The sequence below is a fragment of the Marmota marmota genome, unplaced genomic scaffold (assembly GCF_001458135.2).
Source record: "Marmota marmota marmota unplaced genomic scaffold, marMar, whole genome shotgun sequence".
Classification (NCBI taxonomy): Eukaryota; Metazoa; Chordata; class Mammalia; order Rodentia; family Sciuridae; genus Marmota; species Marmota marmota.
In genome coordinates this window covers 24,792,386-24,919,595 of record NW_026000153.1, presented here as the reverse complement: position 1 = coordinate 24,919,595, position 127,210 = coordinate 24,792,386, and the positions used below count along the sequence as shown (strand labels likewise).

Sequence of the window (127,210 nt, the reverse complement as noted above, 5' to 3'; positions counted from 1 at the left end):
CACACACACACACACACACACACACACACATATACATACATACATTTGCAGGCAAATGGATGGAATTGGAGAATACCATGTTAAGTAAAGTAAGCCAATCCCCCCCAAAAAACAAATACCAAATGTTTTCTCTGATATGTGGATGCTGATCCATAATGGGAATGAGGCGGGGAAAGCATGGGCAGAATGGAGAAACTTTAGATAGGGCAAAGGGGTAGGAGGGTGAGGGGGCATGGGGGTAGAAAGGACAGTGGAATGAGATGGACATCATTACCCCAAGTATATGTATAAAGATATGAATGGTGTGACTCTGTGTACAATCAGAGACATAAAAAATTATTCTCTATATGTGTAATACGAATTGAATTGCATTCTGCTGTTATATATAACAAACTAGAATAAATAAATTTTTTAAAGTTTTTTTAAGAGAGAGAGAGAGAATATTTTTTAATATTTATTTTTCAGTTTTTGATGGACACAACATCTTTATTTTATTTTATGTGGTACTGAGGATCGAACCCAGCGCCCCATGCATGCCAGGCAAGCACGTTACCGCTTGAGCCACATCCCCAGCCCTTTTAAAAGTTTTTAAAAAAGGAATGTGAACTTCTAGTTTTTAAATATTCCTCACTTTTGAATTATCTTCTGAATTTAGAATTATAGTTCCATAGTTATGATTCTTTAGTAACAAACATGTCTCACAAACTTCTAAGACTGTTGGTGCTTTTAAAATTATATTGTGTTAGACTAGATATAGTGGGGCACCCCTGTAATACCTGTGGCTTGGGAGCCTGAAGCAGGAGTATCTCAAGTTTAAGACCAACCTCAGCAACTTAAGACCAGCCTCAGCTAAGCAACTCACAAAGACTCTACTTCAAAATGAAAAATAAAAAAGGCTGGGGATATGCTTCAGTGATTAAGTGCCCCTGAGTTCAATCCCTGGTACCAAGGAATAATCAATAAATATAAATAAAAATAAAACTATATTGAGTTGTTTGCAGGTATTCTCATTCCCCTCCCCATTTGATTCAATATAGGATAATACCTTTGTCTTGGTTTTTCTAAAGTTGCAAAAAAATTTATTTTATAGAGAATATTTGGGGCTGGGGTAATGGCTCAGCTGTAGAGTACTTGCCTAGCATGCATAAAGCACTGGGTTCAATCCCCAGCACCATATAAAAATAAACAAATAAAATAAAGATATTGTGTCCATTTATAACTAAATTTTTTTAAAAAAGAGAATATTTTCTAGTTTTTCTTGTGATTTCTTCTTTGATTCATAGATTACCTAGAAGTATGCATATAAATATTTTAAAATACTTGCTTTTTTCCTTATTAAGGTAACTGATTTTGGGGGGTGGGGTAGGACCAGGGATTGAATTCAGGGGTGCTCAACCACTGAGCCACATCCCCAGCCATATTTTACATTTTAAATTTAGAGACAGGGTCTCACTGAGTTGCATAGCACCTCATTTTTGCTGAGGTTGGCTCTGAACTCACGATCCTCCTGCCTCAGCTTCCTGAGCCACTGGGATTATAGGTGTGCACCACCTAGTCCAGAAAGGTAACTGATTTTTAAGTAAAATTTGTTGTGGTTTGAGAACACATGTGTAATTATCTCAATACTTTTAAATGTATTATAAGATGGTTTTATTCTCCCACATATTATCTATAATAATGAACATGTCATGTGCATTTGAAAATAATATTTATTGAGTATATTTGGGTACAGTATTCTAAAAGTATCACTTACTTGAAGGTGATTAATGTGTTGTTTAGATTTATGTCTAGTTTGATCAACCAGAAACAGATGCTAAAAAACTGAAATATCTCTTTCTCCTCTTTGGATCAATTAGTTTTTGCATCACATATTTTTAACTTTACTAATATGTGCACATATATTTATAATTATTAGGCTTTATTGAGAAGATGATGCTTTATAATTATATAATTCATATCTTATAATACTCTGTATTGAAATTTATTTGATCCTAAAATAAATATTACAGCCTATTTATGCTATGTTTACATTGTCAATATTTTCCACTAGTTCATTTTAAATGTATTTATGTCTTTATATATATTTGAAGTGTGCCTCTTGAACATACCATGAAGTTATCTCTTGCTTTATTATTCTTTCTGGCACCCTCTGCCTTTCAGTTGGGATCTTTAGTGTTTTACCATTTATTTTAACTATTGTTATATTTGGATTAAGTTAGCACTTTATTACTGGCTTTCTGTTTGCTCCCTATATTTCTATTCCTCTATTCCCTGTTGGCTGCCTTCTTTTGCAATATATATTTGTCTTTAAAAAGTGAATTCCATTTTAAATTTTCAGTTGGCTCTTACTGTATCTTTTTATGTGACATTTTAACAACTGTTCTAGAGGTAACAATATATATTCTTTAACCAGAATCCACAGTCTACTTATAGTTAATACTGTATCACTTCACATATTATGAACAAATATTGCAACTATAGTTCATTTACCACAGGCTATCTCTCCTTACTCTACACCTGACACATGTACTGTATTTACAAAACTTGCAGATGCCAATGTTATACTTTGTTTTAAATAGTAATGTATACTTTATTTAAAGGCATTAAAAGGAAAAAGTTGTCTTTTTTTTGCTCACAAATTTCTTATAGGACACATCTGTTGACAATCATTTTTCCCCATTTCTTTACTTAAAAATTTCTTTAGTAAGCATTTTAATATACTAAGTATATTTAGGTCCCCAAATATATCTGTGTCATAATCCCTAGAAACTGTGAATATGCTGTCACATGGTAAAGGGGAATTAATTTTCAGATAGAATTAAATTTGCTATTCAAGTGACCTTCAAATGGGAAAATTGTCCTAGGCATTCATATGGGCATATGGGCACAATTTAATCATAAGACTCATGAAAGTAGAAGACTGAGGCAGAACAACAGGTCACAGTCATGTTACATGATAAGAGGATCCTATCTACCATTGCTAGCTTTGAAGATGAACATAGGGCCATGAACCAAAGAATGTAGGCAGACTGAAGAAGACAAGAAAATGGATTCTCCTCTGGAGCCTCCAGGAGGAACACAACCCTCCCACTTTGTTTTCCTTTAAGGTTAGGTGCATGGAGTCTGTTCTGACAAAGATCTTTCAGGAGACCATCAGAGACTGGGGCAGAGTTCACACACAGATATGTAGTTCCCTCTTACTCCTGCCTGATTCTCATTTGTCCCTTGTGGCCATGTAGTTATTTAATGCTCTGTTAGTTTCTTTTTAGACCAGAAAGATAGGCCTTTCCTCAGAAATTTGACTACTTTTGTTTTCTGAAAGCAAAAAGCTCCCCAAATGGGAAACTCATCTTGTTCTTGACCTTTTCTCACATTTCAACTCCTTTCTTAAATCTGCCAAATTTGGTTCTACCACCAGAGGCTTTTGGCAGATGAATTTGTATTCCATCAGAGTTTGTGGCTGTGGGAGAGTTTTTCTCTTAGGTGCTCACTCTGCCACATAGGAAGCTTTCATTTATAGAATTACAACTGGTTCCCTTTCATATCTGCCTGTTCTTCTCTTGCATCTTGCTCTTTCCTTAGAAATTCGGTTTCTTACTTCACCATTTTGAACAAATGTGTATTTCAGATTATGCTTTTAATGAAGATTACTAATGAGTGGTATCCCCCGTTTCTTATATCTGCAAATATTCTTTCATATTTGATAGTTTTGCCTGCATTATAATTTTGATTATGACCAAGTTAATAATATTTTTCATATATTTTATATCCCAATTTTTTTCTTTCTACCTTTTCTATCAATTACCAAGAATGGTGTTTTGAAATCTCCATGATAACTATGGATTTGACTTTCAGTTCTGTTGCACATATTTTGAGCTCCGTTATTAGGTATGTATCTACTTTATGAATTGACCTCTTTATTGTTGTGAAATATCTTTCTGAGTCCCCAGTAAAATTCCTTGTTCTAAATTTACTTTGTCTGATATTACTATAGTTACTTCTTCTTTCTTTTGACTAGTATTTGCATGATATATATTTTCACATTTTAATTTTAGCTTTTATTTACATTTCAGGTGGTTTTCTTATAGTCAGGATATAGATGGGTCTTGAGTGTTTTTATTCAACATAATTTCTTATTTTTAATCTAATTATCTTAAGTTATGTTTAATAAAACAACTGACACAATTTGGTTTGAGTCTGCTTTTGTTATCTGTTTCATCTGCTTTTTTTTCCCTTTTGGGTCAAGTTTGGGTTAGTTAGGGATGATTTTTCTTTTTAAATTCCATTTTACCTCCTATACTTCTTATATATACCTCCTATACTTCTTTAATTGTTTTTCTTTGCTGCTGTTGGTGACACTGTAGGATTTACAATATTCCTATTTTGCAATGCATACTTTTAATTCTAGTGTTTACGGTATAATATCATACCATTTCACAAGTAGTATAACAAATTATAACAGCAAATCCCCTTTTTTATCTCAATGTCTCTTGTGTTATTACTATACAGTTGAGTTCTATATATGGTGTAGCTCCCAAATAGATTGCTATTCTTATTGCTTTAAACAGTGATATTGTAAGGAACTTTAAAGTGAAAAATATCCTCCTGTCTCTCTCAATTCTGATAACATCAATTGCACTCCATTTTGTAGCTAAAATTTCAATTGTGTATTATTATTTTTTGTCTAAAGACCTCTGTCAGGTCTCCTGGCAATATTTTCTTTCAGCTTTGTTTTTTTTAAATGATGATGTCTAAGTTGGCTTCAATTTTGAACTTTTTTGTTGCTGGTTAAAGTGTTCTTAGTTGATTTCTTTTGGGGGAGTTACTTGTAGGAGTTACTTATAGAAGTATAGGAGGTATATATAGGTCTTCATTTTTGTCTGACAGGCACAGATTCTGATAAGTAGCTTATGTCACCCTTTTACATGTTTTATGTGTTCTTTTGTACATTTTAAAAAGCTTTTTAAAAGATTTTCAATCTTCAACTGTTTTTCAACAATGTGATTGATGTGCTTTTATTGATGTGATTAATTATTTTATTTTTATACAGATTGGCATTTGTGGAACTCTTTGTGCCAGTAGGTTTAAAAATTCCATCAATTAGGAGCAATTGGGGCAATTATTTTAACAAATACTTTTTCTATCTCCCTTTATTCTTGGACTCCAACACACATGTGTTAAGAGTACTGTTTTGCAAATAACTGATGCTTCATTTATTTAAGTTACATTTTCTCTCTGTATTTCAGCTCAGGTATATTCAGTTGGTGTGTCTCATATGTACAGTTTCTGATTTTTCTTTCCTTTTAGATACAGCTTTTCATTTCTCTAAGTCCTTTTGAAGACTCCACTATATCATCTGTTTTTTCTCACCTTGGTTATTATTTTCTTTACCATCCTCAGTGTGGGGAACCTGTCTGTAATAGCTGTTTGAATGCATCATTATCTGCTTAAGCTTACTTCTGGGACTTCCAGTTTTGATTGATTTTTCTCCTGAATGGCTAATATTTTCCTGCTTATTTTTGTGAAAAGTGATTTTTTTTCTGAAAACCTATCTTAGACTTCAGGATTTTGATTGCTAGGGACTGTTTTAGTATTTAAATAGTGTTGGATTTTTCTTTCACACATGTAGTTAAGAATTGGAATCAATTAGAGGCTTTTTAGGCTTACTTTTAACTTTGTAGAACAAGTTCAGAGCTATATTTAAAGTAGGGCTAGTTAAGCCCAGAAACAAGGTGATATCCTTTGGAGATTCTATTGGATGTTTCAATACTTACAAAGTTTTTTCAACTCTAGTTTGTGGAACTTCTTTTCTTGACTTGCTTTCAGGGAGTGATAGTGAATTTTTTCCCACAGTTTTTGAGTTTCCTCTTCTTTATGTAGAGATGGGTGCTTAGTGAAAGGTGTGAGCAATCTCCTCTGCAGATCTCCAAAGATGCTCATTCACCATTAACCTACCTCTCCCGGTAACTTCCTCTTTCCTGGCATAATACCTTGCAATTTCTGGATGCCATGACCTTCCAGAACTCTGATCTTTGTCTATTCAACTCAGCAAGAATGCAAAGCTATGCTTAGATTTTTCCTTTCCTGAACTGTGGCTTAGACATTGCCTTCAGATGTTGAGCAGGTATGATTTTAGGGCTCACATTGTTATTTTCCTTTTCTTAGAGATCCCAGTCCTTCACTGCCTTTTGTTTAGTTTCTGGGATCCATTATTTCTTAAAATGTGTCCAATTTTCTATTTGTTTAATACAGAAAAAAATACTGTATTACTCCATCTCCTCAGCTGTATTACTTGTCTTATTTTTTATTTCTTTCTTTGTAATTTCCTTTTGTTTGTTAGTCATTTCCTAGATCTTTGAGTAGGAAATTTCATTCACTTCAAATGTGCTACATGTATCTAGTGGATAGAGGTCAGGAATGCTGCAAATCCTCCTAGGTTACACAGGGCCATTCTCCATAACAGAGAATTTTGCAGCCCCAAATATTGATCATGCTAAGTTTGAGAAAATAACATTAGTACTGATTTTGAAATATTAATCACATTCCATCAGTTATTTTTTGTTCTTCTCCAGAGGCTCTGATTATAATGTACACTGTTTCTTCTGTGCCTGTTTTCTGCTTCAACCATTTCCTGACACATTTAACTAATTCTTTATTTCATTTTCATCCTGTTGGATCCTTTCTTATCTTTCTTCAACTTCTGTTAAGTTTTTTTTTAGAGAGAGAGAGAGAGAATTTTAATATTTATTTTTTAGTTTTCAGCAGACACAACATCTTTGTGAGTGTGCTACTGCTTGAGCCACATCCCCAGCCACATGTTGTTAAGTTTTTAATCTAATCGCTTTTCTCTTGTATCATGTAATAATTATTTTCTAAGATGACTTTTTTTCCTTATATTTTTTACTTGACCATTTTATTTTTATTCAATTTTGAGTTTCTCTATGAAGGCAGACTTTTATAGCCTCAAATGTTTATTTGAAAATATGTGATTCAATTTGTATTATTGTATTATAATACTGCCTTTGTTTTACAGGTAGTCTGGGGAGTAATTTTCTTCACCAAAATCTTTTAATTCTTGTTTTTTTGTTGTTGTTTCTTTGTGTTTGCTTTGAATAGATTTATTGCATTTTCTTCTATTTGCTTTATAGAGATGGTATAGTTTACAGTATTCTTAATGCAATAGTGCCCTCTTCTGTCAGTGTAGCAAAAACAGAATTTCTTTAATAAACTTTTTTTTCCTTTGTTGGTATTTACTGGAGGGTTTGCATAATCTCAAGTTATTTTATTTTGTTTTCTCTTTCAGGATAGTTAATATTGTGTTTTTCCATCACAACCCAACCTCCAAAGAGCCACAGTCTTTGCTGTTGTCTTTATCTTCCTTGTGTATAGTCAATTCCTTTCAATGCCTTTCACCTCAGATCATGTTCTTTTAACCTCTTCCTGCAGACTTTGTCGATGTATCGTTCTCTCAGTGGGTTTTAAGTCTATCCTAGACTGAAAGTTCTCCTTTATCTTCCATTTAATTTTTCCAAAACTGTTCTTGTTTTCCACAAAAGGTTCCTGTTGAGAGCTTAAGACCTGATTCGTTAGGATTTTGTGTTTTCTTTTTTTTACTTGTGGTAATTTGAAGTTTACAATTTTCTTTCTTCTATTTATGATAAAGATATTTTGTTATGCCTTGCTTTCAAGGCTATTTAAGGGGCCCAGTTCTGTGCAGATAAAATTATATTTGTATCCCTCAAAGGTATATTTTTTATTTTTCTTCATCGGTCATGGCAAATATTTATTGAATTATTTTTTCAAAAAAACAACTATGACATTGGTGATATATATGTTTGTCATTCCTTTATTTTTTCTTCCATCTATTTTTTTTAAATTGATTTTTCCAAGTTCTTCAATATTTATTTATTTTTTTTTTTAGTTTTTCGGCGGACACAACATCTTTGTTTGTATGTGGTGCTGAGGATCAAACCCGGGCCGCACGCATGCCAGGCGAGAGCGCTACGGCTTGAGCCACATCCCCAGCCCCATTTAATATATTTGAATTCTAAATTTTATTATAGTTGCATTTCAAACATTTTACTATAACATTTTTATTATCATTCTGATCAAAATATTTTTTTCCTTTATGTTTTTTTGGCTCATAACCCATTCATAAATATATTTTAGCATTTTCAGATATAAATATGCAAGGGTTCAGCCGTAATTGTCTTGTGATCTAAGAACATACTCTATATAATTTAAAATATGTGCAATTTGTGGTGACTTGTTTTATGACACAGTACATGGTACTTTTTAATATATATTTCCTGCAAAAATGGTATGTTTATATGCCTTTTCCCATAATTTTTGCAGGTTTTATTTGCCACCTTTATGTAAACTTTAGTTTCTAGTAAACAGTACATATGTGTGTTTTTTCAATTCATTATTACTATTTGTCTTCTAACTAGAACATTTAAAAACTCACACTTAAAATTGTTTTTTAAACATTTTTTTAGTTGTAGATGGAAACAATACCTTTATTTTATTTGTTTTTATTTTTATGTGGTGCAGGGAATCAAACCCAGTGCCTCACGCATGCTAGGCAAGCGCTCTACCATTGAGCCACAACCCAGGCCCCTTAAAATTATTTTTTAATTAATTTTATTTTTAAATAAATGACAGTAGAATGCATTACAATTCCTATTACCCATATAGAGCACAATTTTTCATATCTCTGTTTGTATATAAAGTATGTTCACACTAATTCATGTCTTCATACATGTGCTTTGGATAATGACGTTCCATCACATTCCACCATCCTGCTAACCCCCTGCACCCTACCTTTCCCTCCCACCCCTCTGCCCTATCTAGAGTTTGTTTATTCCTCACATGCTCCCCCTCCATACCCCACTATGAGTCAGACTCCTTATATCAGAGAAAACATTCAGCATTTGTTTTTTTTTTGGGGGGGGGATTGGATAACTTCACTCCAACTCCATCCATTTACCTGAAAATGCCATGATTTTATTCTCTTTTAACGATGAGTAATATTCTATTATGTATATATGCCACATTTTCTTTATCCATTCATCTACTGAAGGGCATCTAGATTGGTTCCACAACTTAAAATTATTTTGCTGATTACGCCCGAGTTTAAAACCACTACTTAATATTTTTTACCATGTCTACCTCTTTTTTCTTTAGCCTCAATTTTCCATTAATTTTGTTAGTGTTGTATATCGTTTTTCTACTAATTTGGTTTTTATCTTACAAATAATAATACAAATACTTATATTTTCAATGACTAACAATATTAATACTTTTACCCTTGACCCCCAAAATGTGAAGAATCTTTTACACTGAATGTCACTGATCTTTCCCTAAACACATACCAAATTATTCTCATATTTTAATTCTAGCTATGCATGTAATTAAACCCTATAAGGCTTTACTCTTCTTTGAGTAAAGCCTTATAGGGTTTAATTTTTTTTACATTCCATTCCTCCCTATGTGTCTGACCAACTGTATCTTTTTTCTGTTGATGGATGAATAGCTCAACATTTTCTTTAGTTTTTGCCTACTTTTGAGTAAACTCTGATTTTATTTATCTAAAGTGTCTCCTTTATAAAAATAATTTTTAAAAGTGTCTCGTTTAATCTTCATTTTTGAAATATATTTCAGTGGGAATAGAATTCCAAATGACAGAATATTAGAGTTCTTTTGGTATGTTACTCCTAAGTTTTTTTCTAAAAATATTGCTTTATAAAAGTAATAGTATTTTGGAATCCACAATATGAATTATTCTTATTCAAATAAATATCAGTGTTGTATCAACAAAATCATTGCTGTATTTTAATGATTCAAAATAATCACAACTTTCTTACCAGCTTATTTGGAGAGGGGGGTTACCTAATGTATTGAGTCACATGCAGAAATTATTGAAATGCTATGTTTGAAGTATACATGGTAAAATATAAAGTCTGTTTGATTTTGATCCTAATAAAAAATAATCACCCTTTATTAATACAATATTATAATGACTGAATGCTATCCCTGACACAAAGGAAAACATTTATTGCTATTTAGTGATAGTGATTATGACGTTGTACCTACTTTATTTTTTAAAATAAATGTTTCTAAAAAAACTATTTGTTAGCCATAAATAGACAAATCATATAAAAAACCTTCATCATAAAAATTAAAATAGTTCACACTTCATTTATAGGAAAACCAGGGTAATTTTTAATACTTTGATAATCAATCAATACCAATGGAGAGAGCCTTAATGGCTATTTCATAAAAACAATTTAATACTAAAAGTATTGATGAAATGTTGCTTAATCAGCAAAGGGCAAATATACTCAAACACCAGTAATTATGTATGTTTTCTATGTTTAAACAAATGCTTAATGACTGTAGCTGTGATATTACCAATATGACATGCAAGGTATCATTTTGCACTATAGTAGCCCATGTATTTTGCTTATGTCCTAAGAGATATTTTACACACTACCCCTTTATTTTGAAATGTAATTTAAGTATAGTCATTTCCAAATTCCCTCGAAATATTTGTGATTTTTTTCTGAATTTTTCCTGATTAGGTAGATAAATGTTGCAAACATCTTAAGCTTTATGTTTTTAAGCAGTATATTTGAAACTCATTTAGTAATTGCTGGCAAAAAATACCAGCGAAGATACAATCAATGCAAAATATCACTGTTGAGATTATTTTACTCTGTAATCTATCCAATTTGTTCTTCTTTATCATGGAGGCAATTACTTCAGAAATTGTGCTTAATTCTTCTCTAGTGGTAGCAGAAATTTATGCATTGTGGGTCATATTCTTTTTTATTATCATGTTGGTATATTATATGATTGACATTATGGTATAATTTTCATTGGGATATGAATTTTTCTAATATACTATCTCTTCCACTTAGAGTCCTATAAGCTTCCATATTTTATGCATCTTCAGTTTTTTTGGAGTGTTTTGGATTCTAGGTCCACAGAATAACAATCTATATAATTTTCTGAAATTATATTCTTTTTTCTAGTATCTATTATCTTGCTTCTATTATTATCCTCTATTTGTTCTTAGAATCTGATGCAATGGAATTCTTTCTTCTAATTGAGATGTTTTTAAGTACTTCTGACAGGACTAATGACACTGAAGCAGAACTATATTTATGCCCTAATAGAATGCTAGTAAAACCTAGTGTCAGATTCTTCAATACCAATAGTATAATGTAAGCCTCAATTTCCTAAATTTCAACCGAACAAAAGATACTACTGATGTTCAGATTTCAATTAAAGCAATTACTTAAAAAATATGCAAAGGGAGGAAGAGCAGGAAGAAAAGATTAACATTAAACAGATACATGAGGTGGGAGGAAAAGGGAGAGAAAAGGGAAATTGCATGGTAATGGAGGGAGATCCTCATTGTTATACAAAATTACATATAAGAGGTTGTGAGGGGAATGGGAAAATAAACAAGGAGAGAAATGAATTACAGTAGATGGGGTAGAGAGAGAAGATGGGAGGGGAGGGGAGGGGAGATAGTAGAGGATAGGAAAGGTAGCAGAATACAACAGTTACTAATAGGGCATTATGTAAAAATGTAGATGTGTAACCGACGTGATTCTGCAATCTGTATTTGGGGTAAAATTGGGAGTTCAAAACCCACTTGAATCAAATGTATGAAATATGATATGTCAAGAGCTTTGTAATGTTTTGAACAACCAATAAAAAAAAACAAAAAAAAATATGCAAAAAGGCAAACTTTCTGAAATTTTCTATTTCTTTCCATTCTCATGTTCTCCATGACTTGCGTCTGTTTTGAAACTTTTTCTGCCAATACCATTGGTGTTGGTTCTGCCACTGTCACAAATGTTATCATCACTGTTACCTTTGGCTTACTTGTGTGGAACCACACTCTGACCTCAATATACAGCAGAGAATGTGAAAGGGTGCTTCTGAGAGCCCCAGAAATAAATATAGATATAACAACTGTACCTTCACATGCCTCTTTTGCCCTATTCTATCTCACTTTTTTTGAGCTTCCCAATAAGCACATCTATTTTTTCTCATTCTATTGTTTATGTTTCTGACTTTTACTTCTCTATTTTCTACATTTTTGTGTATTGTATTATGACATTGTATAGTTTCTTCTGACTTATCTATCAGTTCTCTACTTTTCCTACTATGTTTCATTTATTATTGTACCCATCAACCAAGTTCTTCATTTATTGTGTTTTTCAGTTCTGGGACTATTCTCCCTACCTCCCACTTTGCTAATTTCATATTTGATAATTTACAGTTTCTTTGTGAAAATTGTGAGCTCAACTTTTTCTCCATGAGTATCATGTGATATATACATTTTTTTGTAATCAATGTGTTATCCCTTTATGTTTTCTCTAATTTCCATTGATTCTCACTTGTGATGAACTTATCCTTATTTTTTTTTTGCATTTTTATTTATTTATTTATCCTTATTTGTTTAGATACTATTAATTGCATGTCAAACATGATATTTTAAAAGTCATTCATAGAAATACTTTGAGATTTATTAAAATATTATCTTCTTCCAAAGAAGAATTTTATTTGCCTCTGCCTAGTTCCTGGGAATAATAGAAATCTGGGATCACCTTCATTTTAGTTCAAGACTTAAGTTTTCTCATTTACCTTGACTTAGCCATGGTACAGTATTCAAGGGATTTATACTATTGATCTTTCCTTATTTCTACACCTCAGAATTACAAGTAATCAGCCAAAAGTAATGGGTGATCTATATAGATTAGCTTCAACTTATGATCCTATGATATTAACAAAAATTTGAATCAAAATTTCAGTTACTTATTTGGGAACAATATATTCCTGCAAGGCCAAAGTGACCCTAAGTGCCAGGCTTAAATTTTAGAATTTTATGCTCTTGTTGGGAAATTGAAATTTCCCTCCAACAATAACAATTTTATCTCTACCTTACGACCTCTTACTTAAAAAAATAAGTATTAATCTAATTGTTTTTGTCACTGGAGATTTTGACCCATGTTACTAAATTTCCACTACTGGAATAAAATATCTAGATTAATTTGTCATTAATAAAAACAAATTTACATAAATATTCTAGTAAAGATTCCCATTAGAAGCACTAGTTTAGAATTCTAATCCTAAAATAACTAGACAGGGCTTGGAACTTTGCCATGAATTTGTAGCTTAAATGGAAAAAAAAAAGGGCACCAATATCTTCACTTTTTTATATTCACTTTTCTCTCATAGAAATTACCTATAGAAGTAATGAATCCTTTGATGAGTTTAAAGATGGAATAAGTGAAACTAACAAATACAAAATTTAATTTTCTTTCCAATCACATTCTGTATTTGTTATGAATTCATAACATCCCCAAACAGGCTGAATTACCCTGATTTCTGATTTCATGATTTTTTTAATAAAAGAAAATTGCATAGGATGAGGAAAAACATAAAGACTTTCCATGATATCTTGAGTAGAGGAAACATTTACAGCATATACTTTAAATGTCTTTGTTTTCCATTCTCTCACAATACTACCTTATTTAGAAGCATGAATTGAGTCAGGGTTGGTGTTCAAATGATATACTGTGAGAGGGTACAGTCTATCAGATAGTGCTTGTTAGCCTTTTCATAGTCATCACTCACTGCTACTTGGGTTATGTACACTCTCCAGTAGAGGGAGTTTGGGTTGGGAACAACCAGCATCTACTCCCTCATCCCTTCCCTATAATATTGTAGGTATGTCAGAATATAAGCAAAAAAAATGCAAGAACTGAGCAGGTCTAAACAGTGTCAGGCATATAAGAAGTATTTTATAAATAGTAGTCATTTTCTGAGAAATAAAATACCAAGTACACATAATAAAATATACTAATAAGAAATATTGTATTACCCCACATAGTAAGACAGTCTTACTGTACATGTTGCATCCTCATCAAATGTGTAGGTGTGATTTATTGAGCATCCTTCATGAAGAGGTTGTAAAGGAGTAACTTTTAGTGGGCTTGTCCAACCTGAAAACCAAAATTCCTGTACTTTGGTTAAAAGCATAATGAAGAAATTTCTTTTCTAATAGCACTACTTCCTATTAGAGACCTAAGTTTTATGGTGATAATTGATTTGTAATGGATTATATAATATCTTTTCTGGATCTCTCAGGAGTGAAGGCAGAATAATTCTGGAACTTGTAAGTTAGTATAATTATAATATTGGAGACTTATTTAGTATTTTTGATTTATTATTGGAAGAGATCTGTTGGGTACCACAAATCTGTACATGTGGACATTCTGGGGATGATTATAACATAAAATGAGTGTGATTACTAAGCACCTAATTTAGCTAATGCTAGATTATCAAAGTCCCAAGAGACTACCAACATAAAATATTTCATCAAAATATAAAATCAGTCTTCAAAAAGTACTTATTGTACCCAAAGTGGAAGGTCATGGATGTATAAAGATGAAAAAAAAAAGTTTCTGACTTTGAGGTACCCAAGAGCAAATGAAATATTCAGACATGGTAGTAGAGACTTTCTTGAAGATGACACCTGGTCTTATCTTGAAAATTAAGTAGGACCTAATTTGAAAAATGCATATTATATATTATATAGGCAGGCAAATAACATTTGCAATGATAGGTCTATCCTGTGACAGTATCACAGCATTAAGGAATTACAAAATGCTAGTTATAGGTAGATCATGAAGTGGTATACAGGGAATGGTGGAAGATAATCAATAGAAATAAGACAGAAATCAGCAGAGGAAAGCTTTGAACTTAACCCGTAGATGAAGTGCCCTTGGAGGTTGTTAGAGTGATTGATAACTCTGGGAAATTACTCTGGTTTGCATAGGAGACTATTCTAGGAAAAAAATAATGGTAGTATTTCTGGTATTTCCATAGCAATTATTTCTCCAACCCCATGGGATAAAAGAGGCTTCTGACTTTGTCCTCTACTTTAGAGCTTTGCTGCATGAATTTGGGAGCTAGGTGGACAGTACAAAGATGGGAAAGAATGGGAGAGAGAAATAGCAAGAGATGGCTGTGACAGCACAGAAGCTCAGTGTCCAGTTGTGGATACCTACTCTGGTGGAGCTCAATAACAGACTAATTGATCATGGGTCCAAATAATAGATGTTCTTTCTTGCCTACGTGCCAGAGTAGTCTACATGAGTTAATGAAGGAAAATGAAATTCACCTTATGATTGGCATACAGCAAGCAAAATAAATACACATCTCTCAGCTTCCCTTCAGAAGGAAAGAATTGATAAAATTTCTGACCAGGATGATAAGTATAGGTTTTCTTTTTTAAAAGGCCAGTTATTAAGGAACCAAAGAGGTGCCTGCCTTGTTTAATACACAAACAGCTACAAAGAGAGCTAAGGAAAATGAAGAATCAGGCAAGATCCTATAGGTTAGTAACTCTTTTGAGCTTCATTTTCCTCACCTCTAATGACTACCATCAAACATGAAAACTACAATTAAAGAATATAATGGAATGGGCAAAATTTCTAGTTCTTTGGGTATCTCCAGAAAAGTCAAGTGTTGAATCAACTCTTTCTATAATATATGACTCTGGATCATATATCACTTTAATAATAATTATGACCTGGTCAATATTTGACTAGGATATCAAGATAGAATATGCACAGGACATTGGCAAGGAAAAGATGGGGAACAAGTGTATGATGATGAATGGTTTGTGGATTTGGAAGGGCCAATAAGAGAGATTAGAATGTCATAAGGGCCTAATATATCATTCCTGACTTTGAAGGCTACATAAGGAGGATGTGGGTGACCTCCAGAGGCTAAGAGAGTACCCTGGCTGACACTGAACAAGGAAGAAGACCCTTCAGATGCAAGGAACTGTAGGCTAAAACAATCTGAATGATATTGAAAGCAGATTTTAGGTAAGAGTCAAGATAACACCTTGAATGGTTAGATCCTAAACAGAAGACTCAATTGAGGTTACACAAATTTCTGTTCCACAATATTTTCATATAATTAATGGGTATTGTTTTAAGCAGCTAATTTGTTTGCAACAATATGTTAGAGGAAACTAATACAGATGCAGTGGTGAGTGGCCAAGGCAAAGGGAAAAAGGTAGTGATGAATCACATAATCATTTTGATTTTGAGAACCATATGCATAATTCTATCTATAACATATATAGGCAAATGAAACACTCTGCCATAAGATGCAGGATAGCTCTTTGTCATTCATCTTATTTTGAGTCATTTGAGCAACTGCTTTGAAAAATGCGGAAAGTAGGAAAATAAAAGAAAAATGTAATTTTTGTACAGAGGTGGAGAAGGAAACAGAATGAGGAATTATAGCTACCACTTCAGGATAATCAAATTTAGGTCAAAGTCCTTTTCTGATTCTGTCCTTTCTTCCATATGATTTAGCATCGACTGCTGAAAAATGAACCACCCAAAACCTACTAGCTTAAAGAAATCATTTATTATCTTCTAGTATAGTGTCATATAAGAGATCCCTTAACTTGTTTTACTCTGGGAAAAAGGAAGTTGGTTCCCATTTCCAGCACTCAAATCTTTTCCAAGGGTGCTCCCCAGAAAACTGACTTCTTTTGCATCAATCTGGGAGTCCTAAAAGAATTGGCACTATGAGAGACCCAGGAGAGTAAAAATATGGCAGTTTGGGCTAGTAAATCCTAGATTCTTTGCTTAATTAGTACAAAGTGAGCAGTGAAAAATCCCCGAGAAGAGAGTCAATTTATCCAGGTGTCCAGTGTTCCACCTTCTTTAGGGTTGTCCAAAGAAATACCATCTATCTTATCATTCTGGAGCTATGTGGTGCTGGCATAGTCTAGACACTTGGAGAATACAGAGACAATGAATTAGGCTGGTAGCTTATCATAGATCTACATCTAGAAGTAGTACCACAGATCCAGAGTCATAAATTATAGAAAGAGTTGATTCAACACTTGACTTCTCTGGAGATACCTAAAGAACCAGAATATCTCTGAAGCTCTAATAGGTTTGGTAAAGTCCAGCTGTCTGTGGTAGAATAAGATGGAATTCTGAGTATTAGAAACCATAGCTCACCCCGTTTGGCATAGAGCAAGCATCATAAATTATCATCTTTCAGTTTCCCTTGAAAGGGAAACAACTGGTAGAAACTCTGATCAGGATGATGAGTGGAGGTCTTTGTTAACAAAGCCAGTTCTCAAAGACTAGAAGAGGTGCCTGCTTTGTCTTAGCTACAAAGAGACTCAAGGAACATGAAGAATCAGGCAAAGATCCTCCACACAAAGGAAGAAGTTAAATCTTCAGAGAATAATACTAACAAAGTGGAGTTATGTGTTTATATGACAAAAGTTCAAAATAACTATCATAAAGTTTCTCAGCACACCAAGACAGACTGGTAGACCAATAGTGCAGAATAGAGGACACAGAGACTAACCCACAAAATTACAATTATCCTATATTAGACAAAGGTGGCAAAAACATACATTGGAGAAAAGAGAGCATCTTCAACAAATGATGCTGGGAAAACTGGAAATCCATATGCAATAAAATGAAATTAAACCCCTCTCACCATGCACAACTAAAAGTGGATCAAGGACCTAGGAATTAAACCAGAGACTGTGCATCTTACAGAAGAAAAAGTAGGCCCTAAACTTCATCGTATCGGATTAGGCCCCAACTTCCTTAGTAAGACTCCTATAGTGCAAGAATTAAAATCAAGAATCAAGAAATGGGATGGATTCAAATTAAAAATTTTCTTCTCAGCCAAAAAAAATCTATGAGGTGAATAGACAGCCTACATTTTGGGAGCAAATTTTTACCCCTCACACATCAAATACAGCACTAATCTCTAGGGTATATAAAAACTCAAAAATATACACACCAAAAAACCAAGTAACTCAATCAATAAATGGGCCAAGGACCTGAACAGACACTTCTCAGAAAAGGATATACAATCAATCAACAAATATATGAAAAAATGTTCATCATCTCTAGCAATTAGAGAAATGCAAATCAAAACTACTATAAGATTTCATCTCACTCCTGCCAGAATGGTAGCTATTACGAATACAAACAACAATAAATGTTGATGAGGATGTGGAGGAAAAGGTACACTCATACATTGCTGGTGGGACTGCAAATTGGTGCGGCCAATATGGAAAGCAGTATGGAGATTCATTTGAAAACTGGGAATGGAACCACCATTTGACCCAGCTATCTCTCTTCTCTATATCCAAAGGACTTAAAAACAGGATACTATAGGGACACAGCCACATCAACGTTTATAAGCAGCACAATTCACAATACCTAAACTGTGGAACCAACCTAGATGCCCTTCAGCAGATGAATGGATAAAAAATGTGACATATATACACGATAGAATATTACTTAGCAATAAAAGAGAATAAAATCATGGCATTTGCAGGTAAATGGATGGAGTTGGAGAAGATAATGCTAAGTGAAGTAAGTCAATCCCCCCCAAAACACAAATGCTGAATGTTTTCTCTGATATAAGAAGACTGATTCATAGTGGGTTAGGGAGAGGGAGCATGGGAAGAATAGATGAACTCTAGACAGGGCAGAGGGGTGGGAGGGGAAGGGAGGAGGCAGGGAGTTAGAAATGATTGTGGAATGTGATGGACATCATTATCCAAAGTACATGTATTAAGATACAAATTGGTGTGAATATACTTTTTATAGGAGAGATATGAAGAGTTGTGCTCTATATGTGTAATATGAATTATAATACATTCTGCTGTCATTTATATATATATATATATACACACACACACACAAATAAATAAAGTGCTCAGCAGGATCAAGAGAATCAGAACTAAAAGAAAAATATACAGCATTACAGTACTAGTAGGATATATCAATATACCACTTACAATAATTGATGTAACCTCCAAACAGAAGATCAATAAAGAAGCAGAGGATTTAAGTAACACATAGAACAAATGTGCCTAAGAGACATATAAAAAACATTCCACACAACAGCAGCAGAAAATACACCCTTACTAAAGAAACAAAAAAATAATTTTCCAGGATATTTCATGTTAGTTCACAAAATCAGTGTTAACACATTTAAGACTTAAATGATGCCACAATCCTTTACTGACCACAATGGAAATAAACTAGGAATCAATAATAAATAAAATGGGAAAATTCAGAAACATGTGGAAATTATACAATACACTATTAAACAAGAGTCTTCTTTGGATCAAAGAGGAAATCAGAAAGAAAATCAGGAAATACATGAAGCCAAATGAAAATGAAAACACATCACATCCAAATTTATGAAATGCAGCTAAATCAGAAGGGGGAAGTTCATAGTAATAAATACCTACATTAATACAGAAGGAAAATCTTTTAAAAGAAACTGAAATTTATACCTCAAAAGGAGTGAGATAAAGAGGAGTAAAATGATCCCATAGAAAAAGAAAATAACAAAAATTAGAGCATGTATTAAAAAATGAAAATGGAAACACAACAGAGAAAATCAATGAAACCAAAATTTTGTTCTTTGAAAAAAAATCATCAAAGTTGACAAACATTTAGCAAGATTGACAAAGTAAAAATGAAAAGAATCCAAAAACTAAACCCAGAAATGAAGGAGTCATTACAATTGGTTTTACAGAAACAAAAATGATTGTAAAAGAGTTCTGTGAATAATTGTGCACTAACAAACTGGGTTACCTAGATGAAATGGATGAAGGGCCTAGAGACATCCACGACTTACCCAAACTGAATCATGAAGAAACAGAAACTATGAACTATGAACTATGTAAAAAGACAGAATCAGTACTAAACAAAAAATAAATAAAAGCCTAGGAATAGATGGCTTCATTGGTGAATCCTACCAAACATTTAAAGAATTAGCACAAATCTTCCTTGTAACCTTTCAAAGAAATTGAAAAGGAATACATTTCAAATTCATTATGTAAGACCAACATTATATTAATATAAAAATCAGACAAAGACACTACAGGTAAAGAAAATTCCAAATATCTTTGATAAATGTTGATGCAAAAATCCTTCATGGAATACTATCAAACAATAGTTAACATCACATTAAAAGGATTATGCACCATGGTCAAGTAGGATTTAGTCCATAAATTCAAGGAACTGGAATTGTGCATTTTTAGTGGTAAAAAAAAATAATGCAGCCCAACAGAAAATGGTATGGTAGTTTCTAATAAGTTAAAAATAGAATGCCATATGATTCAGCATTTCTATTTCTGGGTTTTAAAGAGGATTGCCTCCCCCCAATTAAAACCAGGTGTCAAAAAGAAATTTGCCAAATCATAATCATAGCAGTATCATTTATTATAACCAAAAGGTAAAGCATCCCATTTATACATTGATGGGTGAATTGGTAAATAAAATGTAGTACATACATAAAATAGAATATTATGCAGCTTTGAGAAGGAAGGAATTTTTGACACATGCTACATCATGGATGAAACTTGAGGACGTTATACTAAACTAAATAAGTCAGTCACAAAAGATAAATACTGTATGATTTTACTTACACAATGAAACTAAAGTAGTCAAATCAACAATGCCAGAAAATACAATGGTGGCTGCCAGTGTTCATGGGTAGAGGGAATTACACAGTCATTCCTGAATGGATATAGAGTTTCAGTTTTGCAAGATGAAGCACGTTCTTGAGATCCATGGTAGTGATGTTTGCACATTGTGAATATACTTAATACCAATGAACTATATACTTCAAAATGGTAAGATGGTTGTTATGGAGCAATTTTTTGTGTCCCTTCAAATTCACATGTTGAAGTTGTAACCCCCAGGGTGATATTATTTGGAGTTGGGGCCTTTGGGAAGTAATTAGATTAAGATGAGGTAAAGAGGGTCAGACTACCACAATATAATTGGTTTCCTTTTAAGGATAAAAAACTAGATCTTTCTCTCTGATATCTGAGGACACAGGATAAAGGCAGCCTCTGTAAACCAGGTAGAGGACCTTCACCAAGAACTGAATCTATTTATTCCTTTAACTTTGATATCCCAGTCTCCCGAATTTTGAGAAATAAATGTCTGTTGATTTATCCACCCAATCTTTGGTATTTTGTTATAATACCTTGAGCTAAGATAATGGCTTAAAAAAGAAAAAAAGGCACATTTAAAGGTACAAATATTGCTATCAGGAGGCAAATGGGAGGAAAATCAAGGAGGTGATAATAGATCACCTCTATTTTCTCTGTGGTAGGAAAGACTGAGCTATCTGCTACAATGATAGGCAACGTCTAAAACAGCCTTTGAATACAATTAGAATAAGTTTAGAACAGTTGATTAGAGTGAATAAGAGTCAAACTAGAACAGAAAGGAAGTACTGAACCCAGTTACAGGTTTAGACAGGGTTGGCACAGGACAAGAAGTCAGAAATAAAAGTTTTTATGATCTTATTTTGGTATTTGTGAAAGTTAACTGAAAAGCATACTGGTATGTGATGTGATTAATTGTGAGATATTGCTTATCAGAAATTTAAATGTACCATTTAAAATTAATAATTATTTCTAGGATCTACAAAGTCATTTAAACTCTAAAACAAATATTGTAATCAATCCCCAAGTATTATTCTTTGAAACTGTTTATGGTTAATAATAATAATATTTACGATGGACTGAGTCCTTTACCAGGTTCTAGGAATTTTACTAGGAATTTTACTTGTCCTAATTCATTTAATTCTTACACTTTTATAAGTACTATTATCCTCAATTTTTGTAAGAAGTGAATAAAAATTATACTATCTGACCTTATGTTTCCTTTCTTACTTCAGATATTTTACATGAATTATATCAAATACTTCTTATACTATGAAGTATTATTATGTGAATTTTAATAAGGATATATGGGTATAAAGAGAATTGCAGGTGTAAAGAGTAGATAGCCATGATCCTAGAGCCTATTCTCTGAATTCCTATGGTACTGATTCAAACAGTAAAACACACAGACCAGATGAGCCAAAGACTTTTTAACAACACTTCAGTAATTTGGTAGCTTACCAAACTACTTCTTCAACTTAAACTTCTTGGAGTAATGTTTTAAGAGTCCACTCTGAGAAGAACTTACACAAATTGACAATATTTCCTTTAAAATTATACTAAACTGGAGTTTTCAGCTTACAAGGTAAATGCCATTCTTGAATTAAATGAGAAGAATGACTTTAGTTACCTTAGAATAAACATAGTATTATGCATTGAAATGTTTGCAAAGGTTGAGTTCAAGCTCCTTTCTTGATAGACTAGAAAAGAATCTGTAGTTCATAATCGGTAAGAATGTATTAGGTCGGTGAGATGAACTTGAACTATCGGTATTTCCCTCATTGCCAATACGTAAACATTTTTAGCACCTAAGACAGTATTTGTCATTTGTAGATATAAGTACATTTGATTCTCAGTAATACAATATTTCCATAGAGGGTATTTCCAATGGAATATAGAATGATTCTTAAGATAGGTTGTTGTAATTTTTATACTTTTTATAGAAAAATTCTATAACTCAGAAATTTCTGTGAGTCTAAATGCTAAAACCACAATGAGTATAAATTAAAATCAAAACTCTCATGCTTAAATCTCTTAAAATTCTCCTTCTGGCCTAACAGTCTCTGGATGGTAGGGCTGAGGAGTTATCTTGTGGGGATTTTCATTTTGATTACTTTTCCTTTATTCCTATCCTCTCCTGGTTTCTTGTATGGCCTTTCTCCAGGAAGAAAGGGCAAAAACCACGAATCCCTACCATACTAACACATGGTAGCTTCCAGTCTGGTTGGTGCTGAAACAAAACCATGGCAAGGTATTGCCATCTTTGACATTGGAGCAATTCAAGCACTTCCTGCTATGTCATTTGGCCTTTTCCTTTTCACATACTCAAAGCTTTTTTTTTCCTCCCTGTCTATCAGACATATTTTAATACAGGAAAAAGTCCCTGAGGGTTTCCTTTGGAGCTAATTCTCGCCAAACTTCTGGGCCCAGGCCTGTGATTATATAGTGGAACTCTTACAGAGAAACCACGTGGCACATATCAGTAAGAGGTCATGAATCCTGGTTCTGGTCCTGTAAAGCTATTTATGCAGGGGATGCTTCTCTTCATCTCTGTTCTTACTATACCCCCAAATTAACTTTCACATTTGTTCCCACTTAATTTGAGCTCCTGTGACCTGTTTAACAACCATCAGTAAATTATTGTTTTCAAGTGAGAGACTTATATAACGAGGCTTGCTACACAATTACCAATGTAGTACATAAATTCCTTTGTGGTAAAATAATATCTATATATCTAAAATAAATGATCGTTATACCTTTTTTCCTGACTTAAACTTAATAAATATTTTTTCTTTTCAAATTAAATTTTATTTTGCAAATAGATTTATATTTATCATTCTATAATTAAAAAAAAATACATAATTTGGGCTGGATCTGTAGCTCAACAGTAGAGTGCCCGCCTCACATGTGTGAGGCACTGGGTTCGATCCTCAGTACCACATAAAAATAAAGATATTGTGTCCAACTACAATTAAATATATATATATATATATATATACATATATATATATATATATAATTTAAAAATGCCCTATTCAGGTATCATTTTGTCAATTTGACTGCTAAAATCCTATATTTTATATCCATGTTTTTCTTTCTCACTGGAGTATTTAAGAGTTACAAAGTCCATATTACTTTATTTACCTCCAAGTTTTGCTCTGATGGAAATGTCTGGTACTTGCCTGGAATTCCACCTCCTACTCTGTTGCAGTTCTTCGAACAGAATTGTTTGCCTTTTTATTGTTGTTGGAAATTCAGGGTCTGGTCTAGGAATTCGATGTTGAGGTTTCACATCACTGAACTCTGCCAGGTTTGGTATAGTTCTGCCAATGTCAGGCTTTAAATCAGCATCACCACCAGGACTCACAAATCCTGAACAGGGATCAACTAAGGGCACATCATCTCGAAGTGGAAATAATGGATAATCTGGCCCATAAGGTGGAGGATAAGGATAGTGTACATGATAGTTTGGCAGGACAGAAGGGGGGTAAAGATGAAATTTAAGAAAGGCAGGATTACATTTCTTTTCAAATCTGCCATAGTCATGTCTGTCTTCAAATCCTTTCACAAAGGGCATATTCATTTTTCTTAAGAGATCAGAGTAGTGTGGGTAATCTTCATTCTCAACAGTTTTTCTTCCTGAAGAGATAGACCTATTAGGAATACTTATCTTTCCAGGTTTGCACCGAACCTCCATATCTATAGCCTTTCTTCTTTTATAAGGACAGAAAATTAAATTCTTCTGATGAATTTTTAACTAAAAAAATTCTTATATTTCCAGTAACTGAAGATTAGTGTTTATCTAGCATAAAACTTTTGATTCATCTTTCTAAATGTTGATAGAATAAGGCTTTATTTTCGGTAGAAAAATTTCTTTTTCCATAAAAATGAGGATAGGGAAGCAAAGCAGTAAAAGAACAAGACAGAAAAAAAGCAGAGCCCTTGGTGCTGGGCAACAGCTAGAACTCTAATACACTGAACTATTATGCACATCATAATGTAATTCTTAGGAAAACCTTGGTAGTAATGTGTCCATGATGCATTTTTCTCCAATACTCAGGACAACTATGTTCATTTATCTAAAAATTTGCATAAGTTGATATTGTATGGTTAAGTTAAGGAGTATAAAGCAGTTGGTTTAGTAAAAATGTATATTTTAAGAATAGATGTGACTAAAATGAAAGCGTTTTCCTGATACAAGTATCTTTATATTTGTGGTCTAAATAGGTGTTAAATTTAAATTTACTGCATGTAAGTACATGTTTACTGCAAGTAAACATGTATTATATTAAAGATAATTTAGTATGCCTAATTTTTAAGGAAGTAATCCCAATTATACTCAAAGTAAAGTCTCATCCTTTACATTTTAGATAATCCTTACTTCTCTAATGCTACTATGGTGTTCAAGAACAGCAATGAGGGTTTTAACACTAATTCTAGAAAATTACAACAAGGTATCAGTTTATTCATCCACATGAACAATAAAATCTTATTTAAATTCGAAATATAGCAGTTCACTTAAAATCTGCTTTGAACCACACAATTTAGTCTTGCAGGAAAACTGACTCCAAGGGAATTCCAAACATTATAACATGAGATAAAAGCTCATACCACACTTAGTAAAGCCAAAATTCAACTCAGGCAAAATTGTACAAGTCAGATATATGACATGTGTATCAGGTCAGTTTTAAGACAGCAAAAGGTTAAGGTTATCTGTGGTGTAATATAAAACCATTAAAATTTTAAGATATACTTCTCAACAGTAAAGGAGATTGAAATAACTGGTAAGGCTGCCAGGTTTGAAATATATGAGTATATTCAAAGTATATCTAGTGAGTTATTAGTCCACTCATATCACTCATTCCTTCTTATTACATAAAGGTGACAATACAATTGTTGTTAGGCAGTCTTTAGTTGCTCTTCATTCTTCAAGTATTTGCAGCAACTGCATGAGACATTTTTATCATAGCTCTGCTACTATCAGGTAAATCCTTCCAGAAGCAAAAAAGTAGAGGCATAATTCCATTTCAATTGCTCTAAAAATATATTCTTGTTATAAACAGACTCTTAGGCTGATAGGTGTTTTAGTAGGCTTTTCTAAATTTAGGTGATGCAAGATGATTTCCCAGGCTGAGTCCGAAAGTCAATTCCATCTATGGTCCTTTCTTCCATTTTTCCATCGAGCCGCATCTTGGCGTTAAAAGCATTACCTTTAGCTCCCCAAATTCACTACATTTTTCTTCCAGTATATTCCATATGTCAGTAATGTACGTGTTGCCAACAATGAGATCCAGGCAATCTCTGAGCACTGTAGGTGTATTAACTCATAAGTTTTGTGTGTTGATCAGAGTTGAACCCCAAACACTAAGACACAGCCTACATCCCATCTTGCAAAAAGGGGGTTCCCTCTGTCCATAATTGCTACTAAAAGGCCAAGACGCCGGGCTTGGGGGCTCCCGGATTCCTTGCCTAGATACAGAATCTTCGACAAGTCGCTTAAGCGCTGGAGGATTCCCTCAGCAGCGGAGCTGTCTGGAAGATTCAGTGGACGCTCAGCGCGGGGCAGCGGCAAGTGTTCCTTCCTCGCCTAGTGTCAAAAGTCAAGCGGACATACCAACACAACTCTAGCCTACCGCTCCGGCGGAAGTGGCGGCGAGTCCGTCCGGTCCGCCTTCCGGTCCACCGCCCGCCAATTTCCGGCGGCGGGTGAGCGCGCGTCGCGTAACGACCTTCTGCGTGGAGTCTAGGCAGGCTGCGGTGGCGTATTGATGGAGGCCTCGGCTTCTGGCCGGGCGTGGCGGACCTGGCGGCGGTCTCGGGCCTCGGGCTTCCCGCTCTCCCGAGCCGCCATCCTCCTCTTCTCCGCCTTTCTTGTGCGGGCGCCCCCGTCAGGTGAGGGTCGGCGGCGCTCGGTGGTCTAGCTCTGCTGGGTAACCGTGACTCCACCCTTGATTACGTTTTTCCTGTGTCACGTGCACCCGGTTTATAAAAACACTGTACTTAATTAATACCTGACCAAAAAAGTGTATTTTATGTAGAGGTCGTACAAAGTCCCTGTATTTGCAAAGAGGAGCGAATGACTGGGAAATCTTTAATCTTTTGAAGATAGAAGAGCACTCAAACACCAGGAGTCAAAAGTTTGAAATTTAAACTGAATTAATAAACTCCTAAATTAAACCCATGGTTCATTTACTGGCTTTATATTTCTTTGTGAGTTCCATAATGTATTGTCCTGAGCCAATGTATTCCATAGTATGTGTGCTGTGATTTTAAAATATCCGTGATACAGGATCTCCCTCTATTGGCTGGAGATATAAAATGCAGAATATGCTGAGATTTTTTTAAGTTTTGACATCTGAAGAGCTGACATGCTTTTCCATATTCTTACAAAATACATTTATGATATTTCAAAATAACATGATAGAAACAAGTGCTGAAAAAAGTTAAGAGTGTAATCGAACTGTTATTTAACTGGAAATATTTGGCTACTTTATTTTTGTTTATATATTCTAGACTTTCTTAAAAATAAAATCCAAGAATTGATGAATGAAAAGCACAAAAGAGGCTTTCTAAAATGCTAACACTTGTTCAAATAAAGGAGAATGAAAAAATAAGGTCTCCAAGAAAAATGTAGAAGGAATGTGGAAGTATGCATGGGATAGATGAGGTGGAGAAAAGAAAGAGTGAGTGAGTGGAGATTTACAAGATATGCTAAACTCCAGTCATCTGGAATCCAAAAATTGATCTATGAGAATATCCAGTGTCCTTTATTTGCAGGATTAAGATACTTTTGAAAGTGGTTCATGGTTTTGTACCTAATATGAAAGAAAGTGTTTTCATTTAAATATCTTCCTTGTCTTTTTTTTTTTTTTGACCCACTAATCAGACCAGACCAATGAGGGTATAAGAAGCAGAATAAGGAGTCAATATATTTATATGTGAACCATGAATACTAAAGGCCATGTATTTATATGGCATTTTATAATTTATACAAATTCCATTTAGTCCTACAGTAACTCTGTAAGGTGGAATTATTGTCCCAGTTCCAGATGAGAAAAGTTAGGCTCCTAAACTTTAAAGTGGCTTTCTTAAAACCAGTATGTGGTGGGATTTAAACTCAGATCTTCTGGCTTTTAATACCATTTTCTTTTATTTGTGCTTTACTTCTTTATTGTTAGAGAGTACTTGGGTATAGTGCTTTGTAATACTGTATTTTTATATTGATTTTCTCACTTGTTCTGTTCTCACCATTATCCCTTTCAAACGTGTTCATTCAAAAATGAGGGATATCAATATATTTCACAATTATTTAATAGTTGCCATGTACATGGTATAATGCTTTGTTTTATTTTTTGATAAGTTTATATAAACACTGATACTTCCATCAATTGAATGTATAACAAATAAAATTATATTTGTCCATAAACAACTATAATAAAATGTGGAATGAATGACATAACAGAGGTGGTAGTGATATCCTGATATCCTGACAAATACGAACAAACAGGAGTTTTGAAAGAGGTAGTATTTGTGATTTGGGTCTTGAGGGATAGGAGATTTGGAATTTAGAAACTAAAACATAGTGTTCTAAGTGAATGTGAAAAAAGCCAGAAATGAGATGTAATAGGGAGAAGGCACTAGGTAGATTAAACTCATTAGGGCACATGAAGGTGAGTAGAGTTGGAAAAGAGATATGAGATACAAGAGGAACTGGATTTATGAGCCTCACCTTTGTGTAAGATCAAGTGTACTTTAAAGTTTTGGAGTTTCCAGTGAGGAAATTTGTTAACCCTTTGCTTTCTTTTTGCCTTTCATAGTTGAATATTTGGTTCGATTTCCAAGAACTTTTCGCTTGACCCAAGAGTCAGTGAAAATAGTGGGATCATCACATTTTCCAGGTATTTATATATATATACTCACAATAATTTTAAAAAGTTAACATTTGTTTACATTTTTTATTTTTAGTTATACATGACATTAAGAATTTATTTTTGACATATCATACATACATGGAATATAACTTGCCATTTTTGTGATTTAAATTTTGTTAGTGTTTTCCAAAAGGCTAATGTTTTCTAGTTCTCCTGTCTTCTAAAGTTCATGTCCTTCTACAGAAATGGATTAAAGTTCTTTCCATATAGTTAGATTCTTCAAAGTTTAATTTTTATGCTATAATGACATAAGTATGCAAAGGATAATTCTAAAATTTAGCTGAAGTTGCCAATATTGTTTTTGCTTATTGTATAATACTAGCTATAATATTAAATATGGACAATTTAAACATGCTAAAACATTTTAAACGAGATTTTGGATTTACAAAATCTTATAAAAGTCACATGAGACACAGAAGCCACAACTTTGTTTTTGCATTTTTATCAGGGTATAAATTCATTTTCCATAAAATTGGTGTGTTGGCAATGTTAGATAACATCCCCACTATCTTAACATCGCATTTTCATCACTCTCAATAAAAACATAATACTCATTAGGTCATCACTTTCCAGCCCCTGGAAACAACAAATTGGCTTCCTGTTTGTGGAGATTTGCCAATTCCAGACATTAGTGGAATTATAATTGTAATTGTAGTAGCCTTTTGTGTCTGGGTTCATTCACTTAGTTTAAGGTCTTTGAGGCTTATCATGTTATACAATATGTAAGTACTTCCTTCCTTTTTGCAGTTGAATAATATTTTATTTCGTATAAATGTTTGTTTTCCTTTCTCTTAGGCATTTTCCTATGGGATTTGCTAGAAAACAGATGATCCTATTTTTAACATTTTGAAAAACTGCCAAACTAATTTTCAAAGAGCCTGAACTAGTTTACTTTCACCACTAGTAATGTTAGAGGGTTCAAACTTTCCAACATCCTCATCAATACTTGATACTATCCATCTTTTTTTTTGTTTACAGCTATCCTAATGTGTATAAAGTGGAATCTTGTGATTTTGATTTGTATTTCTCTAATAGCTAATGATTTTATGTTTATGGCCATGTGAATACCGTTTTGCAAAAATGGCTATTTAGATCTTTTTCCTGTTTTTAAAATATTTTTGGTTGTTGTTGAGTTATAGTGTTCTTTATATATTCTGAGTGTTGGACACATACCATACAAATGATTTACAAATATTTTCTCCAATTACATGGATTGTATTTTAACTTTATTAATGTATCTTTTGAAATTCACATTTTAAAGTTTGATAAAGTCTAATTTCTATTTTTTTCTGGTACTTCTGGTGTCATATTTAAGAAATTATCACCTAACCAGTTGTGATCATTAATGGAGCAATAATTTCCTTATATGTTTCTTCATATGAGTTTCATTGTTTTAGCTCTTTTATTTAGGTCTTTGATCCATTTTGAATTAATTTTTATGATGCAAGAGAGAGATCAAATTCCTTCTTTAGCATGTGGTTGTTACCTAATTGTTCTAGTACCATTTGTTGAAGATACTATTTTCTCTGTATTTAATTGTCTTGGTACCCTTCTTAAAAAATGATTAGCCACAGTTTGAGTTTTATTTATGAGCGCCATTGATGTATATTAATTTTTGTTCTGAATGTTTTGTAGTTTTCAGTGTACAAGTCTTACATTTCTTTTGCTAGCCTTATTTCTAAATATTTTATTATTTTGATGCTGTTATAAATGGAAGAATTTTATTTAGTTCATGGATTGTTCACTACTAGAAATACAATTGATATTTTCATTCATATATATATATTTCCTCAGGTCAATACCTTGTTGTCTTGGCTATTGTTGCTTTGTAATAAATTTTTGAGCTATGAAGTGTAAATCTTTAATAAATTTTTTTCTTTTACAGAATGTTATGGTTATTCTTGCATTTCCATATCAACTCTTGATTTAGTGTGTCAGTTTCTGCAAGAAGTCCCTTGGTCTTAAAGTAGGAATTGCATTGACTCTGCAGATCTATTTTTGTCATCGTAACAATTTTAAGTATTTTCAATCCAGGAATATGGACTATCTTTCTATTTAAGTTTTCTTTAATTTCACTTTATGATGTTTTGTAGTGTTCAGTGTGCAAGTTTTAACTTTTCTTTTGTTCAGTTTTTTTACTAAATATTTTACTACTTTTGATGCTGTTGTAAATAGAAGGATTTTATTTAGTTTGTGGATTATTCATTGACAAATTGTAGAAATACAGATGATATTTTGGTCATATCCTGCCATCTTGCTTTATTCATTATTTAGCTCTATTTTTAGGGTGGTTCATTAAAATTTTTTTGACATCTGCAAATGGAGATAGTTCTATTTCCTTCCTTTCCAATCTGAATTCCTTTTATATTTTCATGCCAGCTTCTTAGGTAGAACCTCAATATTGATGATAACAGATATCTTTGTCTTGCTCCTGATCTTAGGGAAGGAAAAGTTTTCAGTAAGTTGGATGGTAGGTATGAGTTTTTTTTAAAAATAGATGTCCTTAATTAGGTTGACTAAGTTCACTCTGTTCAGTTTTACTCTGTGTGTGTGTGTGTGTGCGCGCGCGCACAAGCGTATGTGTGTGTGTGTAAGGGAGGGAGAGAGAGTGTTAGATTTTGTCAAATTTTTCACATCTTTGGAAATGATCATTTGTTTTTTAATCCTTGCTTCTGTTAACATGTTGCATTATATTGACAAATTTTAGTATTCTGAATCAGCATTGAATTCCTGGAATAAATCTTAGTTGACTGTGATATATAGTCCTTTTTTTATTAATACTGCCAGATTTGGTTGCCAGTATTTTGATGATTTTTATACCTCTAGATTCATAAGGAAATTTGATCTGTAGTTTTCTTGTGATATCTTCATTTGATTTTGGTTTTAGAATAATATTGGATTTGTAGAACAATTTGGAATGTTTTCCCTCCTCTTCTATTTTTTTGAAAAAGTTTATGAAGGATTATTGTTAATTGTGCTTTAGTCTTTTGGTAGAATTTACCAGTGAATCCATCTGGTACTGGATTTTTCTTTGTGGAAGTTTTTTGAATACTAATTTAATCACTGTGGTTGTTTTAGGTCTGTTCAGATTTTCTGTTTCATTGTCTTCAAATGAGAAATAAGCTAGTAATTGAAGACCACTGGTATGTTGTTAGTTCCTTTCTTTGTTGCTACCAGTATTATATTTTTGTTTATGGACTTAATTATGTACCTGTGTATAAATTTCTTTGGGTTTATTTTAATTAGAGTTCATTGAACTTCTTGGATTTGTAGATTCATACTATTCATCCTTTTGGGGACGTGTTTATCATTATTTCTTTAAATATCTTTTGTGTCTCTCCCCGCTCTTCATGGAACACTCATTATTATGCATGTACTCATGATTTGATGATTTCTCTCATATCTCTACGTCTTTATTCATTTATCTTTATTTCTTTTTTTCTTCAGACTGGATAACCCCAAATTGTTTATCTTAAAATTCACTGATTCTTCTGCCTGATCAAGCTGTTGATTCCTTTTAGATAATTTTTTTATTTCAATTATTATATTTTTAAAAATATTTATTTTTTTAGTTGTAGCTGGACACAATACCTTTATTTTATTTATTTTTATGTGGTGCTGAGGATCGAACCCAGGGCCTCACACTTGTTAGGCGAGTGCTCTACTGCTGAGCCACAACCCCGGCCCTCAATTATATTTTTTTTTAAAGAGAGAGAGAGAGAGAGAGAGAGAGAGAACTTTTTTAATATTTATTTTTTAGTTTTCAGTGGACACAACATCTTTTTTTTTTATTTTTATGTGGTGCTGAGGATCAAACCCAGCGCCCCGCGCATGCCAGGCAAGCATGCTACTGATTGAGCCACATCCCAGCCCCAATTATTATATTTTAATTGTTCTTTTATAATTTATCTCTTTGTTGATATTCTCTGTTTAGGGAGATGATCATCTCATACTTTTTTTATTTCTTTAGACATTGTTTTCTTGTACTATATTTAAAATAGCTAATTTAATATGTATTTATGCAGTAAGCCCAATATTCGATCTTAATTTTAGGGTAAGTTTCAATTGGCTGCTCTTTTTCTATGTATGTAATTGAACTTTTTTCTCTTTTTTTGCATGTTTATGTTTTAATTGAAAACTGGAAATATTAATAATATAGCAAAACAACTCTCTAAGATTCTTCTTTCCTCCCAGATTATGATGTTGTTTGCCTATCTTTTTTGTTTGTTTAGTGACTTTTTTGAACTAATTGTGTAAATTATTTATTCTTTACATGCATAATCACTGAACTTTCTGAACAGTTGTCTTTGGCTAATGATTATATAGAACTCTAATTAAACAGCTTAGTCTTTGCTGAGGTCTATGTGTACATATTGTGGATTGTATCTTTAATTTTTAGTATCTTTTATTTTTAGCTATGTATTTGACAGTTCTACCTTAGCATTGACTTTATGCTATGTAGAATCTCAATTTCAGTTAGAGGTGAGAACATGAGGCTTCTTGGTATTTACTGAGAGGGCACACGTCCTGGACATACATACAGCCTGGAATATACAGGCTTCTATTTTGTTAGGAATGTGTCAGTTTTCTTACTTCCTGTGGAAATGTTACTCACCAGATTTTTATCTTAAGCTTTTGGTTAACTTACTAGTTTCCCCAACTATCCCCTACTGTATCAGGCAGTCACAAAATCAAGGGAAGATAGCCTTGTGAGTAGGGTCTTTCAAGAGATTGCTAGGCAGGTCTAATAATGACAGTTCTCTGGGAAGGAAGTTTTGGAGTTATTTTGATCTTGTCTGCCCCTTCCAGTGGTTGTGAGGCTGATGGTTCTCACTATAATTTAAGACTTTACTTTCATGGATACTACAGAGATTGTGAGGACAGCAAAAGAGCAAGTTAAAATGCTTTAAGAGCACCATTTTTTCACAAGTACGTTGTTTCGTTAGAGCTTTTGTAACAAAACACTACAGACTGAATAGCTTATACAGCAGAAATAATCTCAGTTCTGGAGGATAGAAGTCCAAAATCAGTTGCTGTAAGGGTTGATTCCTCTGAGTGCTCTGAAAGAAAGATCTGTTCCTTCTTCCTATGTCTCTTCACATTGCCTTTCCTCTATACTTATGTGTCCAAATCTTTCCTTTTATAAGGGCATCATTACCATACTAGATTTGGACCCAGCCTAAAGATTTAATTTTGATTTCCTTTGTAGAATTCTATCTACAAATAAATTCACTTTCTCAGGGAGTGGGGATTAAGACTTCAACATATGAATGTGGGGGTGATGAGAGGAGAACAGTTCATCCCACAACACTGAAATTCAGTTGTCTGTGTAAATTTTTCTTACCTTGCTTAAAGTCTTTGATGAATTTCAGAGTTCGGAAAATTCTTATTATTATTTATGAAAAAAATTTGGAACTCCTTACTCTGCCACGTTTGTTGATTTTACTAGCTATAACTTTTAAATTTAGATCATAAATAGTTATTTATATCTGATTTCCTTATTATTTCATGTTATTGAATAATATTAAATTTGTTCTTTAAATGAATTAACATTACAATTCAGCAGATAGTGTTTTTATCAGAAGTAGAGTATTTTTAATTTCTTTTAGACTGACATTTGGCTAGATGTGTATGCTCCACTGCCTGCTGTTTTATGCCTGGAGTTTCTTCTGTTGTGCAAGGTTTCAGCATCTATCTCTATTGGCCATTTTTCTGTTCTGTGATCCTTTTTTTAACTTGTTCTCATTTTACTTGCTCTATTAATGTCAGTTAGTTTTCTGTTTTTATTCACTCATGTATCCATTTGGTCAGTGAGCATTTGTTTACATTTTTGTGGCATTTTCGCTTAATTTCATTTCTTGGTGCATATGATAACACACACACACACATATGTGTGTGTGTGTGTGTGTGTATATTTTACTTGTATAAAAAGTTTCTGGGCCTATTGTATCCAGGAGTAGTTGATAAGTATCATATGACCTTACCATTCTCCATCTCACTAAGATATAGGTCTTCAAAGTGTCTGTACCAGTTCACATCTCCTCCAGAAGGGTTCAAGGGATATTTCCCACATACTCACCAGCATAAAATATTATCCAATTTTTCCATTGTTTGCGAAGCAAAAAAAGTTAAGCTGCCTCTGTTCATTTTTTTTCTGCCTGTTTTCAAAGGAGTTATTTCATATCATTTATATTCCATTATAAATCCATCATTGATTTTCTTTGTTGGAATATCTTCTTCCCAAGTTCAAATCTGTTAAGTTTGTTCATGTTGTATAGGATTGAACAGAAATTGTTAATATTTAATCATCTGAGTTTAGTATTTTTGTGTTTGTACCTTTGCCATGAAAATAGTTTCTCATTATAGAACTCAATAAGACGATTAATAACTTAGACTTAATTGACATATATAGAATATATCAACCAACATCAAGCAGATACACTTTTTTTCTCAGCAGCACATGGATCCTTCTCAAAAATAGACCATATAGTATGCCACAGGGCAACTCTTAGCAAATACAAAGGAGTAGAGATACTACCATGCATTTTATCCGATCATAATGGAATGAAATTAGAAATCAATGATAAAATAAGGAAGAAAAATTCCTACATCACATGGAGAATAAACAATATGCTACTGAATGAACAATGGGTTACAGAAGACATCAAGGAGAAATTAAAAAATTCTTAAGAGGTAAATGAAAACATAGACACAACATATAGAAATCTCTGGGACACTATGAAAGCAGTACTAAGAGGAAAATTTATTGCATGGAGTTCATTCCTTAAAAGAAGAAAAAGCCAACAAATAAATTACCTCACACTAAATCTCAAAGCCCTAGAAAAAGAAGAACAAATCAGCAGCAAATGCAGTAGAAGGCAAGAAATAATTAAAATCAGAGCTGAAATCAATGAAATTGAAACAAAATAAATAATTGAAAAAATTGACAAAACTAAAAGTTGGTTCTTTGAAAAAATAAATAAGATTGACAGACCCTTAGCCATGCTAACAAAGAGAAGAAGAGAGAGAACCCAAATTACTAGCATACAGAAAGAAAAAGGCAATATCACAACAGACACTACAGAAATACAGAAGATAGAAATTATTTTGAAACCTTATACTTGAATAAAATAGAAGAAGCCATCAAAAGATTACCAACCAAGAAAAGTCCAGGACCGGACACATATACAGCCAAGTTTTACAAGACCTTTAAAGAAGAACTAATACCAATACTCTTCAATCTATTTCAGGAAACAGAAAAAGAGGGAGTACTTTCAAATTCATTCTACGAGGCCAATATCACCCTGATTCCAAAACCAGACAAAGACACCTCAAAGAAAGAAAACTTCAGACCAATATCTCTAATGAATATAGATGCAAAAATCCTCAATAAAATTCTGGCAAATCGGATCAAAAACATAAAAAAAGATCGTGCGCCATGATCAAGTGGGATTCATCCCCAAGATGCAAGGTTGGTTCAACATACGGAAATCAATAAATGTAATACATCACATCAATAGAATAAAGATAAGAACCATATGATCATCTTGATAGAAACAGAAAAAGCATTTTACAAAATACAGCACCCCTTTATGTTCAAAGCACTAGAAAAACTAGGGATAACAGGAACTTACCTCAACATGTAAAAGCTATCTACGCTAAGCCTCAGGTCAACATCATTCTAAACAGAGAAAAACTGAAGGCATTCCCTCTAAAATCTGGAACAAGACAGGGACCCTCCCTCACCACTTCTATTCAACATAGTTGAAACACTGGCCAGAGAAATTAGACAGATGAAAGAAATTAAAGGGATACACATTAAAAAAAGAAGAACTCAAATTGGCATTATTTGCTGATGATATGATTCTGTACCTAGAAGACCCAAAAAACTCTACCAAGAAACTTCTAGAACTAGTAAATGAATTTAGCAAAGTGGTAGGATATAAAATCAACATCCATAAATCAAAGGCATTCCTGTATATTAGTGACAAATCCTCTGAAAAGGAAATGAGGAAAACTACCCCATTCACAATATCCTCAAAAAAATAAAACCTTGGGAATCAACAAAAGAGGTGAAAGATCTATACAATGAAAACTATATAACCCTAAAGAGAGAAATAGAAGAAGACCTTAGAAGATGGAAAGATCTGCCTTGCTCATGGATAGGCAGAATTAATATTATTAAAATGACCATATTACCAAAAGCACTATACAGGTTCAATGCAATTCTGATCAAAATCCCAATGGCATTCCTCATAGAAATAGAAAAAGCAATTATGCAATTCATCTGGAAAAATAAGAGACCCAGAATAGCTAAAGCGATTCTAAGCAGGAAGAGTGAAACAGGTGGTATCACTATACCAGACCTTAAACTATACTACAGTACAATAGTAACAAAAACAGCATGGTACTGGTGCCAAAACAGGCTGGCAGACCAATGGTACAGAATAGAGGACACATAGACTAACCCTTATATTAGACAAAGGTGCCAAAAGTATGCAATGGAGAAAGGATAGCATCTTCAACAAATGGTGCTGGGAAAACTGGAAATCCATATGCAACAAAATGAAATTGAATCCCTATCTCTCACCATGCACAAAAGTTAACTCAAAATGGATCAAGGATCTAGGAATTAAACCAGAGACTCTGCATCTAATAGAAGAAAAAGTAGGCCCTATACTCCATCACATGGGACTAGGCCCCAACTTCCTTAATAAGATGCCTATAGCATAAGAATTAAAACCAAGAATCAACAAATGGGATGGATTCAAAGTAAAAAGTTTTTTTCTCAGCAAAAGAAATAATATTTGAGGTGAATAGGTACCCTACATCCTGGGAACAAATTTGTATCCCTCAAACATCAGATTGAGCTCTAATCTCTAGGGTATATAAAGGGCTCAACAAGATAAGCACCAAAAAAACAAATAATCCATTCAATAAATGGGCCAAGGACCTGAACAGACACTTTCAGAAGAGGATATACAATCAATCAACAAATATATGAAAAAATGCTCATCATCTCTAGCAATCAGAGAAATGCAAATTAAAACTACTCTAAGATACCATCTCACTCTAGTAAGAATGGCAGCCACTATGAAGACAAACAACAACAAGTGCTGGCGAGGATGCAGGGGAAAAGGTACACTCGTAAACTGCTGGTGGGACTGAAAATTGGTGCAGCCAATTTGGAAAGCAGTATGGAGATTCCTTGGAAAGCTGGGAATGGAACCACCATTTGACCCAGCTATTCCTCTTCTTGGACTATACCCAGAGGACCTAAAAACAGCATACTACAGGGACACAGCCACATCAATGTTTATAGCAGCACAATTCACAATAGCTAAACTGTGGAGCCAACCTAGATGTCCTTCAATGGATGAATGGATAAAAAAAAATGTGGCATTTATACACAATGGAATATTACTCAGCACTAAAAAACAATAAGATCATGGCATTTGCAGGGAAATGGATGGCATTAGAGCAGATTATGCTAAGTGAAGTTAGCCAATCCCCAAAAAACAAATGCCTAATGTCTTTTCTAATATAAAGGGGGTGACTCAAAATGGGGGTAGGGAGGCAGATCATGGGAGGAAGATTACCTCTAGATAGGGAAGAGGGGTGGGAGGGAAAGGGAGGGAGAAGGGGAATTGCATGGATGGTGGAAGGAGACCCTCATCATTATACAAAATACTGTATGAAGATGTGAATTTGGTGTCAACATATCTTATATACACAGATATGGTAAATTGTGGTATAAAGGTGTATTAAGAATTATAGTGCTAATAATAATAATAATAATAATAATAATAATAATAGAGCTCATGTAAAAAATAAATAAATAAAAATTTTAAAAAATAAAATAAATTAAAAGTATGTGTTTATTTACAACTAAAAAAGGAAAGATTGTATTCTACAGTCTTTATAGAATACAATTCTAAAATTGTATTCTATAATTCATTGTCTTAGTAACAAACTTCTGCAATTTACATGATAATAATTCTCAATGGTTATTGGCAGAATAGGTAGGGGTAAGTGCAGGCTCATTACCAATGATGCCTTAAAAGCAAGAGCACAGATGATGGTCCAATGCCAAAGAAAGATCTTTGGGGCATACAATATGCTGTTATTTTCATAGTTGAAATATGGATTGTAATTTGGTCATTGAGTAAATCTGACATCTTATTAAAGCATTGCACAATTAAATATTTTAATTTGCTTGCTAAAAAAAAGAAAATAGTTTCTCTATAATGCAAAGTATTATAATACCTTTATAGATATTATTTTAACAATCTACTTAAATAATAATTTGTGTTCAGGTTTTTAGTCAATCCAGAGTTTATTTGTATTTGGTATGAGGTATAAATCTAAATTCAACTTTATAAATATAATTATGTGTGTGTGTATGAATTTTTGCCATCATTTATTAACCTGTACTATTTCCAGTGATGAGATACTTCTATCAGATATCAGTTTTTTATACTTCTCTTTTTTCCCTTAGAAACACTACTGTTTTATTCTTAAACCATACTATGATTTTATTTAGTGTAACTTCATAATATTTCTTAATAATTTTTATTGTTGGTGTCTCCTCTTCCCTTTTATAGAAGTTTTAGACATTCATAAAGCTTTAATTTTCCAAATACTGTGTTTGTGTGTGTTTTTGTGTGCACACTTGTGCATGTATGGTGTGGATTGAACCCAGATTCTTGAACATGCTCAGCCAGTGCTCTATCACTAAGTTACAACCTCAGCTCCAAAATACATCTTAGAGTCAGTATTCAAGAATTGAATTTCTGGAAACTGATTATACAAATAAATAAATATATGTATGTTTATATACATATCCATAACTTGGCAATTAAAAATTATGTGTATTCTCCCATGATTTCTTTGTGAGTAACTTTGTCTTTTTTTAGAGTCTAAAAATCTTCCTTGCAAAGGTCTTATCTGACTACAGAATAATTTCAGTGTATCATTCTCTGTTATCTCCCTTCTTGTAACTTGGTTTAATGTATTATTGTTGATTTTCAGCAATATTATTTATTTTTGTATGTTGACATTGCATTGGGAACTTCTTTTGGATTCACCTGTTGTTGTTGTGATTGAAATGTGTACAGGAGTTTTAGTGGAAATTAGTGCCATTACAATAATGGCATGGATACTATCAAAGAGCCAAAGTGAAATTGTGCATATTTGTGTTGATTTTCGAAAGATGAGACATTAGGTACTTTCATGAATAAAATCACAAAGGAGTGATAATCAGTACTGCTTTGGCCTGGTTAAGGAATTGAATGTGAAAGGAGGTGTTGTGAGATACATTGAAAAAGAGTGGCAAAAATTCATATATATATATATANTGAGTTATCTCTTTTTGATGTGTCAACTTTCCCACTTTTCTAAATGCTTACACAAATGTATATATGAATTGGAACTTAGATTTATGTTTCATACCAAATACAAATAAATTCTGGGTTGAAAAAATAGGTATTGGAGAAGATAGAAGCCAGTATATGATGTTGAGGAGGGAAAATTTATGGGGTAAGTGCTTATTCAAGAAGTTAGAAAAGAGGAAAAAAAAGTTTCAGCTGAGAAATATAGGACAGAAAAAGAAGAACAGAAATTCATGAGACCACAATAAAGTAGTACAGTTTAATGGAATCAAAAACTTTTTTTTGGAAATGTTAATAGATACATTTTTGGTAAATTTTTTATGAGAAAATAAAGTACAAAAAAGTGTTGCAAATGAAGATAGTGAAATTAAAAAAAATCATTACAATCTGAAAAAAATTATCGTAATAACTTTAATAACTAGTTTAAATATAAATTTCTAAACTAGCTTCCAGTAAATTACTTAGTAGACTTACAACCAAGTAAATTCAGCCTTGTTAATGCAAAAAAATTTTTCCTATTCTCTTTTTTAAAAAAAATGTACCAGGAAAATAAATTACATATTCCTTCAGAAAAAATTTACAGATAGGAGTCTTCCCAGTTCATTTCATGTGGCCATTATAATCTTAGATCTGATATTCATCTTAATTATAATAAATATTGAAAATGAATATGAAATATATCATAATAAATGCTTAAAATGATAAAAGAACCAAGAGTAGTATAAAGAAATTACACACATTTCTATTTTTGAACATAGTTGCAAGGAGCCTAAGAAAATGTTTGTAAATTATATCTAACAATAATTAAGTAAAATAGCATGACCAATTTCATTTATTTCAGGAAAGTAAACTTTTAATATCAAGGATTCATTTAAATTCGTTCAAGAAGGAACAAGCTATATGATGACCTCAAACATATAGAAAAAGTTTAAAATTCAATACCAATTTATGATAAAAACAAATCACTTAGAAGTTTTCAGAACCTGTAAAGGGATATACATATGTGAAAGTACTTTCAAGAAACATCATTTTTTAATTTTTATTTTTTATTTATATATGACAGCAGAATGCATTACAATTTTTATTACACATATAGTGCACAATTTTTCATATCTCTGGTTGTATACATAGTATATTCACACCAATTCGTGTCTTCATATCTGTACTTTGGATAATAATGATCATCACATTCTACCATCATTAATTACCCTATGCCCTCTCCCTTCCCTTCCAACCCTTCTCCCCTATGTAGAGTTCATCTATTCCTCCCATGCTCCCTCTCCCTAAAGAAACATCATGTTTTATGGCAAAACTTTAAAGACAGTCTCTTTAAAGTTAAGAAAAATTTTCATTTTCAGAAACAATTTTAATTTTATTTATTTATTTATTTTAAATTTTATTTAGAGACAGAGTCTTGCTGAGTTGCTTAAAGCCTCGCTAAATGGCTGAGGATGGCTTTGAACTCACAATCCTCCTGCCTCAGCTTCCAGAGCTGCTGGTATTAATAAGCATGCACTACAGTGCCTGGCTAACAATTTTTATTTTAATGAATCACAAAAATCTTTGCATATGGTGAATCATTGAATAGTTAGCATTTTCTAAAAGCTTACTTATGAGTGAATGCAAAACAATTGAATCTTTACAGTATTCCTTTTTTATCTTCTGAAGAGTATTATTTTTACTCATCATAATTCTTTAAATTTTAAAGCAGGATGGGACATAGTGCTTAATATTTAAACTTAAAGCATGTTTTTGTTTACTTTTATGGGTTAGAGATAGTGTCTGTGGATTATTTTATCCAGTAGTTTGTTATATCATTGTGAATAATGTATTATTCCTCCAATTTAAACTATTTATAACCTCTGCTCGTTTAATGTCTTTATAATACACATCAAGTCTAGATAAAGAATCATATTAATTTTGTGTAATTTAAGTTATACTCTGAGGGATATAGTCAGTATGTGTGAGCTCTGAATAAAAAGTACCAGTGCATTATGTTCATATTGAGGACATAAGCTTGCGTGATCAAACACAAACATATTCACTAACACACAGATGCTCACACATATACACAAGATACATTGTGTTGTTTTAATGTTAGTTACATAGTTGCAGTGAAATTTAGCTCATATCATCAAGTAATAGAAAAAAATAATCCAAAGAAATATTGCAAGAGATTGTTACTCAGTCTATAAAAATATAAGGCACATACAGAAAGAAAGAACATAAAATATTATTGGAACATTTTAATATTTTATTTTCAGTGAAAGTATATGTCATGCTCCATCAAAAGAGTCCACATGTGCTATGTGTAACCCAAGGACTGCGAAATTCCGAACTGATAGATCCATCATTCCAATGGCATGGGCCGAAAGGAAAAATTGTTTCAGGTAGGATTTTATTTCAACTATCATAATTAAAAAGATGAATCTGAAATGTACTCAGAGCTAAAAAAACAATACTCATATCTCACCTATTTATCTATTTCTTCAATTATTTTTCTTGTAATTTCTTTCTGTATAGGTCTACCATTAGATGGTGTTACTATATTTTACTTTTCTTTATTCCACATAGACATACCAGAAGATTGAGGTATTTAGAGAGTTCTCTAAGCATCTCTGTTCCAAAAAACATTGTTTCTTCATATACAAATTAATTTATATATCTGACTTCCTTACCATTTTATCTATTCACCTTCATATTTTAGTTTAAATGCATATTTTAATTTTATTTTAAATTTCTAATTTGATAAAAGCTTATATATTTTTATATATGTAAATTATATATATATAAATTACTTTAGATTTTTTTAAAGAGAGAGAGAATTTTTAAATATTTATTTATTTAGTTAGTTTTTTCGGTGGACACAACATCTTTATTTTATTTTTATGTGGTGCTAAGGATCGAACTCAGCATGCCGTGCATGCCAGGTGAGCGTACTACCGCTTGAGCCACATCCCCGGCCCTAGATGGTTTTATTTATTATTTTGCTGGTAGTATGGACTAATGAATTTCATACTAAAGATGTGTTTGATGAAGTACCTAATCATTTTTACATATCCTCAGAGGAAAGGTGTTTTTTTAAATTAGTTTCCTTTTCTTTCCTTTAAAAAACCATTTATAGATTAGAGATAATACCTGTGGATTAAAATCTGCAAGATTATATTACTTATCATAGATGAAGGAAAGTATAATTATTCACAGTCTTCCTAAAGAGGCTTTTGTAGGAAATATTTATTTTGTAACATGTTTTAATTTATATTTTTATTTAATTGAGGGATGTTCATTTTCATAATACTAATGTTCATCCTAAATAGTTCAAACTTTAAAGAATTAATCTCTTTAGGGGAGGTGTTTTTGGTTCTTTGAAAGTGAGTTATCTACTATCCTGTAGTCAGTGACTATGTGGTAGATGCCATTGTGCTGGGTTTTGTGGGAGATAAAAATATCAGATATAACTTCTGCCTCATTACAGTAACATACAAGGAACAGTTGTACCATGTATTCACGGAATCGGAAGAAGTCAGTAAAAGAAATTCTAAGAGTTTTGGTAGCGGTAACTTATTTAAATCAGTGAAATGGTTCAAGTGTAAAACCACTTGATACTGAAAATATAATCACATTTTGTTTTTGTTGTTCCCTAATAGCAGCATATAATATAAAATTATAATTTAAATACATTCTATATTTGGTATTGAAACTGTTAAGTTGAAAAGTAGAAGCATTTAAATGTGAATTTTTCTGTTGTGTTTGTTGGTTCTTTGATTTGGAAATTGAAATTTGAAACATTTTCTTCTCTAAGTTGGCCAGGTTTTGTTTGCAGTTTATACCACGAAGTATAGTATGTAATTCAATTTATCCTTTAGGAGTAAGCAGTATTTTATTTTACTTTGTGGTTATTTCCAGGTAAGGATAAAATCACATCAATACAGTGTTTTTTATGTATATAAAAACTATTGTCATTGAGTTCTTATATTCTAACTTGGTGATTGTGACATCTTATAGTTCATTGTCTACCAGGTTTTAAAGTTTATTAATCATACGGTCACTTTTATTTCAGAAAGAACAGCTAAAACTTTAATTTTCTTACAGTTTGTAAAGGAGAAAAGCACCTTTGGACTGTAGCTTAAAGTATACTGCACTTTAGTTATTTACTCAATATTCTAAAGATAGACTAAAATTGAACCAAAGAAATTATATGATTATGTAATTAGTTGTATATTCCTTTGGGAAAAATATTCAATTGTTTAGATATGTTGTGAAATGTGGGGGACGATTCTTAGATTTGGTCAATCTGTCTCTTATTCATGTATTCATTTACAAAATAATGCATATCTTGTGAAAAGTTCTGTACTTCTCACTCTAACCCTGATAGTCCTCTGATGAGTTATCTCTTTTTGATGTGTCAACTTTCCCACTTTTCTAAATGCTTACACAAATGTATATAAGCACACACACACATTCATGTGTTTGGTTTCCCCTATAACCTACCCTTACCATGTTTAAGAATAATATAGATTATACTTATTATATTTTAATTTTATATTTTGAAATATCTTACATATACAAATGTTTATAAGATATATGGAAGTTTTGAAGCACAGTAACACAAACATCCTTTAACCTGCTGTTAAAATTTAAGATACACTATTAGCAAGACTGTTGGACTTCCCAGTAAGTTGCTTTAAAATCTCTTTCCTGAATCTTCAAACCCCACCTCCTCCAGGCAAACATTTTCCTGAATACTTAACAGATTTTTTTCTTTTCCTTTTCTTTGTACATTTACCATGTAAGTTTATATATATGTACATTCTTTTATGTATGTTTTCTAAAAGTGTATATTTTGACTTAGTTTGTGAATTTTTTTTCACATTTTTCTTTTCCCTCCTCTGACAGTGTTCTTATGAATGATGAATAACAAATTTATGTATTTAAGATGCACATGTGACATATTGATACAGGTAGACATAAATAATTGCTACATTTGTGTTACTAACGTATAGATTGTTTCATATGATTGCCTTTTTCTCATGAGAACACTTAAGAATTATACTTTATTAGCAGAATTCAAGTATACAGTACATTATTGTGAACTATTAGTACATTATTGTGAACTATAGTCATGATGATATATGTCATTTCCAAAAATTATTTATCTTCTAATTGATAATTTATGCCCTTGTACCAACAGCTGGCAGTTTACCCCATCTCTATCCCCTAATAATAACTTTTTTCTGTTTATATAGTTTGGCTTTTTTAGATTCCATGTATAAGTAACATCATGCATATATGTCTTTCGGTGTCTGGCTTATTCACTTAACGGTGAATTTTATAAATATAATAATATGTATATAAGAGTTACTATGTATGAGATAGTATTCTAAACAATTTACACATTCTTTATTTAATTTTCACAATAACCTTTTCCAGTAAGTACAGCAATATTTTCCATTTATATATTGGAAAGAAAAGGCATTGGTTGAATAAGGTATATTTCTGAAGTCGAAAGTGATTGCAGTCTGACTTACAGAGTTTATAGATACAGTCTCAATGAGGAATAAATAGGATTATCACCAGTGTATGAATATTGGTAGTTTGCAACTTTCAAGGAATTTGTCCAGCTTGTTGGATTTTTCAGCTTGTCAATTTTATGTGTACAAAATTGTAGTAAAAAAGTAGTTGTAATATATTCCTATCTTTTAAATATATTCAGGTTCTATGGCAGTGTGGCCCTATTCCTTCCTGATTGATTGTTGATTCTGTCCTCTTTGTTTTTGTTCTTTCTGGCTACATGTTCAAAAATGTATCATCTTTTTGAAGGATTGGCTTTGGGTTTCATTGACTTTCTCTTATTATTTTTCTGTTTTCAAACTATTGATTTGTTTTACCCATATTATTTCCTTTGTGTCTAATTTGCATGTCTTTTTCTTTTGCTGGTGGTAGAATTCTGGATTGGCAGTTTTTTTTTTCTTTCAACATTCTAAAGATGACACTTATTTTTACTAGCATAATTTCTAATGAGAAATCTGCTGTTTCTTTGTCTTTCTGTGATTGATGTATCATATTTTTTCTAATACCATTGGCTTTTCATTTTTGGCAATTTGATTCTATTTTTTTTTTCTTTGTGGTATTGGTGATTAAACCTAATCATCACTTAGCTACATCCCAGCTCTTTTTATTATTTTATTTTTATTATTATTTTTTTCTTTTTGGATTTTTTTCAAACTTTAAGCCTTTATTTAGTAATTCAATGTCAAAATACAAACAACAACAACAAAAAAACAGCAACAACAAAAAACACAGAATTCTTTATTTTGGCCGTTTCTAAATTGTCATCTCTTACACTATTGCTTCTGCCATTATTTTTCTCTTCTCCTTCTGAGATTTCACTCATGCCTTTTTTTTAAAAAAAGAATTTATTTGTTTTTAGTTATACATGACAGTAGAATGCATTTATGCACTTTGATATATCATATTGTTTTATTTTGAGACAGTGTCTTGTTATGTGGCTTATGGCATTACTGAGTTGTTGTGGCTGGCCTCAAACTTGAAATCCTCCTTTCTTAGCATCCTGAGTTACTGGTATTATAGGCATGCACCACCATGCCCAGTAATTTGATTCTTTTGTGTATGTTTTTGTTTGGTGGTTATATTTTTCTGCATGTGTTTTCTGAGCTTTTTGGATCTGTAGTTTGACATCATTAGTTTTTGAAAATTCTCAACTGTTGTGTCTTCAAATACCTTTGGCCCCATTCTGTGCCACCACATCTTCTATAATTCCCTGATATTCTATCACACTTACACAACCCTTTCTAATATAGTACTGTAGATTCCATATTTTCTTTTTTTCTTCTCCTTGTGTTTCAATAAACACTTTGAATAAGTGTATAGTTTTAGTATTTCAATTAATCATTTCTGTACTTTGAATTTCTCTTCTAAAATTACTCAACTGATATTATATATTGTCTCTGTTTTCCAGTATATCTTTTGTCACCTTAATTATTTTAAATTAATCATCAATAATTTTTATACCTATGCCATGAAAAAGTCTTGTCCTTAGCATTGCTTGTTATCTTGTGAATGTGCCAATTTTTTTGCCTTTTCATATGACAATTTTTATTGAATTTGGACATTTTGACTAGGAAAGTAGATATTTTTCTGCTTTGAGATAATCATCCTTTAATGTTAGGGATGTGTTAATTTAGTAAAAAGTTTTCGGACTTTGATATTGATTGTTGCCATGACTATATTCAGTGCATTGAAATCTTCAAATACCCTTAAAATGTTTAAGGTATAGTTGGATTCATTAGAATTTTTTTCCAGTGTGTAATCTTTCCTTGGATTTCTTATTTTGGACAGTTGCCCAGAAAGTCCTTCTTGCAGCCCTGCCAGCATTATTCCACTGCTTTCTTTTAAAAAAAAAAAATTAAATGTTTATTAGTGATTGATAATTCAGAAAGAGGGACATTCTCTGAATTGATTCAGTTTTAATCTTTGACAAGCATAAGATCTCAGTTTCTTGGGAATTTAGCCTTCATGATTGCTCTGGGTCTTCCTCCAGCTGTAATTCTGACCTAGCACTTCTTCCTGACTTTTTGCCAAGGCTGAAACATTTTTTCCTACTTCCTGTTTCTTGAGCTGCAACAAGTTTCTCTAGCACTGTAGGTAACAGTTTTGTTTCTCTCTGTATTTAAAAGCTTTATTCCATTAGGAGGTGTGGGGAAAAGTGTGTGTGGGTAGTTTTGGCAAAACCTACATTCTTCTAGCCACCTCCTGTGGAAAGCTTGTTTCCTTTGATCTTTCTGTTTGCATGGGAGGAGTTTGTGGATAAAAAACTTATAACATTGCACAATTTTCTAGTGTGTGATCCCTTGAGGGTTCATTTTCTTACATTGGTCTTCACTTGGCTTTTAACAACTCATCAAAAAATTTTGGCTGAATCTTCTTACCATATTAGTCAAATTTCTGTGGCTATGACAAAATGCCTGACACAGACACTTAAAAGGAGGAAGGACTTATTTTGACTCACAGTGTTGGAGGTTTCAATTCATAATCAGTTGGCCTGTTTGTAGGCCTTAGGTGAGGTAGGGCATCATGGCCAGGACATGTGGTGAAACAAAGCTGTACCTCTCATGGCAGCTATGAAGCTGAGTGTCACTTTAATAACCAAAGTTAGCCCTTTCACCCCCAAATCCATTAAGCTGTGAATCAAAAATGAATTAATTCATTGAGGTCAAAGTTATAATGATCTAGTCATCTTCCCAAGACCCCATTTCTGAACCCTGCTGCATTGGGGACCAACTCCTCAACGCATGAGCTTTGTGGGGTCATTTTGGATCTAAACCATAACCACAATTTATGTAGCAGCTGAAAAAAAATGCTCAGATCTTTGTTCTGCTTTTAAGCTCTATCTATTCTCAGATATGCCCTACCACCTCAATTTCTTTATAAATCAAGAAAAACTGTTAATTGGCAGCTTTTCCTTGGTCTTTCCTTATTGTAACGATGGGTTTGTACTATTACATTCATTTTCCTTTTCTGAGCTGAAATCAGAAGTATAAACCTATTTCAAAAATAATTAGCTATAATTAAGTTAGCTTAAATTTTGTTAATTTTAGAGCTTTAAGACATGGACTTCTAGAGATCTAGTTCAACTCTGAATTTTTATATAAGCTAGAAAGGAAGAATTACTAACTAATGAAACATTAATATTGAATATCTGTTGCTGCATATGTTCTCAAAACTGTCTTATCTTATCAATGTCAAGTACATAGCACTTGGGTTCATGAATTTCCATTTAGACTTAGTCACTTAAGGGTCTATGAAATGATCACTAACAAGCAATATTATAGAATGAGTCCTTCTATAGAATATGACATTCTCTGGATATCTTTTGAAAGAGTAATTTTTAATTTTTTTAATAGTCAGATGGCATTTTATTATAGTTTTAATGCTACTTAGTTTTCTGTAACTCATAATATTTAACATTTGTAGTAGAATATTTAAATAGATATTTTGATACATTTGTTGATACTTTTTGTGTGGCAAACTTTCATTTCAAATTATTGCCAAGAAATATATGACCTCATTGATGATTTCTTTAAAATTTACAGGCACTTTCTGTTGTATTAATGTGAGGTGATTGGTCTGTTGAACTAGATATCAAACACCTGCAAGCTCTGTAATCTATTTTAGGAGAGTTAACATGTTAACATTAATATGTAATTTTTTATTAAAAGATATTCATGAAAAAAGGCATTACAATAGAAATGTATTCTAAATTTATATCACGTTTTTCAGCTTCATCCAGAACATAGAAATGGGAGTTCTCAAGGCATATTGCTCTATGTAAATTGCTTGAGGGTGGGTATATCCATCATTTCTCCTTCAATATCTGAAGCAAGGCTTAGCATGTACTAAAAACTCAATCAGTATTTATAAAATTAATTAATAATGAAAATTGCAGCATTAAGAATACTCATCTTTGTCTTAATTTGAAGAATTTTTTAACTTAAAATTTACAAGTGTTTAATCATTTACTTAAAATAGGAAAAGGTAGACATCTGTTTCCTGAGATAATTCTAATGAATGGAATATTAAATTATTAGGTAAATTTTAATACCTAGAATGTTTCTGATACAAAAGTGTAGTTATAAACTTTCAGAATAAAATATTACTTGAATGATGCTGGGAGCCATTAGCCAAGTAGGTATGACAATTTCCTTGCCAGCTTACCCCATGTTGCTGACATTTTGCAGTGACATTGAATGTAGTTGACCTTGCTCAAGGACCAGGGCGGATTAGGGTGTTCCTGGTTTAACATAATCGGGTTTAGGGCGTTCCCAGTTTAGGTTCCAGGTTTAAGGTTTAAGATTATTCCTGCTGGGAATAGGGCGTATCCTGCTGCCTAAGTTCCCCTTGAGTTCTCACGGGATTCAGAGTATATTTTGGGAGACAGAAGCCCAGAGAACGTGGATTTGGGCAGAGAACGTGGATTTCCCCAGAACGTGTTTGTATACGGCTGGTGTGAGTTCGGGAATAAAGAGTTGCTGTTTGAATCTACAAGCTGTGTGGTGGCTCGTGATTGTGTGCCCAGCCAGACTGCGGCAGAATGATAACGTATAGACTTTGCAGATACCTTCATATTTATTATAATTGTTACATAGAACAATTCTATGTAGACTGTCAAATATCATGATTCTTCATTGTACAAATGAAAGAGTTGTACTTCAGAAAGATTAAGTAGTTAACAAGATTAAGTAGTTAACAATATTAACAAGTAGACTTCAAACCCAGGGCTTAATACCTCAAAGTCACATTTATTTATTTTCCATTTTACAATAATAGCTTTTCTCTTATGTGATACTTCATAAGGTATGTTGAAACAAAATGGGAGTTTATGTCCTATTCTGACTCCCAATACTGCACCTCTGTTGTTCTGTGACCTTGGGCAAGTCAGATGATCTAATATTCTATATGTTTTCTTTTTCATCCCTCAAGGTTATAACCCAATTTTTGCTTTACACTCTGTGTAGTGACAGAAATATTTATTAATGATAATATTTTGTTAGCTTTTCTTCTATTGTTTTATCAATTTCATACGCAGTTTGTAAGCTTATTGAAGTCAGAAATAATTCATCATTTAAAATATGTAGTATTTTATAGTATATATAGATATATACTATATAAAATAACATGTATTTATTCTGTATATAATATATATAATTCATGTTTATGTATATACATTTAATGTATTTGTGTATCTATATATATTATATTTATGATAGTGCTCTGCTCAATGTAAGGGGTGAATGACTGTGTAGATAAATTTTGGTGGTTTGACTCTGCTTAATAACTGTTTTGTATTTTTCCTGTCTTATGTAATTTAAGCAACTGTATCTTATTGCTTTATTAGAAAACAGAACTGCACAAGTAACATCCACAGGAAGCCTTATATTCCAGAACTTCGAGGAGGCTATGAGTGGAGTTTACACATGTTTTCTTGAGTATAAACCTACTGTGGAAGAAATTGTTAAAAATCTTCAACTAAAATATCTTGTATATGGTAAGAAATGAATTTAATTGTATATCATTTATTTATTTTTTCTTTTTGGTACTGAGAGTTGAACCTAGAGTCAGTCTACCATTAAGGTACATTCCAGGCCTTTTATTTATTTATTTTTAATTTTGAGACAAGGTTTCACTAAGTGACTCAGGGCCTCACTGAGTTGCTGAGGCTTACCTGGAATTTGTGATCCTCTTGCCTCAGCCTCCTGAGCTGGTGGATTATAGGCATGCACCACCAACCTGGATTAATATTCCTTAATGTTTTAAAATACTTAAATATTTTAACAGTATTGTTTTAAAGGGAAATTGCTGTTTTGGTCTTTTTTAATTAAAATGAATCTGCCATGCTTATTTTACTTTGTGTAGTTTAATGTGGTTGGGGCACAGAATAGTTAATGGGGCTTAGTTTTTTTTTTTAAAGGAGAATGTCATGATGTATATACATTTAAGTTTTTTAATGAAAGTAGGGGCTGTATAAATCATGTTTTCTGATGGTGATTTGATTTATTGTGTACCACTCTTAAATTCTAAGTATCATGATTACTAGTATACTGCCATTTCCTAAATCAGTATTAGGTAGCACATTGTATATTCCTTTCCTAAAAGTTTGATTGTTAATGCACAGAATTAAGAAAGAAGGAATGCATTTGATTTTAGCTTAGAAAGACTCAGTTTGGATTTCTGCTTTATAGAACTATAAGATAATAACTGTGCTATTTAAGCAATTAAATTTGTGGTTATGTGTTATAGTAGTGTTATGTTTTGGATATAAAGTGTTCCCCAAAAGCTTATATGTGCAACAATACAAGATGGTTTAGAGGAGAAATGATTGGGCTATGAGAGCCTTAATCTAATCAGTGGATTAATCTCCTGATGGGGATTAACTGATGGGTAAATGAAGGAGGGTAGTGTGTGGCTGGAGGAGGTGTGCCGCAGTCCGGCTGCAGCAAAATAACCGGAGGGTGACGAATAACTTGTGTACGTTGATACAGCAGGAGTAGGAGCCCTTTATTGCAGGACAGGAGCAGTATTTATACATTCCACACAGCTTATCTAATTAGCATAAACTAGATACATCAGTCAACCAATCAGGAATCGCCACACTTAATGGCTTGTTTTTGTTACTTCTCAAACCGCTCCCTCTGGCATTTTGCCAGGCACCATCCAGACTTGTTTACGAACTCTAACATTCCCCTGGCAAAATGCCAGGTGTTATTTTGACTTGTTTACAGACTCTAACATTTCCCCCTTTTGTTTAATTTAAATAACGACCATAGTGGTTTTTACAGAAACACCATAAATAACCTGCCACAAACAGAAAGGGAGGATACAAAATGCCACAATACCAAGCCAATTGATGGCTCCATGCAAGAAGCCCTTGGAAAAATTATACCAGCAATGACACCGTTAGCAAAGATACTGAGTAACAATTTGTTGTAGATTACAGTTTGTTGTCTCAGTCCAGGTAAAGCAATGTCTCAATAGATTAACTCACAGTCTAGGTAAATCACAGTCCAGGTAAGTTCTGCAGGCAGCTAGCTTAAATCACAGTCCAGGTAAGTTCTGCAGGCAGCCAGCTTAAATCACAGTCCAGGTAAGTTCTGCAGGCAACTAGCTTGATCTGAAGTCTCGTCTGGTTTTCAGCAACACTAGAAATTCTTCCACCTTGGTCTTTACCAGCACTGGGACGAAGGCAGGAACTCCGGATGGCTAAAGAAAATCCTGTAGCATTTAACTAAGAAAACAACCTTCTGAACAATTTAGTATATTATCTCAAGGTTTTTTTGCATTTGAAATAAGCATTAATAGTGCTCATTACTCATCAGCTTCCAGGTGTGGGAGAACCATTGTAGCTTAGTTATTGGCATTGAAAATGACCAAACATCAGGGACACCAGTAGCATCTTCTGCTGGCTGTAGTGCCTGGGCAGCCCCAGATGGCCCTGGGGAGTGTCCCGGACTCAAACTGCTACTGGGCACAGGGAGCAAGAGCCTGCGAGACTGTGCCTCCAGGTCAGGTCTAGATTTGGGCTCGCGGCAGTGGAAGAGCCAGCTCCCCGGCCAGGAGGCGGGGAAGGGCCAGTCACCGCCGCCTCTTGGAAAATCCTTGCTGCGCTGTGACCGGCTTGCACACTCGGCAGCCGCCTCTCCGCTTCACGCACCCTCCGGTAACGAAAAGTATTTAGTAATAGCCTTTTGCTGCAACTTTTTTCCTGATAATCTTTCTTCTTCTGAACTTTCTTTTTCTTTCTGACTAGAGTTCCTGGGCTTTTATCAACACATGCCCTAACTATTCTTGGTTCCACTGGGGTGCCTTCTTCCCTTAGTAATTTACTTCTCACCCCTTCCATATTTTCATCACAAAGACAATACAATACACTGAGACAAAACAAGACACAAACATACTGTATCAATCTTCTCCATTTTCTTGAAATGGCCATTTTTCCTCTCGCCCTATCTGCCTAGGGACGAGCAGATTGCTCCCGTCCTATCTATGGACGGGCAGCTTTTTTTCGTCACTTACCCCCGAGTGTCCCGGGGCTCCCCGTAACGGGCCACCATCTGCCGCAGTCCGGCTGCAGCAAAATAACCGGGGGGTGACGAATAACTTTTGTACGTTGATACAGCAGGAGTAGGAGCCGTTTATTGCAGGACAGGAGCAGTATTTATACATTCCACACAGCTTATCTAATTAGCATAAACTAGATACATCAGTCAACCAATCAGGAATCTCCACACTTAATGGCTTGTTTTTGTTACTTCTCAAACCGCTCCCTCTGGCATTTTGCCAGGCACCATCCAGACTTGTTTACAAACTCTAACATTCCCCTGGCAAAATGCCAGGTGTTATTTTGACTTGTTTACAGACTCTAACAGAGGTGGGCAGTGGGGGTGTAGCTTTTGGGTATATATTTTGTACCTGGATAGTGGAGTCTTTTTCCTCTCTCCTTCCTGATCATCATGTGAGCTGCTTCTCTCTGCCACACTCTTCCACTATGATATTGTGCCTCACCTTGAGCCCTGAGAAATGGAGCCAGCTTCTGCCTTTCATGGAGATAACCCTCCAACTGGGAGCTAGGGTCAGAGAGAGCCCTGTGTTCTCCTCTATACCAGTTGGCGTGGAATCATCATCTCTTCTGCTGTGCTGAGGGGCAGAAAGGGAATAGTTCTTGGCCCAAATACTTGCTTCATATGATTACTGTTCTGACTTTACATTTTCTTGAATAAATGTTTTTTCACTTTTTCTATGTATATCTTAATACTATAGTATGATGTTCTCTTAAGAAAAACTCCTATGTAATTATAAGAGATACACATCACTTTTTTCATGTAGAACCATTTTTAGTGTATCAACAACAGATATCTTGGTCATCATTGTTAATAGTGATAACAGTTAACTTTTTAAGAATTTTAGAAACCATGTCCCTACCATCATGAGCTTGACAGCTTCCTCATATGTGAAGACAGCTGAGTTTTACTTCTTTTGACTTCGTTTAATGGAATTGGTCAGTATTTGGAAGCTTTGTATATAGTGAACCAATAGTGTTTGAATTGCTTGAACATAATGTTACAAAACCCTGCATGGGCAGAAAATACTCATTCAAAGTACTAGAAATTAATGGATGGATACTTCATTAATATGGTTTCAGATTATACTATCCAACAAATTTTTAAGAAATCCCCCACTTGGTGAGTGTGTGTGATGTCAAAAAAAGAACCTTCATGGTTACCTGAAAAGATTGCTTTCTTTCCAATTATATACCTGTATAAGAAAATATTTTTATGTTCATATATCAACTTGAATGCAGAAATAAATTTAAGAATATAGTGGAATTTTATGAAACCAGGCCTTTAAAAAATGGCAAAACATAAAACAATACTATTTTCTCTCTGTTTTTGAAAAGATATTGTCCTAAAATGTTTTTATGTTATCTAGTGGATTTATTTTCACTTTTAATGAGTATATATTTTTAAAGTTTCTATTTTAATTTCTAGTACTGTATATATTGATACATAAAACCCAAATGAAAGTTTTTATGTGATCCTCAGTAATTTTTAAAAATGTGAAGAGAACATAAGACAAAAAGTTTTGAAGATACCTGCTATAGATTTTAATCATTGTCATCTATTTTAGATACTGTTTCTTCTAATTATAATATATAATTTCTGTATTGATTTTTATGTCATTTTTATCATTTTCATTTTTTCTAGACTTGTTTCTTTTTTTCTAAACTTTCTGATTTTAATTGGAGGATTTTAGTTTATAAGCTGTTGGGGGAGTCTTTGCACGTTACTTGATTCCTTACAATGATGTAAGGGACACAGCATATAATTGTGTCATAGGTGAGGTGAAAGATAAACAATAGGATCATCAAGGGTAAAGAGGCATAGGAAGGTGATAGGAGAAATCTTTGTAAAAGATCCCTACACTCTCCTTCACTGAGGGGTTGCATGGAGCCTTCTCCTTTCTTCAGTAGTGAAAGTCTAGTAACATGTGCCATGTTTCTGCCCAGAGATGCAGTAGAATCTCAGTAGCCAGTGTTAATTAGGAACTAATCAGATGCCTAAGCATTCTGTGCCTACCAACTATAAAAAAATCAAGCATCTGAGAAGACAGACAGGTGTGTTCAGAGCCTCAACTGGGAAACAGTTTTATGATGGTGGTGGGGGGGATCCATCTGTGTAGGGAAATATTTACTAGCCAAAAGCCAACCCTACAAACAGCCTCTACTTTCTTGTTAACTCATATACATTAAATAATCCTGTATTATTGTGTGTGTCTATGTAGACTTCCACTAGGCATTCAGAAGAAAGTACTTTTGAGATAGTGAGAATGTTTTGACAGTATGTTGTTTTATATTCAGACTTCTGCCTGAGGCAATAACTTGATATGTTGCAAATTTCTGGAAAGCAAAAGTTGCTCTTAAAATCCACAGGTAGAGAGGCACTTGCTTTGTCTCCATGCGTTATCATGAGACTTGCTCTAGTTTACAGCTCTGACTTCATGTGTTCAATTATTTCATGTGACATTTGTATGCATATATGTATTTGATATTATAAATCATGATGTATGTTTATGTATATACATGATAAATGTGTGCATTATTTATTTTATGCTATAGTTGAATCAGTGTGTGACACATTTATAAGATTTGTATCTAGGCATATTCTTTGTTTTCAGTGTTCTTGTTTACTCTTTGATGAACCTCTTTCTCCTGGTAACATCTTTATTTTTAGTTTGTAGGATATTTTTCCTGTTTGTTCCTTTGTTACTTCACTGTTTTGTCTCCTTCTGGAACTCATTTTGTTTGACATTAGTTATCTTGGATCTCTCTTCCTTATTTTATGTTGCTCTTGTAATTTTGTTTCTTTATTACTATATGCTGTTTGAGACCATTGTGTGGTTCTCATTCCTGGTCATAGATGAAACCAGTGGATGTTTCTTTAGCAATTAGAAGCTGTCTAGTGTTTATATAAAAAACAGAAGTAACTAAGAAAGTAGATAGAATCCTAGTTTCGATAGTGTAACTTAAAGGAGTAGGTAGGAGCTACAGGTGCACATGCCTGTAATCCCAGAGGCTCAGGCTGAGGCAGGAGTATCTTGAGTTCAAAACCAGCCTCAGTAATTTAGCAAGTCCCTGAGCAACTCAGTGAGACCCTTTGTCTAAATAAAATATAAAAAAAAAAACCCTGGGGATGTGCCTCAGTGGTTAAGTGTCCCTGATTTCAATCCCTGGTAACAATAACAACAACAAAAGTCAGATAGTGGAAAAATGGCAGCATTCACTTCATTGTAAGTGGAGAATTCTTCTTCAGCAGTGTAAGCCAGGAGCAGGCAGGGACACCCCTCTGGTTGACTGAAGAACATTGGAGCTCTCTATATTTGAGGTGAACTTTCTGATCTTTGGTATTGTTATGGATTACTTGTCATTTTTATATTTCTTGTATCTCTTCAGTGAGACTTGAAGATGGGCTTGAAAAAAAAGTGTTGGCAATTGTATAACTGTAAGATGAAGAAATGTTAAGTCTGAGCATCACATTATAGTGGTTCAGAGCACAAACTCTGGGGCAAGACTCCCTAGGTTATATTCTTAATGTTTTTATTGGTTCTTGTTAGATATACATGACAGTAGAATGTATTTTGACTTTTTATATGTACATTGAGTATTCTTGTGGTTGTACATGATGTAGAGTTTCAATAATGAACATAGAAATGTTATGTCAAGTTCATTCTACTGTATTTCCTATTCTCATCCTTCCTCCTTTTCCTTCATTCCCCTTTGTCTACTCCAATGAATTTCTATCCTCATCCCCCATTGTGAGTTAGTATCTGTATATTAGAACATTTAGCCTTTGTTTTTTTTTTTTTTTTTTTGGAATTATCTTATTTCCCTGACCATGATATTCTTAAGCTCCATCTATTTGCCGGCAAATGTCATAATTTCATTCTTCCTTAAGGATGAATTATATTCTTTTGTGTTTATATACCACATTTCTTTATCCATTCATTTGTTGAAGGGCACTTAGGTTGGTTTCATAGTGTAGCTATTGTGAGTTGGACTACTATAAACACTGATGTGGTTGTGTCCTTTGGATATAAAATGAAGAGTAGAATAGCTAGGTCAAATTGTGGTTCCATTCCATGTTTTCTGAGGAATCTCCATACTGCTTTCCAGAGTGGTTAAACCAATATTCAGTCCCATCAGAATGTCTGAGTGTACCTTTCCACCCATATCCTTGCTGACATTTATTGTTACTTGTATTCTTGATAATTGCCATTCTTATTGGAGTAAGATGTAATCAGTGTAGTTTTAATTTGCATTTCTCTAATTGCTAGATATGTTGAACATTTTTCATATATTTGTTGACCATTTGTGTTTCTTATTCTGTGAAGTGGTTGTTTAGATCCTTTGTCTATTTATTGATTGTTTTATTTGGGTTTTTTGTATAAGGTTTTTTGAATTGTTGATATATTCTGAAGATTTATGCTCTGTCTGAGGTGCATAACTATTGAAACTATTCTCATCTTTCCTCCTTTCCCTTCATTCAAAGGGAAAGATTTTGGCAAAGATTTTCTCCCATTCTGTAGGCTCTCTCTTCATGTTCTTGATTTTTTTCTTTGCAGTAAAGATGCTTTTTAGTTTGAATCCATTCCATTTATTGATTCCTGATTTTACTTCTTGCATTGTAGGAGTCTTATTGAGGAAGTTGGTTCCTAAGCCAACATGAGAGAGTTGGTCCTACTTTTTCTAGTAGGCACAGGGTCTCTGGTCTAATGCCTAGGTCCCTGGTCCAATTTGAGTTGAATTTTGTGCAGGGTAAGAGGGGTTCAATTTCATTTTGCTACCTATGGATTTCCAGCTTTACCACCACCATTTATTGAAGAGTTTTTTTTTCTTCCAATGTATCTTTATGGCACTTTTGTCTTATATGAGATAAAATTGTATTTATGTGGGGTTTTCTCTGTTTTCCTTCTTGTACCATTGGCCTTCATGTTTGTTTTCGTGCTAATACCATGCTTTTTTTGTAATTACAGTGCTGTAGTATAATTTAAGGTCTGGTATTGTGATGCCTCCTGCTTCACTTTTTTTTTTTTTTTTTTTGCTGTGGATTACTTTGGCTATTTGGGCCTCTTATTTTTCCAAATGAATTTCATGACTGCTTTTTCTATTTTTGTGAAGAACATCATTGAAATTTTAATAGGAATTGCATTAAATCTGTATAGAACTTTTGATAGTATGACCATTTTGACAATATTAATTCTGCATATTTATAAACATGGGAGATCTTTCCATCTTCAAACATCATCTTCAGTTTCTTCCTTTAGTGCTCTTTAGTATTTGTTGTGGAAGTCTTTCAACTCTTTTGTTAGATTGATTCCAAAATATTTCATTGTTTTTGAGGCTATTGTGTATGGGATAGTTTTCCTAATTTCTCTTTCAGTTGGTTCATCATTGTTGTGAAGGAACATAATTGATTTAATGATGTCAAGTTTATATCCTACTGATTTGCTGGGAGTTTTCTCATGGAATGTTTTTGGTCTTCTGAGTATATGTTATTGGCAACTAGGGATAATTTGAGTTCTTTGTGTATTTGTATCACTTTCTTTCTTTTGTCTAATTGCTTTGGCTAGAGTTTCAAGTAATATATTGAGTAAAAGTGGTGAAAGAGGGCATCTTTGTATTATTCTGGATTTTAGAGAGAATGATTTGCATTTTTCTCTTTTTACAATGATCTTGCCCTTTGTTATAATATATATAGCTTTTACAATGTTGAGATATGTTCCTACTATTCCTAATTTTTCTAGTGAATGGATACTGTATTTTGTCAAATACTTTTTTACTATCTATTGAGATAATCATGTTATTATTGTTTTTAAGACTGTTAATACATTTATTAATATTTGTATGTTGAATTAACCTTGCATCCCTGGAATGAACCCCACTTGAGCATGGTTCACTATCTTTTAAATATGTTTTTGTATGTAATTTCAAAGTATTTTATTAAGAAGTTTTTCATCTATGTTCATGAGGGATATTGGTCTGAAGTTTTCTTTCACTGATGTGCCTTTGTCTGTTTTAGATATCAGGGTGATAATAGCTTCATAGAATGAGTTTGGAAGGGTTCCCACCTTTTCTATGTCATGGAATAATTTGAGGAAGGTTGGTGTTAATTCTTCTGTGAAGGGCTTGTTGAACTGCTGAGACTCTGTATGATCCTGGGCTTTTCTTTGTTGCTAGGCTTTTGATGATGTCCTTTCATTGTTGAAATGTTATCTGTTCAAATTTTCTATGTTCTCCTGATTCAATTTACATACATCATATGTTTCTAGAAATAAATTGATGTCTCAAGGTTTTTCATTTTATTAGAGTATAAATTATCAAACTATTGTCTGATTTTCATCTTTATTTTGGTAGTGTTCATGTTTATATTTCCTTTTTCATCAAGAATTTTAATCATTTGTTATATCCCTCTTACTCTTGGTTAACATGGGTAAGTGTTTATCAATATTATTTATTTTTTCAAAGAACTAACTTTTTGTTTCTTTGGTACTTTTTAATTGTCATTTGCTGTTGTAGTTGGTTCAGTTTCATTGATTTCAGCTGATTTTATTTATTATCTGTCTTCTATTAATTTTGTTGTGGATTTGTTCTTTGTTCTAGGCCTTTGAGATGTAAAGTTTATCTGGATACTTTCTATTCTTTTAATGAACAAGTTAAATGCAGTGAACATTCCTCTTAAAATTGCCTTAATAGTGCCAGTAGATTTTCATATTTTGCTGCTATTCTCATTTCCCTCTAAGTGTTTTGTTAATTTCATTCCTTTCTCTGCTCTCCATTGATCAATGAATAGTGTATTAGTCTTCAGATTTTAGAGTTGTTTCCATTTTGTATATTATTGTTGATTTCTAATTTCATTCCATTATGATATGATAGAATACAAGGTATTTCTTTATTTTTTTGTATTTTGAAAAAGTTGCATTTTGGTCTAAGATATGGTTATTTTAGAAAATTATATATATATATATGCTGCCAGTAAGAGTATCTTTAGTCATTCTATATATTCTCTCTCTCTCTCTATATATATATATATTATATATCATAATGATAATATATAAGATAATAAGATATATTATAAGATACATATTTTATGTAATATCTATATATGTTATGTGTACATTATTAATTATATTTTTATTTCTATAGCTCCTTTCTTTAGTTTTCGTGTAGTGATGAGAGAGGTGTGTTAAACTTATCAAGTATTCTTGTATCTGGTTTATTTGATTCTTGAACTTGAAAGGATTTGTTTGATGAATGTAGATGTTTCATCATTTGGGGCATAAATATTTACAATTGTTATATCTTGTTGATTTAAAATTCATTTAAGCAGTATGGAATATCCTTCTTTGTCCCTTCTGATTAACTTTGGCTTGAAATCTTCTTTTTCTGATATGAGGATAGAAACCTTTGCTTGTTCTTGAGATCCATGTGAATGATATACCTTTTTCCCCATCCTTTTACCTTCAGTCTGTGGATGTCTTTGCCTATGAGGTGAGTCTCTTGGAGACAGAATATTGTTGGGTCTTGCTTTTAAATCCAATATGCCAATCTATGTCATTTGATTGATGAGTTTAGGCCATTTACATTCAGTGGTATTATTGAGAAATAATTTTTATTCCCTGTCATTTTTATTTATTTCTGGCTTTTAATTTGAGTTATTGTCTCCTTTGGCTATGCTTTCAGTATAATTCCCTTCTCTGCTGGTTTTCACTTTTACTTTTCATTTCTTTTTGAAATATTTTATTGAGTATGTTTTTTAGTGCACATTTTCTAGTTGTGAATTCTTAACTTTTACTTATCATGGAAGTTTTTTATTTCATCATCAGTTCTGAAGCTTAATTTTGTTAGTATAGTAGTCTGACTGGCATCCATTTTCTTTCAGAGCTTGGTATATATTATTCCAAGACATTCTAGTTTTGGGGTCTGAGTTGAGAAATCAGCTGAGATCCAGATTGGTTTCCCTCTAAATGTGACCTGTCGTTTTTCTCTAGCAACTTTTAAAGTTCTATTCTTATTCTTTATGTTAGGCATTTTCATAGTAATGTGCCTTTGTGTGGGTCTGTTGGAATTTTGTATATTTGGAGTCCTGTAAGCCTCCTGTATTTGATTTCCATTTCATTCTTAAGGTTATGGATTTTCTGATATTTCATTGAAAAGATTGAACATTGCTTTGGTTTGTATTTCAGCCTTCATTTAGCTTGATAAATCTTGAATTTAGTCTTTTCATATAATCCCATATTTCTTGGATATTCGTTTCATGGTTTCTTAACATCTTTTCTCCATGGCCAACTTTACTTTCAAGATTTTATATTTTGTCTTTATTGCCTAAAACTCTGTCTTCCAAGTGGTCTGGTCTTCTGGTGATAATTTTCATTGAATTTTTTATTTGGTTTATTGACTCCTTCATTTTGAGGATTTCTGCTTGATTTTTCCCCCAAATCTGTATCTCTTTATTTTAGTGATCTTTCACTTTCTGTATTTTCTCTCTGATTTCATTCCTTACATTGCCCTTACCTCACATGTCAGTTTTTAACTCTGAACATTCTAAACTCCTTCTCTGACATATTTTCCACTGTGTTGTCTATGGATTCTGTTACTGAGGTATTTTGGTTTGTTTGGGGTGGTTTTTTACTTTGCTTTTTCATGCTGTGTCAACCCATATAAAAGTATGGATCTGAGGTAGTACAGTTTTGATCCTGTGGACTTACAGTGTCCCTGAAGACTACACAGTTTAGGAGCCGATGAATAATAATAATAACCAATGAAAACAATATACAGCATTAAACCAAATAGTTACTGCTATGACCTATACATTGTTGATTGGCACAGTAAACAGAAATGATGTGATCATTTATTGCCCACAGTAAAAACAGAAAGTTTGCAAAAAGGTTTACAATTTCAAATGGTGAACAGGAAGAGAATAGAAGCAATGTAGGATATGTAGATTATGAGTAGGAAGAGAGAAAATTGAAGTTAAAACTTAAAGGGGACTGAAAGAGAGAACAGTAGAGATTGACTGTTAACAGAAGAGAGAAAGAGAAGGGAAACAGATAAGTGTGAGAGAAAAGTATGTAAAATAAAATAAATAAATATAAAAATAGAAGAATACATAACAAAACTGAAGTATACTATTCAGAATCCTAGTCCTCAAAATACTGACCCATGAAAAATAACTTCTTCCAAAAATATTAGAAATGATAAAAAAAGAAACAAATATGTATATATTTCCATGAACCATTCAGTTCACAAATAAAGAGATAAAAGGAAAAAGGGGGGGGGGAGATGAAAACTTACAGAATTGTTTCATTGGAATTCAGAAAATTCTCAGTTTCCCTTTTCAGCAGTGTTAGGTGGGGTGGGCTGGAGTGTGATGACTCCTTCATCCTCAAGGTGGGGTTGCTGGAATGTGAGAGAGAAGATCCCATTGGTAGAGCTCCTGGAGGTGGGGTTTAAGCTTGGTCAGTTTCCAGGTTCTTCCTTGAATGTCAATTGGTCCAAAGATTTTAAATCAGCTCAACTCCAATTCCCAGCAGTTACTTGTTCACACTGGGAGACTCCACCCCAGAAATCTCTCTTGGGTTCCACTTGTGCAGTGTAGGAGTCAGTCCTTAGTTCCCTCTGTCATGCTTGGATTCCAAAATTACTGGTCTCTCAGGTTTAATCTCTAAACTCAATCACTCCCACCCCCATCCTTTTGAATTCCTTGCTAGGCGAAGCTCTCCCAGCTGGCCTTTTAAACCACCAGCGTCAAGTTGGATGGTTTCTATGACCTGTATTCTCCTGTGTAAATTTTTTCCACGTTTGATTTTCTCCTCGTCACTTAGCCACTCTCTATGTCATGCGGTATTGGTTTGCCAGTCCTGTAGTTAGGGATTAGCTACCCATGCTGTCAGCTTCTGTACTGCACCTGCAGAATGGCTCCATCCTGTTTTTTGTAGGCAACTTGGAGAGATGTGGCTTCTTTTCTTCACTAGGATATTGTGCAGAGTGCTTTTTTGAGTTAGTGTGTAGTGTCTTTGAACTTTGATATCTCTATACCCAGACACACCAGTGGTCTCCTAAAAATGTGGGTTCCTTTACTTAATTCTCTTATCTTTCCACTTTGCTTGTCTGGGAAGCACTCTGAGTGCACCACCAGTGGCAGCAATGGTGCTGGGGATTACTTGCTTTCTTTTATTTATTTATTTTTTAATACTGGGGATTGAACTCAAGGGCACTCAACCACTGAGCCACAACCCCAGTCCTATTTTGAATTTTATTTTGAGACAGGGTCTTGCTGATTTGCTAATAAGTCCTTGCTGTTGCTGAGGCTGACTTTGAACTCAGGATCCTCCTGACTTAGCCTCCCCAACTGCTGGGATTATAGGCGTGTGTCACTGCACCTGGCATTTCCTTATTTTATTATAGCCAACCTCCTGAGTTCCCTTTCTGTTTCGAATGTTCAATATTAGTTCCTGGTAAAGTCCATTTTTAAAATTTTTTTACCTACCTTTCTAAGAATCTGCTGAGTTGCTTTCTTGGTTTCATGCCACTGAGCAGCCAGGAAAAAAAAAAAAAAAAAAAACCTCTTCTGTTCCACCATCTTGAAAATCTTTGCTTTTCTTTCTTTTGATAGCATAGGCATTAGTCATGTGACATAATCTCTGTGTACCTCATTTTCTTCATGAAGAGTATTATAACAATGTCAATTTTAAATGATGTTAAGAGATTTAAATGGGTCACTATTTTTAAATTTCCTGTAATGGTATTTGACATTTAATAACTGCTAGGTAAGCATTTGTTAAGTAAAAATGAATGTAGCTACATATATGAATTTACCCCAAATTATGATTAGTTGCAGTATGTATTTGAATTATTTAAATAATCAAGATTGTATCTTTCTCTGTTTAATTTTCTACAGCATATCGTGAACCTCATTATTATTATCAGTTCACAGCTCGGTACCATGCAGCTCCCTGCAATAGTATCTATAATATTTCCTTTGAGAAGAAACTTCTTCAGATTTTAAGCAAATTGGTTCTTGAACTTTCATGTGAAATTTCCTTACTTAAATCTGAATGCCATCGTGTTAAAATGCAAAGAGCTGGTTTGCAAAATGAATTGTTCTTTACATTTTCAGGTAAGTGTAAAAACTTTCTTAAAAAAATTAAATCACATAACCAATTTTGAATACTTTATGAATTACCAGCAATATTTTTGGAATATAAATTGTATAAATTAAGTATATTTTCTATTCTGTGTTTTGATTTTAGGGCTAATAACTCCCAAATAAAGTCCCAATTTATGTACTCAATGAGAAGTTTGCTCTTTCAAATAACTTAAACCCTCCTTTGATAATTTACTATAGGATGGAATTTAGCATAGGATATATTGTTATATTTAGTTACAATGGTTTAATATGTGAAAACATCTAATTAGGAGGTTGGTTAACATTGTAGACCAGATAACCATTTAGCTTCCTGTACTTTTCTTGATCTAAAGGGAAGCCTAAAGACAAAGAATCAACTTGAGTTGCAAGGATTTTAGATTTATAAATGGTCTGTTTAAGAATGCTCTTTCAGGGATCCTACAGAATGGGAGCAACTTTTTACCACATGTGCATAACATCGAGTGCTAATCTCTAGGAAAGATAAAGAACTCAAAAATCTTACTTCAAAAAAACAAATAACCCAATCAATAAATGGACCAAAGAACTGAACAGAGACTTCTCAGAAGCTGATGGAAAGTTAATCAACAAACGTATGAAAAAATGTTCATCATCTCTAGTAATTAGAGAAATGCAAATCAAAACTACTCTAAAATTTCATCTCCATCCAGTCATGGCAGCTATTAAAAATACTGTGTGTTGGTGATAAGTGTTGGCAAGTATGTGGGGAAAAGGGCACTCTCATATGTTGCTGGTGGGACTACAAATTGGTGCAGCCATATGGAAAGAAGTATGGAATGCTGTCTCAGGAGTAGCCATCCGTGTGTGTGTGTGTGTGTGTGTGTGTTTTAATTTTCTGTCTTTTAAAAAAAATTTTGATGTTTTTCTATAGTGGGGATTGAACCTACATGTATATTACCACTGAACTACATTATTTTTTTTTGTTTTGAGACTTGTTCTTATTAAGTTGTTTCAGGTAGGCCTTGAAATTATGATCCTCCTGCTTTAGCCTCTATGTTACAGGCATGCATCACAGCATTCCACTGAGCTCATTCATGTGTTTTATAGCATGCTTCCCCTCCCATTTCATCTCAAAAGCTATTGCTTGCTATATTCCTTTCTTCCATATTTTCCTTTGATTTCTCTGTAATCAGTGTTTGATGATACTTACCTATTTCCCTAACTTTTTCTTCTCTTTCTTTTCTCTCTCATTCATATTTTGATCATTTAGTATTGAATTTTGAAAGACACAATTGTATGACATTTAGATTTAAAGGCAAAGGACATAAGCAGTTCAACCTAATTTCCAGTCTTGATCTTCCTTGCCAAGTTTTTTCTCAAAAAAAACCCCAAAAAAACAAAAACCCTGAAATTTGTCTCCAATCCCTAAAACAAATGACCAGAGGCAGACTGTTTGTTTAGTTTTTAGTTTTTCAAAAATCCAAAGACTTTGTAACTTTTGTAACTTCTCAGTGTTTCTATGACAGCTTGATGTTGATTGCAATTACATAGTTTACTATCTGCTACTCTATTTTTGCCACACACAAAAAAAAAGCCATTGGAATTTTGCTAGGGATTCTATTAAAATCTGTATATGGGTTTGGGTATCATTGCCAGCTTAACAGTATTATATGTTAGTTTACAAACATAGAATATCTATCCATTAATTTAAGAACTTTGCTTCATTTCAGAGTGTTTTATAGTTATCAGTATAGAAAACTTAGTGACAAATTTAGTTCTTATTGATATAATTATACAAAATAATGGATTCATTGTGGCATATTTTATATGTACATAACATAATTTGGTCAGTTTCATTTCTCAGTACCTTTCCTTTCTATCCTCTCCTCCCTCTCTCCAATCTTCAACCTCTGGTGTACTGTCTTCCTTCTCTTTTCAGGACCATCCTCTTTGTGCATTTTTCCTTCTAACTCCCACATATAAGAGAAAAACATATGGCCCTTGATATTTCTTAGTCTGTTTTATTTCATTTAACATGATGTTCTATGCTTCCATCCATTTACTTGCAAGTCCTATAATTTTGCTCTTTATGCCTTCATAAAATTCCATTGTGTATATATATCACATTTTGCCTATCCATTAGTTGATGGATACCAGCTGGTTCCATAACTTGGTCATTGTAAATTGTCCTACTATACCATGCATACACATGTATAACCACAGTATGATGCCTTTAGTTCTTCTGGAAAACACTGAGATCATATGTTGGTTCTATTCCTACTCTTTTGAGAAATTCCATACTTAACTTTTTTAATGGTTTCACTAATTCACAACCCTACCAACAGGGTATAAGTATTCCCCCCATCTTCACCAGCATTTATTATTATTATTTGTATTCTTGATGATTGCTGTTTTAATTGAGTAAGATGTAAGTTCAGTGTTGTTTTGATTTGTACTTTCTTGATTGCTAACACTTTTTTTCACATATTTTTGGTCATTTCTATTTTTTCTTTTGAGAAATGTCTGTTTAGATCCTTTGCCCATTTATTAAATTGGTTGTTTTTTTTTCAGTGCTGTTTTTTCTGTATATTTTAGATATTAATTATGTGTCTTAAGAGTAACTAACAAAGATTTTCTTATATTCTATTTGCTCTCTCTTTATAGTCTTGATTCTTTTGCTCTATAGAAGTTTTTCAATCTAATATCATTCCACTTATTAATTGTTGGTGTTACTTTCTGAACTTTAGGGTCATATTGAGGAAGTTACTGCCTGCTCCTACATGTTAGACCCTGTGTTTTCTTCTAGAAGATGCAAAATTTCTCTTCATTACTAGGTCTTTCATTTTCTTTAAGTTAGCAATTATGAAGGGTGCGAAATTGGGCCCTAGGTTCACTAAGTTTGCATTTTACATATGGATATCCAGTTTTCTTCAGTGCCATTTGTTTAAAAGGCTTTCCTTTCTCCATTGAATGCTTTTGGCACATGTGTTAAGAATCAGATGATTGTATGTATGTGGGTTTGTTCCTTTGTCTCCTGTACTATTCCATTGATCTTCATGTCTATTGCACTACCACTGCTATGCTATGTGGACTTATCTCTGTTTTGTATTCTGCTCTGCTGGTCTGCATGTTTGATTTTGTGTGGTATTGTGCTGTTTTAGTTACTATGGCTCTGTAGTATAATTTGCAATCAGGTATTGTAATGCCTCTAACATTACTCTTTTTAATTAGAATCGCTTTGACTATTCTGGATTTTTTACCTTTCATAAAATTGTAGGAATATGTTGTGAAGAATGTCATTGACATTTTGATGGGGATCATGTTTTTATTGTTAAGATTGTTCACCTCCTTGGTTAGATTTAGTCTTATTTTTTTATTCTATTGTGAATCAATTTGGTTCATTCATTATTCAGCAGATTCCTTATTGACATATAGAAAAGCTATTAATTTTTTGATTTTTGTTTTCTGGTATTTTGCTGAATTTATTTATCAACTTTGAAAGTCTTATGGTGGGGTTTTTGAATCTTTTAAGTGTAGGATTATATCATTTAGAAACACTGATGATTTGACTTCTTCTTGTAAAACTTTTATCCTTTTATTTCCTTCTCTTGACTAACTGCTCTGGCTAAAATTTCAAGTACTATATTTTGTAGGAGAGGTAAGAATGGAGATTTTAGTCTTGCTCCTAATTTTAGAGAAGATGATTTCAATTTTTCCCTATTCAATATGATGCTGGCTTTGGGATTTTCATATATAGAATTGATGAGGTTCATTCTGTCCATTGAATGATGAGGTTCATTGATGAGTTTATTCTGTCCCTAGTTTCTTCAGTGTTTTTATCATAAATGGGTATTGAATTTTGTAAAAGCCTTTTTTTCTGCATCTTTTGAGGTAGTCATATGATTTTCCCTTAATTCTGCATATGTGATGAATAATATTTTTTGGTTTGCATATGTCCAGTCAACCTTGTATCCTTGGGGTAAAAGCAACTTGATCCTAATGTAAAATCTTCTTAATGCATTTGAATACAAATTGCTAATGTTTTTAAGGATTTTTGTATCTATGTTTATCAGGCACATTGGTCTGTAGTTTTCTTTTCTTGATGTCTTCTTATCTGGTTTTGGTATCAGGATAAGACTGGCTTCATAAAATGAATACAGGTGTTTACAGGTGTTCTTTCCACCTTCAACTTCATGGAATAATTTGACGATCATTGATTATAGTTCTTCTTTAAAGGTCTGGTAAAATGCATCTGGGGAAAGATTTGGTCCTGGGATTTTCATTGTTGGAGAGGTTTACTTTGTTGCTGTTGTTTTGTATTTTTTTAAATTATAGCCTCAATCTCATTGCTTATTATCAATTTGTTTAGATATTATCTTCTTTTTTGTTTCAATTTTGTTTGGGTCATACATGTCTAGAAATCAGTCTATTTCTTCTAGAGTTTCCAATTTATTGGAATATAAGTTTTTAAACTAGTCACTAATTAATCTCTTGATTTCAGAAATGTCTTTGGCAATATCTTCTTCTTTATCTCTATTTTTATTAATTTGAGTCTTTACATTGGTTAATTTGTTAAAGGTTTATCAATATTGTTTATCCTTCAAAAGAACCAACTCCTCTTTCATTGATCTTTTGTATTGTTCTTTTATTGTATATTTAATAATTTCAGCTGTGATCTTCCCTTCTACTATTTTGGAATTGTTTTATTCTTATTTTTCTAGGACCTTGAGATACATACTAGGTTGTTTATGTGGGATTTTTATGATGTATGCACATAAGCATGCATAGCTATAAACTTTCCTCTTTGAAACCACTTCATAGTGTCCCAGAGATTCTGGTGTGTTGTATTTGCTGTTCTCCTTTATTTCTAGGAATTTTCAAATTTATCCCCTGATTTCATCTCTGATCTGTTCATCATTCAAAAGTGTATTGTTCACTGTGCGGTGGCACAGGCTTGAAATCCCAGCTGTTTGGGAGGCTTAAGACAGGAGGATCACGAGTTCAAAGCTAGCCTAAGCAATGGTGAGCAACTCAGTGAGACCCTGTCTCTAAATAAAATACAAAATGGGGCTAGGGATATGGCTCAGTGGTCAAGTGCCCCTGAATTCAATCCCCGGTAACAAAAAAAAAATGGTGTATTGTTCAATCTCCATGTATTTATGTAATTTCTATTGTTTGTTTTTCTTGCTAATGATTTCTAATTTCATTTTCTTGTCATCTGTTAAGTGCAAGAAGTTAAATTGATTTTTTAAAAATCTTGTAAGACTTGCTTCATGATCTAAGATGTTGTCTATTTTAAAGAAGGTTCTATGAGAGTCTGAGAAGAGACTGAATTCAGCTGTTGTTAGATGAAATATTCTATAGATGTCTTTTAGTTCCATATCATGTGTATTATTTTTTAGGTTTGTCAAAAGAATTTTTTATTAGTTTTATATTTGGACAGTCTGTCTCTTCATGAAAGAAGTATATTGAAATCATCTAATATTATTGTATTGGCATCAGAATCTTTATGTTGAATAGTGTGTATTTTGTGTAATTAAATAATTTGGGGCACAAATATTTACTATCATTTTGTTTTCCTTTTGGATTCTTCCCAGTATGAAGTGACCTTCTTTGTCTCTTCTTAATTTTGTCTTGAAGTCTGCCTTATCCAAAATGAGAATAGTTATTCCTTCTTGCTTTAGACCTTCATTTGCATGGAATATCATTTTCCATTCTTTCCCTTCAGCTTATGAATGTCTTTTCCTGTAAGTAAGCAACATATTATTAGGTCTTGTTTTTTAATTCAGTCTGCTAGTTTATGTTTTTTTAATTTAAATTTGGAGACCATTTATATTGTGTTATTACAGGTATTTATTTCCTCCCATTTTTTATTCATTTCTAATGTTTAATTCAGTCCTAATACTCATTTTCTCAGCTACTTTTCTAATGAAATTCATCTATTCACAAGTTCAGGGATTTTTTCTTTCTTCTTCTTCTCTTCTTCTTCAAAACCAAACAAAACTTTTATGTGTAGTATTTCTTTAAGTATTTTTGTAGTGCTGCCTTAGTACTCCTGAATTCTTTTAGTTGTTGTTTTTCTTGGAAGATTTTTATTTCTTCACTGATTCTGAAGGATAGCTTTGCTTTTATTTATTTTCCTTAATGGAAGCTTTGATTATTGAATTTTTATCTTCTCTAATATGTATTCACTTTGTTATAAATTTCTCTGTAAGCACTATATGCCACAAATTTTAATAAGTTGTGTTTTCACATTTATGTAGTTTGAAATATATAATTTTTCTTGACAAATCATAAGTTATATATTAATGTTTTAAATGTCAAGGTTCTTGGGATTTTCCAGGTATTTTCTGTTATGGATTTGTAGTTTGATGCTTTTGTGGACTGAATGCATACATTGTATTGTTTATATTTTTTTAAAAAAGTTAATATCTTTAATAGGATATTAACTAATAGGACCAAATGTGGTCCTATTAGTGAAGGTTTAATGTGAGCTTTGAAAATAATGTTCATTTACTGTTGTTGTATGAAATATTTTCTGAATGTCAGTTTAGTACAATTGAAGGGTGGTATTTCTCAGGTCAACTGTATTCTTTTTCACTTTTTTGCTTTTTAGATTTTTTAGTTAGTAATAGAGAGGTGTTGATATCTCCACATATAATAGTTGTTTCTTGTATTTTTCCTTACAGTTTTAATAATATTTTGCTTCAGGTAGCTGTGTTCTCTATTGTTAGGTACATACACATTAGAGATTCTGGTGTCTTTGTGGATAATTGATTTATTCCTGACAATTATGTTTGCTTTCATCTACTTTCTCTGAAATTATGATTGATACTCCAGCTTTTTTATTTTGATTCATATAAGCATGGCATATTTTTCTCCATCTCTTTGCTTTTTATCTGTCCATATCTTTATATTTTAAAAAGGTTCAGTATGAACAATATATACTACCCTCCATGGTTTTTAATGAGAAGTCTGATGTTGATCTTATTGTAAGACTTATTATGACAAATTACTTCTTTCTTGCAGCTTTCAAGATTCTGTCTTTCTCTTTCACACTTGACAGTTTGATTATAATATGACACAATGTGGAATTCCTTGCATTTCCCTTGGGATTTATGTGGATTTCTCTGATCATCTTATACATGTAAATTTATACCTTTTTCAAATTTGGGAAATTTTAACTGTTTGTTATTTAAATATTCATTCTGTTTTCTTTTTCTTTTCTCTTATTTTAACTCCTATTTTATGTGTATGTGATACATTTGGTGTTATCCTACAGGTCTCCTAACTTCATTTTTTTATGTTCTTCACTGACTAAATACTTTTAATGACTATCTTCAAGTTGATTGATTCTTTTTTCTGACTGCTCAATTCATTTTAAAATCTTTATGAATTCCTTTCATTTGTTGTAATTTTGTGTTCTAGAATTTTTATTAGATTCCTTTGTATTATTTAACTTTTTTTATATCTTTATTTGTCAAGACAGGATTTTCCTGATTTTTTTTTTTTTAGTTTTTTTGTCCATAATTTTCTCCAGCTCCTTGAACATATGGGAGATAGTTGATTCAAAGATTTTATCTAGTAAATACACATTAAAGTTTTTTAGACGCTCTGTGGGCTCTAATGTAGGGGAGATATTACTAAGGAGATGGATGATTGAGATCTTCCATAGTAAATTGTTGATTTTTAGAAAGAATTGTATAGAAAACAAACAATATCATGTATACATTTTTGGAGCACTCTATAATAGCTAATGAGAGATATGGGTAGGAGTATAGGGAAAATCAAGTAGTTATGATTGCTAATGGCTAAAATATTAGTAGCTTTGTTGGTCTGAAATATTTATGATTTTAATCATATTCACACAGATGTTAAAGAATGGGGAAATTCACATTATTCAGCCTATTCTTTTATAGAATGTGAAAATCTTGAGAGTAAATAATATGTCTGTTTATCTGTTTATTAGTGATAGATCTAGGACTCAAAATAAGATTTCTTTCTATATATTTTGATGAATAGTTGAGAGAAACTAAAGGTTTTAGAGCTTTAATGAGGCAGTGAGATTGATGCTATGATTCAGAAAGATTATTAATAGAAATCCTTTGTTTCCTATTTCTTCTTTCAGTTTTAAGTCTTGGTAGTATAGTAGGAATTTTTTCAGTATTGAATTTGTTTACTTATATATTCCAAATACCTAGAACAATACTATCTGGCGCACAGTTGGCTCCTGGTAGTTATTTGATAAATAATGAGACATACGTGTATGAATATGTTTTTCATTTCAGTTACGATGGCCACTACCATAATCCAGTCTCATTCTCTTTCCAGTATTATTAGCAGAGTTCATCTTGCATTTATCACTTTATCGGAAAACATTAAGAATTGATTTGAGCTAGTGACACACATTATAATATATGGTCAGAGTTAAATATACGATTGAATGAATGCACACACACTTATGCATATATATGCTATACAAGTTGAAATAAATCTATCATTAAACTTTTATAAAATAAAAATAACCAAGCATTATCAAGAAATTTCATTAAGTTTATTATAGAAGAGAGGTTTTCTTGATTTACATAAAACAAATATTTGGCTTAGGTTCATTCTAAAGAGTTATGTAATATTAGAAAAAATTGCTTAAATTTTTAATGGAAGAGGAATATTAGACAAATGATCTTCAAAATCCAATTTAAATATTGTGATGCAGTACATTAGAACCTTGATAAAATATATTTTCTCAGTTTCATCTCTAGACACTGAAAAAGGACCCAAGCCATGTACAGATCATAATTGTGAATCTTCTAAAAGACTATCTAAGGTATGTTATGTGACACTGGAAAAGAAAAAAAAAGTTGAATGAACATGCTCAGTGTGTAAGTAAGCATCTTAGCTATTTATAAAATTATCTGACCCCCACAGTTAGGAATTTCAACAATAAAAATAAAATTTCATTCAGTAATAAAAGTAATATAATTGATATTTTATAGAATATTTTCAAATTTAATATTTTGTAACTGATTATATAAAAAGAATGCTTTTCCATTTATTTGGCCTTATTTGCCATTGCTAGTCAATACATAATTATTATTTATAATGTCACATCTACTAAGGAGACTCAGTAAGGAGGATCACAAGTTTGAGGTCAGTTGGGGCAACTAAGTGAGACTCTTGTCTCAAAATAAAATTTAAAAGGCTGGGAATGTAGCTCAGTGCTTGCCCAGCATGTGGTAGGCCCTCCTGGGTTCAATCCTCAGTACTGGGGAAAAAAATGGACAAATCATTGTTGCAATTGTCCCAAATTGTTTCAATTTCCAGTAGATATTTGTATACTAACCTTATATCATGCCACTTTCTAAATTCACTTGTTAGTTCCAGTGTTTTATAGATTAATTAGGATTTTTTTGGTAATACATCATGTAATCTACAATGGACACATTTTTACTACATTCTAATTTTTATTTCTTTGTCTGATCTTGTTTGAATGCTAGAATCTACAGAATAACCGTGAATAGATGTGGTGAGCACGGACATCTTTTTTCTTGTTTCTAGTCCTAGGGGAAAAGCATTTAATCTTTCCCCATCGAGTGTGATGTTCACTCTAGTTTTCATAAGTGCCTTTTATCAGAATGAGGAAATTCTTTTCTATTCCCATTTACTGGAGTGTATTATAAACGGATATTAAATTTTATCAATATTTTTTTCTGATTTTATTGAAAAATGCCCTCCACATCTGCATTATATTTATCAGTATTTTATTCTAGTTTTGTCCTAATATTCCATTATGGTTTTAATTTGCATTTCTCTAATGGTTTATTATGTTAATCCTCTTTTCATGTTTATTTGCCACCTACAAAATCTTAGGTAAAATGTCTGTTAAATATTTTTGCTCATCTTTTCATTGTATTGTTTTTTTAAAATTGATGATTTAGAGGGTTCTTCATATCTTCTTGGTAATGGTCCTCTTTGAAATTTTTTATTTGTAATTTTTTTTTACATTGTAAGCTGTGTAATCCTCATATTCACATGAATTCTTACCAAGAAGTTTTTAATTTTTATGAGATCAGTTATTATTATTGTTTGCATATATTGAACCAACCTTGTATCCCTGAAATGAAACCTACTTGATCATGGTGTATTATCTTATTCATAGGTTTTTAAAATGCAGTTTTCTAATATCTTGTTGATGATTTTTGCATGTATGTTTATCAGGGGCATTGGTGTTTGGTTTCCTAGATGTGTCCTAGATGTGTCTTTGTCTGATTTGGGTAGCAGGGTTATACTAGCTTCTTAGAATTAATTTCAGGGGAAATTTCAATTTTATGGAATAATTTGAGGGAGACTGGTGTGTTAGTTCTTCTTTAATGTCTGATAGAACTCAGCTAAGAATCCATCTGGTCCTGGGCTTTTTGTTGTTGGTAGGCTTTTAATTGCTGTTTCAATTTCATTTCTGGATATTGGTTTGTTTAGGTTTTCTGAATCTTTTTGGTTCAATTGGGGTAGATAGATCATTTGTGTCCAGAAATTTGTCATTGTTTTTAAAAATAAACAGAATTAGAGATAAGAAATGAGATGTTACCACAGACACTTCTGAAATACAGAAGATCATGAGAAACCATTTTGAAAATTTATATTCCTATAAACTATTTCCTTTCTAGTTGTATACTAAGTCTTAATAACAGGTAGTTACTCATTCCACTGTATATGTGTTTTGTCAACACTGTTCTAGTTAGCTATTTCAGGGTCAATACTTCTCTATAATACATTTTGAAAATGGTTGTATTTCCCTGAAAGATATTTTCTGGGATTTCAGTAGGAATTACATTAAACCTATTTTGGCTTATTGCATATGCATATTGATTTTTTTCATCCTTCAAACATGATATGACTCTTATGTCTTCTAATACATCTTGTATTAGCATTTTGCATTTTGCATTTTCAGCATACAGATCATGAACATGTTTTAGGAAGTTTGTAGTATGTATTTCCATTTGTGTGATACTGTCTTTGGGTTTGTCATGTGTTGCCTTTATAATGCTGAAATAAGTTCCTTCTATCCCTAGTTTCTCCAGTGTTTTTTTTTTTTTTTTAACATGAATGGTTGCTGTGTTTTATCAAAGGCCTTTCCTGCATCTATTGAGATGATCATATGATTCTTGTTCTTATTTCTGTTTAAGTGATTAATTACATTGTAGATTTGGGTCTTTTCTCTCTTTCTTTGGTTAGTTTGGCTAAGGATTTATCAATATTACTTGTCTTTTGGAAGAACCAACTCTTTGTTGTGTTGATCTTGTGTTGTTTAAATTCTCAATTTCATTAATTTTAACTCCGATTTTTATTATTTCCTGGTCTTCCATTGATTTTGGAATTTGTTTGTTCTTCTTTTCTAAGACTTTGAGGTGCAAGATGTTTAATTTTTGGAATCTTATTTTCTTTTAGTGTAGGCACTCAATGCAATCAGTTTTCCTCTTAGTATTTCTTTCACACAGTCCCAGGAATTTTGATATGCTGTATCTCTGTCTTCATTTGTTTCTAAGAATTTCTTGATTTCTTCCCTTATTTTTTCTTTGATTCATTCTTAATTTAAAATATTGTTTAATCCCCATGAATTTGTGTGATTTCTGTTATTTTTCTTGGTGTTCTAGTTTCTTTCCAATGTGATACATGGAATTATATAAGTTTTCTTTTTTGTATTTGCTAAGACTTAACATTGTAACCTAGAATATGGTTTGTTTTAAAGATGCTTCAATAAGCTGCTGAGAACAGAATAAATTCAGCTGTTTTGGGGTGAAATATTTTATAGATATCTCTTTGGTTCATTTGATTTATAGTATTACTTAAGTTGGATTCATTTTTATTGATTTTTATGTCTTGGTGATCTGCCTGTTGGTGATGTTTGTTGTAATTTTCCACTATTATTGTATTGTGGTCTATCTAGGATTTAATGTCAAGAAGTATTTTTTAATGTAATTAGGTGCATTGACATTTGTTGCGTATACATTGTCATTATTTCTTCTCTTTGTATTCCCTTTACCAGAATAAAATGGCCCTCTTTGTCTTAGCTTTTATGACATCTTATTATGATTAATTTTTGCTTAGATTCAGCTTTTTCAGATAGAAGAATGGATATTCTGGCTTGTTTTGAGATTCTGTTAGTGTGGCTTTTCCCCACCCCCATCCTTATATATTCAGCCTGTGAGTGTCCCTACCTATGAGATCTTGCAAAGAGCATATGATTGGATCTTTTCTTTTTAAATCAACTATGGGTTTTTAAAGAAATATATATTTTTGGTTATTCTTTTTGGATACACATGACAGTAGAATGTATTTTGATATATTATACATACATAGAATATAATTTATTCTAATTAGGATCTCATTCTTGTAGTTGTACATGATGTGGAGTTTCCCTGATCATGTATTTATATATGAACATAGGAAAATTATGTCTGATTCATTCTATTGTCTTTTGTATTCCCATCTCCTTCCCTTCCTTTCATTTCCCTTTATCTAATCCAATGAACTTTTGTTTTTCCTTCCTCCCCACCCTCTTATTTCATTAGTGTCTACCTATCAGAGAGAACATTCAGCGTTTGTTTTTTTAGATTTGGCTTATTTCACTTAGCAGGATAGTCTCAAGGTCCATCCATTTACCATCAAATGCCATAATTTCATTCTTCTTTAAGGCTGAGTAATATTCCAATGCTGATCCATTATATTAATCTCTGTCTTTTGGTCGATAGGGGGATTGTGGTTGAACTCAGAGGCACTCGACCACTGAGCCATATCCGTAGCCGTATTTTGTATGTTTTAAATTTAGAAACAGGGTCTCACTTAATTGCTCAGCATCTCACTTTTGCTGAGTCTGGCTTTGAACTTGCAATCCTCCTGCCTCAGCCTCCTAAGCCACTAGGATTACAGGTGTGCATCACTGTACCTGCCTAATCTCTGTCTTTTAACTGGGAAATTGATACCATTCATATTCAGTATTATTATGGATGGTGTTTGAGAATTACAGGCTAGCTGCTCTAATTTCACTGTTCAAGCATGAAAATGAGTGACATTAGCACTGTGTGGGCAAGGAACCTGGTTGATTTACTCCAGAAATCCCCAGCAACAAATTTTGTATTTAAAAAGTTCAATTTTATCAGCTTGTGAATGGGCCACTTTTTTCTTTGCATAAGTTTATGCACTGCTGGTCTCAGTCTTTGTTTGCTTATCTGTTGTTCACTTGATTTGTAAATATTTTGATACCAGGTTTTGAGACAATTGCTGTGTAAAATAGGAAGAAACAATTGTAATGATGCTCTGTGTGAAAAGAACTTGCCGAGTGCCTTCACCAAAGCTGCAGAGCCTGCAGTTGAATTATTCTCACTGGTGAATAACAACAATTTTGCCTTGCAAAGATGTTATGGTAGTTGTCTATGATTATAGTTAAGTGATTCTGCAAACATATCATTGAATTCTAGAATGAATTATGACTCTACTTGGGTTTAATGAAATTTCTGATATTGCTGAAATTTGCATATGTACATGTTTTTCTTTTTCAAAGCAAGATCTGCTGGTGAGAGGAAATGATTGTCTGGATTTATTATGGTTTATAAATTAATTAGTGGTATATTTAATTCTGTACATAAATTTATAGCAAGTACATACTTGTCAGATCAAAATACAAAAACAGACTTTTAAGTCTTGATGATTCCTTGTAGACACTGGGTCTTTTGAGGCCATTACTCTTGCCTACTACTGCTTAATCACATTAGTAGCTCTGTTCCCCTCTCACCCTCCTCACTGTTGAGGTTATAGTATTTCACTCCTTCCTGATAAGGTCTGGCCTGTGGCACTAACACTTATCCAATTCCTTCATCTTACAGAAGGAGAAACTGAGGATTAGAAGGCATTTTTGAATAGTGTTTGTTAACTATTATGACTTGGTATGGAATTTTTAAGTACCTTATTTTAAATCATTCATTTTAGAGGAAGTCAGATCCTTATGACAAAGGAGATAAGACAGATAACATTCAAATGAGGAACTACTTAATAGTTTCTGAATTTTGCTAGGTAGCAGTCTACACCATGCATTAGACCTTTTATTACCTCTGGGACATAACCAGATCTGAATACCTTAAAGTCTTATAACCTAAGCAATCCAGAACATTAATTTATTAAAGACCTGAAAAATTCTTAGGGGGAAAAAAGATTTTCTTCCATGTTAGTTCCAAGTAAAGCTTTTGTATTTAGTTCTGTGAGCCATAGACCAGTCAGTGTTTGTGTATGCTGTAAAGAAGGGTTGAGGTTAATTTTTATCCTGTGAATTTCGGATTCCTTTAGTACCATTAGTTGAAAAATTGTTCTTTTCTCATTGACTTAACCTTCACAACTTTGTCACAATAAACTGAGCATATGTAATATTTCTGGACTGTCTTCTGTTTCTTGACCAATATATCATCTTTGCTCTAGTACTAAACTTTTGATTACTATAGTATTAAACCAAGTTAATCTTTAGCTTGGGGTCCTCCTAGAGGTGCTGGCACAGGAGCTTCATCACTGGTTGCTATGGATTTCTCACCACCCGGTTCTTGTACATCAACCCAGGGGCCTGAGACTGCTTGCTCAGAGGGTGCTGGGGTGCTGTATTGCGTCTGCTGGCTCCTTCTGTTGGGTGCAGGAGCACAGGATGCTGGGCTCAGGGCCATCTCTCTGACTGCTATAGAATGCTATGCACTTGTTTTCCTCTATAGTGTTTTCTTTAAAGGAACATAGAGCCTGGTGGCTGTTTGCTAAGCTTGGAACTTGTGATTGTGACCTCTCTGTAGGTGGCCTGTGGTGCAGAAGCATCACCTCCTGCCCTGCAGCCAAGGAAGGTTGTTAAGGTACTATTACTGTGACTCTCTTGGTCAGCTGTTCTTTCACTACTTCCTTAATGGACTGTGGAGGGATTGGACGTTCCTGCTTACGTCTCCTCTGCCATCTTCAGGCTCCACTTGCTGGCTTCCTTTCTTTCTTTTTTTATTATTATTTTTGTACTGGGGATTGAACCCTGGGGTGCTTAACCACTGAGCCTTTCATTTTATTTTTTATTTAGAGACAAGGTCTCAATAAGTCATACTTATTGCTCCATGTGGACTGATTTTTACCATTCTATTACATATCATTTACTGTGGTTTTCTGTTCTTTGTGTTAACTATTTTTGTTTGTATGGATCTAAAATAAAATTTTCCCTTATTTTTCTGTGCTTTACAGGTTTTTTTTTTCTTTTTTACTCTTTAAATGGTTTGGCTTTGTTTTAACAAATATACTTGACAGTAGTACTGTTAGTTTATTTTATCCTCCTAAAAAATGCAAGGAATTTAAATGCCTTTTTTAACTCGTGACCTGATTTCTTCTTTAATTGTTGTTTTCCAGTATTTTAGTTTTATTTTATTGATTTTTTCTATTTGATATCAAAGTTATTTCAGTAGGTCATTGACTTCTTATATTAAACCACAATTTTATGTGTTTATTTGCTTTTCTTTCCTTCTTGCATTCAGGTCCTTTGTTTTCTAGTCATTATCTTTTAGAATTTATCATGCTTCCTATTTCTGCAGAAAAATTGCTCTCCTCAGTTCAAGAAGAATTTCAGCCAGAGTCCTTTTTAAATTGCCTTTTCACCATTTGCCTTTCTGGAATTTCTAATCTTTTATTTTGAATTGTCTATTGATTTCTCCATCTCTCTTATACTTTTCTATGGTTTTTTTCCTAGTTATGTTTTGCATTCTGAAAAAAATTTTCACATACTTCTTGCATTTTATTATTTTAGCTCATTTGGACCTACTTTTGTTTAGTCTGTCCATTGAATTTTTTGAAGAATTTTCTTCAGGTAAATTTATTATTTTATAATTTTTATTTTTTATTCATTATTAAGATCATTTTGATGCATTATAATTGTATATATAGTGCCATTTGTTGTTACATATTCATTATTCATGTATATAACATAATTTGTTCAGTTTTATTTCCTAGTACTTCCCTTTTCTTTTCACTTTGCCCTGTGATGAAAGTAAAAGGGAGATCATTAGAGCTGGAATTACAAGTGTGTACCACTGTACCCAGTTAGTCCATTGAATTTTTAATTTCATTCCATTCACTATTTGTAGTTCAGGCAGGTTTTTTGTTGTTGTTGTTGTTGTTGTTCATATATACTTTTTTCTCTTTTATGGTATAATTTTACTTTTTGATGTTTTTATTCCATTTTTATGTCTATATTTAAAACATGCTTTACATCATTTTTATAAAACTTATATTTCATTATCTTGTATTAATCTGGCTGTTTGTTGTCTCTGATTATTTCTTCATTTTATCATGTTCTTCATAATTCATTTGGATGAAGTCATGAGTATTAGACTTTTATTGCTAGATAGCTGGTTTGGTCTAGGCATGTGTATATTTCTGTACAGTTTCATCAAGTGTCCATGTTCCTATTTCCCCTAGTGCTCCAGGGTTGTTCTCAAGCAAAGGCAATTTTTATGTAAATTTTTTGGCCTACAATTTCTGTTAGAAAAACTTCAAATCTACTTGAAAGCAGACAATTATGTAGGAATTTACAGAGGTGTTTTTGGTTCCCTTATCCCTCTATTTTTCACCTTTCCCCCACCTCCTCCTTCACCATCCTACACCCCAGCTGACACCGAGAAGCTTTACTTCCCCCCCCCAATTTTGTAACTGAAAAAATTTCCATGTCCACTGTTTTACTTAGAGTCTTACTCTCTTTTTACAGGCTTAAGGCTTTTCTCCGTTTTTCTTTAGGCTGATAAAATTGTAACACCTTGGAATACTGAGATTGACATCAAATGAATTAGGGACACAGCTACTAATTAGGATTGTAGTTTTCTTCTCATTTATAGCTCTTAAGTCTTTTTCTTCCTCTTTATCTTGCTTTCTACTTCTTTTTCCCTACCTCCCTCCCTTTCTTTTTCCCTTCCTGCCTTCTTATCTTCTATCTTTCCTCTTTCTATTTCTTTGTAGAAATATGTCTACACAAGATTGTTCTGTTGTGTTCAAATAGGTCATTTTTAGCACAAAGATTTCTCAAAATACATGGTATACCACCTAGTTAGAAATGGAAGTACCTTCCTGTATTTTAAAATATTTTTCTCCATGTTCACTCCTTATCTATTTTGATGAGCAATATATTACTAAAAAATGTTAATACATCAGCTTAGATATCTAATCATTACAAAATATAAATAATAAATTTTTATTCTTAAGTGCCTTTTTTTAAAATGCAAGTTTCAGTTCATGTGCAACAACCACCACTTCAGTGGCATCCATTGGTAAAGATTGGATTCTGTTTTTTGCTTCAGGATTTTGTAGTCCCCACATTACAATGTGGAAGTTTTCTTTCCTCAAATCCTGTAGTACTTATTATACTTGATAGGAGTAGATTTTAACTTTCATAAAATTAAAGTTGTTTTATAACCCTTTATTTTCTTCATCAAATCTTTGGTTCGGCTTTTAAACTTACCTCTGTCTCATAGATCTCTGCCTGATCCACTCATAATTGAGCACATTATCCCTGTTCTGATGTTTCTAACATGAAAGAGACAATTTTGAGTTTTTATAATTGTTTTCTGCAGTTCTCCATTGAGACATTTTATATCTAGACATATTACCTCTCATTCATTTCCTGAGAATCAAGGTCATTTATTTTATTTTATGAAAATTTACATGTCTTTTTTATTCTTACAAGACACCTTTAAGCTTCCTCTTCTTTTTACTTTTTAGTATTAATTATAATCACACTTGGAGATATATAATCATTTTTCCCCAGGAATTCCCAAATACAGGAATTACGCAAAGGTGTCTAAAGGACTCCTATATAGGTTTAATATTTGTAAATCTTGTGTATATTAGTTCTCACTCAGTGGAATTATAACTCAAGTTAGACTCTGATCTTGTATAATGTATAATTTGTTCCCTACCCAGAACTAGGTAGTTGTCTTCTAAGTTGGTTTGACAAAACTAGAGTAAATACTGAAACCTTTCTAGTTAATTTTATTTACTGTCTATACTTGGCATGGCCAGTGGAAGATTATGGTATTTAATATTAGTTGTTCAACTTCTCCATACAAAAGCACATGTTTTAACTACTGCTCACTTTTGAAATAGCAGCAGTTGCTTTTTCAGTCCTGTGATCATTGACCAGTTGTTGTAGAACATATTCTTTTTATATATGTTTCTATAAAGTTTCTTGGGGGTAGCAAGAGGAATAGAGTGGACTAGTAAATCTCTTGTTTATTTAGTCATATTCATTATCACTTAAACAAGATTACTAGTTTATTGAGATTGTTTTTATAATTATGTTCTTAAATCATCCAGATTGGTTTAGTAAGTTTACTTTTGCATTTGGAATCCTTATCCAACTCATAGACTTCTTCAGCTGTACTGCTTGCTAACCCTATGTCCTAATAATTTCAGGTCCTAATTATTAACCCTACTCAATATAAAAATGTTAAGTTAGTGATTTACAAAATTTATGACCTTCTTTTCATTTATATTGGGAGATCTATCCTCCTCTTCCTTTTAGAGGGAAAATAAGGAACAATACTCTTATATTTTTATCTACCAGATTTTCTCAACTCTAAGATCATTGCTTTATTTTGCTTTTGGTACTGGGACTTGAATCTAGGAGTGCTTTATCACTGAACTACATCCCTAGTCCTTCTTATTTTAAAATTTTTTGGTAGGTCCTTTTTAAGTTTCTGAGGGTCTTGCTAAGTTGCAGAGGCTGGCCTTGAACTTGTGATCTTTCTGCCTCAGCCTCCTGAGTTGCTGTTATACTGGAATTTCAGACTTGCTATACCACACCTAGCAGTTCATTGATGTTTCTTTTTTCTTTTTCTTTTTTGTGTAGGATTTTAGGAAGCTGAATGATTTATGAATGTGTCTCTATGAAACTTACACATTGTATTTTCACATTTAAATATAATTAGTTAAATAAGCATTCACATCTATTCTTAAGTATGTATTTAAATAAAATTTGTGTTTGATCAAGTAAAAATCAATGGATTTCCCCCATATTATCAGAATAACAAAAATAACATTTAAACAGTGAAAAGCTATGAAGTAATAGAAAAGACTTGTATATTTACAATCAGTTTAGTATGTTGAAAATCTATTTGTTATTATAGAAGTTTTCATGGAAGTATGTACTTTACAAAATATTTAAAGAACTCAGAAAAGTTGAAGTGTACCGCTAGTGGTTATAGATGAACCTGTTCTCTGTGCTTCTGACTGGACTGTGGGTGAAAGTTAGTGTGGCAGAATGGAGGAGAACTAACTATAGAGGGTTTGAATCATAACCATGCTTCATGTTTTTTTGTACAGATCTTATCACTCATAGAAAAGTATAATCTTGTTTTTGATTTATGAGTTAAGCTAGAATATATTACAAACATAAAGGTAATTATAGAACAGAATGATCTCCTAAGTATTTTATAAACTTATTTTTTAGATGCAGACCTAAAGATTGTAATAGGTGTTGTATTTTCTCTTGTTTTTAAACCTAATTTTCTTTTTGAAAAGAGTGAAGGGGGTGCCAGAGAATATGCTTTTTAATGATTCTTAAAATATATTCCTTTATGTTTAATTTCATAGAAAACATTCAATTTCAAGCCACTGTCTTGATTTTTCTCTGATGTTTTCTATGTGCTACTAAAAATTCAAAGAGAACAAAATGTTTGATTATATATTCAAATGGTCTCTTTGTGTTATTTAAGAAAGTACCTTTGGAAATATTGGAGGCATATAGGTGACATCTTTTTAGTTTTACATGTGTTATTATTGTATTCATATCCTATGAGTGCAAGATAAAATAAACACCCGAGGCTGTTTTATCCTGCCTCTGTCTTCTCTGTTCTAAAATTACATTTATTTTTGACTAATATTTTTTCATATTTTATTTTTATTTTAGGCTAAAAATCTCATAGAGAGATTTTTCAGTCAACAAGTAGAAGTTCTAGGCAGACGTTCAGATCCATTGCCTGAAATATACTACATTGAAGGTACTCTCCAAATGATTTGGATCAATCGCTGCTTTCCAGGGTATGGAATGAATACCCTGAAGCATCCAAAATGTCCTGAATGCTGTGGTATGTAATGAACTATGATTTCATGTTGTATATTGATAAAAATTCACTTATTTCATTATGCCTAAGTGAATGTCTATCATTTTTTTTTTATTGTCAGCTGTATATTTTTTTAAATTATTCAAGGTAGTATGTTTGAGGAGGCTGTGTGAATCTAAGATGTAAAGGAAAAAAGCGGCTTAATTTTGACCTTGGTATTACTATGACAGCAAAGGTTCAATGGCTTTAGGCAGTTATCTGGGAAGAAACAAAGATAATAGTTATAAGTTACTTTAGAGTTATTTACCCTAGATATAACCAAATGATATATCTTAGAAACTGTTATCAGTGAGTTTAATTTTGTGTAGTCTAGAGTAGGTAGGGAATTTTGTGTCTTTTTTTTTCTTTTAGAAATAAGTATTTGAATTATTTTATTATAATTTTTTTCTGACTTTTGATACTAGCACTAAAGGTTCTTAGTCACTCTCTGACATTCATCTGTCTTCATCTTTATTATAGAGGAATTCTACAAAAGTGGTTGCCTTTGTATTAAAAGAATTTGCATTTTTGTTATCAAGAATTGAATGGGTCAGTTAATTTCTAGTCTTAAAATCTTCCTATTATTAATATTGCTAAGTCAGTACCTTTTTTTTCATCTTTTTAAATTTGTTCTCCTGTTTATCCAAGTTAGATTAAAAATCTTTTCATATAATGGAGCACCAAGTGTTCTTTTTACTTTTGTTTGGTTAGATTTTGCTTTATTACTTTTTTCTTCTATTGTTTTTGTTTAACTATATGGAATTTGACAAAATGTATTAAAATTGTTTTAGAAAATACAATACAAATTTAATAAATAAATTACTTCCAGATGGAAACTTTGTAACTATTTTGACAACAGTAGTATTGTGTATCAGTGTACCACAGATAAGGATAAAGAAAAGGCTAGAAATAACAAGGAATGAAAGTGGAACATAGTAGTTTAGCTCTCTATTTATATGCATTTCTATTTGTTTTCAGTAAAGACTTTAATGCTAAATTAAAATTATTAAAATATTTATATCTCATGAGGAATTTTGATTTTTTTAAATTTTATTTTATTTCTACATTATTTTGTTGGTACATTACAGCTTTACATAATGGTGTGACTTGTTGTTATGTATTGATACATACACACAGTATAATAATATAGTTTGGCCAGTATCACTCCTGAGCACTTCCTCACTTCCTCTTCTCCTCCCTTACCCCCTTTCCTCTATTATACTATAATAAAATTTAAAAATCTATACAATATTAAGAAATTATTAAAACATATGGAAAAAAGATAATCCCAGAGAATGGTAAATAAAATCATAATGGATTTGACTCCCCCAAAATTAGTACCCATAACATATTAAGAATATTTTTAAAAACACAAAACCAAAATAAAGGGCAAACGATTTGAATAAGTACTTTACAAAAGACTAATTCCAAATGACCAAAGAATATCTGAAAATAAGAATTTATGTTTAACTTAATTTAAGCAGGTACAATGGAAGAGGGCAAATAAGGGTGAAAAATGGATCATGCTAGGAGTTCAAATGGGGAAAAACCACTCTGGAGACTAACTAGGTTGAGGTTAGTGCTTCATTAATTAGATTGTCAAGAAAGGCTTCTCTCAAAAATTAAAGGAGCAGGAGATTATGCTGTATTTCCATTTTGTGTCCTATATGTGTGTGGTGTGTGTTTGTGTGTGTGTGTGTGTGTGTATCTGTGTGTATGTGTTTATACATTTTCATTTAAACTTACCTCAATTAAAATACTATATTTATAGAGGTCTTATAGATATTTTACTTAGCTTTATATTTAGGTACCTGATATTCTCAAACTTTCTATTTTTAAATCATTTTTAAATTAAGAAAAATTGCAAAAGTTGTAAAGAGAATTCCTATATACCCTTCATTACACGTATCTTGATTTTAACACCTTAATAACATTATTATTATTATTATTATTATTATTATTATTATTATTATTAAATTAGGGTATTAACATTAATATAGTACAACTGATTAGACTATAGAAATTATTCATATTTTGCCAGTATTCCTAATAATGTCCTTTGAGGACCAAGATTCAATATAAGATATGATAATTACATTACTTGCATCTCTATAATCAATTGGAGTTTCTGCTTTTCATGACCTTGACACAAGGAGACTTATTTTGTAAGATGTATCCCAATTTGAATCTAGTTTTCTCATGATTAGGTTCAAATTTATGCATTTTGGGCAATAATACTTCACAAATGATGATATGTCGCTTTCCAAATGTCATTTCAAGAGATATGTGTTATTTAAACATCTTATTACTTATGATGTTCACTTTGATGAGTTAAGGTCATATCTTCCAATTTTTTTCATTTTTATCCCTTTTTTAAAATTAATTTATCATTGGGAAACTCTTTGAGATATAAAAACATATGCATATTCATCACACTTTGTCCACTAATTTTAGCATCCAGTGACATTTCCTTCTTATGATAATTGTTTATGTTTTATTTGCCCTAATGGTAATTATTCGTTCATTTTCCATCACTGTCACAAAATACCTGAGATAATCAACTGATAAAGAGGAAAGGTTTATTCTGGCTCACAGTTTTGGAGGTGTCACTCCATAGTTGGTTGGCTTTAGTGATGTGTAGTACATTGTGTCAAGAGCTCAGGGCAGAAGAGGCCTATTCACTTCATAGATATTACAAAGCCTGAGAGACAGGAAGGGGCCAGTATCCCAATGTATCCCGAAAGGGCATACTTCAAATGACCTAAATATATCCCACTAGCCCTACTTCTCAAAAGTTCCACCATCTCCCAGCAGCACCACAGACTGGGGACCAGTCTTTGAGCACATGAACCTTTGAGAAGTACTGCTGATCCAAGTATAGCAACCATTTTTTATGTTCATCATTACATGTTTATTGAATGTAATTCTCTAAGGGACAGCTATCTTCTCTCTAGTTTATTTTTATTTATCAATATAAGCTTATGAATGTATTCTTTTGTTGTAATCCATTGCTATAATTATTTATTATATTATTCAAATTATCCAAGTTTTGCCACTGCACATTCCCTGAAGTGAGATTGTATATTTACTCAGTGTGCTTTTATTTGTTGATCACTTTCTTATTTTATGGCACTGTATGATGTTCCAGGTCTGTGTTCTAATTATCCTGCCCAAACCCTTTCCTCAGATGTATCTCAAGGAGTGCTGCTCCTTTTTTACTCTTGGGAAGGAAAACATTTAATATACATTTTTTAGTATGTTTTTTAAATTAGAGCTTTGCAGTTATACGTAGAGGTTGAGGTCATACCAACGAAATACACCATTTTAATCAAGTGTAAAATTCAGAGGTATAAAGTACATTCATAAAATTGTGCACCCATCATCACCATCAATTTAAGAATGTTCTCACATCCCAGAAACAAACTCTGATTGAGTTAAGTAGTAACTAGATTCACTGTTTTCTCACCTACTGCTAATAGTTATTCTACTTTCTGTCCTTTTCAATTTTTTACTCTAGGTAACTGATAAATGGAATCTTGTAGTCATATGAATCTGGCTTGTTTCAGTTAAAATACTTTCAGGGTTCATCCATGTGGTAGAATGCATTTGAAATGAATTCCTTTTAAGATTGAACATGTATATGCCACAGTTTGTTTATCCATTCATCTGTTGATGATGGATATTTGAGTCATATCCATCTTTTGGCTCTTGTGAATAATGCTGTGATGAAATATGGTATACAGTTTTCTGTCCCAGTACCTACTTGTACACATCTTTGCCTTGATATCTAAAAGTGAAGTTACTGGATCCAATGGTAGTTTTAGGAGAAGACAAATTCTTCACAGTGGCTGCACCATTTTATATTATCATGAGTAATGCACAACAGTTCCATTTTTTTCCATCTCCTTACCAACACTTTGTTATTGTTTGTATTTAAAATTATCCTAATGAATGGGATGTGTTATCCATTGTGATATTTATTTATATTTCCATAATGATTGATAAATACTGAGCAATCTTATATGTTCTTATTTTACATTTCTATATATCTTTTGGAGAAATTTCTATTGAAATCTTTTTTTCTGGTTTTAAATTAAGTGTCTTTACTTTTATTTTGAGTTACATGAGTTCGACATAATGCCCTATCAAATATATCTTTTGCAAATATTTTCTCTCATACTTTGTTTTTTCAACTCTCTTGATTATACCTTAAACACTGAAATTCACTAAGTTGTAAATATTGTTGAAGTCCAATGTATTTTTTCTTTTATTTCCTATTCTTTTGGTGTCAGACCCAAGAAGTTAATGTCAAATCTAATGTCATGAAACTTTGTTCTTATGCCAAAAGTTTTAAAGCTTGAGCCTTAAAACTCTAGGTATGTTATTCATTTTGAGTTAATTTGTATGTCTGATAGAGGTAAGGGTACAACATAACTAATTTGCATATGTATATCCAATTTATTGCAGCACCATTTGTTGAAAAGGTTACATTTTACCCATAGCCTCTTTGTTAAAAATCAGTTGAAATTATGTGAATGGTTTGATTTGAGCTCTCTATTCTGTTACAGTGGTTTATATGTCCCCATCTTTACACTGTCTCAATCAATGTAGCATTGTAGTAAATTTTGAAACCAAGATGCGGGAGTCCTCTAACTTGTTCTTTGTTAAGATTATTCTGGCTATTTAGAGTCTCATGAGATTCCAAATGAATTTTTTAATTGATTTTTTTAAATGCACGACAGCAAATGCATTACAATTCTTATTACACATATACAGCACAATTTTTCATGTCTTTGTATATAGAGTATGTTCATGCCAATTCCTGTCTTTTACATGTACTTATTTTTGCATTATAATTCTTATTGCACATATATATCACAATTGTTCATATTTCTGTTTGTATATAAACTAAGTTCACACCCAATTCGTGTATTCATACGTGTTCTTTGGATAATGATGTCCATCACCTTTCACCATCCTTGCTAATTCCCTGCCCCCTCCCTTTCCCTTCCACCCCTCTTCCCTATCTAGAATTCATCTATTCCTCCATTCCTCTCCCTCCCTACCCCACTATGAGTAAGTCATCTTATATCAGAGAAGACATTCAGCATTTGTTTTTTGGTGATTGGCTAACTTCACTTAGCGTTATCTTCTCCAATGCCATCCATTTACCTGCAAATGCCATGATTTTATTCTCTTTTATTGTGGAGTAAAATTGTATATATGTCACATTTTTTATCCATTCATCCACTGAAGGGCATCTAGGATGGCTCCACAGTTTAGCTATTGTGAATTGTGCTGCTATAAACATTGATGTGGCTGTGTTCCTGTAGTATGCTGTTTTTAAGTCCTTTGGGTATAGTCCGAGGAGAGGATTAGCTGGGTCAAATGATGGTTCCATTCCCAGTTTTCCAAGGAATCTTCATACTGCTTTCCATATTGGCTGCACCAACTTGCAGTCCTACCAGCAATGCATGAGTGTACCTTTTCCCCCACATCCTTGCCAACACTTACTGTTGTTTTGTCTTCATAATAGCTGCCATTCTGACCGGAGTGAGATGATATCTTAGAGTAGTTTTGATTTGCATTTCTCTAATTGCTAGAGATGATGAACATTTTTTCATATATTTGTTGATTGATTGTATATCCTCTTCTGAGAAGTGTCTGTTCAGGTCCTTGGCCCATTTATTGATTGAGTTACTTGGTTTTTTTGGTGTTTAGATTTTTGAGTTTTTATATACCCTAGAGATTAGTGCTCTATTTGATGTGTGAGGGGTAAAAATTTGCTCCCAAAATGTAGGCTCTCTATTCATTTCATAGATTTTTTTTTGGCTGAGAAGAAAATTTTTAGTTTGAGTCCATCCCATTTATTAATTCTTGGTTTTAATTCTTGTGCTGTAGGAGTGTTATTAAGGAACTTGGGACCTAATCCCACGTGATGACGATTAGGGCTTACTTTTTCTTCTATGCATAGTCTCTGGTTTAATTCCTAGGTCCTTTGTTCATATTGAGTTAAATTTTGTGCATAGTGAGAGATAGGATTTAATTTCATTTTGTTGCATATAAATTTCCAGTTTTCCCAGCACCATTTCTTGAAGATGCTATCTTTTCTCCAGTGCATGTTTTCGGCACCTTTGTCTATATATAAGATAATTGTAATTTTGTGGGTTAGTCTGTGTGTCCTCTATTCTGTACTATTGGTCTACCAGTCTGTTTTGATGTCAATACCATGCTGTTTTTGTTACTATTGCTAAGTAGTATAGTTTAAGGTCTGGTATAGCGATGCCACCTACTTCACTCTTCCTGCTAAGGATTGCTTTAGCTATTTTGGGTCTCTTATTTTTCCAGATGAATTTCTTGATTGCTTTTACTATTTCTATGGGGAATGCCATTGGGATTTTGATCAGAATTGCATTAAGTCTGTATAGTGCTTTTGGCAGTGTGGTTATTTTGATAATATTTATTCTGCCTATCCAAGAGCAAGGTAGATCTTTCCATCTTCTAAGGTCGTCTTTGATTTCTCTCTTTAGGGTTCTGTAGTTTTCATTGTATAGATCTTTTACCTCTTTAATTAAATTGATTCCCAAGTGTCTTTTTTTGAGGTTATTGTGAATGGGGTAGTTTCCCTCATTTCCTTTTCAGAGGATTTGTCATTGATATACAGAAATGCCTTTGATTTATGGGTGTTGGTTTTATATCTTGCTGAATTCATTTACTAGTTCTGGAAGTTTTATGGTAGAGTTTTTTGGGTCTTCTAGGTATAGAATCATATAGTCAGCAAATAGTGCTAACTTAAGTTCTTCTTTTCCTGTACATAGCCCTTTTATTTCTTCTGGCTGTCTAATTGCTGTGGCCAATGTTACAAGAACTATGTTGAATAGAAGTGATGAAAGAGGGCATCCCTGTCTTGTTCCAGTTTTTAGAGAGAATGCCTTCAATTTTTCTCCATTTAGAATGATGTTGGCCTGAAGCTTATTGTAGATAGCCTTTACGATTTTGAGATATGTTCCTGTTATCCCTAGTTTTTCTAGTGTTTTGAACATAAAGGGGTGCTGTATTTTGTCAAATGCTTTTTCTGCATCTCTTGAGATGATCTTATGATTCTTTAAGTCTATTGATGTGATAAATTACACTTTTTGATTTCCATATGTTGAACCAACCTTGCATCCCTGGGATAAATCCCACTTGATCATGGTGCAAAATCTTTTTGATATGTTTTTGTATTCAGTTTCCCAGAATTTATTGAGAATTTTTGCATCTATGTTCATTGGAGATATTGATCTGAAGTTTTCTTTCTTTGATGTGTCTGCCTGGTTTTGGAATCAGGGTGATATTGGCCTCATAGAATGAGTTTGGAAATACTCTCTCTTTCTCTATTTCCTGAAATAAATTGTAGAGTATTGGTATTAGTTCTTCTTTAAAGGTCTTGTAAAACTCGGCTATATATCCGTCTGGTCCTGGGCTTTTCTTGGTTGGTAAGCTTCTGATGGCATCTTCTATTTCCTCACTTGATATTGGTCTGTTTAAATTGTGTATATCTTCATGACTCAATCTGGGAAAATCCTATGACTAAAGAAATTTGTCGATGCCTTCAATGTCTTCTCTTTTATTGGAGTATAAGATTTCAAAATAATTTCTAATTTTCCTCTGTATTTCTGTAGTGTTTGTTGTGATATTACCTTTTTCATCATATATGCTGATAATTTGAGTCCTCTTTCTCCTTCTCTTTATTAGCCTGGCTAAGGGTAGGTCTACTTTGTTTATTTTTTCAAAGAACCAACTTTTGTCAGTTTTTTTCAATTATTTCTTTTGTTTCGAATTCATTTCTGATTTTAATTATTTCTTGTCTTTTACTGCTTTTGCTGCTGATTTGTTCTTCTTTTTCTAGGGCTTTGAGAGGTAGTGTGAGGTCATTTGTTTATTGACCTTTTTTATCTTTTAAGGAATGAACTCCATGCAATGAATTTTCCTCTTAGTACTACTTTCATAGTGTCCCAGAGATTTCGATATGTGTGTCTATGTTCTCATTTACCTCTAAGAATTTTTTACTCTCCTCCTTGATGTCTTCTGCAACCCATTGTTCATTGAGTAGCATATTGTTTAGTCTCCAGGTGATGGAGGAATTTTTATTTTTTATTTTGTCGATGATTTCCAATTTCATTCCATTATAATCTGATAAAATGCATAGTAGTATCTATACTTTTTTGTATTTGCTAAGAGTTGTTTTATGGCATAATATATGGTCTATTGTGAGAAGGATCCATGTGCTGCTGAGAAGAAAGTGTATCTGCTTGATGCAGGTTGAAATATTCTGTATATCTCAGTTAAGTCTAAGTTTATTGATTATATTATTGAGGTGTATAGGTTCTTTATTCAACTTTTGTTTGGAAGATCTATCCAATGGTGAGAGAAGTGTGTTACAGTCACCCAAGAGTATTGTGTTGTGGTCAATTTGACTCTTGAACTTGAGAAGAGTTTGTTTGATAAACATAGCCGCACCATTGTTTGGGTCATATATATTTAGAATTATATGTCTTGTTGGTGTATGGTTCCCTTAAGCTGTATGTAATGTCCATTTTTATCCCTTTTGATTAATTTTGGCTTGAAGTCTACTTTATTTGATATGAGGATGGAAACCCCTGCTTGTTTCCACAGTCCATGTGAGTGGTATGATTTTTCCCAACTTTTTACCTTAATTCTGTGTATATCTTTTCCTATGAGATGAGTCTCCTGGAGGCAGCATATTGTTGGGTCTTTTTTTAATCCAATCTGCTAGACTATCTTTTGATTGGTGAGTTTAAGCCATTAACATTTAGGGTTATTATTGAGACATGGTTTGTAATTCCAGCCATATTTGTTTATTTTTTTATTTAACTTGACTTGGTTTTCCTCTTTGATTAGTTTTTCCTTTCGTGTAGTACCTCCCTCTGCTGATTTTCATTGTTGTTTTTTTTATTTCCTCTTCATAGGATATTTTGCAAAGGATGTTTTACAGTGCTGGTTTTCTAAGTATAAATTCTTTTAACTTTTGTTTATCATGGAAAGTTTTTGTTTCATCTTCAAATCTAAAGCTTAATTTTGCTGTGTATAAGCTTCTTGGTTGGCACCCATTCTCTTTCAGAACTTGATATATGTTGTTCCAGGATCTTCTAGCTTTCAGAAAACTCTGCCGTTGTCTGATTGGTTTTCCCCTACATGTAATCTGATTCCTTTTTCTTGTGGCTTTTAAAATTCTCTCCTTATTCTGTATGTTGGGTATTTTCATTATAATGTTTCTTGGTGTGGATCTGTTGTGATTTTGTACATTCAGCATCCTGTATGCTTCTTGAATTTGGATTTCCAATTCATTCTTCATGTTTGGAAAGTTTTCTGATATTATTTCTTTGAATAGATTGTTCATTCCTTTGGTTTGGACCTCTATGCCTTCCTCTATTCCAATAACTCTTAAATTTGGTCTTTTTTGCTCATAGTTTCTTACCATTTTCGCTATGTGGTCTATGTTCTTTTCAAGATGATATATTTTATCTTTATTGTCTGATGCCGTATCTTCCAAGTGATGTTTTCATTTGAGCTTTTAATTTGCTTTTTTATTTCTTTCCATTTCAAGGATTTCTGTTTTGTTTTGTTTTGTTAGAACCTCTGTCTCCCTGTTGAGGTGATCTTTTGCTTCTTGGATTTGTTTATGTAGCTCATTGTCAAAGTGATCTTTCACTGCTTGTATTTGTTCTCTTATGTCTTCTTTGAGTTCACAGAACATTTTAACCATGTAAATTCTGAAATCTTTCCCTGTAATTTTTTCTGCTGTTGCTGCCAATTATTCCAATGATGTGTTATATTGATTTGTTTGTTGTACTTTCTTCCCTTCTCTTTCCATGTTGCTTGTGTGTCTTCCTTCCAGCTCTGTGGGTCTGGTGTGTTATTGTTTTTACCCTATAGATTTGTAGTACTCTTGTAGGGTTCCAAAATCCCTCCTTTGTTGGGAAGGACAGTGTTAATAGATCCCAATATCAACAATACATCACCTGTGAACAATTTGTTGTTATGAAGACATTTACAGTTTAGTCTCAATGTCTGGGAATGTTGGATTCATTATTGTTTATTTAAAATATAAACAGTAGTTTCATAAAAAGGTTTACAGTTTTTGGCAGTGGACAATGAACTGGGGGTTAGGCATAGGACAATATGTGGAGAGGGAAAGATGTGAGGGTATATAGTTAATATATCTTAGGAAATGTGAAAGAGAAATCTAATGAAGAGAGTTAGTAGCAAGGGAATAGACACGAAGTAATTTAGGGTAGACAAGTATATGGGCAGACAGTAGAGTACATAAAAAAACACACACATATGTATTTAGAAAAATACAGGATGTGAAAATAGTAAAACATGGGGGGGTGAATGAAGAAGAAAGAAAAAAGGGAAAAAAAGAAAGAAAAAGAGAAAAAGGGGGGGCTTATGCAACTCCTCTATAGTATATTATTCAGGTGACTCAGTCCTCAAAGTCCTATTTCATGCCAAGTTCTTGGTTTTACATATGTTGGGGATGTGAGGGCCAGAGGATAGAAGGGTAGAAGAGAAAGAAGAAGAAGAAAAGAAAAACCCAAAAGAAGAAACCAGGGTTGTTGCTAGTTTTAGAGATCCGTTTCTTTCCTGCTTCTCTTCTCATCCAGTAGGTGGGGTTGTCTGTTTTAAGCTGCTGTCTCTGCCCTCAGGATAGTATAGGTAACCAGGGTGAGAATACTGGACCTGCTCAGATGGAGATCTAATCTGAGAGTCACGCCCCCAAATATGGCAAGAAAGATTTTCCAAGATGGAGTCGGTCTGCTTCCAGCGCCAGGGTGTCTGGTGAGGTTGGAGGAGCTGGGCGATGGCCTTGTACTTTGGATAGATAGCAGCCAACTGTCCTGTGTGGGAACAGATCACAGTCTGGAGTTCTGCAGAGGTGCTGATAGGTGATTCTGCTAAGCCACTTGAGAACCATGTCTGAGCTAGAACTTTGCTGGCTTTGGGTCCAGAGTCCAGAGTCCTACTTGAATGCAGAGGCTCTGATTTCTGCATGGGGGTGGGGGTCACAGTGTTATTGATTTCTGTGAAAATCCACTAGATGGGGGTCCTCTCACACTCTCTGAGATGTTGTATTCTCACTAGGAGAGACCTGGGTCACATATCAAAATAGGATGCTTCCTCTTTTGGCCCCACATCTTGCAGTCCTTTATATGAATTTTTGAATGGACTTTGCTGTTTCTGCAAAATCCTGATGGCATTCTTATAGGGACTGAATTAAATCTATAGATCAATTTGGATAACATTTCTTTTTTGAAAATATTATTTTAATCCATAAACACAGGATTCCTTTTTAGTTATCTGTATTTTCTGCAGTATGTTGTAGCATTCAATGTATAGGTCTTTTGCTTCTTTGGTAAAAATTTATTCCTAAGCATTTCAATGTTTTTAATGCTATTGTAAATAGAATTTTTTTGTTTATTTTTATTGATTCTTTTTAGTTATATATAACATAAGGATTCATTTTGACACAATTATAAAAGCATGGAATATAGTATTCTCTAATTCAATTTCCAGTACTTTCCCTTTCCCTCTACTCCTCTTTTCTCCCATTCCCTTCCCTCTACTCTTTTGACCTTCCTGATCTTTACTTACAGATTTTTTTAAAAGTTTGTGTCTTGTGGATATACATAATGGTGAGATTCACTGTGGTATATTCATATATGTACATAGGAAAGTTAGGTCAGATTCATTCCATTGTTCTTTCCTTTTCCCTCTCCCTCAATCCCCCCAGTACAGTTATCTTAAGTTTATTTCTATGGAATCTCACCCTTTTATTTTTTCCCCTTATTTTGGATGAGCTCCTGCATATCACAGGAAATATTGAAATTTCATCTCACTCCAAGCGGAATGGCAGTTGTCAAGAATATATATAATAATAAGTATTGGCAAATATGTGGGGAAGAAGGTACACTCCCATATGTTTGGCGGGACTATATATTAGTGCAACCACTCTAGAAAGCAGTATGGAGATTCCTCACAAAATTAGGAATAGATCTAGCATATGACCCAGCTATCCCTCTCTTTCATATATCCAAAAGTTCTAAAATCAGGATATACTATAGGGATGCAGCCATATTAATCATTGTAATGCTCAATTCATGTTAACCAAGCTATGAAACTAACATAGGTACCTTCAACAATGAATAAAGAAAATGTGGTATATATACACAATGGAGTACTACTCAGCCATAAAGAACTATGAAAGTATGACATTTGCCAGTAAATTGATGGAAGTGAAAACTATCATGTTAAGTGTGATTATTTTCTTAATTTCTCATTGGTTGTGTATTTTTAATGTATAGAAATGTCACTATTTATATTTGTTGATTTTGTATCCTACAGCTTTGCTAACCTTATATCCTAAAGGATTTTTGAAATTTTTTTAGAATCTTGAAGATTTTCTACATATAAAATCATGTCATTTATTAACAGATAATTGTACTTATGTCCCTTAAGTTCGATGCCATTTATTTTTTTCTCATCAGATTGCTCTAACTAGAACTTCCAGTACTAACTAGCAAAATAGAGCATCCTTGTCATCTCATTCTTGAACCTAGGGGAAAAACTTTGATTCTTTAATTATTGAGTACAGTATTACAGTTTTTCATATAATATCTTCACCATGATGATGAAATTTTTAAAATGTAGTTTATTGTATATTTTTAATCATAAATAGGTGCTACTACTGGAAAAAATGTGCATGTGTTTTTATGTGTTGGCGTGGATTTATATAACCATGAGGTTTTCCTGTTCATTTGTTAATGACATATATTGTGTTGATTAACTTCTTTCTTTTTGTGTGTTGAACAGTCCCAACATTCTAGAAGCAAAATTTTCTTAGTCATGGTGCCCAATTCGTATATAATATGTTGATGAATTTGGTTTACTAATATTTGGTTGATGAATTTTGCATTAGTGTTCATAAAGAATATGTAATATGTATAATTTTCTTGTAATATTTTTATCTTGTATTTGTATCATTGTGTTTCTGGCCTCTATTATATAAGTTAAGAAATTATTTTTATGAGTTTGAAAAGAATTTTTGTTACTTATTCCTTAAGGTTTGATGGAATTCCCTAGAGAAATCTTCTGGCTAATTACTGATTCAAACATCTTGTTATAGGTTTATTCAGATTTCCTCTTTTTTATGAGTCATTGTTGGTATATTGTGTGCTTCTAGAAATGTGTTCATTTCATTTAGGTTATACAATTCTTTGGCATATGTTTGTTTTTAGTATTACTTATCTTTTATGTGTAAACTTAGTAATAATGCTATCACTTCTGCTTTGAATTTGAATCCCCTTTTTTCTTTAGGCTCATTAAAGTCTGATCAATTTTGTTGGTCTTGTCATAGATCTTTTTGTTGACTTCTTTCCAATATGGTTTTGTTGATTTCTCTACCATTCTATTTTCTCTTTTAGTTAATCTGCATATTAACTTTTTTTATTTTCTTGATTCTGCTGGCTTTGTGTTTAGTTTGCTCTATTTTTCATAGATCTTTAAGCTCTAAGTTCAGTTTATTGATTAAAGATCTTCTTTTTAATGTGTCTGTTTTCACCTATAAATATTCTTCTTAGCACCACCAGGTTTTAAGTTTTTATAAATGTCACTAATCAGGTTGATGAAGGAAATTCTCTTCTCTTCCCTAATTTATTTTTAATCATAAATTAGTTTGGATTTATCAAATGTCTTTTACACACCAATTGAGATGATCATGTTTTTAAATCTTTTATCATGTTTTTATGATGTATCAACTGATATAAAAATGTTAAAACAATCTTACATAAATTGGCTGACTGTAGGCTGCAAAGTTTTGTGTGTTTGGTTGTGTGTGTGTTTATGCGTGCACGCCATACTGAGAATAGAACCAAAGACCTCATGCTTATTAGACAAGCACTCTACCAGTGAGAAACATCTTTAGCTCCACATAATCATTTTTTATCCCTTTTATATATTGCTTAACTGGATGTGCTAATACTGTTAAATTTTTATGTCTACATTCATGAGAGACTTTGGTCTACAGTGTTTCCTTGTAAACAATATGAAATATTTTAATACTAGGGCACTGCTGTTTTAAAACTGAGTTACTATTCTTTCCTCTTCTTGGCTTTTCTTAAACGGCTCGTAAAATTTAAATAACTCTCCTCTCAAATATTTAATACTTTCATTGTTTTCCCGTCTTGGTATTTTTTAATCCTATTTCGCACACTTAAAATTTTTAACAGGTAAATAGTAATATTTTTGCATGATAATCTGTCAATAAATAAAATTTTACCTGAAGTGACTCCTATAGCTTTCTTTGTCACTCAGCATTGACATACAATTAATTACATATTGAACTTCTACAGTTTAATTGCTTTGAGATATATACACTGATGAAACAATCACTTTGGCCAAGATATGTGTTATGCACTGAGCTTTGCTTATGCTCTTTTTTCATGAACTTCCTCAATATTCAGTCCCATACAAATATTCATATACTTTGTATCACTTTAGATTTGCATACATTCTTAAATTTTTCTATAAATGGAGTCATGTAATATATACTCTTTGTCTGAATTTGTTCACTCAGCCTGATTGTGAAATTCATCCATATTGTTACATGTGTTAATAGTTCCTCTCTTTATTGCTGAGTAGTATCTCATTGTATGGCTATACCACATTTTATTTATTTATCCATTCACCTGATGATAGACATTTGGGTTGTTTCCAGTTTTAGGCCATTACAAATAAAGCTGCTATGAACATTCCTGTACCAGTCTTTGTGTGGACATATGTTTTCAGTTCTCCTGGGAAAATACCTATGACTGTGATTGCTGGGTCATATGGTAAGTGTATGTTTAACTTCATAAAAAATAAAACCAAATCATTTTTAATGTGGCAATAAATTTCATATTAAGTCAGCTCAAACATGAGCTAGAAGTTCTGGTTGCTCAAAATCTTTTCCAGTGCATTAGGTATTGTCTTCTTAATTCAAACATGAGCTAGAAGTTCTGGTTGCTCAAAATCTTTTCCAGTGCATTAGGTATTGTCTTCTTAATTTTGGCAATTCTGGTGTATGTTTGTTATGGTACTTTTTTGTGGTTTTAATTTTAATTTTCCTGACTATAAGATATTTTGAGCACCTTCTCAAGTTTATCAGGACTCTTGGTACTTCTTTTGCACTATCTCTATTCAAATAGCTTTCCCATTTTTTAAAAAAGTTGATTATCATAAAATTATTAGCTTGTAAGAAGTCTTAATATAGGAAAATTCTTTTCTGATATACTATAAATATTTTCCCCAGATGATTGCTTGCATTTTTGTTTTCAAAGGAAAAAGTTGGAGAAGTCCATTTTATTAATTCCTTATTCTGTAATGATGTATTTGTGTTCTAATAAATCTTTTCCCACTCTAAACTCAGAAGGGCTTTCTCTAGTATTTTTGAATAGTATTTTGGGATTGTACATTTTGGTCTGTGACCAGCTTTGATTTAATTTTTCTATTTGTTGTAAGAGTTGATGGTAATTTTTTTTTTACCATAAATGTCATCATATCCTAATTATCTGGCACCATTTGTTGAGTATAGATTTTTCTTTCTCCATTAAAATGCTGTATTACTTCTGTCAGAAATGTAGCTAAACATATTTGTATGTGTTTAATTCAGCCATATTCATCTATATGTCTATTATTTCACAAATGCCTAAGTGTTTTGATTACTATGGCTTTATATAGCATCTGTTAAAATCATATAGGTTAATCTTCCAAATTTGCTTTTATTTTAAAAATTGCTTTGTTTACTCTCTGTACTTTGAATTACTGTAAACATTTTAGCATTAGCATATCAATTTCTAATTTGATTTTATTGACTCTGGATACAAAATTAATGGTAATTGTCATCTCAACACACTTAGTCTTCTAACACTGAACATGGTGATCCTCCAGTTTTGGAAATTATTTAAATTTATTTCAAGGACATTTTAAGTTTTCAGCGTGCAATTTTAACAAACCCATTTCCTAGGGTTACTCATAAGGATGTTACATTTTATATTCTGTATTATAGATAGAATTGTTTTAATGATTTAACTTTCCAGCTAGTTTATAAGAATAAAGTTGAGTTTTAAACAACCTGGATACTATGATAGTGTTTATCAATAATTAGAGTTCATAGTTATTTTTACCTAAATAAACCTATCATCTGATAAACAGTCTTACTTCATTTTTATCATCCATGCCTTTTATTTCTTTTACTTGCTTTATTTTTTTTAAATTTTTTTATTGTTGGTTGTTCAAAACATTACATAGTTCTTGATATATCATATTTCACACTTTGATTCAAGTGGGTTATGAACTCCCATTTTTACCCCGTATACAGATTGCAGAATCACATCAGTTACACATCCATTGATTTACATATTGCCATACTAGTGTCTGTTGTGCTCCGCTGCCTTTCCCATCCTCCACCCTCCCCCCTCCCCACCTCTCCCCTCCCCTCCCCTCCTCTCTCTCTACCCCCTCCACTGTATAACCCTGAGGGTCTCCTTCCATTACCATGCAATTTCCCTTCTCTCTCCCTTTCCCTCCCACCTCTCATCCCTGTTAAATGTTAATCTTCTTCTCCTGCTCTTCGTCCCTACTCTGTTCTTAGTTACTCTCCTTATATCAAAGAAGACATTTGGCATTTGTTTTTTAGGGATTGGCTAGCTTCACTTAGCATAATCTGCTCTAATGCCATCCATTTCCCTGTAAATTCTATGATTTTGTCATTTTTTAATGCAGAGTAATACTCCATTGTGTATAAATGCCACATTTTTTTTATCCATTCGTCTATTGAAGGGCATCTAGGTTGGTTCCACAGTCTTGCTATTGTGAATTGTGCTGCTATGAACATCGATGTAGCAGTGTCCCTGTAGCATGCTCTTTTTAGGTCTTTAGGGAATAGACCAAGAAGGGGAATAGCTGGGTCAAATGGTGGCTCCATTCCCAGCTTTCCAAGAAATCTCCATACTGCTTTCCAAATTGGCTGCACCAATTTGCAGTCCCACCAGCAATGTACAAGTGTACCCTTTTCCCCACATCCTCGCCAGCACTTGTTGTTGTTTGACTTCATAATGGCTGCCAATCTTACTGGAGTGAGATGGTATCTTAGGGTGGTTTTGATTTGCATTTCTCTGACAGCTAGAGATGGTGAGCATTTTTTCATGTACTTGTTGATTGACTGTATGTCCTCCTCTGAGAAGTGTCTGTTCAGGTCCTTGGCCCATTTGTTGATTGGGTTGTTTGTTCTCTTATTGTCTAATTTTTTGAGTTCTTTGTATACTCTGGATATTAGGGCTCTATCTGAAGTGTGAGGAGTAAAGATTTGTTCCCAGGGTGTAGGCTCCCTATTTACCTCTCTTATTGTTTCTTTTGCTGAGAAAAAACTTTTTAGTTTGAGTAAGTCCCATTTGTTGATTCTAGTTATTAACTTTTGTGCTATGGGTGTCCTATTGAGGAATTTGGAGCCCGACCCCACAGTATGTAGATCGTAGCCAACTTTTTCTTCTATCAGACGGCGTGTCTCTGATTTGATATCAAGCTCCTTGATCCATTTTGAATTAACTTTTGTGCATGGCGAGAGAAAGGGATTCAGTTTCATTTTGTTGCATATGGATTTCCAGTTTTCCCAGCACCATTTGTTGAAGATGCTATCCTTCCTCCATTGCATGCTTTTAGCCCCTTTATCAAATATAAGATAGTTGTAGTTTTGTGGATTGGTTTCTGTGTCCTCTATTCTGTACCATTGGTCCACCCGCCTGTTTTGGTACCAGTACCATGCTGTTTTTGTTACTATTGCTCTGTAGTATAGTTTGAAGTCTGGTATCGCTATACCGCCTGATTCACACTTCCTGCTTAGCATTGTTTTTGCTATTCTGGGTCTTTTATTTTTCCATATGAATTTCATGATTGCTTTCTCTATTTCTACAAGAAATGCCGTTGGGATTTTGATTGGCATTGCATTAAACCTATAGAGAACTTTTGGTAATATCGCCATTTTGATGATGTTAGTTCTGCCTATCCATGAACAGGGTATATTTTTCCATCTTCTAAGATCTTCTTCTATTTCTCTCTTTAGGGTTCTGTAGTTTTCATTGTATAAGTCTTTCACCTCTTTTGTTAGGTTGATTCCCAAGTATTTTATTTTTTTTGAAGATATTGTGAATGGAGTGGTTGTCCTCATTTCCATTTCAGAGGATTTGTCGCTGATATACAGGAATGCCTTTGATTTATGCGTGTTGATTTTATATCCTGCCACTTTGCTGAATTCATTTATTAGCTCTAATAGTTTCTTTGTAGAGCCTTTTGGGTCTGCTAGGTATAGAATCATATCATCTGCAAATAGTGATAATTTAAGTTCTTCTTTTCCTATTTTGATGCCTTTAATTTCTTTCGTCTGTCTAATTGCTCTGGCCAGTGTTTCGAGAACTATGTTGAACAGAAGTGGAGAGAGAGGGCATCCCTGTCTTGTTCCAGATTTTAGAGGGAATGCCTTCAGTTTTTCTCCATTCAGAATGATGCTAGCCTGAGGCTTAGCATAGATTGCTTTTACAATATTGAGGTATGTTCCTGTTATCCCTAGTTTTTCTAGAGTTTTGAACATAAAGGGATGCTGTACTTTGTCGAATGCTTTTTCCGCATCTATCGAGATGATCATATGGTTCTTATTTTTAAGTCTATTGATGTGGTGAATAACATTTATTGATTTCCGTATATTGAACCAGCCTTGCATCCCAGGGATGAATCCTACTTGATCATGGTGTACAATTTTTTTGATATGTTTTTGTATCCGATTCGCCAGAATTTTATTGAGGATTTTTGCATCTAGGTTCATTAGAGATATTGGTCTGTAGTTTTCTTTCTTTGAAGTGTCTTTGTCTGGTTTAGGTATCAGGGTGATGTTGGCCTCGTAGAATGAATTTGGAAGTTCTCCCTCTTTTTCTATTTCCTGAAGTAGCTTGAAAAGTATTGGTATTAGTTCCTCTTTAAAGGTTTTGTAAAACTCTGCTGTATACCCATCCGGTCCTGGGCTTTTCTTAGTTGGTAGTCTTTTGATGGTTTCTTCTATTTCCTCAATTGATATTGGTCTGTTTAGGTTGTCTATATCCTCCTGACTCAATCTGGGCAGATCATATGACTTAAGAAATTTATCTATGCCTTCACTATCTTCTAATTTATTGGAGTATAAGGATTCAAAATAGTTTTTGATTATCTTCTGTATTTCTGAAGTGTCTGTTGTGATATTGCCTTTTTCATCCCGTATGCTAGTAATTTGAGTTCTCTCTCTTCTTCTCTTCGCTAGCATGGCTAAGGGTCTGTCGATTTTGTTTATTTTTTCAAAGAACCAACTTTTAGTTTTGTCAATTTTTTCAATTGTTTCTTTTGTTTCGATTTCATTAATTTCAGCTCTGATTTTCATTATTTCTTGCCTTCTACTTCTTTTGCTGTTGTTTTGCTCTTCTTTTTCAAGGATTTTGAGATGAAGTATGAGATCATTTATTTGTTGGTTTTTTCTTTTTTTAAGGAATGAACTCCAAGCAATGAATTTTCCTCTTAGAACTGCTTTCAATGTGTCCCATAGATTCCGATATGTTGTGTCTGTGTTTTCATTTATCTCTAAGAATTTTTTAATTTCCTCCTTGATGTCTTCTATAACCCATTGATCATTCAGTAACCTATTGTTCATTCTCCAAGTGATGTATGCTTTTTCCTTCCTTCTTTTATCGTTGATTTTCAGTTTCATTCCATTATGATCAGATAAGATGCATGGTATTATCTCTACTCCTTTATATTGTCTAAGAGTTGCCCTGTGACATAATATATGATCTATTTTTGAGAAGGATCCATGTGCTGCTGAGAAAAAAGTGTAACTGCTTGATGTTGGGTGGTATATTCTATATATGTCAATTAAGTCTAGGTTATTAATAGTGTTATTGAGTTCTATAGTTTCCTTATTCAACTTTTGTTTGGAAGATCTGTCCAGTGGCGAGAGAGGTGTGTTGAAGTCTCCCATGATTATTGTATGGTGGTTACTTGCTTTATTTTAATTACTAATTCTCTAGTATAGTGTTATGAAGAAGTGGGAAAAAAGCCATTCTTGCCCTGTTCCAGTACTAGAGATAAAACAAATAACTCTTTAATTTTTAATTATGTTGTTAGCTGTAGGATTTTCTTAGATGTTCTTTGTCAGTTTGAAGCAGTTTCCTAGTTTTCTTAAATATTTATCATGAATAGTGAATTTTCTCAGTGACTTTTCTGTATCTAGTGAAATACTTTCATGATTTTTCTTCTTTATTATTAGTATTATTTGCTTTTATTGATTTTCTAATGTTGAGTCAATGTTTCTTTCCTGACATAAACCCTACATGCTATTAATTATTTTATTTATTTTTGATTTGTTAATATTTATACCTTTCTAAATTAGAATATTTAATTTTTTATTATGTCTTTATCATGTTTTTGGATTAAGTTTATGTTGGTCTTATAAATGAATTGGGCTTTGTTTTCCTCTTACTTTACTATCTCAAAGTGTTTCTGTAGCATTGGTGTTATTTTATCCTTCCATACTGGCTGGAATTAACCAGTTTAGAAGTCTGTACCATTGATCTATGTGTAATCCCTTTATTAATAACACAGTCTTTATTATTATTCCTGTTAAGTCTTTAAGACCAGTGGACTGATCTCTCCCAATCATTTTTTTCCTCTTATGATGCTGTTTCCTGTTCCAGCTTCTAATCCCTTTGCTTTCCTTAGGAAATTTAAAATAAGTATATCTGTATTTTTTTTTTTTTTGAGAGAGAGAGAGAGAGAGAGAATTTTTAAATATTTATTTTTTTAGTTTTTGGTGGACACAACATCTTTTTATTTTATTTTTATGTGGTGCTGAGGATCGAACCCAGTGGCGCATGGTAGGTGAGTGTGTTACCGCTTGAGCCACATCCCCAGCCCAATATATCTGTATTTTTTAAAAAAGATCTTTCTGAAATTATGATAGTATGTATGTTAATTGATCAATTTAGGATTTATTAGATTTGATTATTTTACTATCTTAAGTCTTCTCATCCATGAACATAGTGTCTGTCCATTTATTTAAGTGTTCTTTCATTAGCAGTTTACAGTTATCATCATATATGTCTTATAGATTCTTATCTAGTTAATTTTACTTTGTAGATAGCTACTTTAAGTAGTGGTTTTTATTTTGGTTTGCAATCGATCAAAACTGTTATTTAGAAATATTATTGCTTTAGTTCATTGGCCTTGCCTCTTGCTATTTTGCAAAATTCATGGAAATTTTTGTATATTTCTTTGAATTTCTTTATGGGTAATGACTTCTAAAGCATCCCTTTTTTAAAAATCAACATGCATAATCATTAAATTTATTTTAAATTGTGCTTTATATTCATCCCATTAATTTCAATGAGTTATGTTCATTGTAGTAAAATTCAAAATATTTTCAGAGATTAAAAATTATCTAAAATGCTTGAAAACAGAAGTATTTCGGACTTCAGATATTTGGGGGGAGTGTGTGTGTGGAATTGTTACATACTAAATGAGATGTCTTTGGGAACGGTCCCAAGCCTAAACACAAAATGTATTTATGCTTCATATGCACTTCGCATACAAGGCCTCAAGTTGATTTTTTGCAGTGTTTTTAGTATATTTGAGTTTTAACTGCAACTTGTCACACAAGGTCAAGTGTGGATTTTCCACTGTGGCATCACATACATACATCACATACATGCTCAAAAAGATTCAGATTTTTGATTTTCAGATTAGAGATGTTCAACCTGTGTCTCATTGTTCTCTATGTTTATATTCATAAGACATTTAATTGGATTGGTTTTATAACTCATGGCATATGAGCTATGTTGGTGAAGATACCATAACTGATCCCCAAAAAAGGGTGTTTTGCAGTTACTGAAGGTAGTGTTTTATAAATATAAGCAGATGAAAGTAATTACTAGTTTAAAATCTATTTACTGATAGTGTACTTATTTATTTAAAACTTTTATTCTGTCATTTTTTGCTTCCATTTTAAAACTGTTATTAGGTGCATAGAGATTTAAAACTATTTAAATTTTCCTGAATAATTGCTCATTTTGTCAATATGACAAATTGCTCTTTTGCTTGATTTTTTTTTCTTTTTACTAGTAGTATAGTGGTTCCCAAATTCTTATTCCGAATATTTTCGTGATAAGGCTTTTCCTACCTTCATTTACTTTTAGCTTATCTGTATATATTGTAGGAAGATTATACTTGAGTCTTGCTTTTTTAAAATGTTTATTTTTGTTTTCTGTTTGTTTCCTTTGTTCTTTGGTTCTCTTTTGCTGCTTTTTAATAGTTTCTGAATATTTTTAATATATGATAGCTTTTCAGTTTTATTTAGTCTATTTAATTTTCCTTTATATTTTTGTATGTTGTGATATAAATTATAATACTATAATTTTATTGTCTACTTAGACTTAATATTGCACAACTTCACATAAAATGTAGAAAACATACTCATTAATGTATCACTACCCTTTCACTATTGGTTTAGTTATATGTATTTCATATAATATTAAAAAATCCTCAAAACAGTATTGTATTTTGAACTAAAAGAATCTCGCCTATTTTAAAGGACTAGAGAAGGAAAACAAATAGTCTTCTTTAATTATTCAGAAGTTTACTAGTGCTTGTACTCTTCTTTTTTTCCCAGAAGATTTTCCCTCTTTTTTGTTTCATCTAAAAGAATTTTCATGAGCAGTTACTGTGGAGAAAGTATGCTGCTGGCAAATTGTTTTATTTTTCTGGTATCTCAAGAAGGCTTCTATTTTCTTTTCATTTATTTATTTATTTATTCTTTTTGGTTGCTCAAAACATTACAATGATCTTGACATATCATATATCATACATTTGATTCAAAAGGGATATGAATTCTTATTTTTACCATGTGTACAGATTATAGGATCACATTGGTTATACAGCCACGTTTATACATACTGCTATACAAGTGTCTGTTGTATTCTGCTACCTTTCCTATCCCCTTCCTATCCTCCCTCCCCTCCCGTCCCCTCCCATTATCTCTCTCTACCCCATCTACTGTAACTCATTTCTCTCTCTCTCTTTTTTCCCCTTTCCCCTCACATCCTCTTATATGTAATTTTGTAGAAAAATGAGGGTCTTCTTCCATCTTCCGTGCAATTCCCCTTCTCTCTCCATTCCCTCCCACCTCTCATCCTTGCTTAGTGGTAATCTTCTTCTCATGCTCTTCCTCCCTGCTCTGTTTTGAGTTGCCCTCCTTATATCAAAGAAGACATTCGGCAATTGTTTTTTAGGGATTGGCTAACTTCACTTAGCATAATCTTCTCTAATGCCATCCATTTCCCTGCAAATGCCATGATTTTGTTATTTTTTAGTGCTGAGTAATATCCCATTGTGTATAAATGCCACATTTTTTTATCCATACATCTATTGAAGGGCATCTGGGTTGGTTCCACAGTCTAGCTATTGTGAATTGTGCTTCTATGAACATTGATGTAGCTGTATCCTTGTAGAATGCTCTTTTTAGGTCTTTTGGGAATAGTCCAAGAAGGGGAATAGCTGGGTCAAATGGTGGTTCCATTCCCAGCTTTCCAAGGAATCTCCATAATGTTTTCCAAATTGGCCGCACCAATTTGCAGTCCCACCAGCAATGTACAAGTGTACCCTTTTCCCCACATCCTCGCCAGCACTTGTTGTTGTTTGACTTCATAATGGCTGCCAATCTTACTGGAGTGAGATGGTATCTTAGGGTGGTTTTGATTTGCATTTCTCTGACTGCTAGAGATGGTGAGCATTTTTTCATGTACTTGTTGATTGATTGTATGTCCTCCTCTGAGAAGTGTCTGTTCAGGTCCTTGGACCATTTGTTGATTGGGTTATTTGTTATCTTATTGTTTAATTTTTTGAGTTCTTTGTATACTCTGGATATTAGGGCTCTATCTGAAGTGTGAGGAGTAAAGAGTTGTTCCCAGGATGTAGGCTCCCTATTTACCTCTCTTATTGTTTCTTTTTCTGAGAAAAAACTTTTTAGTTTGAGTAAGTCCCATTTCTTGATTCTAGTTATTATCTCTTGTGCTATGGGTGTCCTATTGAGGAATTTGGAGCCCGACCCCACAGTATGTAGATCGTAGCCAACTTTTTCTTCTATCAGACGCCGTGTCTCTGATTTGATATCAAGCTCCTTGATCCATTTTGAGTTAACTTTTGTGCATGGCGAGAGAAAGGGATTCAATTTCATTTTGTTGCGTATGGATTTCCAGTTTTCCCAGCACCATTTGTTGAAGATGCTATCCTTTCTCCATTGCATGCTTTTAGCACCTTTGTCTAATATAAGGTAGTTGTAATTTTGTGGATTGGTCTCTGTGTCCTCTATTCTGTACCATTGGTCTACCCGCCTGTTTTGGTACCAGTACCATGCTGTTTTTGTTACTATTGCTCTGTAGTATAGTTTAAAATCTGGTATCGCTATACCGCCTGTTTCACTCTTCCTGCTTAGAATTGCTTTTGCTATTCTGGGTCTTTTATTTTTCCAGAGGAATTTCATGATTGCTTTTTCTATTTTTGTGAGAAATGCCGTTGGGATTTTGATTGGCATTGCATTAAACCTATAAAGTACTTTTGGTAATATCGCCATTTTAATGATATTAGTTCTGCCTATCCATGAGCAGAGTATATCTTTCCATCTTCTAAGGTCTTCTTCTATTTCTCTCTTTAGGGTTCTGTAGTTTTCATTGTATAGGTCTTTCACCTCTTTTGTTAGGTTGATTCACAAGTATTTTATTTTGTTGAGGATATTGTGAAATGGGATGGTTATCCTCATTTCCATTTCAAAGGATTTGTCACTGATATACAGGAATGCCTTTGATTTATGCGTGTTGATTTTATATCCTGCCACTTTGCTGAATTCATTTACTAGCTCTAGAAGTTTCTTGGTAGAACCTTTTGGGTCTGCTAGGTATAGGATCATGTCATCCACAAATAGTGCTAATTTAAGTTCTTCTTTTCCTATATTTATGCCTTTAATTTCTTTTGTCTGTCTAATTGCTGTGGCCAGTGTTTTGAGAACTATGTTGAATAGAAGTGGTGAGAGAGGGCATCCTGTCTTGTTCCAGATTTTAGAGGGAATGCCTTCAGTTTTTCTCCGTTTATAATGATGCTAACCTGAAGCTTAGCATAGATAGCTTTTACAATGTTGAGGTAACTTCCTGTTATCCCTAGTTTTTCTAGTGTTTTGAACATAAAGGGATGCTGTACTTGGTCGAATGCTTTTTCTGCGTCTATCGAGATGATCATATGGTTCTTATCTTTAAGTCTATTGATGTTTTATGTTTTTGTATCTGATTTGCCAGAATTTTATTGAGGATTTTTGCATCCATATTCATTAAAGATATTATTCTGAAGGTTTCTTTCTTTGAGGTGTCTTTGTCTGGTTTTGGAATCAGTGTGATATTGGCCTCGTAGAATGAATTTGAAAGTACTCCCTCTTTTTCTGTTTCCTAAAATAGATTGAAGAGTATTGGTATTAGTTCTTCTTTAAAGGTCTTGTAAAACTTGGCTGTATATCTGTCCGGTCCTGGGCTTTTCTTGGTTGGTAATCTTTTGATGGCTTCTTCTATTTCCTCACTTGATTTTGGTCTGTTTAAGTTGTGTATATCTTCCTGACTCAATCTGGGCAGATCATATGACTTAAGGAATTTATCGATGTCTTTACTATCTTCTATTTTATTCAAGTATAAGGTTTCAAAATAATTTCTATCTTCTGTATTTCTGTAGTGTCTGTTGTGATATTGCCTTTTTCATCTGCAATGCTGAGAATCAAACCCAGTGCTTCTCACATGCTAGGCAAGCACTCTACCACTGAGCCACAACCTCAGTTCCATGAATTCTATTTTCTATGTGTTCTTCATTTCTTGAAATATAGTTTTACAGAGTATGCTAATCAGGGTTTGATTTTGCTTTTGTTTTTCTCATCCCTTCAATATTCTATTTTGTCTTCTGACTAACATAGATTTGGGTAAAATATTCCCAGATTTGAATTGTTCTTTCCTTGTACATAATTTCTCATTTTTTTTTATCAAATTTCCAGGTTTTTCTTGTATTCCCATTTTGATTATTATGTTTCTAAACATGGTTTCCTTTATATTTATCTTTCTGGGGGCTCCCTGAGATCCTTCAATCTTTAAATTTATGTTCATCACCAATTGATATGTATTGTTGCCTTTTCTATTGCCCGTCTCCCTTCTTTTCAAACTCCTCTTCTGTAGTGACCATTTTACCCATCGGTTATATCTGTTAATACTATCCTTTTCTCCCCCCATCATTTTTTTAGTTATTTACTCTTCAGTTGGATAAATTAATGTATCTTAAAGTGTTTTACTTTCTCTGCTTCATCTCCATTCTTCTGTTAAGTTTATCACTAAATTTTTATTGCAGATATTCTGTATTTAAATATTTAATTTTTCATTTTTTATTACTTCTGTTTATCTGCTAAGATTTACTGTCTTTTCATTTATTTCAAGTATGCTTTTGACTTTTTCTTGGAACTTATTTATTATAGCTGTTTCAAAGTTATTGCCTGATATTTCAAACATCTGTCCTTGAGGTTACTATTTGTCTTCTCTCTTGATAATAGATATCATTGTCTTTTATTTTTCTGTGGTTTAGTTTGCATTACATCTTAGAGTGATGAATGTTACATTATGTATCACCTGAGTTCTGCTCAAATTATTTAGAGAAAGTTAACATTTTTATTTAAGCAGGAAATATATCCATCTAAATTTAGATCATGAATTCCTTTTTTCTGTTTACTATAATTTAAATATCATGTTCAAAGACTTTACTATGTTGGCCTTTCTCTTATACTTGTGTTCAAGGGTTAGTATGAGATTGTTATGGTTTCAAATTTCAGTTCGGTTTTCTAATCTTTTAATGCTGGCTTAGATGTATCTTATGTATGGGGCTGGGGATGTGGCTCAAGCGGTAGCGCTCTTGCCTGGCATGCATGTGGCCCGGATTCAATCCTCAGCACCACATACAAAGATGTGTGTCCGCCAAAAACTAAAAAATAAATAAATAAATAGATAGATAAGGAAAAAAAAAGATGTATCTTATGTATGTGTGGTTCAGGAAGTTTATTGAGCCTAATCCAGAGCCATACATAGAATAAATCAAACTCTTTCTGAATTGTTCTTTGTCCAAGATTTTGCCTTCATCTGGTCATGTCTTCAGGCTTCATTCCTTGGTTCCATTGGCCAGAAAGATGGTCAGTCTGCTCTCATAGTTTCATGTACTGGCATATGCTACTCTGAAACTCAATCCACCCTCATGGTTTCCCTCTGAGAGAAAAAAATTAGAACAAATAGCAAACTCTTACCTTTGTTAGTTGCTTATTTCAACTACCCTTTTAAATTCCCTTAATTTCCTTTGTTTTTTTCCCATATTTTTTAGTGATGCATTATAGTTGTACATAATGATGGGATTCATTTTTACATATTTGTGCATACACACAAATGTAAGAATAAAATTTGGCCAATATCATTCCCCAGTTTTTCTCCTTTCCCAACCCTCATTTTTTTTGTGTAGATATTTCATTTTAGTCTGATTTCATAATTGTTATCAGTGGGATGAAAGGACATTAGGAGACTAGACCACAATAGCAAAATTGTAACTCTCATTGGGAATAACTTTAATGACAATTCAATAACTAATCACAATAGAACTTTTCAGGTTTTCTGTGCCTGTTTTGATAATTTGTGTCCATTTTATATTGATATTCAAATTTATTCCACAAATTGAACAACATATTTTTTTCTTTAATGGGTCACAAGATTATTGTGATATTTTCTTATTCCTAATATTACTCATTTTTTTTTCCTGATAAATTTTATTAATCTTTTCACAGAACCCGCATTTAGTTTTTCTAGTATTTGTCTGTTTTCTGTTTCATTAATTTTGTCTCATACGTTTAACATTTTCTAAACTATTTTCTTTCATTTGCATCTGGAAATTAATGTGCTGCAGTGTAGCCTAGACCTTTGATTTGATACTTTTTTTTCCTTTTATAAGTATCTGAAGCTATATATTTTCTCTAACATTAATTTAACTGTATCACCCTATTTGTAATTTTTGTAGATATGTCAAGTTTTCAGTCAGTTCAAATATTTTTTGTAATTTTCTTTGACCCAGGTCATATTCAGTAGTTTTTTTTTTTAAATTCCCATATACCTGAAAATTTCCAACATATACATGTTTATTTACACCTAAATTTCTTATCTTTAAAAAATTTATTCTGTATTGCTTTAATTCTTTTAAGTGGTTTTGAATCGTTTTGTGGTTCAGAACATATCTTGATGGATGTTCATGTTTACAGAAGTTAAATTTTCTGTATTCGTCTTTTTTTTTGGTTTAGTTTTTGTGATTCAGGAGATTGAGCTCAGGGCCTTGCACATGCTAGGCAAGTTAGACAAGTGCTCTGCTACTGAGCTATACTCTCAGAATTTCAAAATTTTATTTTGAAGGAAGGTCTCATGAAGTTGCTCAGGTTGGCCTCTGATTTGAAAGTCTCCTATGTGAGCCTTCAAGAAGCTGGGATTATAGGAGTGTGCCTATACCCAGCTTCCCTGTTGTTTATATTTTCAGTTTATTATATCAGTTTGTGAGAGTTGAATGCTTGAAGCTCCTGACTATAGTTGTGAATTTGTCCATTTCTACTAAACTACTTTTAGTAGTTCTGCTATATATTTTTAAATTCAGTAGTTAGATAAATAGACATTTAGGACTGCTTTCTGTGCATGTGATTTGCCACTCTGTTACCAAAAGCTCAGTTTTTGTCCCTAATGCCCATTCATGCCAATTTAATAAGAATGGTTTTGAGAAAATGGAAAAAGAAGGTTTATTGCTTTGCTAGTAAAGGAGAAGCCGAAGGACTCCTGTCCCTGAGGTTGTGGTTCTGCCCATCAGGAAGAACAGAGGGCTTATTTTAAAGAAGCTTTTTAAAGGCACCATTCCAGGTGTTCTCTGACTGAGGATTGTGATACACTTGTTAATTTGGGAAATAGCCATTCCTTAGATCTTCTAATCCATCCCCCAAGTGTGAATTACATGGTTCCTGTGGTAGCTGTAAGCTCAAAGACAGATAACTCAACCTAGGATGAGCAAAATTAATTTGGTTTCCTGGCCCCCCATTAGGGAGGGGAAAGTGGAGATGAGGAAATGAAAAGAAAAACTGTATTCCTTTTCAAATAAGTCTGACAACAGAAAGGACTGTCATAAGAAAACTGAAGTGGTTATATTAATAGGTAACAAAGTAAATTTTAGAATGTGAAGTGAAACACTTTTTATACCTTCATTATTATATAATATGCCTATATGTACCTGGTAATATTCCTTGCATGAAATCTACTTTATTAGATATTAATATAATCAGTCCGATTTTCTTATGATTAGGGCTTACATATTTTGGTAGTTAGACATAGACTCTGTAAACATTTCTACTTTTCCAGTTGTACTTTGATATACAAATGTTTTTAGTTTTAATGAACTCCAAATTAGCTTATTCTTTTGTTCCTTAATGCTTTTTGGTCATATCAAATAATCTGTTGCCTTATCCAAAGTTATCAAGTCTTAGCCCTGTGTTTCTTTTTCCCCTAGGAATTTTTAAAATTTTTGCTCTTATATTTATGACATAGATTGAATTAGAGTTAATAAGTATATATGGTGTGAGATGTGGGATCCATTTTTTTCTTCCACACATGGAACACTAATTGTCCCTGCATCATTTGTTGACAACATGATTATTTATATAACTAGAGTACTTGGAACCCTTATCAGTAATCAGTTAATCATAGATGAGTTAATTTCTATTTCACTGTTTTATATGACTGTCCTGATGACATAATTAAACTGTTTTTATTGTGTAGCTTTATAGTAAATTTTGAAATTGGAAGAGTTATATACTACGACTTTATTCTACTACATGATAAAATGTTTTGTCTATTCCGATATGAATTTGAGGATTGCCATTTCCATTTCTTAAAAAACGGATATTAACATTCTGATAGGAATTGCATTGAATTTGATAATTTGCTTTAGGTAATACTGATAGCTTAATAATAATGTCTTCCTATTCATGAATACAGAAAGTTTATTTATTTAGATGGTTTTTAGTTTCTTTTACTAATGCTTGTGTAGTTTTCAGTGCACAGTTATTTGATTGCCTTGGTTCTAGTTTAATTCTGATTATTTGATTATCCTCTTTATTGTGGCTTATATTTTCCTGCCTGTGTTAGTCAGCTTTGTGTTTCTGTGACCAAAATAAGTCATAAAAACAATTTAAAGGAAGAAGAATTTATTTTGGCTCATGGTTTCAGAAGTATAGTCCATGGTTTGCCGAGTCAGTTACTGTGGGCCCAGGGTGAGACAGAACATCTTGGTGGAAGGGAGTTGTGAAGGAGTGCAACTTATCTCATGGCAGCCAAAAAGGAGAGAGAAAAAGGGGAAAGGGCCACAGGGAAGGTGAACACTTCCAGGGCATGCTCCCAGTGTCTACCTCCTCCAGCCATGCTCCAGCTGCCTACAGTTACTATCTAGTAATTCCATTCAAACTAGGATGGAATAATTATGTTACAGTTCTCACAATTTAATAATTTCATCTCTAAACTTCCCTGCTTTGGAGGTAATGCCTCATAAAAACCATAACATTTTTCCCCTCATCCCCAACTCAGGTTCATCATCCAAAGCAAAATGTTTTTAATTCATCTCCAGGTCTCCATAGTCTCGATAGTTCCAGAATTGTCCAAAGGTCTAAGTTCCAATCTCATCTGAGAGTCAAGGCAAAGCCTTGGCTGTGAGTCCTTATGAAGATCAAATGCAAGTTACATATGTTTAATATATAGTGATGCAGAGTAAGCATTCCCATTCCAAAAGGGAGGAATAGGGGCATAGCAAGAAGGGATGGGACCAAAACAATATCAAAACTCAGCTGGGCTAACAAGTCCTATAGCCACATTTGGCACCTGGGGTATATTGTCATGAGATGTTCTCTCCAACAAGGTTGGATAGCCCACCCCTTTGGACTTCATTCACAAGCTTTCCTTAGCAGACACCATTTATGGATCCTCTTAATTCCTGGAGTCTCCATTTCAACTTCAGCTTTACCTTTACAACTTTACACATCACCCTTTCAGAGGCTGCTCACAGGAATTACAACCCTGCCACACTTTGCCTGACTCCAAACCTTCCTTAGTAATCTCAGGGGAAGCCTCCATGACCCCCTTACTCTAGCATCCTGTATTCCTGCAAAACCAGCACCATGTGGATGACGCCAGGGTCTTCTGCTAGCCCTGGGGATGATGACTGCAGTAGCCTCTGAGTGTGGAGGTGGCTGAGCACAGGGAAGACAATATCCTAGACTCCCCTATGCAAGGGAATTTCCCCTTCTAAACCTTTGAGCCAGCAAGGGATGTAGTCTTGCAGATTTCTGAGATGCCCTCAGACATCTTTCCTATTGTCTGTACACAGTTCTTAGTATCTCTTTAGTGGCTACAATCTCTTCAACAAGCATACCTTTCTTGGCTCCTGTTTTATATGCACTTTTCTGGCCATACTGCAAGTTTTTAAAATCTGCTTTTTCTGAATTATGTTCCCTGTTCTTACAATGAACCTGGCTAAAAGTTGCCAGGAAAATCCATCCCACCACCTGAAATGCTTTGCTGCCTTAAAATTTCCTCTACCAGATTAATTAGTTTATCACCTTTAAATCCAGCCTTACATAAAGTCTCAGGACATGGATAAAAAAATTTTTCCAGAATATAACATAAGTTACATCTAGTCCAATTCCCAATATAATTTTCATTCCCCCTGGAACCTCATGAGAAGTCTTTACTGTTTGCCTGTTGATCTTCTGAATTCCCATCAGAATCACCAATGAAGCTCCACTTGCAATATTCTTAAAACTTCTCCCATCTGCATCTTCAAAGTCTTCCTTGCTTCTTCCACAAACCTTCCTTCTCCAAAAGCTTCTGAACCATACCATCAAGTTACTCATGGTAAAAACCCCACTTCTTGGTACCAATTTCTATTTTGTCAGCTTTGCATTGCTGGGACAAAAATATATAACAAGAACAACTTAGAGAAAGATAAGTTTATTTTGGCTGATGGTTTCAGAAGTGTAGTCTATGGTGGGCTATGTCCGTTGCTCTGGACCCAAAGTGAGGCAGAATATCATGGTGGAAGAGGTGGTAGAGTAGTACTACTCGCCTCCTGGTAGTCAGGAAGCAGAGAGAAAAAAAAAAAAAAAGGAAGGAGCCACAGGGAAAAAGAACCCTTCTAGGGTATGTCTCCAGGGATATACCACCTCCAGCTGTACTCCTTACAGTATAGCTTAATCATCCTCTTAGTCCATACCATGATGTACTGATTAGATTATAGCTCTCACAATCCAGTCATTTCATCTCTGCACATTCCTACATAAACAGTGTCTGTTATGGGATACCTCAAATCCAAACCATAAAAACTGTCTCTTTTCATACTGGTCATCTTTGTTTAGATTATAGATTTTTTTTTTGAATTTTATGTTATTTGGTGCTGGCTGCTTTTGTGCTCCTGCAGACATTATTTTTTATCATTTTATGTCTTACTATTATAATTTGGTAGGAAATTCCAGTTCAGTGTTCTGTCTAGAGGTAATTATTTCCTCTATCTTCCTAAATCCTCTTCCCAGTGGCCTGTGAATTATGAGTTTTCCTTTCTGGCTGTTGGGAACACACACTGTTAATCAGCCTGAATGATTACTAGGCACCATTCCTTTTAATGCTGTCAAAATAGATGGTTCTTTCCCTAGCCTGAGGTTAACTTCCTCCTCACACTGTGCTGATTTGTTTTTTATATTTGGGAAAGATGTACTGATCATCTCCAAAGTTCTGTCTTTATGCAGCTACCTTATCTGTGGTACACAGTCTTAAGAACTCTAGTTTTTTTTTTTTTGTTTTGTTTTGTTTTTGTCTTCTCCAACTCTTAGCTTGGTTATTCTCTTCAATTCAGGGACTTTTTTGGGCTTATCTTAGTGCCCTGTGCCATAATTTGGGAACTTTTGGCAATAAGCAATGGCAACTGCTTATTAATTTTAGGCTTACTCTTGTAGGACTCATATTTTTTGTTTCCTATCTCTAATGGATCACTGTCCCTTATGATTCAATATCCAGTATCTTGGAAAACATTATTTCCATGTGTTTTGCATAGTTGCTATTATTTTTGGTTGTTTCAAGCAAGATACTAAATTGATTCTGGTAATAGTAGCTTATACTTCTAAGTTCAGGCTAAGGAACTTCCTTTAGCCTACCTTTTGTTGCAGCATTATAATCCTCAATATTCTACTTTTTATTACAAAGCATCTTTTTTTAACCTTTAGTGTTGAACGATATATTTTTTCTGATTAAAAGTGAGCTTCTATTCATATAGATCTCCCCAAACTCTGTCATATTTTGAGTATTTTTCTGCATACTTTTCAGAGTTTCTCTTTATTCAGGGATTACAACAGTTTGATTCTAGTGCCTGAGAATGGAAATCTTTGTCAATTTTATATTGAGTGTATCCTGAGTTTCTTTGTCTTATTCTTTGATGACTGTCATTAAATTAAGGGCATTGGGGCATTTATTTATTTATTTATTTACTTGTTGTTTTCTACATCTTTCAGTCTGTCCTCTCTTTTTGTTTATCAGTTACATCCATGTTACACAAATTTATACTGGCCCATGCATCAAATGAAACTATTCATTCTTTTTACTGAGTTCAAATTATACAATATAAAATTGGACATTTTAATGTGAAATTTTGTAGCTTTTAATATAATCACAGTGTTAGGAAACCACTATATCTTGTTCTAAAACAATTTAATTACTTCAGCAAGAAACCCTATATTTATTAAGCAGTTATTCCCATTCTCCTCTACCCTGAAACTCTGGCAGTTACCAGTTGACTTTCTGTCTCTGTAGATTTATCTATTCTGGATATTTCACATAAATGAAAACACAAAATATGTATCATTTTATATTTGGTTTATTTCACTTAGCATAATGTATTACTTAGCATGATGTAGTATATATCAGTACTGCATTTCTACTTGTGGCTAAATAATATTTCATACTATGTATACAAATTATATATATATATATATATATTATAAATATGTATAATCTCTCCATTCATAGCATTTGGAGTGTTTCCAAATTTTGAATATTGTGGTTTCTGCTGCTGTGAACATTGATGAAAATGTATCTGCTTAACTACGCATTTTCTGTTGTTTTGGGTAAATAACAATAATGGAATTGCTGGATCATATTCTGTTTTTAACTTTTTGAGTATGTGCCAAATTGTTTTTCACAGTGGCTACTACATTTTATTGTCCCACTAGTAACATCTGTGGTTACTTGTTTGTTACATGATATCTTGGGTAACACTTATTATTTTCCTTTGACAACAAAACATACAACCCAACTTTTAACCATTTTAGTGTGTATGAAGTAGTGTCTCATTTGGTGTTAATTTGCATTTCCCAAATGACCAACGTTATATTGAGCATCTTTTACTGGGCTTGGTGGCTATTTGTGTATCTTCTTGGGGGTTGCCTATGTAAGTCTGTTGCCCCTTTGTCCAATTGAGTTTTTGTCTTTTCGTGGTTGAGTAATAAAAGCTCCAGAAATTCTGTATCTTAAACCTTTGCGGGTATATGTTTTGCAAATATTTTCGTGTATCCTCTAATTTGTCTTTTATATTATTATTAATAATCTGGAAATTTATTATTAAAACAGATTTAGAGATTTGGTTTATATATTATTTTTCTTTTATTGCTCATTCTATTAGTGTCATATCTAAGACACTATTACAAAATCTAATATATAAAAGTTTCCTATTTTCTTCAAATAAGTCATCAATGTATTTTGTGCTAATTTGTTCTATATATATTTTAGTTGTTGATAGACCTTTATTTTATTCACTTATTTTTATGCAGTGCTGACAATCAAACCCAGTGCCTCATAAATGCTAGGCAAGTACTCTACCACTGAGCCACAACCCCAACCCTTGTGCTAAGTGGCTTGAAATATGAGTCCAAATACATTCTTAACTATACAGCTACCTAGTCATCCCAAAATTATGCTGAAGAAATGTCTATTTTCACATTTCATGCACTTTTCATCATTGATGGAAATCAGTTGTCTTAGATATATAAGGTTATTTCTAGATTCTCAATTCTGTTCCATTATGTTTTTCCTTATGCTAGTATTATAGTTTATTATTATGCAGATTTTTAGTAAGTTCTTAAATTTTCATGTGCGATTTTGTCAGCTTTGTTTGTATTTTCAAGTTTCGGGCGCTTAAGACCACTTGTAATTCCATGTAAATTTGAGGATCATCTTTCCATTTCTTCAAATAAAGCTGATAGAACTTTGATATGGATTATATTTAATATGTAGATTGTTTTTGATAGTGTTGCCAAAAATAAAAAGAAGCAAAACCATTTAAATGTAAATTGCACTTGGACACCCCCCCCCCGAAAACTGTTAGAGCTAATAAAGGAATTAAGTTGTAGGATACAAGGTCAACACACAAAAATCATTTCATTAGGTGTACACTCATGTAAGTTTGTGTGGGGGTTGAGAGAGTGAAGGAGAGATGGGGAGGAAGAGGGAGATTGATTTTTCCATTTAAGCAATGGGCAATAGGTTGCATCCACTTCTTGGCTATTGTGACTAATGTTATAGAGAACACAGATGTGTAGATATCTCTTAAGTTCCTGTAGTCATTTCTTTTGGATCTATATTAGGATAAGTTGCCACAATAAAATTTCATAGATTGGGTGTCTTAACAGAAATTAAGTTTCTCACAGTTTTGAAGATCAGGGTTCTGTTCAGATAAGTTCCTGGTAAAGGTATTCTTCTTGGTTGCAGATAACCATCTCTGATTATGTCCTCACACGGCCTTTTCTGCCTTTTCTTTGTGCATGTTGATGGAAAGAAAGAAAAAAAAAAGAGAGTGCACATAATCTCTCTGGTGTCTCTTATTTGACACTAGTCCTATTGGATCATGGCCCAATTCTACTCATTTAAGTTTACTATCTTAAAGACACTGTCTCTAAATATATCCTCATCAGGGATTAAGTCTTTCATGTCAATTTGGTGGTAGATAGAGACATTGAGACTATAAAGTCTTCAAATATGTCTTTAAAACCCTGATTTCAGGTTTTTCAGCTAAATACCAGAATCAGAATTTCTGGGTCATATGGTAATTCTATTCTTAATTTTTTGAGGAGCCATCATTACTATGTCCATAGCTGCTTAACCATTTTACATTCACATTAAGAAAATACGAGGTTCACAATTTCTTCATTCCTCACCAGCTCTTATTTTCTGTTATTGTGATACTTGCCATCTTTAATGTGTTTGAAATGGTGTCCCATTGTGGTTTAGATTTGTATTTCTAATGTTAAGGGTCTTTTCATGTATTATTGGCATTTTATAATGTCTTTTTTTGGAGTTAATATCTATTCAAGACTTCTAACCTTTTTTTTTTTTTTGGTACTGGGGATTGAACATAGGGACACTTAGCCAGTGAGTTACATCCCAGCCCTTTTATTTTTTATTTAGAGACAGGGTCTCATTAAGTTGCTGAGTTTTGAACTTGTAATCCTCCTGCTTCTGCCTCCCAAATCACTAGGATTTAAGGCACATACCCCACAATTAGCCACATCAATTTTTAACTGGGTTGTTTTTGTGTTATTGTTGAGTTGCAGGAGTTTTAAGTATATTTTGATATTAACTCCTTACTAGATACATCATTTGCAAATATTCTTTCCTTTTTGTTATATTCATAAGGTCTTTTGATGAATAAAGGTTTTAAATTTTAATGAAGTTCAATGCATTTATTTTCATTCCTTGTGTGTTTTTGTGTCAATGAGAGAAATCATTACAAAATCCAGGGTCATGAAACTTTTCCCCAATATTTTCTTCTAAATATTTTACAGTTTTAGCTCTTAAGTTTATGTCTTGGATCCATTATATGATATAAGTTAAGAGCCCATGTTCAGTTTATGTGGATATCTATTTTTCTCAATACCATTTATTGAAAAAACAATTGCCCTCTCCTCATTGAATAATCTTAGTAGTATTATCGAAATCATTTGACCCAATGAGTTTATTACTGGATCTTCAGTTCTGTTTCATTGGTCTATATGGCTTTCTTTATGGTAGCACTACATTGTTTTGATTACTAGTTTTATGTTTTACAATTAGGAAGCATGAGATCCTAACTCTGCCCTTCTTTCTCAAGGTGTTTTAGCTATTTGGTTTATCTTGAGATTCCAAATGAATTTTAGGATGCAGATTTCTATACCTGGGGAAAATAAAAGTCATTTAAATTTTGATAGGAATTGCATCGAATCCATAAATAGCTTTGGGTGGAGCTACATTTTAATGGTATTGTCTTCTAACCCATGGTGATGTAGTGTATTCTCTTTTACTTGTGTCTTTTAGTTTATTTCACTGATCCGTGTTAGTATTTTGCCAACTTGGTTAAATTTATCCCAAAATATTATATACTAATACATTGTAAATAAATATTTTTGTAATTGCCGGATAGGATTGTTTTATCATTGGTGTATTTAAACAGAACTTATAACTGAAAATTTTTATCCACTGGACAACAATTTCCCATTACACACCCCTAATCCCTTAGTAGCTACTGTTTTTCTTTCTGTTTCTATAAGTTTGACTACTTCAGATAACATCTTTTAAGGGGACTCATGCAGTGTCTTTTTTTTGTGATTGATTTATTTTACTTAGCACAGGCTTATTTGTGTTGTAGCATATGACAGGATTTCCTTCTTGTTTGAGGGTGAATTTTATTATGCATTTTCCATTTTATGTATGTTTGTCCTCCCGTCTACCAGCGGACAACTTGGTTGCTTCTCCCTCTTAACTACCATGAATAATGCTTCATTGAACATGGGTGTGTAAATATCTCTTTCAGATCTTGCTTTTACTTTTTTTGGATATACATTCAGAGGTGGGTTTGCTGGATCATATGGCAATTCTATATTTAATTTTTTTGAGGAACCTCCATTATGTTTGTGTTTTTCATAGAAGATTTGTATTCCCACTAACAAGGCAAAAAGTTTCCAAATTTTCCACATCCTCACCAACATTCATTTATTTTTCCTCATACTAATCTATATAAGGTGATACCTCATTATAGATTTTATTTGCCTTTCTCTTACAATTACTGATGTTGAGCATCTTTATATGCTTTGTCCATAGGTGTTTCTTTTTTATGATTCCTCCATATACATGGCTGATATTAAATGTCTTAATTTTTCTGAGAATTTCCTTGGTTCTTTTATAGCCTTAGGTATTGTGTTCATGCGTAATCTCTTGCCCATGCATGTATGGATTTGTAGTTATGGTTTTTAGGAACCATACCTATGGCCTGAGATATGACTTGTGCCATCATCAAGTCCAATGGCAGGCATCCCTCATGCATTTAAGAGTGCCAATTCTGTCTGCTCTGTTCTCTCAAGTATGTGGAGTGGAATTTCCCAGAACTGTATTGAGGAGGATGTTGGGCATGAGTGAGTAAAAATGCCATAAAATTTCCCACTGTTTTCCCCACTATTTTCTTTTGCAGGTATTTTGTTTTGTTTTGTTTTGTCTGTGTGTTCGCTGGATTGCTATAGATATTTGACTTGTTTTCAGCGCTCTTATGAAGTTACTTTGTCCTGTACCTTGTAGTTTACTTAATATTTTCATGAGAGAACTGGGGTCCAGGCAGGAGGGAAGAGAAACAGGAGTTTTTAATAGGCATAGAGTTGCAGTTTTGCAGGATGAAAATATTCTGGAAATTGGTTATACATGTGAGTATACTTAACAATACTGAAGTTACAATTAAAAGGGGTTAAAGACATTAAATTATATTATATGTATTTTACCTCAATTAAAATAACACTTAAGAGAATCTTTGACAATTTATGCTACATACAAAGTTAATTTATGTGACATTTTGGGGGCATATTACTTACTAATTTATTGTTTATTCACAGTGATCTGCAGCCCTGGATCTTATAATCCCCGTGATGGAATTCACTGCCTTCAGTGCAACAGCAGTCTGGTGTATGGAGCAAAAGCATGCGTATAGGACATTATCTTGAATTATTTGGTGGTTTATTAAACATAAAAATATATTTTTGAAATATTAATATATAATAAATCACTATTATGCTAAAATTAAATAATCAGATTTTACAACAAAAGGTCTCATTGTTTTAATCATAGTATGTCCACATACTTTTAAGTGTGAACATCCTGTTATCTTTATCCATGAATGCTAAACCTACATATGACTTCAGAATATCTCTTGTATCACTGTTTAAAAAATAGTTTTAAATATACTGTATTAGATTAGCCCAGAAGATTTTGCAGGGTTTTAAAAATATGTATCCCATTTTCTTTACTATATATTCACTGGACTCAGGTCACCACGTTTTTTTATAACTTTGATTTTAGCTTATTTCAATCCTTTGATTTAATTTTATGGAAATTTAACTATTCTAGTTCACCCTTTCACAGTTCAAAGCCAGTTTTAAAGCCTACATCTTATTACTGCAGTTGTTAGTCTTTTTAGTGTAAGGCCTAACCCAAACCACATTGTGGGTNCCCCTTTCCCCTCACTTCCTCTTGTGTGTAATTTTGTGTAACCCTGAGGGTCTCCTTCCATTTCCATGCAATTTCCCTTCTCTCTCCCTTTCTCTCCTCAATGTGGCTATCTTAAACTTCCATTTTAAAGTCTCTTTAATTACCCTGACATTTCAGAATGAAATGGAGAAATCATTATATTTCCCTAGATCAACATTTGAACTTTCTCAGTAGGGAGACTAAGATATTTCTTTTTTTGGATAATACCTCTAGAAAAAAATCACTCATTAGAACTTTCATTTTATTTACTTCACTATTAAAAATGAGTATTATGTGTTAGTTATTACTGATACCATGACTAATATTTATCTTCTCTCACACAAGGATGTTATATTTGAATTTGAAAACTTACCAAAGGTTTAAGTACCAGGAAAATACATAAATAACTTACAAAATGAACAGTTTCTCAATTTCCTAAATATTTTTTGATTTATTTTTGTATCATCTTTGCTATGGGACATTCCTGTTTTGCTCTTCATATTTCCTTTCTTAAAAGGACACAGATATTTGTACTTACCAAATTACACAAATTGGATGTAGGTACAAGTGGGCAACACATTAACAGAAAAAGTATTAATTATATGCTGGGAACTATTATCCTTGATAAAATAAGTGTATGGTCCAGTAATTAAGTGTATGGCCCAGCCATCCCATGGACAAATATAACCCTGGAATTCTCACACAAATAAAAATGGAAGATAAATTAACTGTGGCTGTATTTTGTTGTTAGCCCTGGTAGTGCTTTTTTTTTTTTTTTTTAAATCTTTTTCATCATGATGATGTGATTGTTTTTGTATAGTTTCATAGAATTTTTTCAAATGCCTTCTTTCCTCTGGTAAATAACATATTAAGCATTATTACATTATTACTGGAGTGAGTTATCATAACTAGTACATATTGAATGTATAAAATGATGAATTAGATATAATTCTTTCCTTAATTTTTACTCCTTAACACTGGCTAACTTTATTCTGTTATTTAAAATTTTACTAACATAACTTATTATATGTTTTTCTAACACATGAATAGCATCACATAAATAATAGGTCAGCCTGGTAATGCAGAGATAGAGTTGGGATGGCAGTAGTAAGTCCTAGAGGTCAAAATCTATACTGGAGATGATCTGGGTAAGAGTAGATGAAAAAAAAAAAAAAAAAAGAGAGTGATAGGAGTAAGTTCAGGATTTTTAGCTTAGATAGGCAGACTGGAAATGAACCTTCACAAATACCAAAATTTAGAACAAGATAAGATGAAAGCGTGAGTCCAGGCAAAGAGAACAATTGGCAGAAATTGAAGCAAAGGAAAAACATAGAAGAAAGCGAGACATTAATTATTTCATGTTCCTGTTTCCCATGGTGAAATGTTTTTGCTTTATTGTATTATTTATCATTTATTTTAGTTGGTTGTATATTTGTCTTTCACATTCAGTTATAGGATATTCCTGTGTTTTAACCTTCTTCGTAGGATATAGTTAAGTGCATAATAATTAATTAATAGACATTTAAAATCATTTGAGTAAAAATACTTCAATAGCTAAGACAAAAGTACCTTCTGTTATCATGCCAGACAGGCTATTGAAAGGTTGTTTAAATTTATGACAATATGTATGATAAAAATCATAAAATAACCCAAGAGAAATTATCATAAATCAGCTTCTGTTGAATATTTTTGCTTGCATCAAAATATTTTACATTAAAAAATAATAATAATATCTTACATTTATATAATGCCATAATTTTCACAATATTTTTGAAAATTATATGTTCTGATATTTTTACCAACCTCTGAAGTTAGAAGGGCAAATATTATTCTCATTTTGTATTTATTAGATTTTTTCTCACAATAGGTAGTATGTGCTCATGTAGTATGTGCTCATTTGGCAGTGTATAAAAAGATCCTTAAAAAATTAGATCCAATAATCTTACCTTTTGAAAACTATCCTAAGGCAGTGTATCAGAGATCAGGTAAAATATTACATCCAATGATATTGACATATTTTATACACTAATAAAAAGGAAATTAATACAAGTGACCTACAAGAGAGAAATGGTTGAATAAATTATGCTGTTTCCATATGAAAAACTGTTACTGAGCCATTAAAATCATATTTCCAAATTAAAGGAATTAATTAGGATTATATATAATTTATTAGTTTATCTGCACTGTTATTATTTGTTTAGATTTTTTAAATGCACCATAATGTTAACAATGAATGTCTCATTGTAATAGGATCATGTGTGAGTTTTTGACAGTTTCTGTTCTCCAAATTTTCTTCAATTAAATAAATGACTTTCAAAATCTTGGAAGCAATAAATGTAATTTGAAAAATTAAAGTAGTAGAATTTTAGAGAAACATTACTGCTTATCTCTTTAGTATCAACTCACTCTTTCCCTTTTTCCTAACACAGCACCAGTTTTGCTTACTCTAGGCAGTTTTCTTTTAAGCCAGTCAGCACATGGTTCCCCTGACCATTGTTTTGTTGCAGCCTTGAGGTGAATGCACTTGAGGAGGAAGCCTACACTCAGACTCTTGAGTAGCTGAGGTATTGCCACGGTGCCCAAAGAATTTCCTCCTTTTGTGTGAACTTTTTATTTATCTTATA

At 32.9% G+C, this 127,210-nt stretch overlaps 2 protein-coding genes across 4 annotated transcripts; one reads left to right on the top strand and one right to left on the bottom strand.

Moving 5' to 3' along the window:
- Positions 1 to 23,508: 23,508 nt before the first annotated feature.
- LOC125611547 (spermatogenesis-associated protein 48-like) lies at positions 23,509 to 26,370 on the bottom strand. The gene has a single exon (XM_048786596.1). The coding sequence runs from the start codon at positions 24,258 to 24,260 to the stop codon at positions 23,700 to 23,702; it is 561 nt and encodes a 186-aa protein (XP_048642553.1). The 5' UTR covers positions 24,261 to 26,370; the 3' UTR covers positions 23,509 to 23,699.
- On the top strand, positions 26,258 to 124,554 carry LOC107146251 (zona pellucida binding protein). Of its 3 annotated transcripts, none has more exons than XM_048786594.1 (8): positions 26,258 to 26,455; positions 28,381 to 28,461; positions 42,149 to 42,274; positions 50,800 to 50,949; positions 64,412 to 64,630; positions 73,381 to 73,445; positions 84,576 to 84,753; positions 123,956 to 124,554. In XM_048786594.1, exons 1-8 carry the CDS (start codon positions 26,332 to 26,334, stop codon positions 124,048 to 124,050), a joined length of 1,038 nt encoding a protein of 345 aa, XP_048642551.1. In that variant the 5' UTR covers positions 26,258 to 26,331; the 3' UTR covers positions 124,051 to 124,554. The 3 variants fall into 3 exon arrangements, with proteins under 3 accessions (XP_048642551.1, XP_015345812.1, XP_048642552.1); XM_015490326.2 differs by having other exon boundaries at positions 73,369 to 73,445; XM_048786595.1 differs by lacking the exon at positions 42,149 to 42,274 and having other exon boundaries at positions 73,369 to 73,445.
- The last annotated feature ends 2,656 nt before the right edge of the window (positions 124,555 to 127,210 follow it).

Bases quoted from the DNA above. Each gene is read 5' to 3' on its own strand.
- LOC107146251 (XM_015490326.2), top strand. From the start codon at position 26,332: ATGGAGGCCTCGGCTTCTGGCCGGGCGTGGCGGACCTGGCGGCGGTCT. The intron at 26,456-28,380 runs GTGAGGGTCGGC...TGCCTTTCATAG, and splicing joins TGTGCGGGCGCCCCCGTCAG to TTGAATATTTGGTTCGATTT. The intron at 50,950-64,411 runs GTAAGAAATGAA...AATTTTCTACAG, and splicing joins ACTAAAATATCTTGTATATG to CATATCGTGAACCTCATTAT.
- LOC125611547 (XM_048786596.1), bottom strand. From the start codon at position 24,260: ATGGAGGTTCGGTGCAAACCTGGAAAGATAAGTATTCCTAATAGGTCT.